The 144,179-nt window shown below is 39.7% G+C and overlaps 1 protein-coding gene across 1 annotated transcript; it reads right to left on the bottom strand.

Moving 5' to 3' along the window:
* Positions 1-24,498: 24,498 nt before the first annotated feature.
* Positions 24,499-127,422, bottom strand: PARM1 (prostate androgen-regulated mucin-like protein 1). The gene is made up of 4 exons (XM_081304907.1): positions 127,115-127,422; positions 60,460-61,161; positions 39,413-39,491; positions 24,499-26,539 (listed from the first exon to the last, which is right to left on the bottom strand). Exons 1-4 carry the CDS (start codon positions 127,155-127,157, stop codon positions 26,455-26,457), a joined length of 909 nt encoding a protein of 302 aa, XP_081161033.1. The 5' UTR covers positions 127,158-127,422; the 3' UTR covers positions 24,499-26,454.
* Between the last annotated feature and the right edge of the window lie 16,757 nt (positions 127,423-144,179).

Genomic DNA, 144,179 nt, shown 5'->3' with positions numbered 1-144,179 from the left:
CCGAATCTGGTCATTGTAGGTTGTGGTTATTGTTTGGCTACCACCAAGGTAGAGGGGAGGTAGGGACTGAGATACTCACTGAGCATTTTCCATTGTCTGCATACGATACTTGGTGGTGACATGCTCATAATTATATGTTGTGGAATTAATAAGTGCTATTATAAGATGTCATTGCTGTGTGTGGCGTAAGGCCTAAAATTAAGTTTCAATATTACTTGCCGCCTTGACATCTGGTTAAGTCAGGGGGCTCTAATTAACTACACATTCTCCTCCCCACTCTGCTCTTGTGGACAAGGTCCACAAACCAAACATTTCTCCTGATCAAACAGTCCAGGGGCAGTTCCTACTTTTCCCTGAGGAGGAGGTTTCGGTCCCTGCCAGCCTGCAGATTTATTCAAGGGAGTCAATTCTATTCTTCTGCAGGAGTCAGAGGGCAGCTTACCTCTTGATACCACAAAGCCTGCCTGACACAGTTCTTGGTTGTCCCCTTTGTTCAGGCCTCAATGCACGTGTGGATCTGAGGGTCATGGGATGCCCTTCTCCCCCACTGTGAGCGAACTGGCTAAGAGGCTGTTGCAATCTCAGGGTCCAGTGTTAGACACTGTGTGTTTGCCATTCCTGTAATTCTTGGGTGGGAACCTCCTTTAAACACCAAAGTAAAATATGAGAAGAACCTGAACTGAATAAGCCTCCTCTGGATTCCCTAGATCATTATTTCTCAAATTTAGTGTAGAAGGCAATTCCTTGGGATCTAGTTAAAACATGCATTCTGACTCAGTAGGGTGCAGAGTGGGGCCTAAGACGCTGAATTTCCAACAAGCTCGTGGGTGACGCAGTCACTGCTTAGACTACATACAGAATAACAAGACCCCACAGGACAGAGTCCAAGCTGGGGAGGACTGGAATCAGTGACCTTCCAGGTACCCAAGACTCTGGCATCTCACAGAGTGACTAATGGCACTCTCCAGGAACTGGAACATTCATTCTGAGGGAGAAGAAACCCACCAGGATGTGTAAAATGCTCAGAAAATTCTGCTGGTACTAGAAGAAAGAAAATGCTTTGAGGTCACATTAGCTGGAGGAGAAACATTTAATCTACACCCTGTTTTAGCTGCTCTGTGACCAAAGTTTATTACTATCTTAGAGAGAAAGGAGTCTCCATGAAGCTCATCACGGGACTTATTAGAATTGAAGAATTTTGCTTATTTTCTACTTGGTTTTTAGGAAGGCTCATGGGAAAAATGACTCCGGGTAAGGGAAAAGAGAGGATTTGTTGCAAAAGCTCTAAAACAAGCAGGCTAGATAGTTCTCATTGAGAAGAACCGGAGGAAGAGGAGAGGAGCAGAAGGAGAGGGGTTGCATGAAATCAAATCTTGTTTCTTCCAGGAAGCCTGGCCTCAGTGAAAATCCAAAGGTAGAAGCCCTGAAGCAGCCCCTGGGCTCCTAGGAGTCAGTGCATATTAGATTGGTCTTATGCCTAGCAGCCAGGCCTTCATGCTAATTTATCTTGACCTTCTCATGTGATTCTTGTCATCCTGGCCCTCATTTGTTAAGCTTGCTTTAATTATGTGCATAATGACTCATTATTTTTTATAAAGGAAGTAGCAAAGGAAACAATTATGCAAATGTAAGAGATTTGTTTTTCGTTGAGGAGTCATAGGCTAATCTGGCTCTGGCACAAGTAAAGCCCTGGCCAAGCAATGCTGCTGAAAAGAATCCCACCAACCCCTATTTCAGATTAATCACATCATCAGTACCTACTAGACAAATTTAAAGCCAGGTGCTGTGGCACAGGCCTGTAATCTCAGCTATTCAGGAGACTGAGGCAGCAGGATCACAAGTTCAAGGCCAGACAAGGCAATTTAGCAAGACCACATCTCAAAAAAGTAAAAGAACAAAGTGTGTGTGTGTGTGTGTGTGTGTGTGTGTGTGATGCATGTGTGTGGAGTGGAAGGTGGTGGATTTAAGGCATAAGAACGAAGATAAAATGTCAGAACTAAGCTGAGGCCAGCATTGTTTCTTCCTAAGGATGAAGGCTTATTTCAATTGACCAAGGCCAACTTTTTCCAAGCAGTATCTCCTTTTTAAAAAGGATGGCTTCTGGTTGTTGCCAAATGGAAAAGATCTGTGTGTTTGAGCCTAGTATTCTTTTCTCTGGTCTCTCTTTTGGAATGTATCATGCATTCATTCATTTTGCCTGTTTTAGTTCTGTCTAGTTAAAAATCTTCTCTTGTGAGGCACTGTGTGAGTTGGCTCTCTTACCTTAACTAATGTTGCCTTGTCTGACACAGTTCCTTCATCACAGGTGGCCTTCTTTTAGCTTTAAATATTACAAATTGCTTTGGTCTTTTGTCTACTATGGAGCCCCTCTCCCACGTAATCCCCTATTGTGCTGTATTAGAATAGATGAGGAATAGCTGTCCATGTTACCCTGTACAGCTACCAGAGGGCATTTATACTTGTAATTAGTTGCTGTTCTAAGATGACCTAAGCCAGCTTGGTCATTTACAGTTATTACATCTCCAGAAATTGCCATCAGCTGGGATATTTACACGGAAGGCAAGTTTCAAAACAGATCTGCATAAAATATATCAACAAGCAAGCAGGAAAACTGTCGCATAGCCTACTCGGTTAGCTCATTGAAGTCCTAGCTTTGTCTTTATTTTCACCCAGAAAGGCCATTAATGAAAGGGTTCATTTGAGGCAAATGCAAAAATATTCTAGCAGCAGGCTTCAGCGAAATTTCTAATCAGGATCAAAGATTTCCTAAGTAGCATGATATAAGTCTGAAAGAAGCACCAAGGCTTAGTGCATCATTTCAAAAGATATAATGCTGTTAGGTTTTCTAGATTCCTACATTCTTTTATGCATGGATGGGTATGCCTATATAATATTTTCAGTCAGTCTATATAGCTCTAAGATCCGACTAAAGAAAAATCATCATTGTAAAGTGACAAACTTACTATTGATTAGATATTAAGGTACCCATGAACTTATGGTAGCTACCCCTGGCTTATGGATTTTATTGTCTTAAATGCTGACTACTGCCATCGAATGTGTATTTCTGATTAGGGTAGCTCAGATGTTAAACAACTACCTCTAGGATATAAATTAAAATGCTCACCTATATATCACAACTAGTCTATAGTTTGCAGACACTATAACAATTATTAAAAAAATGCACATTAAAGTCTGGTGTACATACTGAGATGTAAGCCAGGTGGAGAGGGTGGAGACATATTTATATCACATACCCAGAGGCTGCACAGTTCCAGACCTGGAGCACATGACTCAAGGATGTTTTTAGATAAATGGAGTCATCTGCTGGCTTTCCCCCTTCCTTCCTAATTTTGCCTTTCTTTTTCTTCTATCATTCTTCCTTCTTCTTTCTGTCATTCTGTCATTTTTTTCTTCTCCCTTTCTCTTCTTATTAATATATTACAGTTTGGTTGTTGAGTGTACATGCTCATGAGTTGAAGTCTTGGGCCCCAGGGTGGTGCTGTTGGGCAGTGGTGGAAGCTCTGGAAGGTGTGGCCTTGTGGAAGGCCCTTAGGCCACTGAAGCATGCCCTCAAGGGGGATTGTGGCCCCCTCTTCTTTCTCTTTTGCTTTCTGGACAAGAGGTGCTTTTGTTCTGCCATGTGCTCCTGCCATAATGTGATGCCTCATCATAGACCCCAGAGCAATGAGTTGATTGATCATGGACTCAAACCTCCAAAACTGTGAGTTCAAATAAAACTTTTGTTTATGCAAGTTGATTATCTCAGGTGTTTCATTTTAGTGACAGAAAACTGACTAATGCATGTGGGAAAGTTATGTGGCTTTTTAGAATTCTGGTTCCATACTCTACTGTTAAAGAACTAGGAATGCTGAAGACCAGCCTTATCCTGATTTAGTCACTTGGAGGCTTTATACTTTCTTTTCCTCATCTATAAAAGAGGGAGAGCAGTAATGCCAACCTCAGATGGTGGGGAGAATCTGTAGAGTGTGCCCAGTTTGCTTAATTCTTCGGCTCCCTTCCTCTTTAATTTAGCCCTAGACCTATTTCACTAGTATTTGATTCATTTTCTGAGCCATGATACTACCCATTTCTTTCCCTTACTGGTCTTGAAATTGTGCCAATGGAGCATCTTCTTTGTTGGGTGTGTATATATGTGTGTGGGGCCAGTGAGTGGGTAGGGGGTGGCAGGCCAAGGGAATGCTTTGCTTCATTCATCTTTCTTTTCTACCTGGTTCTTTTAAAGAAGCCAGCTCACCTCCTTCAGTTTTTGTTTTCCTATCTATTAGCAGGGATTATGATGTTAATCTCACATTGACATCATAAGGATAACATGAGTTTTTATATGTGGAAGACACTTGACCCAGGTACTGGAGATGAATGATCCTTTCTAACTAATTGTAACATCAGAGTTTGACTAGGAAGCTGACTTCTGTGAGCTGTGGAAGTGGGATTTATTATAGGAATTATACTATACAGTTGCAAGAGGCTGGGAAAAATGCAGGTCTGAAGGGTGAGTTAGTTGGAAGATCAGGGATAATACCAGCCTATGAATCTGAAAGTCAGGCACATTCACTCTCCAACATGAGACCAAAGGGAGATCTGATGGGGAAGTCTATGGGGAACCTCTTATTAATGAATCTTGGAATCTCTGTTAAGCAGTAGGGTGATGTCAGGGTTAAGATGTGAGGTATCCCCCAAAATCTCATGTATATGACAATTCAAGAGGGTTTAGAGATGAAATGATTGGGTTTTGAGAGCCTTAATGTGATCAGTGCATTAATTTGTAGATAGTGACTAACCATAGGCAGGTAGAGTGTGGCTGGAGATGGTGAGTCACTGTGGGGTTTATATTTGTTCTTGTTGAGGACAGTGGTCTCTCTGCTTCCTGATACCATGTCCTGAAGAGCTTTCCATGGCCATAAACTTCCACCATGATGTTCTGCCTCATCTTAGGCATAGAGCAATGGAGTTGGCTGTGACAGATTGAGACCTCTGAAACTGTGAGCTCCCCAGATAAATATTTTCTCTTCTAAAATTGTTCTTGTCAGATCTTGTGGTTGTAGCAACAGAAAAGCTGACTAACACAGGTGAGCAGTCAGGAAGAAAAGCCTGACTTTGAGCAGAGGAGAATGACAATAATGTGGGCCCATCTGGCCCCTGTAGCTGTCACCATAGCTAAACATGACCTTCAGAGAATAATGGCTGCTATTTCATTTTGATCTTCCAGAGCCATGCAAATTCTACTTTTACCTAACTCTAAGTCTACATGAGGCATAAGGTTTCTGGGAAAATTTTAAACTTTACCAAGTTGACAAGACAACCACCATGCCAATATTTTCCATTTTAGAGTTGACTACTTTTGACTTTGATTTAATCTACTACCCACTCCCTGAAGTTTCCCAAAGACTTTTAACTATGATCTTAAATTTATGGAGTTATATAAAATAATATTTCAAAAGGGTCAGGTCCCTTATTCACACTTGAAATGCATGTAATCATACATTGATTTCCTTACAAATGGAAAAGGGAGATTTTATTGATGATAATAGATGTTTAAATTTTAAATATTTAAACGTAGACACACCTGCAATCCCAGCAGCTGAGGCAGAAGGGTTGATTGCAAGTTCAAAGCCAGCCTCAGACAATTAGGTCCTACACAGCTTAGTAAGACCATGTCTCAAAATAAGAAAAAATAAAAAGGGCTGGGGATGTGGTTCAGTGGTTAAGTGGCCCTGGGTTCAATCTCCAGTACAAAAAAAAAAAAAAAAAAAAAGAAAAAGAAAAAAAAAAGAATTACAATATACATCATCCCTTACCATTTTCAGATATTCATTTATTGGTTGGTTGTCTCCTCTAGAAACATTGTTTCTCTTGCCTTCTGAGCCCCTTGGGACTGTGGTATGTGAGAGTCCCTTTCAAGTGTAGGCCTCTCCAAGCCTGTGCTTCTTGACAGTGGGCCCAAAGTGCCCATGGCTGAAGACTGAGATAATAAGTAATGTCTCCAATGTGTTGAGGAGTAATTTAGTGTTAAGATAATTGGGCTTTCAAGACAAAGTCCTTAAAATTTTCTTAATTTTAATAAAGTTTGATTTCCTTTCTTGAAGCTTTTAGGACAAGGTGGCACTGCTTACTTCAGAATTTCAGGGTGGTTTGAGAGCATTATGAACCTGTTTGTTAAACAGTAGGGGAGGAAAGATGAATAAGATGTTGGCACTGCTCTCAAGGAATTTAAAGTTTAGTGTCTCTGTGGGGAGGGGAGACAACAATTATAACTTCACACTAGGCAGAAAACCATGGTAAATTCTTGGGGAGAAGCAGGAAGAAATCTGGGGAATCAAACTCATGGGGATGTCTTCAATTGTCAGCCTGCTAAGATTTCATTAAGCAAAGAAAGGGGGCAGGATGTTTTCCCACAGAGAACATTCAGTGGGATCTGAACATCTGATCAATCTGTTGGCGGTCCTGGTTGAATGAGATGAGAAGCTTAGTTTTTATTTTAACAAGCTCAAATCTGACAAGAGTAGATATTGGAGAAGATAGAGAGCAAGCAAAATAGAATGAGTTTGTGATTACAAACAGGTAAACGGTTAATGGGACAAAGGTCATTTTTAGCATCTCTATCTCCTGGGGACCCTTTGCACTCAGGATCTCAGTGACCTTATGCTAGTTACAGTAACTCCCTACTTCAAAGCTGTATCTGGCTTGGCAGACAATTTCCCCTGTTGAAGCTTGCTTGATTTCTTAATCTGTTTTGTTTATCAAAGCACTGTAAACTAAATGGCTTATTGACAGAAGATTTATTTCTCACTGTTTTGGGGGCTGGGAAATCCAAAATTTCTAGGCACTGGCAAATTGGGTATCTGTTGAGGGCCCACTTTCCTCTAAAATGATGGTCTACTTACATGGTAGAAAGAGCCAGGATCTCTCTGGAACCTCTTCAATTAGGGCATTAATCCAATTCCTAAAGTTTCTGCTCCCATGGCCTAATCACTTCCCCAAAGCCCCACCTCCTAATACCATCATTTTGGGGTGGAGATTCTGGGACATGAATTTTGGTAGGAGTTCAAATATTCTGATCACTGCATCTGTCTTCATCTTATTATATCGGGGCTCTGTTGTATATTGGATACATACGTGCTATCATCATTTGAATGTCTTTTTTTTTAAACATCCATTTTTAATGAAAGTTCTTACAGTAAAATAGGTGTAGATTAATATCCTTCACTTGATAAAAATGTATACATTTCAAAGCAAATACTAGCATCTCAATAATGAAACACAAGAACATCACAATCCTACTCTAGCCATCAGGGCGAAGTAAGGGTGGGCATCCTAATTCCCTCAAGGAGACTTCTCAGAAGTCCCACACAAATACCTATGAATGTATCACTGACCATAACTTTTCATGATTCTAACTGTGAAGAAGGTGGGCCAGTAGTCTTCTATTTGAGCACCATAGTGTCCATCTAAATTTTGAGGTTCTGGTGTTAAAGAGAAAGGGGGAAATGGAGATTTTTTTAGACTATTAGCAATTTTTTTCCACAAATTATCTCTGTAGAACACTAATCAGTTTTGCAGTAGTCAGACAAAATGATACCTTCTAGTAGAATAGCAACAAATTTTGTTGCTAAGAGTAAGGAAGGGGCCAAAGTAGAAGAAGAATCATTTAAAGTAGTGTTACCTATAATGAAAAATGAGTATTTATCATACAAATCATAAAGATCTTGAAAATTAGTCATTAAGTTAATAATTAATATCACTTTTGAAGGTTACTGGGAAAGTTCTCTTATGAAATAGCTCTGTTGTGCATTGCCTAATGTCAGCAAAATATAATATGAAGGGTCAATTACTATTGCAAGTGCATAAAAATAATAAATATTATGCTTTGCAGTTCTAAAAAATTCACTGAGATTCAGAGTTTTAAATTAGTTCCTGACATTTGTCAAGTTCTATATAAAGGAAAATTGCTTCACAAATGTTTACAAATTTATTCCTAAAAACCCATGATACAGGATTTCTTCATTTAGCAAATAACTTTGTAAGTCATGATGTAGATAGGAAACATTGGAAATTAGTACTAAAGGCAAGTGTTTATAGAAAGTAAAAGAGATTCCATTGAAATGCAAAAATCACTAGTTGTTTTATTTATACAAAAAGTTGGTGGGCTCAGGTTTTAATTTGGGAGGGAATAATGGAGGTTGTAAACACAAATAGTGGCTACTTAGTGGATTATATTCCATGTATTATTTTTAAAAGTGGACAACAAGAGAAGTTGCTAGGTAAGTAAGTACTCATGTTGAGTATAACATAGATAGTTTGTGGTAGTGGTATAGTTATTAAACTTTTTACAGTGGTGAACTGCATGATTTACAGCCCACACCTTAACTTTGACTTTGTGAGATCTTAAACAGAGAATCCAGTTGAGCCCGCCTAAACTTCTGACCTCTAGGACTGCAAGGTAATAAATGGGTGTGGCTTTATCTAACTTTGTGATAATGTTTCATGTAACAACATGTAATTAACACACTGTGTTGTAGGGGGTTGGAAATAAAGCCTAAGAAGATTCAGGAGCCCACAATTCAATACAATTTTTAGTCTGGACATTCTCTCCAAAATCAGGGGACGATTATTGCATCTTGCACTTCCTATCATCAGGAGGGAGCACTATACTTGTGTCTTTGATTTATGAAAGCAGTATATTGCTATGTTAGTTATGTGTCCTCGTGTTGAAAATATCTTTCGAGAACAACTTGGAGAAGGAAAAGTTTATTTTGGCTCATAGTTTCAGAGGTTCAGACTGTGGTTGGCTGAGTCCATTGCTGTGGGTCCCAAATAAGGTAGAATATCATGGCAGAAGGGCATATTAGAGGGAAACCAGTAATTGGAAAGCTGAGAGAGAGGGTGGGGAGAGGGAGGGGGAGTGGTGTGAAAAAGGCCAGCAGGGAAGAAGCATGTTCTAGGACACACTCCCAGTGAGCCACCTCTTCCAGGCACATTCCACCTGCCCATCATTAACACCAAGTCAGTCCATTCGACCTTGGATGGACTGATTAGGTTATAGTCCTCACAATCCACTTCTTGGATTGTGCATTAATTCTTGTGCAATCACTTCTTGGATTGTGCATTAATTCTTGCATTAATTTGGGGGAACAGCTCATATACAAACCATAACAACTGGGAATATTCCTTCAACTCCTATACAGGGTAATATACAAAACTACCTACTCTGTGGAGTCCAGGGCAGAAACTATCTGCAGGATATTGAGGCTAGGGGACCCTTTTCATCCTGGATGTGACATCTATTCCAAATATGCAGTTGCCTTTTTTTTTTTTTTTTTGGTATGTTGATGTTCAGTGAACAAACTAACCAAAGCTTACAGAGAGTTTCTTCCTTAGTTGACCATGGCATCCACTCATCCTATCTTATGCCCCCCAAACCTGAGGCTACTGGACCAATAGATATTGGAACAGTCTGTGGAAGGTCCAGGTGAGGTTCTGTCTTTCATGAAGAGGATGCTTTGTGTAGATGGGATACTACCTCAGGGATGCAATACCCCAAATCAATAATCTGTCTTATTATCAGCCCAGGGGCTTTAAAAAAATTTTTTTGTAGTTGTTGATGAACAGTGTGCCTTTATTTTATTTGTTTACTTTTATGTGGTGCTGAGGATCAAACCTAGGGTCTCACGCATGCTAGGCAAGTGCTCTGCCACTGAGCTGTAGCCCCAGCCCCACCAGGGACATTTTTAGGAAACTTATGCTTCTCTTTTCTGCAACTCAGAGTTCTGACATCTTAGTAGTCTTGGTTTGTAGAGGAAGAATAGTTCTACTAAGGAGCACTTCATGATTCTATTAATGTAATGTTGCTGCTTGGTCACATCAAAGGTCTTAACCAAAGACTCCAGGAGGCGAAGACGGTAATCACCATGGTGGTAGAAATAATTTGTTCTAGCCAGGTAATCCTTCAAGTTGTTCTTGGTTACTATTCACCCAAGTTTAACAGCAAATGCATAGGTGTACCTACCATGACCTGAGGACTGACCCTAAGGGAGTGTGCCATCTTAGCCACCTGGACAGCAGAGACACTAGTTGAGGGCAAAGGGACTCCAGCATTGGTGATAGAAGACAGGCAAGATAAGTGTCTGTTACTGCCTCAAGATTAGCTACAACAGCTGGGACTGTAGTTCTTATTAACCTTCCTCTCAGAAGATTCCCCCAGAATTCTAGAGGAGCTTCTCCCAGAATGTTAGTAATATGAAGCAAGTAGATCTAAACGGTGCAAGGAGTTACGGTGCACCACCTGGATGTCCCTCAGGTCTGTACATTCATCCCCCCGGCTGGTGGGAGTCTTAGTGATAGAAAACTCCCAGTCGAATCCTCTTTCTAGAGTTGCCAGGGGCTGTACAGTGCTGCCTTGCCCAAGTTATGGCCCTGCAGGGTGAGGAGGCAAGGGCACCCATAACACCCACCAATTTGAGCAATGAAGAAGGGCCACAGCCCCAGAGCTCCTTGCAAGCTTGGCTGAGGCTTTTGCTGCAACTGTATTTTACAATACCAATACTACTTCCTTCCCTCCCTCTCAGGTGTTAATTCCCAAATCACTCCTGGATAAGCCTCTTGCACACAAATCTCTTATTTTGGAGTATAATTCTCAGGTTTCTTACCTGTAGCAGATTTGTACCAGTTTATATCCCACTAGAAATATATGAAGTTTCTTTGGCATTGGATATCTTAGTTTCTAAAATTGGGTATTTATTTTTGGTTGTCTAAACTTATTATGCAAAATGGTACATCAGTTATATTTAAACTTTTAAAAATTACTAGCAGGGTTGAAAATAGTTTTACATGTCTATTTATTAGTTGTACTTTTTCTTTAAAAAAATGTCTGTAGACATTTTTGGACCTAGCTACATTTTTTCCCTTCAGACCAATGACTACTTTTTTCATCTGGACTAATACCTATTTCTTTTCCACCCTTCCTACTTCTTTCACATGAATAACAGCAGAAAATTTTGAAGTAGGCTGGTCTAGTTCACTGTCAGAGTTTAAGGCATTATTCTGTCCACCAATCTCCCAAATTCCTAGAAGGACTAATTAATGAAATGGGGCAGAGTATTTGGTTGGAAATATTCTCAGTATGAATTGGTTTTTATTAGGGGCTATGAACATACTTCATGACTCCTCTTTGTTTGTTTAAGCTTTTCAAGCGTGTGACTTCAGCTTTTCCAAGGCTGGTCTAGTTTCCCTGGGCACAGAGCTGCCTTTTCAGGACTAAATGTGCAGACATAACTTCAGCTTCCACGGCCCTGCTTTGGGATCCTCTTCAAGTGATGAAAACTGACAAAAAGCTCCAGCTTTTATTTGACTTCTTAGAAAAGATTAAACAGACTTAAATGTATTTGGAAGCCTTTCAAAATCTAGAAACTTTAATATCACTCCAAACTACTACTGACATTTTAAAACTTGATTATGCAAAGAACTTCATCTCTGGGACATGGAATTACCTACTGCCAAAAATAACTCAACTGAGACCTGGAATCTTTTTCTAACTCTGAGAGATTTGATGTGAGTCTAATTAGTTAACAAGCCAGAATTCCTATCTTAAGCAAAGACATGATACATGATTTATGATATATTTGGAATTAGGCCCCACCTGACTTGATGTTTAACTTGAGAAGAAAGTTTGTCATCAGTAGGACTTTAACCTTAAAATGAATAAACTTTGTATTTATTGTTACCTCCCTGCTTGGACAAATGTGCTCTTAGAATGAAGTCAATGTGAGTTAGTGATAAGACAATATGATGTACTGATTTGAGAGGTGAAAAAATATTTATATCAAACTAAGTTATACATTTTGGCAAAGACGTTAATTGCCTCTTACAAATAGAGCTTGGGAAACTATCAAGAAAAGATCATAAGAGAAGTAAAGGATGGTTCAATCTTCAATCCCTCAGACAGAGAATTGGTAGGCAGATTGTCAGATTTCAAGGGGAAGCTGAAAGGTGAAGGCTACTGTTGTGTTCAAGATGGGTCCTTAATGTTTTTGAAAAGGGAGCAGATCATTCTATGAGAAGCCACCTTTGAAACTCTTCCCGTGAAATCAATTTGCTTGCTCACGGGATCATCAGTGGAAAATTTCAAGTGCTCCAAATATTGAACATGTCCAGATTCCTTGAGCAATGAAAATGGCTGACTCATCTGAACATACCAGGAAACAAAAGCATCTTTAATCCACTGGACTCACATTTTCAGGAACCAAACAATTAGCCAAGACCCACAACCCCCATTCCAAATATTTTTAAATGTAGATTTTTATATTACATGTCTGCTTTTACATATTATAAATATGAATCTGTCAAAGTATGTATTGAAATGTGGGGGTTTTCTTTTCATAATTATTTGGCATCTTAATTGTGTGAAGAAATCAAACTAAAATTTGTAAAACATCAAGTCTCCTAGCTGACATGCAGAAACATTTGTAAATCACGTGTCAACATTATCTGCATTTCTAGTACCAGTTTCTCATTCTTCTAAGCCCAGTGAAAGGAAAAGAGGAGCCAAGGTTAATGCTTACTGAACACTGTGCAAAAAAATATCTTATTTAGTCTTTATAAACAATGTTGCTGAGTGTGTGTTACTATCTACTTTTTTTTTAAGTGAGAAATCTGAGACTGAGGGAGCTTCTATAATGTACCCAAGGTCATCAGTACTAGTGATTGGCAGAACTGAGACTTAACTACAGGTTTACTTTCACATGCTACTTTGCCAAAAATCTATTCAACAAGAAAACAAGACATGGCAGGAAATTAAAAATTTGAAAATAAACAATGTGATTCTTTTTTTTTTTAAATTCTAAAGTCTGCCTTTCTCAGTGCTAGGCACATAGTTGGAGATCCAACAAGTAAGGAAATGGATAGGCAAGGCATGAACTTTGCAATGGTAGCACACTGGATCCATGCCTAACCTTCTGGCTCAAATCCTGGATTCACTACTAACTAAATACATGACCTCAGGTTAGTCTCTGTTACTTTCTCATTATTTCTCACTTTCCACATATGGTAAAGTTGGAATGATAATATGTATCTTTTAGGGTAATTGTGAGAGTCAGGTTGATATTAATAAAACAATTAGAACAGCATCTAACACATAAGTGCTGAGTGAATATTAGTTTCTATTATGATTGATCAAACAGATTTCACCATATATAGCGATATCCTACTTGAGTAAGCCTCAGTTTTTTTTCTCTAAAATGGTGAAATAATTTATCTTACATGGCTATTTTACTTAGCAATAACATACTTTTATAGTCTTTGTTCTGTGACAGCTACTGTTTCTAAGCACTCTGCAGGTATTAAATTTTTAAACCTTTGTAGGACCCTCATAATGGAGGTACATTCTGATTCCATTGGATAAATGAAAAAAACTGAGAAACTGAGAAGTTAATTAAATTTTTCAGGGTCACACAACTAGTGATGAGTTAAGCTCATATTCAAATCCAGACACAAATAGACCAACTCCAGAGACTAGGTGTGTGATAACTACTCCCTGCAACAGATCCAATAAAATAATATTTGTGAAGAATTTGTCAAGTCCCTGACACATAGCTGAAACTTCCACGATGTCAGCTCTTCTTCCATCTTCTCAATAAAATCCTTTTGATGTTCTCATGGAATGCAAAATGATGGTAATTTATCAGCTGGCCTGCAGGCATTCCTAAATAACCCAAGTTTGTGCGGTAGCAAACATCCCTTGTCTCTCTGAGAGCACCAAGAAATCGGTGAACACACCTTTCTGTGATTAGGCCCGTCTTGGATCATCTTTTCTGTTGACACCTTGCAGTTCCACAGAGCAAGACATCAACATGCACTCATGTGAGCACAGTGATAGCCTATGAAGCAGCTGTCAGCGATGACAGTTGGGAGCAGAACAGCTGGAGGGCAGAGCTGATGTTTCTAATGATTGAGAACAAGTAACAGAAGAAAGGCAGCCAAGAGGATGACAACTGGCAGCCGTGTGCACCTCCCCGGGCTACTGTGCTGAGTTCCTTGACGGGTTGCTGAAGGATTTTAGGTGGCGCAGTTCTTGCTGTGCAAGGCTGTCCTGAGTAACTCAACCTGGACTATTTCATACACTGTAAAATTTGCAGCATTCTTGATTCTTAGATACTGAAGGCCAGTGACTCTACTATCACAGCAACAAGTAAAAAAATGAAAATCAAAATATGTTGCCACATTTTGCTGCCCTGGAGGAAAAGGTGGCGACATCACCTGTTGAGTACTGGGCCCTTGGGGGGGGGGGTCCTTGAGGTTTCCTTAGGCTTCTGAGAAGAAGGTTGTATTTTATATTGCCTTACTTCTCAAAGTCTGAGATAGAGGGTGGAACTCAGCATCAGCAACATCTGGAAGCATATTACAAATGCGGAATCTCAGTCCCCACCGAGACCTATGAATTAGAATTTGTGTTTTAGTAAGATCCTCAGTGATTTGAATGTGTACTGACGCTTGAGAAGTATTTCCACGGGAGATAAAATGGGGTTTGGAGTACAAAGGTCCAGGGTTCAGATCCAGACTGCCTCCTACTAGCTGTGTAACCACAGGAAAGTCATTTAACCTTTCTGAGCCCCAGTTTCTTGCTCTCTAAAAAGATCTCTGTACCATCCTCATGGAGTAGGCATTTGTCAAATGCCATTTCCCTTTTCCTCTTCAACATAGTCAGAAAAATCGGTTTAGCTCTTTGGATATCATTAGGGAATCATAACCATAGGAGAGTATGGCAAGATAAAGAGAAATGATGCCCCCTTCCTCCACATTTAGAGGTATAATTCATATCAAGTTCCATTCAGGGCATTGCTGGGGCATGACAAATAGTGGAAGAGGAGTGGTTAGATTCAATTCAAACAGGGAAGTTAGGAGGAATAAATCAGATTTCCAAGATGAAATCTGCAACTGATGACAAAGAATGGATGTATATTGGGACAGCCCAGCAAGCAAGTTCAGGCCCAGCAGGTTGATTAAGCAGAACGTAATGGTAGGAGAATCAAAGACGTCTGGGAGTTTGGAAGAGGGACAGAAACTTGTCACTGCCTGGCACTCTGGCCCCATCCTGTGCTCTGCGAGTGTCCTGCACATGGCTTCACCTGGGTGCCTATCCCTCTACAGACTCATAGATTAGGCTGCTTTGGTTTTAGACTGAAAACATTTTTGGGGATGGGGACTCTCTGAGGGGTTATATCTCATTTCACTGTTTCTAGAATGTATAGATGAATGCTGTTTGTTGAGTGGATAGATAGATGGATAGATAAACAAATGAATAAATGTTTTGCTTCCAATGCTATAATTTCCGGTTGACTTTGAGATTCTCTGTGAGCAAATGACCCCTGTGGGTCTCAATTCCCATATGCCTCTAATCGGGTAGAATTTTGGATTTTCTATTCCTCTTTTCTTCTTCCCTCTAGTGTCTCTAGCATAGAGAAGGAACCAAGGGGGAAGGGATATAAAGCTGTCAGAATTTGCAGCCTACTAGTTCTCCTTTGCTCATGGTTTGACTATAGTTAGATTGACAGCTTGTTACTTTCCAAGGAACCAGCTGACTCATTTTCTAAGAGATCAGGAGGGTTAGGAAAGAATGACTATGCACTCTCCCCAGAATTTTTTTTTTTTTAAACCAAAGAGCCACCTACTAGCTTCTTTAAATGGCTGAGGAGGTCAGTGCCCAAGAATCTAGGCTCAAGGATTTACCTGATTTCTGGTGGATGAAGCATTAAATCTTACCCATGGGAGACAGACATAAAATCCAGCCTGTGCACACTGGAAGAGAAAAGGCTAACATCCAGGTTATGCTGGGAACCCTGAAAAGGGACACGCAAGACCTACGTCTGTGCCCCTTTGAGTGGGGTGCTTGATGAGTTTGGCTGCTTTCCAGGAATGGATTTTCAGGGGGGAAATGGGACAATCCCTCCAATAGTCCCTAAGCCTCAGGACCTGAGATTAATTGCCACTGGGGATTACTCATCCTATCATAGTTAAACGTATTTGATTCAACCGCACATCAGCTCCAGAGCAGGTTATCAGCAGCTCAGCAAAACCATCTGCAGCCCAGAATTTCCTCACAAGAAGAAACGACAGGGGATTTGTGGGATGTGGTGGGGGTGTGTGGAATGGTTCATGGCACTTCTAAGTTGAAAGTGAATAAATTAAAGGAAACCCTGCTCTTGCTCTGCCCCCACTCTCCCTAGAAACTCTTCTCCTCCTTTTCACTTTCTCCTCTTTCTTCTCCCTCTCCTTCAAGTAAAGTCAAATCAAAGTCCAGTTCTAGCTTTTGAAAGAATGCGTATTTCTCCCCCCCCCAGAGGCTCAAGAGCAGAGATAGGGGAACTGAGAGGGTTTTGTGGGAGCACAAGGGTGTGGAATGAACCACAGTTCTGCACGTAGCATGCTAAGTGCTGAGAATGGTTTTGAACCTATTCTTTATTTTTACTCCTCACATATTTTTGGGGGGAGAGTGAGGTGGGCTGGATGCCTGGGGGGAGGAGAGAGGGAAGAACAAGGAAAATAGGGAGGAGAGAGTATTTGGCACATTATGCACAATGTGAGCTAGTCCCTTTTCAAATTTATTTTTCTCTTGATCATTTTTTAAAAACTTTAATAATAATTGGAACCTTATCCAGCTCAGCAGCTCCCTCTCTCTTTTCCTGTCCCCAGGTTTTCCTTTAGCTGTTTGAGTCACTCTACCAAGGAAAGAGCCATGGCCTTGACCTAGGTCAAGAGGGTCCTGCAGTGGTTACTGGAAAAGAAAAGGTGTAATTAACAATATAGTCATATGACTGAGACAAAAAGGAAAATTTCAGTATCTGTGTATGTTCTCTTCCATGCTTTGATATACATATGTTTGTACATATACCTATATATGTATATATGGTCTGTCTTTTCTCATTCCCCTCTATTTGATATAAAGGTGTGTTACAGTAGTTAACCCTATCATTTGAAATCAAAGGAACATTAAACTAGGAAAGCAACATATATTCCCAGAGATTCAGAGACACATGGAGCAATGAAGTCTTTGTTGCATACTTAGTCATGTAAGGGACAATTGTGTCACGGTAGGGCTTACATATTGCTGTTATTGACTTTCCTGGGAAGTTCTAATCTGGGATAAGAGGGATGGGATTGTGATTGCTTTGAGCTCAGCACTGTTCCCACTATTTTCTAAGATCTCCCTTGCAATACAGAAGAGAAGAAAATTTCTTGGGATCCCCTTTCCTGTGTAGTTCTGGCTGGAGTTTGTCTATAAGAGGTTCTGAGACAAAACATGGAACTGAAAAAAGGCAAAGCCATTCCTCTTTAGAAAGGGTTGTGTTGTATGTGTGGGCAGCAGAGGCTACTTAGTGGTTTCTTGAGAACCAGTTGCTTTCCTGTTGCAGCCTGAGATGGTGGCAAATCCCCAGAAACCCTAGGATTTGAGCACTTACCAGCTGGTGGCTTTTCTAACCATTTCTCTCCTGTTCTTTTAAAGTCTGTGTAAGACTCTAAGGTCTACATGAAATCCTTTGTTAAATGTCGAACACATGCTGGGCATGATGGTGCACACCTGTAACTCCAGAGGCTCGGGAGGCTGAGGCAGGAGGATAAGCAAAAGTGAGGTGCTAAACAACTCAGTGAGACCCTGTCTCTAAATAAAATATAAAACAGGGCTGGGGATGAGGCTCAGTGGTCAAGTGCCCCTGAGTTCAATCCCTAGTGCCAAAAAACAGTTTAACACACATTCAAGGAGTAAATGGGATGGGAAGGCTTGTCTCTCACACTTCCTTACAAAAGCTCTACAACTGACTTGAACTTTTAGATTCTCTGCTCAGCATTGTTGCAGTGAATTCTATCCAAATGCCTATGATTAGTAGGAGAACAAGAGAGTGCTCTAGACTGTTTAATGACAGCTACTGTGTGTGGATCTGGTAATAAGGGAAAGGTCAGCCTGGGGGAAACCTCTGATGTTGAGTTGGCAGGGATTGAGTGGGTGAATGCTATAGTTTGACTATGGGTCATTCTCCCGTGTTAGTCAGATTTCTAGTACTGTAATGAAATACCTGAGATAATCAACTTACAAGAGAAAAGGTTTGTTTTGGCTCACAGTATGGAAGGTTCCTGACCATGACTGGTTGGCCCCATTGCTTTGGGCCTATGGCAAGGTAGCACATCACCGTGTGAATACATAGCAGAGCAAAACCATTCACCTCATAGGAGCGAAGAGGAGAAGAAGGAGGCCAGAGTTCCATGATTCTGCTCAAAAACATGCCTCCAGTGACCTCTCTCTCAGTAGGCTTTACCTCTTAAAGGATCTACCATCTCTCAGTAGTGCCACTCTGGTGAATAAGCCTTTAACATGTAGGCTTCTGACATTCAATATCTAATATGATTTGTATCCCAAACTCATGCTAAAATTGAGTGCTCACTGTGAAGTATAAAGAGGGTAAAAACACTCAATCTTATAGTGTTTAGAGGTGGGACTTTTGGGAAGTGATTGGGAATAGTTAATTTTATTAGGGTAAAGCCCCAATGATTGAAGACTGGTGGTTTTTTAAGAAGAAACCAGAAAACACACACACTCCCTCCCTCCCTCCCTGTCTATGGCCATGTGATGCCCTGTGTCACCTTGGAATTCTGTTAGCAAGAAGTTCATCACCAGACACAGGCCTCTGACCTTGTATCTCCAGAACTATAAGCAAAAATAAACTTCCTTTATTTATAACTTACCCAGTTGATGGTATTGTATTATTGGCAGCAGAAAATGGACTAATACAGTGATTTGTAAGTACCAGGATTTAGATAGAAGCTGCTCACAGCTTGCCAGTTCTGGGCCCCTGCTATTTCTAAAACATCCCAAACTATTGTGGTGACAAGCCTTACTACACAGGTATTTGTCCCCAGATCTACCCAGTTATGGACACCATTAGAGTGGGTCACTCTAGGACCTTCCTTTAACGGAGATGTTTTAATCACTTTTATCATTGTTGCAACCAAAAGACCCAACAAGAAGTATTAGAGGAGGAAAATTTTATTTGGGGACTCACAGTTTCAGAGCTCTAAGTCTATAGTTGGCTGACTCCATTCTTTGGTGCATGAGGTGAGAGGCAGGACATCATGGCAGAAGTGTGTGGCAGAATAAAGCAGCTGGGGATGTAGCACCAGGAAGGATAGGGGAGAGGGAGGGACACACTCTAGCTCATCATGGACACATTATAAACTCCAAGGACACACCTCCAGCTACCCACCTTCCTCCAGCCACATCCTACCTGTCTATACTTTCAACTCAGTTAATCACTATTAAAGGATTAATCCACTGATTAGGTTAAGACTCTCATAACACAATCATTTCACCTCTAAACTTTCTTGCATTTTCTTACACAAGAGCTTTGGGAGACATCTAATATCTAAGCCATAACAGAAGACCTCATCTCTGCATTGGGTGCCTCAGATTGTCCCATATGGACGGTCCTGTCTGATGGCTGATTTCTAGCACGGAGTAAGGATTCTCCAAAGCATGGACCCTAGAGACCAACTGTTGGCATTTGAATTCTACCCTTGACCCAGTTTGTGACCTTGGGTAAATCTCTTCCCACTTTTGGCCCTTAATTCCTCATCTATGCTATAGAAATATCAATAATATGTGACTCATGGAAGGTACTTGGAACAGTATCTGGCTCATAGTAGGTGCTATGTGAGAGTCAGCTATGATCATTACTACTACAAGGAAATTCAAGTTGGCCCCATGATAGAGCCTCGGGGTAATAGCCAGGAATGATTCCCAGGGCAGCATCTCTAGGCTGCTGTGGTCATTTGATTCCTGTGAAGAGCAAGGAGATCACATGCAGAAACTAAGAGTAGTTTTCACTGAAATTCCATGAGACCATGGGGCCCTGTGCTGATGTCCTAACAGGACAGGAGGATGGGCAGTCTCCCTCTTGGTAGTGTACACAACCCAGCAACAGCAGGAGTCAGCAGAAAGGTAACAGTGCCTAGCAAGGAACATGTGTTTGGGAGCTGACTAGGCTTGCTCAGTTACATGCCAGACACCCTTGAAACTGCCTGAAATAGCTGGGGGGGCCTTTGCAAGAGGTGGAAAGTCCCATATTAGCAGGAGGTGGGAGGGTCTTACGATCCAGGCTATATTTTCATCAGATCTCAGTCCCTTGGGTGGAAAAAGACTAAGGGCTCTGATGACAGATAGAGTTCCACCCTTGCTACTTACTAAACTGAAAATACTTGGAGATCTTATTCACCTTATTCATTTTTGGGTACATAGGTTCAGCATGCAGATGAATGAATTTAATATCCTAGAACCTCAGCTTCCACATCTGTAAGATGGAAGGCATCTAAGTTTCCTAATGAATACTTGGTTCATTTCTTTTTATAGCAAATTAAATTAAAATATTTAATTTCTTGTTTAAGATAGAAACTCAGTACATTTGTTGACTCCACCTGATGAATCGTGCTTTAGTGAAGTCAGTAGAGTCCATTCTACATTTCTTAGACTACATCCTTTAAGGAAAAGATTCTGCCTCTTAACAAATATTCTTCAATTTCAAGAGTTATTTTTGATTTATTGCTTTTTCTCAAAGAACAAAATATTAGCTAGGTATTGGTGAGTGGTATTGAACGTTAAGAGAGTTAGAGATCACAGATAGGTCACTAAATAATTGAAGCAGATAATCATCTGACACGGAAAAGCTATACCATAGGAAAAATGTTGAATTGAACCTAAGAATTTATAACGTGTTAACACCACACATTCCTATTAAGTCTTTTGTTTATATGCACATTTAAAGTGCTTTCTGACCAATTCCGTTCAGTCAAAGTTGAAATAATGTGGTCTTTGTGACATGACCTGCATTGCTGAACCCTATAAACCAGTGAGTGGTGATGGGTGATTAAGAAAGACACACACACACACACAGAAAAGTGGGATCAGGTGGGACACTGATCTCTGATAGAAAAACAGTGACCCAGAGCTGGCTCCACATGTTTATTATATATGGTCTCACAACCAGGAAGTTAAAGACTATAGAAGGATTGTTCTTTGTGCACTAGAAACTTATAGGACTAGAAACATTTTTGTAGCTATTCCACCATTGCAATGCTAGGAGCTTCCTGTGGCACCCAAGAAGCCAATTGTACAAAGTTTCTATTAAGCAGGCAGGCTTGGAGGTCATAGCACTGGTAAAACATTGTGGTTATCTGTCTATGCTCAGAATCCTCTGTCCCTGGGAGCTGGTGTCTGAGATCAAGGCCAAAACTGATACAGCTTCTGTGCTTTACACAGAGCCGTCATGGGCAGGGTGTCACCACATCAACTGGGCAATCCTGACCTATACTTTTTGCATAGGAAGTTCCCAGCATTTGCAGGTACACCACAACCACAAGAAAATCACTAACTCAGATCTAGATCACTGCACTCTATTTTAGTTGTTTTTGTGTCCATAGCTGGTCCTTAAGAAATAACTGAATGTATCAGTCAACTTTCTGTTACTGTGACAAAGTACTTGAGATAATAAACTTATAAGGAGACAAGATTTATTTTGACTCCAAGTTTCAGAAGTTTCAGTCCATGGTCGGTTTGCCTGTTGCTCTTGAGCCTGTAGGTGAGGCAACGTACCATGGAAGAAGCAAGTAGCTGAGGAAGTTGCTTACCTCACAGAAGCTAGGAAATAATAAGAGAGAAAGAGGAGGGGCCAGAGTCCTAATATCTCCTTTAAGGATATGCCCCCAATAACTTAACTTCTTTTCATCATGCTCCATCTCCTAAAGATTCCACCATCTCCCACTAGCAGGACAGTAAATTGGTGACCAAATTTTAACACATGGGCCAGTGGTGGATCCTTATCCAAACTATAGCACCGGATAATCAATTGAAAGTTCTCGATTCATGCTTGGTCCTCCTTTTTTTTTTCTTCCTCTATTTTTGTCACTGGGGACTGAACCCAGGGCATTTTACCACTGAACTATGTCCTTACTCCAATCTTAGTTTTTACTTTGAGACAAGGTCTCACTCAATCATCAAGTCTGGCCTTGAACTTGTGATCCTCGTGCCTCAGCCTCCCAAGATGCTGGGATTACAAGTGTGGGCCACCCGTGCTCTGATTTGTCCTCATTCTTTATCTTCACTTTTCCCAATCAGTCCTCCATGTGATGTCCCTGGAAGCCAGGTAATTAAACTTACTAAACCTGGCTTTAACTTTACATCCATCATTTAATCAACAATTTCTAGTTTGCAGGTGGTCCATTACCATACAGCAAAATGATGGATTTGCTGTTGCTGTTTTCTTCAAAATCAGAATAATATTTGGTTAGCTTCTTGGAGTTACAATTTTATTTTGGATGGCTGAGGCTGCTCAATACTTACATGTCAGGTGAGAATGAATATTCTGAATTTAATTTTTTAAAGGGGAATGAAGGAAGTATCACATGTATTGCTAATGCCAATATTCCTTAATGTGACTCAATTATGTATTGCCATTCAACTCAGTGAATCAAAGCACTTATTTTTACATCTTTTTTATAAGGCATGCAGAATATTTGAGCATGAAATCACTGCTTGGAAAGTTTCTTCAATGCTGACATGCTTCAATTCTGTTTTAAGATCAGAAAGAACTTCCTGCCCTGCAGAAAATATAATTTATTGATGATGGATAAATTTTCTTTAAGAAAAGTTAGAGCTTCTTAATATGAGCAGCATTAAGCCTGTCAACTGAATAGCTCAAATAACAAAATCTATCAAAATGTCAATCACTCCAACCAGACACAAGCTTTTAACAACTTTAATTGATATAATTGGTATGCAATATGTATTACAACAAATGTAGATACAGTGACATCAAATATCAAAGAAGTTGCACATCTTTCCATCTTTCAATTATGTGGGTTAACTTACCCCAAGAAAGAAATCTGGCAATGTACTCTTGGTTAGCACTAATACCCATACCAACTAGCACTTTCAAGATCAAAGTTGAAATGGTACATTCATTTGCCCTCCCCTCCAAGGGAAAAAAATAAAAGGGCAAAGGCAAAGAAGGTGAATCAACGTGCAAATTAGCATCTGGCCCAGTTGCAAAATTCATTTCCCAGATGCGAGGGATTGAACCATGCACCTTTGCAAGCAAGATGAAGAGCAAACAGATTACATCAAACCACAACTGACCCCCATAAAGAATCCAGAAGACCTTGGGATAGTGAAGGACAGAGGTCTACTGCTGCTAGAGCTCAGGTATACATTCTGTGTTACCCTAACCTCATGGATCCTGACTCAAGAATCTGTGAGACCTATGTCCTGGGTTGTCCCTTCTTTTAGAGATGGAAACCATCACTTTTGATCCCAGGCACAGTTAACCCTGCTGTCTTTCAGCTGCACTGGGGCAGCAGAGCTATAATCACTGTCTGATGTGGCTATGACATAATTGCAGTTTTACAGAATAAGTAAAACAACACATCAGTATAACAGCAAACAGGAAACTGAGATCACTTATATATCTATGTAATACTTAAAATGTCTATAAATATTTTTTCTCCAGAAACTGAAAACACTGTAGACATGATTTCACTGATCCTCACAACACATCTGTGAGGTAGTATGGGGTGAGGTCAATATGAAAGCATCAACCCCATTTCAGAAACAAAGACGCAGACGTGCAGGGAGGGCAGGAGACTTCATCAGGGCTACAGGAAAAAAAAATACCAAGTTGAATCACACTCTTTGATCATTTGCAATCCATCAAAGAGAGGCTGCTTGTCTCCCTCCTGCTCTGACATTCTTTTTAAAGCATTAGGACCAGTCCTACCTACAGATGGGATGTGGTTGTATAAGATCTACTGGGGCCATTTCCTTTGAGTGGACCTGAACAGACTCTCCGTGAGGTGAAGGACATTAGTTATTGGCATATATTTCAGATATGTTATGTGGTGTGTTTTCAATAACATTTTTAGAATAAACTTGCTAAAATATTTTGGCCAATTCAAAAGCAGAAAAATACACATTTGGCAAAATCAGTTTCTACCCTTAGGCATTTCACACTGAGTGTTCTGGATTAAAAGGGAAGTTGTCACCTTGCTGAATTCATCTGCTTTAGGCCCTGTCTTTGCTAGAAGCATGTGGAAGTGATCAGTTAATTGTGCAGGTGCTCTTCTTGCATGACAGCATCTTTCAGTGTGGAAAAAATGCTTGTTGCTTCAGTGACTTATAATAGGCCAGGGTACCAGGGAAGAGGCTGGTGCCTCTGACCCAGTGCATATGACAAAAGCAAGGTCCAGAAGTGCACTTCTCCAAAGTTGTTTCATGGACATTGTGTCAAAATGTTTTTGGTTGAGGGGGGAAAATAATATGGAATATCTGGTTTTTATGGGCTTGTTCTTTTCCAAACTGAAAGCCCTGTCATGGGATTGGAAGTGGGAAGAGGGACAATTATTCAGGCCAAATACAGTCAGAAGGGAGGCTCTTGCTCTTGGTCCGTCTTTGCCATTTTTTTTTATGTCTATTGTTCAGAGAACATTAATTCCTGGAAGCTTTTAATACTCATTGCTGACTCTGGTCATAGAAGACCTCTGGGGTCTTTGGCACCTAAAGAGTTCAGGAACAGATTTTTTTTTTTTTCCAGAGAGTAGGTTGTGGGAAGTGGCACTGCTCTTGGTCTCTGACACCTGAGGGGGTCAGAAAAGCACAGCGATAGTGGTTTTCCTAAAAAGAGCCATGGTGTCAAGGTTCATGTTGAGAAACCTAAATTGATGCAGTTTTGAGTTTTCTATGATGTTACGGGATGACACATTTTGAAATGTATGTTTTCTGCTACATGAAATCAGGACAGAAGATGCCAATTGCTAATATCAGATGTTAGAGGAGGACATAGGCGGAGCCCTGAAATAAAACTCTCCAGAAACACACAAAAAAATAAAAAGGTAACCATCATGCCAAGAAATTATCAGCCAACAGACACAACACTTTGAGGATAAAAATGATACATTGCTCCATTTTGTTGAAAATAAAAGAGCATTACTAATCTGTGAGTGTCTCCTTCTGCCACAGGGTTGATTTTAATACATCAGGGCTTTCCCATCACAACACTACTGATGTTTTGGGTCAGATCATTCTTTGTTGTAAAGGGTTGTCCTATGCACGGTAGGAGGTTTAGATGTGTCCCTGGCTTCTACCCACTGGTGGTACTCCCAAATCATGGCAATTAAAAAATGTCAACAGACATTTTCAAATGTCCCTAAGGTGGGGAGGCAAAGTCACCTGCTGGTTGAGAATGACTGAAATAAATGGGTACCTTCAAAGATGAACCATAGTTTCCCCAAATTTGTTGAGCAGTATTTTAAGACTAGATAACCAATAGGTGGGTGTTCATATTAAAGAGAAGAAGAACTAAGGTAAGTAAATGGGACAATAAATGAATTTGTGGTGTCTGTTTCCTATGGTAATGCTTCATAATGCAACTGTGGAGAGAACAGTGCCTCTTTTTAAATTTTTTTTTTTTTAAAGTTTGCAGTCATTATGTAAAAGACAGTAAGGCAGTGAACCAGTTGCTTTATGGGCATGAGGCAAGGACCATATGGGTTCCTCCAAGCCTTAGTGGATATTTCTGACAATTATGGAGACTTGATTCCCACTTGTCCCAGGGAAGTCCTCAATGATGCTGGCTCCCCCCACCTGCACATGCCTCTCCTTTCTCTTCTTTAACTAAGCTCATCTCATAGCCTTCTCTTTTGGAACACATCTTGTCTGAGAGCTTGTGAGCTGGGATCCCGGGTGCATTTGAGCCACCTGGAAGAGAACAGGTAGAGGGCATGCTGACATCCAACAGCAGCCTGCTGCTTTGCCTCTAAACCCTCTGACCTCCTCTGGGGAACTTCCCATTTTCATCGTTCATTAATTAGGCAGCTAAGAATCAGCTAGCCAGCTTGTAGAGACAACCAGAAAAAAGAGAGATTAAAAAGGAATCTGAGAGACCCCTGCTCCCGCACATTAGGGTGAAATCCTCCGAGGACTTCTTTCTTTTTTCCACATGGAAAATGTAGAGAAAGTAAAGAAATAACCCAAACAAAAAGTTCCCCTAAACATAACCCCAACAAAACAGCTCACTCCCTCTTCCTTCATCCTTCTTGAAGTAGGTCCTCAGTGGTGCTGAAGCCTCCACCATGGTGGTCTACCCTGGCCAGTGCAAGTCTGGCCCATTTTGGTGGCAAACTGGCCTCCACTCACCTTTAAATCATGGTTCTTTTGTACCAAAAAAAAAAAAAAAGGGGGGGGGAAGTTGTAGCAGCCAGAGGAGAGGGATTAAAAACAAAACAACCATACCAACAAAACAGGGCTTAAGATTGTCGTTCAGTGTGCATCAGGTACTTGTTATGAATTCTACTGGATAAGCACTTATAAATAAAGAACAGTTAGTCCTCAGCCCAGGCCACAGCCCTTTGTTAGGAGTCGTCGTAGAGAGGGTTGTTGTAGTTTCCCCAGGACCCGTAGTCATGGTCATCCAAAAGCCTTCCATAGGAGGAATGCCTGGTGAGAAAGAACAAAAGGGTTATGGTCACTTGGAGAAGTCATCCACCTAAGGACAGCCTAATATCGTGCCACCTGAACCTGGGAGGCCTATAGGCCAGCTACAGGGAGAGACATGATGTTCCCACTAAGACAGCACCTTGGCAATGGACCAATCCACTACCCAAGACTGGGAAGGCCCCCATTTACCAACACCCTGTGAGTTACGACCGGTCCACCTGGGAGCCTAATTAGCACTTTCTATTGAGATCAACTGGGTCCTTGTCTTTCTCTTCTATCTGCAATACAGGAGGAGGAGGAGGAAGCGCCATTTCCATAGCTATTTCATAAGAAGCGAAGGGAGAGGGAAGCTTGCACCCAGCCTTCTGATTTAGTCCTTGCAGTTAATTTTCCTTGAAATAATATTGACTACCATTGTTGTCATCACCTCTCCTGACATCTATATTGTGTTTTATAATTCACAAAGTGCTTCCATGTTCAGGTTTTACTTGATCTTCAAAATAAAGCCAAAGGGAAAGGAAGAGTTTATCCTTATTCCTCTGATGAGGCGTATGGGGTTCAGTGATGTTAACTGATGTGCTCACAATCATTTGACTAAGTTGTGAGTCAAACCCCTGCCTCCTGGATCTAAGTCCAGTGCTCAGAGCTCAGATCCCCAGGGTATGATGAGCACTTGGGTTCTATGGCAGTGAGGGTTAAACAGGCTTTGGTGGGTCATTCTGGAAAGCCATCACACAGTCATTATTTCTATAAGAAACCAAAGTCATATGCTATCACTCTTCTATACAAAAGCCTTTGAATGGCTCCTCATTTCACACAGAATAAAGGCCAGAGTTATTACAATGGTTTGAAAAGCTCTAAAGGATCTGACCCTTGATGGGATCTATAGCCAGGCACTGTGGTGCACAACTGTAATCCCAGCACCTTGGGAGGCTGAGGCAGGAGGATTGAAAGTTCAAAGCCAGCCTCAGCAAAAGTGAAGCATTAAGCAACTAACTCAGTGTGATCCTGTCTCTAAATAAAATACAAAATAGGGCTGGGGGGCGAATCAGTGGTGGAGTGCCCTGGGTTCTATCCCCAGCAAACAGCCCCCCTCCACACAAAAAGAGGTCTTCAATACTAGCTCAACTCCAACCACAATGGCCTCCTCTTCATTCCCATGCCCAGGAGAGCCTTGTGTCAGGGCGTCATGTACTGTTCCCTAGCTTGTTCTCTAACATACTAATTATTTGGTTTGCCATTGCCCCTTTTTTCTCACTAGACTATGAGCTCCACAGAGTTCTGTTTATTCTTTGCTCTGTCTCAAGCACCACAAAGAATACCTGGCATATAGTAAATCATCAGTAAATACTGGTAGAAGAAGCAGTGTTTGGAAAAAATACATCCTCAGTTCCCCAAAAAGCTAATTTGTCCACAAGATGGGAGCTTCCTGATGAGGGATATGGTCATTTTAAGACTAAAATTAATAATAGGATTGGAAGCACACCACAAAATGAGCATCTGGTGCCTCAGAGGTTCATGCTAGCAGGTGAATTATTGTATCTTGTCACTGGAAACCACATAACCTAGAGTGCAGAAAAGCATGCTAACTCCTCCTAATCTTTCTCTTAGCTAGATATGAAAATTAAACAACTAACATTTACCAATAAATGGTTGGAGTTGGAGAATATTATGCTAAGCAAAATAAGCCAATCCCACAAAACCAAGGGCTGAATGTTTTCTCTAATATGCAGATGCTAATTCACAATAAGGCGAGGGGCACTAGGGAAGAATAGCATTACCTTAGATTAGATAGAGGGAAGTGATGGGAGGGAGGGATGTGGGGATAGGAAAGACAGCAGAATGAAACAGACATTATTACTGTATGTATATATGTGACTGCATGGCCAATATGATTCTGCAACATGTACACTCAGAAAAATGAGAAATTACATCCCATCTATGTATGATATATAAAAGTGCATAAATGCATTCTACTGTCATGTACAACTAATTAAAACAAAAATATTAAAATACTATTCTGGGTCTTTTGTTTTTCCATATGAATTTCATGATAGTTTTATCTATTTCTACAAGAAATGCCGTTGGGATTTTGATTGGCATTGCGTTGAACCTGTAGAGAACTTTGGGTAATATTGCCATTTTGATCATGTTGGTTCTGCCTATCCATGAACAGGGTACATTTTTCCATCTTCTAAGATCTTCTTCTATCTCTCTCTTTAGGGTTCTGTAGTTTTCATTGTATAAATCTTTCACCTCTTTTGTTAGGTTGATTCCCAAGTATTTTATTTTTTTTTAAGAATAATGTGAATGGGGTGGTTTTCCTCATTTCCATTTCAGAAGTTTTGTTGCTGATATACAGGAATGCCTTTGATTTATGTGTGTTGATTTTATATCCTGCCACTTTGCTGAATTCATTTATTAGTTCTAGTAGTTTCTTTGTAGACCCTTTTGGGTCTTCTAGGTATAGGATCATATCGTCCGCAAATAGTGATATTTTAAGTTCTTCTTTTCCTATTTTTATGCCTTTAATTTCTTTTGTCTGTCTAATTGCTCTGGCCAGTATTTCAAGGACTAAATTAAATAGAAGTGGTGAGAGAGGGCATCCCTGTCTTGTTCCAGATTTTAGCGAGAATGCACCTGATAGAAGAAAAAGTTGGCTCCGATCTACATATTGTGGGGTCGGGCTCCAAATTCCTTAATAGGACGCCCATAGCCCAAGAGTTATATACAAGAATAAACAAATGGGACTTACTTAAACTAAAAAGTTTTTTCTCAGCAAGAGAAACAATAAGAGAGGTAAACAGGGAACCTACATCCTGGGAACAAATTTTTACTCCTCACACTTCAGATAGAGCCCTAATATCCAGAATATACAAAGAACTCAAAAAATTAAACAATAAGATAACAAATAACCCTATCAACAAATGGGCCAAGGACCTGAACAGACACTTCTCAGAGGAGGACATACAATCAATCAACAAGTATATGAAAAAATGCTCACCATCTCTAGCAGTCAGAGAAATGCAAATCAAAACCACCCTAAGATACCATCTCATTCCAGTAAGATTGGCAGCCATTATGAAGTCAAGTAACAATAAGTGCTGGCGAGGATGTGGGGAAAAGGGTACACTTGTACATTGCTGGTGGGACTGCAAATTGGTGCGGCCAATATGGAAAGCAGTATGGAGATTCCTAGGAAAGCTGGGAATGGAACCACCATTTGACCCAGCTATCGCCCTTCTCGGTCTATTCCCTGAGGACCTTAAAAGAGCATACTATAGGGATACTGCCACATCAATGATCATAGAAGCACAATTCACAATAGCTAGACTTTGGAATCAACCTAGATGCCCTTCAATAGATGAATGGATTAAAAAACTGTGGCATTTATACACAATGGAGTATTACACAGCACTAAAAAATGACAAAAACATGGCATTTGCAGGGAAATGGATGGCATTAGAGCAGATAATGCTAAGTGAAGCTAGCCAATCCTTAAAAAACAAATGCCAAATGTCTTCTTTGATATAAAGAGAGCAACTAAGATCAGAACAGGGAAGAAGAGCATGAGGAAAAGATTAACATTAAACAGAGATGAGTGGGGTGGGAGAAAGGGAGAGAGAAGGGAAAATGTATGGAAATGGAAGGAGACCCTCATTGTTACACAAAATTACATATAAGAGTTTGTGAGGGGAAAGGGGAAAAAAAACAAGGGAGAGAATTAAACAACAGCAGATGGGGTAGAGAGGGAAAATGAGAGGGAAGGGGAGGGGGGATAGTAGGGGATAGGAAAGGTAGCAGAATACAACAGTCATTAATATGGTATTATGTAAAAATGTGGATGTGTAACCGATGTGATTCTGCAACTTGTATTTGGGGTAAAAAATGGGAGTTCATAACCCACTTGAATCAAATGTATGGAAGATGATATGTCATGAGCTTTGTAATGTTTTGAACAACCAATAAAAAAAACTGTCAAAAATATATAAATAAATAAATAAATCCAGTGAGATACCACACATTCTGTATAAAAAAATATTAAAATACAATCTGAGACACACAAAAGTATTTGCTCTACTTATATCTATTGCTAAAGTAATTGCTGTTGCTTTTCTGAGGTTCATTTTCATTGGCCAGGGATTTGCAGAGATGACTTTCTGCAAAGGATCAGGCCCTTGCTGTGCTCATTTCAAACTCTTTTGCCTTCAAAATTCTGATTTATGCTCAATCTATATACCTGGAAACCTGGAGATGTTCCACAATAGACTCTGCCCAGCACAAATGAGTTGCTGATACTGACCAAGCCAACTCCAAATACACTATTCATATGCTACTAGGTATAAACAGTTAAATATCATAAAATTATAAAATAGTATTTTGCTCTTGATGCAATAGCTAAGTGTTCAGATAGAAGAAAAGGACCTAAAGACCTACACTCAATTTCTTTGTTTGTGGGAAGGCAGAGGCACCACAAACAGCAACCCAGACACTTGATCTATAGGAATAGGGGAGGTAGTTTTGATAAATGAAGGTCAATGGATTATCTATGGCTGGCACTCCCCCAGGTTGAAACCTCCAGCTCCAAACAGTTCTTTAACAGGATAGTTGAGAAATGGAAGCTGTAGGATGCACGAGTGAAATCCTGAGCATTATAACATTGGAGCCCAGCCCAAATTTTCCACATGACAAACCTGGCAAACATTTATCTGATAAACATGCTCTTTTATTGATGAGGCACTACAGCTTCACCTTTATAAGGGAACTTAATTTATCCAGCATTTTTATTTCTATCATATCAATTTACTCCCATTAAATGTCAGTGCAGTCATAGATATGTCTTGAATGTGTTTTTAAATCCCTTTTCCTTCATCTATAAAATGGAGAATTAAAAAAAAATCGCATTAGGGTTATTGGGAGAATTAAATGAGGTAATGCATATTAAAAGGCTTGGCACACAGTAAATACACAGAAAGTACTGGCCAATACTGCTTCTTAATTTTTATTATAAGGAAACTTGTAATACAAGTACATGCTAAATCTGAAAACAGTAAGAAGAGAACTCGGAATGAAAAGTGATCCTCCTTCCCACCAGGAATGCCTAAAACTATACCCCAGGCATAGTTATAAAATCAGCTTCTTATATTATTGTTATTTGAATTTTACAAATTATTATTATACCAAAGTGGGATCAGAGGATTAAATACCTTCTGGCCATCAGGTTTTGTTTTCTATGGTTATTTTAGGCAAGATTATTGGGTCAATACTGTCCCTAGTCTGTTGCATTATCATAATAGTAATCTACTATGCAAACACTAGTAAAATAAAAAGAACTGATCTTTGCATTTATTTTTCTTTTCCTTCCCACTTGAATGAACAGTGAGTTGAGAAAATGCTGACAAACGAGGAAAAAATTGCAAGAGATATAGATAAACCAAAATAGGGAGTTGCTGAAATTGTAGGGCTTGTTTTAATACATTCATGAGCTTAATCAAGAAGAATTGGGTGTGTTGGGATTCAAGCCAGGTTTGGATAAATCCAATACTACTGTAGAAACAGGAAGACTTTTGTGCATATGTGATGAGGGGAAAATAAATAGAAAGTGAACTTCTCTCTCTAGGTCAGAACTTCTTAAAACATGGCACATTTTGGATGAAAACAAGAAGGTTTTCAAATTGGCATTTGGAGAGTCTAAGAAGTTAGAACAACACAACAAACAAACAAAAACCCCTCCCACTCCCAATTTTAAGAAAGTGGAACCGAAGAAATTTAGATTTTGTCAGTGTTATTTAATGGTATGACTGCTACGAAATCAAGGTTTCCTGACTCTCTAAGGCAGCATTACTTCATCTAATTTTAGTCTGAACACAAGCTGTAGAAATGATGTCATTGTCAGGTCAAGGCAATCTCGTCTACTTGTTTTCTTAATAGTGACTGGCACCCCTCCAACACAGCTAGGTTTTCTGTCACTGTGTCTTGCTCTTCTTGGATGGCAAAGTCTGGGGGGGAGAGTATGTGTTGCTTTTCTTTTATCTGAGCACCTAATATTTTGCTCTTGGTGCAATGGCTACTTTATAATTTTTATGATAACTGTTTATATCTAGTAGCATACAAATAGTGTATTTGGAATTGGCTTTGTCAGTATCAGTGGCAATTCATATGGCCCGTAGCAACTCGTTGTACAATATAACTAGAGTGAAGTGAAAAAAATTCATTAAAGAATGGCAAAGGTCAAAGCCACCATTATGACTTTAAGGTTAGAAAGGGGAAAAATAATTAGAGTTAAATTCCCATGTAATGGTGTGGCTTTAAAGCCCTCAGCATAGTGTCCATGGTCCCCATCAATGGCACTGCACTTCTCAGTTTGTGATTCTACTCTATTAGTTAGCTAAAAGCAGAATCTGAGAAGGCAAAATAAGAATGGTTCCTTTTCCACCCTTCCCGCTTTTCTCTCCTTTTCTATTAGCTTTTCTCTAATGAACAGCAACACTCCCACTCCTACCCCTAATTGGTGACACTTTGCTGGTGACAACTGGTAAATGTGGTAACATCTGTTTGAGGCCTCCTCCATTGCTATAAAAACAGCACCTATGTTAAGATAATGATAACATTAATACTTAATTGTCCTTAAGAATGAGTGAGATGTTTCACCTGTGTTGAAACAATGTATTTTAGAAAACATCTCCTTTACTAGGGTTAATCCCTAGTTCTCTGAGTCTCTACCTCAGATGGCTACCACCACTCCCCCCACCCCACCTTGGAAGTCCTCTCCTTTTTCATCAAGCAAGTCTTGCCTTTCAGTCTTGAGTGATTGTCATGGCCTAAGAAGGAGGGATGCAGAGATGATTAAGACATGGCTTAGTGCTGGGAAAACACAGCTGAACTTGCAACTCATTAGCCATTAGTAATTAGCCTTAGACTCTTATCATCCATTAGCAAAGCTGTTTGGTGCAGCTGTCACTGTCTCCTCTTTGTTTTCATTGGTGGCTCTCTCTTCCTGATTGTCACTTCCCTGCCTAGCTCCTTTCATGTAACTGTTCACTGAAAACTTACCATCTAAGAAGGAAGCTCTATTGTGGGACTTTGGAGATGCCTGAGTCAACTAAAGGGACCCAAATCCCCATCCTCAGGAAGCTTAGATCCTAGCTGGGGGGAGACATAAAATGTAAGTGACCAATATGAAAAATATGGTGGATGGTAATAAGGGTGGTGGAAAGAATTAAAGCAAGGAAGAGGGTTGAGGTATTCCAAATGGGAGAGAGGGATTGTAATTTTGAATATGGTGACCAGGGAAGGTGTCACAAAGATGATATTTGAGTGGACATAGAGGAGATGGAGGGATGAGCCACATGGATATCTGAGATACATCCTACAGTAGAGGAAGCAGCAGGAGCAAAGGCCTGTGCCAGGGGCAGACAACACATCTGTGTCACAACTCAGGATCCTATTGATTTCATTTCCAAAATCCCAATGATGGACACATATCCAAACATTATTTTCAAAATCCTCTTGCCATAGTATGTTTTTTTTTTTAAGCTATTACATTTACACTGATGTTTAAATAATCAAATTGACTCTGAAGAGTAAAATTTACTTTAAAAAAATTATCAGCCAGATTCCATACTATGGGCAGACAGTTATCACAGAGGGGTCTGCACACTGGCCCATCTACCTTTCTGTAAACAACTCCCGAGTCACGTGGTGACCAGTGAAAGTGTGTGGTTTAATAGATGCCCATGGCTTCCCCTTCCCCAAACCTGTTTCTTCATGATTTGAAATAAATATTCACCCCCATACTTTCCTACCCAGAATCATTCTCTCATCCAATAAGTGTTTAAAGGAACTATGAAATGTCAGGTAGTTCCAGGGATTTGTACTGATCTAGTGGAGACACTGGCAGAGAATGCATGGGTTCAAGAACAGGGAAGTAAGTGGAACCAAGGAGGCCTGTGCAGTAAGGAGCTCCTTGTGGAGAGGTGCGAGGAGGCTCCCAGAAGAGGTTTCCAGACAACTTGGAATCAGACAGATCAAAGGGGTGAATCAAATACCTCTGACAGATGGGACAGCATGTCCGTAGTTACAGAGGCATGAAACAACAGGGCTGTTTTCTGGGAAACTCAACAGCACAGTGGCCGTTAAGAGTGTTAGGAGATGAGGATGAAACCGGGGAATCCAGAGCGTGCACTCTGGGCCAGCAGCATCGGCATCCCCTGTGTGCTGGTTAGACATGCAGATGCATGGGCCTTGCCTGAATCTACTGAATTGGAGTCTAGGGAGAGAAGACCCAGGAAACTGTGTTGTCTCATAAGGTCTCCCCCTAATTCTCAGGTACAAAAAACCTTGAGAGCTATTGAATTTGAAAATTAAACTACATCTACATAACTCCAAAAGCTGATCTGAGAAAACCCTGTGGATAACACGTTCTAGAAGATCTTAGTTTTTGTGGCTGGCTGGGCCTACTTTCTAAACACAGCAACAATCAGAAGGAATCAGTTGTATGAAATGTAATCACTATAAGGCATAAAGCAAAACAGGTGACTTTTCACAAAAACACCTTAAAGGCCAGGCCCTGTTGTGTCTATAAATCAAGATCACATTTATTTTTGTGAAGGGAACAGCTGTGCTGTCTGTCTGGGTTACCGGCATACCTAATTATAGCAGGGTCCACTTCTCTGGCCACGGCAGACTTAGTCTGTTGCACAGGAAGATTATCTCGTGGACAAACACTTTTGAACTAACTTCAACAATATGGACTTACCTCATTCTTTAATCATGGCTAATTAAAGACACCCTTCTGGAACAGATAGGCAGGAACTTTGCTTTCTTTTAAAGTTGCAAACAAGCCCTAGAATAAACACTTCCCAGAGAACGTTTCTATTTATGAACATATAACATGAATGCAACTGTGCAGGCATTTCAGAACCTCCCCTCTGCCAAAGTGGAACATGGAAGCTGGCCACGCCAATACACAATTAGAAAACCGGGCTGCTGTGCTATCTTCCTCCTCCTCCTCTCCCCCTCTTTGAATCCTTGATACCTACTGAATGCAAATGACAAGGATGGGGTTATTCTCCCAAACCCATGGGCCACAACTAGCAGCCTCCATCTCATAGAGTGCCTGTGTGCCAAGCGGTTCTGACAGCAGTTGCTGCACTAAAACGTGAGCCAGCCTTTCCGCCACTTACGTCACACCAGGCACTAAACAATTCTGAGTTATATATTGTCATTGTGCTAGTGCCATTTTTATAGACAAAGAAACTGGGCACAGAGTGATTAAGACCCCAGGGTTCATGCTATGGTCTTTCCATGTTCTCTACATCCATTTCTTCCTTTCACCTCAAAACAACCTTGAAAGAGATGTACTATTAGCTCTATTTTTGTACTTTGTAAAAATCGAGGATGGGGGGGGATGATAATTTGACCAAGGCTACCTAAGGAATCAGTAGGAAGGTCAGTGCAGCACTGAACTTGACTTCAAAGCTCACTTTCCTCCGTCTACACCATACTGCTATTGGCTTAAAGAGGGATCACTGGCACAGGAGGGCTCTGGTAGGTTTAGGGCAGTTCAATTTTATAAGCCATATCCTAAAGTGGCTCAGGCTATAAAAAGATACAGTTCTCCTGGCAGGAAACACTGGAACAAAACTAGAGGTCAAAGGTCCCTGGAGAACAGGAGTGTGAAAATCATGGTTAATGAGTCTACCAAAGCCTTTGGAAGAAATGAGATGGGGAAAAGGTAAAAGGACTGAGCCACGGTTGGCAGGTTGTGCAAGGAGCATGGTGTCCTGGTGGTGAGGCCGTCTTTTCCAGTGGCCTCTCCACTTGCATTTTCAGGGACATTGGCTGGGTCAGGGCCATAGCCCATGGTTGTAGCCAGAAGCTAATGTGTTCCCTTATGAGCTGTGATCTCAGTCACTGGTTGCTCTGGCCAAGTGAGCTAAAAGACCACAGATAATAGAACCCTTGTCATGTTATTTTCCTCAGAATTCTGGGAGGATAGAAAAAGAATAGACTTTCAGCCAAGGTAAAGCCTAACCTTGTGCACACCTGCGTGCGCGCACACACACACACACACACACACACACACACACACACACCACATACAGCACATATGCATCAGTGAAGCCAACTATATTTTTGATGAATGCTTAGTGGGGTTTTCCAAGAATCTGACAAAATAACACTTGAAAGGGGTTTAGTATAGCCTTAAGATTCATGAGAACTATTAATCTCCCTATGTTATCATTTTGCCAAATTAATTAACAGAGGCACAGAAAGGGGGTTTCCTTAGGGGGTTTCCAAACTAGGGGTGTGATTATCCATCCTTAAGTTTATAGTGACACACTTAAGTAGTACAATAGATAAATAGCAACCTTATATTTAAACCATGTGGACCTTTCTATTTTTAGGAGAGAGAACCTACATGGGGGAAAGAAACAATGATTAATTCAATTTAATAATTCATTGAGGGGCTGGGGTTGTGGCTAGCATGTTTGAGGCACTGGGTTCAATTCTCAACACCACATAAAAATAAATAAATAAATAAAATAAAAAGGAATGTGTCCATCTACACACACACACACACACACACACACTCACTCACACATATGTACACACACACATATATATTTTTTCATTGAATTTATCTGGCATTAGTGCATTGGGGAAAGATAGTTTAAAATAACATTTTATGTAATTTTAATCAGCCATCATTAGAACAGGTTCATAATGGCCTGCTAATAACATTTCCTAAGTGCAGTAAGTTTTATGATGGCAGGACTGTGTCTCATCAGTCAAGTGGTCAGTGTTTAAAGAAATGCCCAGCCTATGGCTGATGCTCAACATCCATCTGTCTGTGTCTGTCTGTCTGTCTATCTTTCTGTCTATGCTTATGGTTCCTCCCAGTTCACTGCTATGATATTGATGGTGATGATGACGTTGGTGGCAGTGCTATGTACTTGGGAAACAATATCCATTATTCTCTCAATAATGCTACCAGGTAGTAACCTTATTTCACAGGAGAAGGAAATGAGGATTAGTGACTCACTGTAACATGGCAGGCCACACTGCTAGAAAGTGGTAAAGCTGGGATTCAAACTAAAGTCTCCCTGCTTCTGGAGTCTGAATATTTATCACTGTTCCAGTCTGCCTGCCTATAGCCAGTGTTGGATTGCTATGAAAAATTTGAATTCTTGCCTCAAGTCAAGAGAACACATTTTTGTAGAGGAAACTATAAACCAGCCAACAAATAAATGAAAAAGAAAACATAATAGTAGACATTGATAACAGCCAGGATGAAAGTAATAAAGATACCATGAGAATAAATAACAGCCAGGTGTGGTGGTGCTTGCCTGTAATCCCAGTGGCTCAGGAGGCTGAGACAGGAGAACCACAAGTTCAAAGCCAGCCTCAGCAATGTCAAGGCACTAAGCAACTCAGTGAGACCCTGTCTCACATAAAATACAAAATAGGGCTGGGGGTGTGGCACAGTGGTTGAATACCCCTGAGTTCAATCCCTGGTATCATCCCCCCCCCAAAAAAAAAAGAATAGATAACAGAGGCATCAAACTGGAAAGAAGTCTGTCAGAGATTCAAGTCGACATTTGCCATGTGAGAAAGAGCTAGAAGCAAAGCAGTTCAGGGTGGGGGTTAGGGAGAGCCAAGGGCCTGGGAAGGCAAGAACCCAGTGAGTCCTAAGAATTGGAAGGGAGCCAGTCTGCAGAGCTCAGTGGTCTGGAGGGAGGCAGAGGTGTGCTGAGCCAGACCAGGTAGGCAGGGGAAGGTCTGTGACTGACCTCTAGGGCCACTGTGAGAGTTGAAATTCAATTCTGAATGCAGAAGGGAGCCAGCCCCTGGGGGATTGTAAGGGAAGGAGTGATGGGTTAGAGCAGCTTCCATAAAGATGGTACCTGCGGCTGGGAGGGGAATGTGTTGGAGGTCAATGAGTGGCTGTGTTAACCATGGCAAAACATGTCCTTCTGTCCCTTGTTACAGGCACTGAACAGACTGGCAAATAAGACTGCCACTTGCCATCTGGTGTTTTACAGCTGGAAGGACACTCAGAGAGTGTGAATAATGTGGTTTTGAGACTTGGATTTCACAGAGCAATAGAAAAAATGGTGGATTCACAGTACAGCAGCTTTCAGTTAGAGATGGAAAGTAAAATCTCAGCTGTCATTGATGATCATCTTCATTTTGTGAAAGAAAATACTTTTTAGAACTAAAAATATAAGGACATAATCTTAGAGAAACAAAAAAGCCCAGTTTTGGGGGGTCATACTAGAGATTGAACTCAAGGGCACTTGACCACTGAGCAACATCCCCAGCCCTATTTTGTATTTTATTTAGAGACAGGGTCTCACTGAGTTGCTTGCTTTTGCTAAAGCTGGCTTTGAACTCATGATCCTCCTGCCTCAGCCTCTCAAGCTGCTGGGATTACACGTGTGTGATAGAAAATGCTACACTTTCCTTTCATTTTCCACATTTTGCTCTAAAACTGGTGAACACCTCATTAACAGATCAGGTACAAATCCACAGATGAGTGTGCAGAGCATCATATTTATCATATCCCTGAGCATATGGCTCCCCTAGGGTGGTGACAAGGTTGAAAGGCAGAGACTGCAGGTTCATCTCATCCCTTGACACCATCAGGCTGCATATTTCAGCTTATTAGCTTTGCTTTGCCAAGTTTCAGACACTGGACTGACTGCTCTTGATTAGTGTGGTATACACCGACCACATTTACCTCTCTGCCCGTATTTCTGAGCACTATGACATCAATTAAGAAAAAAGACCTCAGTGAAACAGTTCTTGGCCTGGAGCCCCACAAAATGGAATAATCTTCTTTTTAAAGAGGATTGAGGTGTATCTCACCTGATCTTCAGATATGCTGCGACCCCAAACACCAACAACACCACGGCAATGACAGTCACTGTAATGGCGGCAATGCTGCCTGCAAAGGAGGAAAGGCAGAGAATAGAAAATAAAGGGGAGAACATGATGACCACAGTGGCTAATACCCACGTTCACCTGACCCCATTTTTCCTCTTTAATACCCACCCTTACCTAACTCCATTTTTCCTTTGGAAGAGAAAAGAGTTATTTATTTGAATCATTCTGCAGGGAAGTTGTAGATGGACAGTTGTAGATGGATAAAATACCTTTATTTCTGTTTATTTATTTTTATGTGTTGCTGAGGATTGGACCCAGTGGCTCACACATACTAGGCAACTGCTCTACCACTGAGCCACAACCCCAGCCCCCAAAAATCAAGATCTTAATTCTGTTACTAGAATACTTTTTTTTTATACCAACTGAAGTTTGGTAAATGGTCTATATTATTTTGGTATTTATTAAGAACTTCTGGTTAGTTTGGAATTCAGAGAACAGTATACAGCTATATTTGATTATTTTTTTAAGAATGACAGTGGTCAGCTACTGCTGTTGTTGTTCACAGGGACAGTGGATTTTAAATCTCTTGATGTCTTCTTTTATAGGCTCTGGCTCATCTTCCATCATTTTTGAGATATTGGAAGATAGGATGTTTTCTTCAAGGGTCACTACAAGTAATCTGATTGTTTCTTTAAATAAACCAAAACCATAAAGTTATATTTTTAGTGTCCACTTTAAAAGGGTCACTTTGATATGAGATGCACCCATTTGAATGATGCCAGCATATCAAAATGTTTTGTAGAACTTCCTTTTGGGAAGGGTGTCCAGCTTTCAGCCTTAAACAGTAAATTTGAATAAAGTCCAGTTTGGTGGACAAAATAAGGTCAAGCCTAGTAAGTAACACAATTTTTTGTTGTTGTTTGTTTAAGTAACCAGATACAATTATAAAGTAACATGAATGCTTTATTCTGTAGTTTGAAATCTGGTTCCAAAATCAACTATTAATGGGCAGTTAAAAAAAATCCTTTGAGCACATTGCCTTGTAAGAATAACCATACTGCCTCTGAATACTACTCCAGAGCACAATACCCCTTTTGTGTGAGCTTTGGCCTAATGTATAAACTGCAGTTTTATTCCACCTTAGAAATGCCAAGAATCAGGCTCTTGTCCCTAATACTTCAAGTAACAGTTTGGCATTAAAGCTAGTGTTAGGGACCCACTGATTATTTCAGTCCACTGGGAAATCATTTACTACTTCAACCAATGAATGGGAGCATAAGAGATTTGGAGTCGGACATGTGGATTGATGTGTGGTCCAACCATAATTAGCTGTGTGACCATAACTGTTTACTTAACCCTACCTGCTTTTGCATTACTCACCTGCATGAAGAGAGAAATGAGAGTGTTCTACTTACCTCACATAGCTTTAAGGGGATTGAATGAGATGTCACAACTATCCAAATGCACAATCCCAGGCCAACTCCTGACTCTCATGTATTAGGTCTCAAAAGTGGTGGCACTCCTCCTCATTTCTGGAGATTTATCATTCTAGGTTGTTTTCCCATCCATCCTTTTATTTTTTTCCCCTGATATGAATGGCTTTTATTTATCGTTCTTTTCATTATCCCTTCCACCAAAAGATTTAGAGCATAGTTAAGAAGCAAAGCTACTTATTAGCACTTTAGTAACTCTCCAAAAGCTTTTGATGGAAGAAGACTATATCAGGCACCCATATTTTCAGTGGTTCATAATTTCTTAAGGAGAACCAAAGGGGATCATTGCTAACATAAAGCCAAAGACTAGCTCTTGATGTCTCTATGGAGACTGACCACATTCAACCATTGCAATGAGTAAAACACTTCTGGACACTCATGTATTTATTTCTTTGCTCCTGAAGTCCCTTTGAGTTAGATTAGTATAATTATAATTCTCTTTCCCTTTTTATTATGTAAAGAAAAAATAATGGCACTGAATGCTCAGCTGTGCAGATGGGGTCAAGTAGAGAAAGTCTGAGGTCTGATCCTTTTATGAAACCTCCATTCCTACTTTGTGAGGCGGCTCTTAGCTTCTTGGCTTCCAAACTGTGCTGAAATCGGAACAATTCAAAGTTCACTGAAGCCTCATAACAGCTCTTTTAAGAGCTTGTGAAAGGATTAAAACCACAAGGTAAAGTAATGGGGATATTTTAAGATTGAAAAAGATACAGTCATTGCAATTAGGAGCAATAAAGAAATTGACCTTTTAATTTCTCCCTTTTAGAAAAAGGGAGAAGAGAAGGAATACAGTTGATTTGCCTATAAGACTTTTCTTTCTTGCCCCAGGGATAGTTTCATACAGGAAATCTTGGGGTTGACCTTTTTCAAAGTTTCTTCACTAACTCTCTGCAGTTGGGTCTCCTCCAACTCTTGAGATTTACTGGATTTATTTATATACCACTTCTAACTAAAGATAAATCAGGCAGTTTCTAACTCCAGCACTGTTCTTTTTTTGTTGTTGTTGAGACAGCAAGTGATAAAGTGACCTGCTTCTCCTTCATGTGACAGGGGACTCTCTAACTCTGGGTGTAACCTGTCTTTCACATGGGGCTCAGCAAGGCTACCCTTCCTTGTCCATAAAGGACATCATCAAGTATGAACAGAGCTGGAAATTGCAAGTAACTGCCAACCTGATAAGCACTTGGGGGCACCTGGGCAAAGGGACACTTCTGAGAGTTGATATGAAGCCAAAAGGTCTGAGGTAAAATAGTTCAAATATTTGGACTTCTTTATTAAGTATCCTGCCATCCACTGGCTTGTCTGAGAGGGTGCTAGCCATGGGAGCCAGAATCTTCTGGAAGTAGACCTTTGCCAGCCCTGAGTCTAGAAGATCCTGTGTCCTGAACTTGCTCCCAGTTCCTCAGCAGCTGATGCCTCAGAAGTTTCTGGTAACCTCAGCTCTGGGAAGTTCCACACCTGAGGGCTTCATGATTTGAGCATAAGAGGGTTGCTGAGCCAAGATTAGCAACGGTAACTGAAAAGGCTTTATTTCCTCCTTGTGAAAACAAATGTCATTTCCCCTGAGTTTTGTTTAAACTAATCTGGAATTCCCCTTGTCCTCCTCCTCTCTCTCTTTTCAAGGTGTGGCAGGGACAAGAAAAATGAAGATAGTGTGGCTGGAGGCAGGGGAGTCCTTGGTGGGCTGTGTCCTGGGAGTGGAAGGATGGGACAGGTGGCTGGCGTTTCAGTTCGTCCTCATTGGGGTTTGTGAGTTACAGGCTGGATGTGACTCATGGTGCACAGCTCTGGAATGAGCAGAAACTAACAGAGAATTGGAGACACTTTTCTTTCTATTTTATAATCCAAGATACAGGAATATTACACTGTGCTAGAACATTCCATTGTGCCAACATGTTCTGCCTCACTGAAGAGCTGTTAAAGATCCATAAACCAGAGCCTCCTTGAATTTGTGCTTCCTGGAAGCCTGGCATCTCTCTATGTGCCTTTCTGCCACTTTTCAAATGGCTCAGAACAAGAATAAATGGGCTCAAGAATAACCATAGCTGCTTACATGTTACAGGTGATTACTTTGGGCTGGCACTGTGCCAAAAGCTTTACAGCTCTTCCCTTGTTTAGTTCTCTTTATGAGATGAAGGGACTTATTCCCATTTTATAGATGAGGAAGTTAAGGGCCAGGGAGTTTAGAATGTGATTGAGGTTTTCCCATCTGGTAAATGATTGATCTAGCAACTGAACTCAGCACTACGCATCCGCATCCAGCTTTTGCAGTTTAAACATCAGCACACTTCCCTCCTCTGGCCCTTCCTCAGCTTGTTAGCTCTTACTCTTACTTCAAGACCTAATTATCAATGCTTCTGAGATGCATTCTCTTACCCTCCCAAGCAAGCGACAGAGCTGCTGTGTTCTCCAGCCTGTTTCCTCTTCATCCATCTTGTGGCTCTTTCCATCTCTTTGTATGCTGTTAGCACCAGGCACAGTGTCTATATAACGTCTTTTATTTAATATTAAACAAATGAATGTATTGGTGGGAAAAAGCGATAACTGGAACTTTTCTGACCTCAGTCACTGTGCTAAGAAAGTTCTCAAGCAGGCTCTCTACCTGTTCATTTTGGAATCCTCTGTTCCAGGTCTTGTCTGAGTCTTTAGTCCTGTGATTATATCTGTGGTTCTACCATATCAGTCCCTTCCCCTCCATACTTGTGAGTCCCCAGGGATGAATGGAGGAGTATTAATTTAGGAATATCCGAGTGGAGTCTGATGGTACCCAGGAAGCCGCCCCAGCAATCTCCAAGAAGGCCTTGCTGCTAGTCAGATCGGGTCAAGTACTACACTGAGGCACTGCTGGGATAAGCTGCAGGATCATCTTAAGGAGCCTCTCTCCTCATGTCTACAACTCACCCAATGACAGGTATGCCTTCTCTTTATCACACCCTCAGAGACACTCTGCTCCTGTCCACTCAGTATCCCCCCACACTCACTGAATGTGCTCTCTGGTCTTTAGGGGCTTAGCAATATTCCCAAGTTCCTCTGGGGACTCTTCTCATTGAGGGATTTCTTCCCTGCCCTCACCTTTAAACATGAAAGTAATATTGCATCTGAACTCTTTGGCAGAAATGCTTGCAATAATATGCAAAATGAATACATTGGGATGTTCTGGGGTGAAGCTAAACAGCCTGTGAAAGAAAGAACATAATAGACTCTTTTTTTTTTTTTTTAAGCTGTTGCTCTTTCTGTGAGAGCTGGGAGCAGGGGAGGTGCTGGTAGAGTTTCCAGGGTGAATAAAAGGTGTGTGCCTTACTCTTGCCCATAGTTCCTAGTCCTGACCTGCATGCTTCTGGTGAATTCAGCAGTCTGTGTACCTAGAACATGCACACCAGCACTTGACCAAGGTCGTGGGTGCGTGTGCATTCCTCTGTGATCTATTTTGAGAAGAGAGTTGAACAAACCTCTTGACTGTTCATCACTATTCTTGTTCTTTTCTTCCTTATTCCTGGTCCAGATATTCAGGGAAAAAAAATGGAGAAGAGGAGCAGGTGGCCACGTCAGAGTGTGCAGAGGCTCTTTCAGTCAAGGTCACCAAGAGGAAAGGAACATTTGTCTCAAAGGAATTCTTTCCCTTTCAAAGTCTGTCTGTCAATATGCTGGAGGATGTGACTAGTAAGGAAAGGGGATTGATAGACTGTGTGTGTGCCTGAATCTCTATTTATTATGCAGAGGCTTTTCCATCTTTAAGACAATACTGTCCTTCCTTCCAAGAACGACAATGATAATAACAGTTATAATCAACAAGAAATCTCTATTTCTCACCATACACTCAACTCAAGTGGATCGAGGTCTAGGAACTGAACCAGAGACCTTGCGCCTAATGGAAGAAAAAGTAGGACCAAATATCCATCATGTCGTTTTAGGCCCCAACTTTCTTCATAAAACTCCTGTAGCACAAGAATTAAAACCAAGAATCAATAAATGGGATGGATTCAAACTGAAAAGCTTCTTTTCAGCAAAAGAAATAATCTGTGAGGTGAATGGAGAGCCTACAGACAGGAGTAGATCTTTACCACAACCACATCAGATAGAGCACTGATCTCTAGGGTATATAAAGCACTCAAAAACCTTAACACTAAAAAAAAAAAAAACAAAACAAAAAAAACCCAAGTCACTAAATGGGTCAAGGAACTGAACAGGCACTTCTCAGAAGATGATATACAATCAATCAACAAACATATTAAAAAATGTTCAACATCTCTAGCAATTAGAGAAATGCAAAACTACTCTAAGATTTCATCTCACTCCAGTCAGAATGGTAGCTATTATAAAGACAATAACAATAAGTGTTGCCAAGGATATGAGGAAAAAGGTACACTCATACATTGCTGGTGGGTCTGCAAATTGGTGCAGCCAATATGGAAAACAGTATGGAGATTACTTGGAAAACTGGGAATGGAACCACATTTGACCGAGCTATTCCTCTTCTTGGACTAGACCCAAAGAACCTAAAAACAGCATACTACAGGGACACAGCCACATCAATGTTTATAGCAGCACAATTCACAATAGCTAAATTATGGAACCAACCTAGATGCCCTTCAGTAGATGAATGGATAGGGAAACTTTGGTATATATACACAATGGAACATTACTCAGCAATAAAAGAAAATAAAATCATGACATTTGCAGGTAAATGGATAAAGTTGGAGAATATAATGCTAAGTGAAGAAAGCCAATTCCAACAAAACAAAAGCTGAATGTTTTCTTTGATATGAGGATGCAGACTCATAATGGTGATTAGTGGTGGTGGGGGGATGGATGGAATGGAGGAACTTTAGATAGGGCAGAGGGGTGGGAGGGGAAAGGAGGGAGCAAGAGGGTAGGAATGATGGTGGAATGAGTTAGACATTACCCTAAATACATGAATAAGACATGAATGGTGTGCAAATATTCTGTGTACAATCAGTGTCCTGAAAAATTGTGTTCTATATGTATAATATGAAATGAATTGTATTCTGCCATCATGTACAATAAATCAGAATATATAAAATATATATATATATATATATATATATATATATATATATATATATATAAAAAATATAAGGGTATTAAAAGAATAACAATAGCAACTAATGTTTTCTTGTTGCTTACTCTACGCAGGGATTTTCTATGGGCTTCATGTAATCTAACTCATTTAAATCTCCCAAGCACTGAAGTGTTCTCCTTACAGAATCCTGCTCTCCCCATTTTACAGCTGGGGAAACTGAGGCACGGAGATGGGAAGAGTCAAACTACACAGCTGGTACATAGAAGGGCAGGTGTGCAAGTCCGAGCTTAGAGTCTGTGCTGCTGCCCACTGGGTTCTCCCACTCCTTTGGGCTTTAGTGCTTGATCCAGGTGCACTTTCAGATAAAACCGCAGCTCTGGTCATCCTGTCTGCTTTTCGTTGGATGTTCAGGAGTCTGGGCTTGAGTGGTGGTTGGGGTCCTCTTGTAGGAACTACTGAAGGTGGGTCAGAGCTGAACAATTGAAGTTCATTGAGAAGAGGACTAATTAGAACCAGACAGAAGTCACAGAACAGCCACCTAAACAAGGTCCATGTCATTTGTTTCTAGAACGTATTGTGGCCTGAAAGAGCTGCTTAGAGTGCTGCCAGATGCAGTTCAGTCATTCCTCGGTTCTACAAGTGATTGGTTCTAAAACTCCCTGTGGAGAACCACACCCAAGGATGCTAAAGTCCCTTATTAAAAAAATGACATAGTATTTACATACAACTATTTATATAAATCATCTTTGGATTACTTATAATATCCAATGCCTTATAAATGCTATACAAATTCTTGTAGTACTGTTTTATTTGGGAAATAATAACAGGAAAATGTCTGTACATATTTAGTACAGATGTAATTAATTTTGTTCAAATATTTTTGATGGGAGATGAGAGAATACAGAGGACTAAGTAACTCAGGATATATGGTAACTGATGGTGATGGTGTGTGTGTGTGTGTGTGTGTGTGTGTGTGTGTGTGTGTGTGTGTGTTTCTCCCCAGTCATAAGACTGGGGAGAAAAGGTGAAAAAAGAAAACTTTAGTTCTCAAATACTATCTCCTAGGCAAATATTGATTTTTCTATTATTAAAGGTGCTTTGACTTTTGGCCTTGGGTTCTGCTTGAATCTTACTTCTGTTCTTCCTCCTTCTCTATTCGAAGGCAAGGGAAGCTAAATTTGTCTCCTCCTCTTTATACCCAGTCAATCCCACAATCCTGTTCTAAATGAGTTCATGGGCTCCTCTTGAGCTTGGACAGCATGGGATACAGAGAATAACAGGCCACAGCTCTGAGGTTTCCCTACCCCAATGCAGTGACAAGCATCAGACCCTGGGAGCCAAATAGGAGAATGTAGGATTGGATGGAAAGACAGACAGGAAGGTAAGTAGAGAAATGGGTGGCACCAAACTGTATTTCTATTGGTAACAGAAGTAAAGCTGAGGGTGTATTAAAACTGGAGCAGTCTTGGGAAGAAATAGGAGTGAACTGTTCAGACAACAACGAAGGCTCCAGTGGGAAGCGGCTAGGAGAAGAGACACCTGATGTTTCTGGGCTTGAAGCATCAGCATTGGGCATGGAAACAGAAACACCTCGACAGGAGTCCTTATCTGAAAAATGGGCTAATCCCTGCCCTTTCCAGTTCCTAGGGATCCTGGGAGGAGCAGATGAGATGGAGTGCTTTGTGAAATAGCACAAATGTTGATTGTAGGGTGGAGGCGTGTTGACATCTTTGTATAGCTCAGCCTCTTTACTTTATGGATTAACAGAATGAAATACCAAAGGAATGACTTAGTGACTTTCCAAAGTTCACATGTTTTACAGAAGGTATCAAGGAAATGAATAGGGAGCATGAAAAGGGTTGGGTCTTCAGGTCCAAGTCACAGGGAACTCTGAGAGCCAGTCATAGTGTTGGGTCTTGACAGTATGGGGAGCAGGATCTATGGATGTGATTTGGGGAGAGAGATGCACCATTTTTTTTTTTTTTTTTTGCAGAACCTTCTATAGTACAACTATCTCTGAGAGATCATTCCTGATGATAGATGAATGCTGCTATTTTGAGTCTTCTTTTTCTAGATGTTTGCTTTTACTCTGTATGGCACAATTTAGTGAATTTATTCTAGAATACAACTGATACTGACATCTGTAGCTGTTGGTAGTTATGCATACCATGCATACAAGATAGAGATGTATGAAATACACTATTAAACTAATGATTTCATGTGAACACATTTGGCCTGCTTTCCAGATTGGAAGTCCCTGAAAGCTACAAATACCAAACTATGCTTCTTTATTTATCTAGGCTCAAAATAAGTAATTCATAAAAAAATGATGTCTTCTGAAATGCAGTTATTTTTAAAAATTGAACTTTATTAGTAGCTATGATGTAAGGGAAAAAAAAAGCTTCTTTTGAAGCATATAGCCTGCAATTCAAATATGCTACAGAAGTGTTTTTAATTAACACAACCTAAGCCTGTCTCTCTCTCTTTTTTATTTTTTAGTTATAGATGGACACAATATCTTCATTTCATCTTCATGTGGAGCTGAGGCTCAAGCCCAGCACCCCATATGTGCTAGATGAGCACTCTACCACTGAGCCACAACCAGTGGGCAGAATTGGAATCCAAACTTTGGGCTAGGATCAATATCTGGTTCTATTTCATGTAACTAGAAGACCTAGTTTGGAGACTGGCTTCAGTTTTATCTAAAAAGCACTTGGCTTACTTAAAGCTCATGATGCAGAATAGAAATATTAATCTTGGTTGAGATAATGAAAGATGTGCACTCAAGAAGCCAAGTGCTTACCTCCTCTTCCTTCATATCCCTCTCTTGAGGACACATCAGCTGTACTTTAAGGAGTTGGTGGGGAGGGTGTGGAGCACAGGTTTGCAACTAATGCAGACCAGGGTACACACAGTCATGACAGATCTCAGTTACCATGGTTTTTAAAGTTTCCCAACACGAATGAGATCTTTTTCTCACTTGGAATTGATTTTAACTACCTCTTTAGGTCACCTAGTCTCAGTTCTCCTTTGTGTAATGCAGTCTATATGAGGTTTCCAAGAATGGCAGATGTTCCTCATCCCCTTTCTCAAAGCACAGTGACTGTCTTTCATGTTGCACAAGCTGGGTATCCCACAGCAGCTCCTGCTCGGTGGTGCCTGGGAGCATTGATCTTAACTCAGTTGGCCTGAGGGCTCTCTCTGCACCAAAACTACAGGGAAGTAGGGATGTTAGGGCCAGGTTAGGTATCCCAACTCCTCAATCATCTTTTGTGAATGACGCCTGGGGGAGAATAATGTATTACCAAAAGTTTGCCTCTGTCTTGTCATGAGCTGTCATTTATCTCCACGGATGCAAAACAGAAGTTTTTGTCATTGTTACCTCCTTCTCCATCTCTTTATTACTTCAGTGATGAAAATCCTATTACCTCAATGATTACTTCAAAGTCTGACTATAGATAAAACAATTCTGAGGAAAGAAATAAGCCAGATTTTTTAAATAAGGATGATATTTTTTTGGATTGCTCTCCATTTATTATTTCATTATTTTCTACCCATTTTTTGTTGGTTCTTTTTAGTTATACATGACAGTGGAATCCATTTTGATATAATTATATAAGCATGGAATATATCTTACTCTAATTAGAATCCCCCATTCTTTTTTTTAAAGATTTTTTTTAGTTGTAGATGGACACAATATCTTTATCATTTTTTAATTTATTTTTATGTGGTGCTGAGGATCAAATCCAAGGTCTTATGCATGCAAGGCAAGGGTGGTACCATTGAGCCACAACCCCAGCCGCACCCCCCCCCCCCCATTTCTTGTGGATATGCATGATAGTGGGATTCATTGTGGAGTATTTATATATGTATGTAAGACAGTAATGTTAGATTCATTACACTGTCTTTCCAATAAGGATGACTTTTGAGAATCATCCAGTCCATAGGGGAAGGCCCATTTTCTCAGGGGCTAGGCAGCCTTACCAAGCAAGACCTTCTACACTGCCTGCCTCTCTTGGTTCAAAGAACATAAGCAAGAAGGAAGGGAGGAACTCTCAGAGGTAGAGTATTTACTCTGTTTGCCAAATAAGGTACAAATGTATTATTTTTATCATGGAATCTGGGTGGGGATCAGAGAGTTGCAGTTTCAGGTCACCTGACCCAACACTTTCTTGGAAGCAATTTTGGTGTATTTACTATAGTCCCAAGGACTCGAGGATCTCCTAGGAACTATTAGCTAAATTTAGCCTTGTCCTCATGTAATAATCACAAAGGCCATGTAGGAACATGCTTTTGGACACTGTAGTTACCAACTTTTAATTTCTCCCAGACTCCGACCCTGAAAGTTTAAGAGATAAAATACTGGAAAGAAAAAAAAAATTCCAAATTCTAATGCAAGTTTTGGGAAGAGTACAATTTATAGGTCTTAATTGTTGACTCTTGGAAGCAGGTGGGGCCTAGTCTGAATCCTACTGCTCAGCTTTATTTGCCCCAGGTCCTGCAGACCGTTTTTATTTCCAGCTAGAAATCTCTAGTTGTTCCAACTCTCTAGCCCTTGCCTTTGAATTTCCCAAGTTTTCTGAAAGTGTTACTGTTCCAAACATGAACAGAGTTATTTTTCTCCTTCACACTTTTTGGATTATCCTTTTCTGTATTGTGCTGTTGGCAGGTACTTAAATGGACTTTTATTGCCTAATATGCACAGTAAGTATCCTTTTGGGAGTCTTAACGTGTTTTACAAACATTCTAAGTTTTCCAGTTAAGAAAATCAAAGTCTAGAGGAGTCAAAACTCTTGCTAATATCCACCTGGGGATTAAGGACCCAACTGTAATAACAATAGCTAACATTTATTTAGTGCTAACTATGTAAGAGGGACTTTATATACTTGTCTAATTTAATCCTAATAAGAATCCTGTAGAACAGGTATAGTATTATACTTGTACCCTCATCTTATAGATTAAGGAAACATGACACCCAGTGATAAATGAACTTGCCCTTTGGCCTCCCAACTAGCAAATGGCTCTGGTGAGATTTGAGCCAGGCAGTCTGACACAGAGCCTGCCTTTGGAATTACTTCACAATTTCAAAGTATTTCCGATGCCCATGCTCATGAATTTACTGAGATTTTATGATTTAATGTAAGTTCACCTTCATTTTTGAGCCTGTGGTCTATCCCTGAAGGCTATGAGTTTAACCGTGAAAGCAAGATACTACAAAATAAAAGGCCATCTTTTATTGGCCAATATTTTTCTTTCCTGAGAAAGAAGTCATGCTAAGGACAGTATCAATTTAGTATTTTTTTTATGTGATTTCCAAATATACTACTCTTCACTCAATTCTCTGGGGTGGGACTTTTAGACCCTTTTTTTGATAAGTTGAGGGCTTGTTGTTGATCTATCCTCACTTCTCTGACCAGTTACCTTATAACTAAAAAAGGCATGCTTTTTGAGTTGGAAGGTGATGATAAAGTTTTGCTCTGGATATGGAATCAGACACATTCCAAACAATTTTCCCAGTGAGCCAATAAGCTGTAGATTCATTGACAACATTAGCTGTGCTTGTAAGCTAAACCTCTCTTTCTCAGGAAGCATTTCCAAAATCACTTTAGTCATCTATTATTGGTGAAAGTATTTGAAACAGAAAAATTGTTCCAGGGGGACAGAAACTCTCCAAATGTAATAAAAGGTGACATTGGTACAATTAAAATGTATGATGGAGTTGTCTTGCTGCTAGATGACAACATAAATGGTAAATAGTTGACTTTATTACCTTGACATATATTTTTCAAAGGGCATTCTGGAAATATTTCAAAAGTAGATGAAGATTTAGGTAGTAAAAGTAAGCCATAGGAGAAATATAAGTACAGAGAAGAATTCAGAATAATTTTTAACTAAAATAAAACCTGGCAGTTGGAGCTCCTTATGGGAGTTTGCTTTGCTTTCGCTGCTAGATGACAACATAAATGGTAAATAGTTGACTTTATTACCTTGACATATATTTTTCAAAGGGCATTCTGGAAATATTTCAAAAGTAGATGAAGATTTAGGTAGTAAAAGTAAGCCATAGGAGAAATATAAGTACAGAGAAGAATTCAGAATAATTTTTAACTAAAATAAAACCTGGCAGTTGGAGCTCCTTATGGGAGTTTGCTTTGCTTTCGCTAGCTTTATGGTTTAGCATAAGTTTAAAGAATTGGGCAAGAAAGAAAAAAAAATGTGACTGCAGGCTTATAACAGTAACCATGGCAGCCCATGGGAAAGCCAAAAGTAGGAATCAGAATGATGGGAACAGAAAGGTGTGATGGGAAATGGGGAGAGAGGGGAGAAGCCCAGTGTGGCTGCAGAAATCCCTTGACACTCCCTACAGTGATGAGTGTCAGAGGAGTCTTTGTGTGCATAGTGGGACTCTTCAATTTTTCTTTATTCTCAATTTAAAGGTCAGGATTAATAAGGCTAAGAAAATAAGTGGGTTTATGACCTTACGCTTGATATTTCATCACCAAAATTCACTCATTTATTGACTGATTGGTTTATTGAACATTTATTGAACACCTACTGAGCTGGACACTCTTGGGTGCTGAGAACACATTTGTGAGCCCAAACAGACAAAGGCCCATCCTTGAAAAAAAAGTGAAGGCTGCGAACCAGGAGTCACACTGCTAGGTATATAATCACACACCATGAAGAAGAGATAGATGGGGAGGCCCACAAGAAACATCCAGAGCAAGTGACACTTGAGCGGAGATCTGAGGAATGAATCAGAATTAACCAGGCAAAGTGCTGTGTCCTGAGAGGATTTCAGGCAGAAGCATCCCAACAAGTGAAGGCCCTAAGTCAGAGAACAGCAAGTGGGTGAACCGGAGAGGCAGCCAGCATGGGTGGTGCTGAGAGGGAGAGGCAGGAGTGTGGCTGACCTAGGGTTGGTAGATAGAGGCCAATTAGAGGCTGAGGGCTTCACCCTAACAGCAGGGGATACCCTCAAGGGGCTGGGATGTAGGTGATAGCATGTTATGTATGATCTGATCAGAGTTGTATTTTATCATCATTCTGGCTGCTGTATGGAGAATAAGTCAGATTGGGGAGACCGGTGCAGAGGAGGAGAGGAGGGGCTGGTTAAGGGGTTGATGCTGTGGGATTATGGGAGTTTTGACTTGAGAATGAGCGTAAAAAGAAGTGAATGAGTGTAGTACCTACTAACAATTCAAAATCAATAGACCTAGTGATAGAGAGGAGATAGGAAGTGGAACAGAGAGACCTGGAAAGATGTGTCATTCACTGTAAGAGGCCCAGGCCTGCACATGTACAATAATGCGGTATTTGTAAACCGGAGCCTACCGATTATTGCTTTCTGATACATTCTGGACTTTTACATGATCTTCTTACAACTATATTTTATATGAGATCATTGTTTATGCCATGTTTAACTTATTTTTAATGTTTTTAAATATGATGATCATTAACTCAGTAGAATACAATTTTTTTCACTCCTAAACATTTTCTAGGCATACTTTAAAACTGTTCTTTCTTCTTTCCTATCATCTTATTCTTTTATCAAATCTATATTTGTCATGAGTGATATGGATGTCTGGTTGAGCAAATGTCCCTCACAGGTACAGAGAGGTGTCTTGATGTCTGTGATGCTCAATGACCTTGATTTAAGGTACTTACTTATTAGCATAGTTCATACTAAATAAATGCTGGAGTTCAACCAGCAATTCAAAGTTCAAAGGATTTCACCAATTCCCACAACTGCATATCCTCTTTGTAATGGAAAATACAGGGCTGTATAAGACCAGTGGACACATGGATCTTATGAACAAAAGAGAACATACACTTCGTAGAGAGAAGATTGAATATAATTTTAAAGTTTGCATGTGTCAGAACTGATGACATTTTGAATGTAACTTGATTTGCAATGTCAGCTCATCCTTCAAGCAAGCATTCACTGAGTCCTGAACTATGCTCAGAACCACTCAATTTCATTCACGGGATAAAAAGCAAACTGGAGTCAAAGTTTCCACACATGAAGAGTTCTCATTTAATAACACAAGATCACCCACATTTAACTCATCACATCTTTCTGTCTTCCTTTAAAAGTCAAAGGCTGAAAAATAAAAACCAATCAAAACTAGTTTCTTCTGCTATGGCCACCTGCTTCTCCTCCCATGGAGCAGCTCTACCCCTTAGACCCAGCTGGTGACATCTGACAATATCCCATATAGCTAATTTCCATTGTAATGCTAGGGGCTGTAAGTCCTTCCTTGACTTTGTGTCTCTACTGCTTCAGGTAAGATAGGTACAGTGGGGCAAAACGACTTAGCATTAGTGGATCCTGGCCTGGTCACTTATCAGAGAATATAAGACATTTAATCTCTTTGGATCTATTCTATCACCTGCAGAATAGACACTACTGAGTTCCCCTCAATGGATGATTCCATGGATCAGATGAAGGGCTACCTGTTAGGGATGAGCCCAATTTTCAAGTAAGCTCTTATGAATATAACTGCCATTTCTTCACAGGATAAATGTTGTAGGCAATTGTCATAGTTTGATAAGCCCAAAGGACTTGAAAGGTTGCTCTTTTATTCAGTTTACATCTGAGAGCCGTTGATGTTAGAGTAGTTAAGTGACATAGCCTGTCATCGACAATGACAAATCAGAAACCAGGTATAAACTGCTATATGTGTTTTAAGTCCTGAATTGTCTGCAACTTGTCCTAGCTATTTCTCCTGTCAGTTGAAGGCAATTAAGACAGACTCAGAAAATCAGGGATTGAACGTTTTATCTCATATGTGGAAGTTAAAGCAAAATACCGCAAAGAAGGAAGTGGGCTAGGGGTGGGGGATTGGATCATAAATATATAGGGAAGATCAGTGGAGTAGAAGGTAGAAAATGAGAGGGAGAGAGGAGGGATGGGAAAGGGGAGGAAATAATGTTATATGCACATATAAATATAACAAAGGGAATTTCAACTTTGTGCCTATGTAAAAAGTACCAATCAAAACTAAATAAACAAAGGAGAGAAAGGAAGATCAGTAGAACAGAGGGAGGAGAACAGGAGGGGTGGAAAAAGTAGGGATTTAAATAAAATTCCTTGTGTGTACTGTTAATAAACCCAACTACTATGTATAACTATAATGATTTAATTTAAAAATATATAATTCTTAGCAAGTCCTGACTGAAAGCCTTTGGTGACTATCAGTGACTTGCTGCTTGTAGCTCATTACCTTATCCTACTCTTTCTCTCTCTATTTTTTTAAAAAGATGGTAGAATGAGAGGGACATCATTACCTTATCATACTCCCAATGGTTCTCCAGCACAAGTTGTGAGGTCTTCCTTCCTGCTACATTTGCAATATCTCCCTCCATGCAGCCTGGGTCTGTCAAACTAGGCTACTTTCTATGCTCTGTACATGCTACACTGCAAACTCCAGGAGAGAAATGACTGTATTATTCATGGCTATACCCCTAATACTTAGCCAGATTCTCAGCTCATAGTGAAAGTTCAGTGTTAAAGATAGAGGGTATTTCTCTTTATGGTGAATATAATAATGATGATAACTGCTACAGCAAAATAGTAGTAACAATAATAACAACAGTGAATAGTAGTAAAATATGAACACAGTCATTGATTAAGCCACTGCTTAATAGTGACATTTATTGTCTCATCCAAACCTTAGAATAACTCCATCATGCTGATGATGCTAGCCCTATTCTGTCTGACTGATAAAATAGGTTCAGAGAGATTAAACAACTTCCCTGAAACTAGCTGATAGATTCTTCAATTCATTGATTCAACAAATGTTATTGAAAGCCTACCGTGGGTCAGGCTGTGTTCTAGCAGCTGGGGATATAAGTTACTTCTTCCTCTTTGTGAATAGGCCACTGCTTTCATGGATCTGACAGTCCAGTGATAGAAAACAGTCACTCATCTCATAAAGGAGATGAAGTCAGAAAATAGTGAGCAATTAAAAGATAAATAAAATGAGGCAGAGGGACCAACAATGATGGGGTTCCTATTTCAGATAAGGAAGTGAATAAAGGCTTGCTAAACAGAGTCCTGACAATGAATAGGAGAGAGCCATTAAAGGCCTGGAGAGACAGAATGTTTAAGGCAGGGGCAGCAATAAGTGCAAAGGCCCAGGCGGGAGTATTATTTGTATGTTCAATAAACAGAAAGATTGCCAGCGTGTTTGAGAGTGGAAGAAGAGGCCATGCAGGTTCAGATCATGCTGAGCATTGTGGGCACAAAACAGACTTTGCCCTTTACTCTGATTCAGAGGGGAAGCAATTATAGAAGTTATAGCCAAGGAGCAGCAGAATCTGTTCTGAGCTTTTTATAAAAAAAAAAAAAAGTTTTTATTTACCCCAATGTTATTATTTCAACATGCAACCCATCTAAAAATTATTGTTTCCATTCTTCTTTTAGTACTAGGTCTTGGAAATCCAGTGTGTATTTTACTATTACAGAACATCTCAAATGGGACTACACATTTCATATGTTCAAAAGCCACATCTGGATATTGGCTGCTGAATTGGCCACCCAGGCATCAGCCTAACAAGGCAGCCCTCCCTTCACTTTTGACCTTGTAGAGCTCAGATATGAAGATTGACATGAGCACCAGCCACATCCTTGGAAAAAGAGGTCAAGGTCAGAGGAGCATTTGGATTCTGAACTCTTCCTTTGACTAGGAGGCAACTGAGGCTGGTTATCAGACAGCAATGCAGAGTTCAGGACAAACATTAAACAGACCCTAAAGTCCTGTGAGTTTTAAAAGGCTCTCTCTGACAAGGCTGTGGTGAGTGGTGAGACCAGTTACAGGAACGACAGAGTAATCCACTTGAGAGATGATGGAAGGGTGAGGAGTGATCAGTGCAGAGCCGATGCGTCAGATGGGGAGTTATGTGAGAAAGACAGGAATCTAGGATCACTGCCAGGGTCTTGGCCTAAGGAACTGAAAGAAAAAAGGGCAAGAGAGAGGGAGGAGCACACTGAGAGGTGAGGAACTCATCTCATATGATTTCAATGATATAAAACAGGGATAGAATTTTAGATCTCAGGGAATCAGCATACAGATGTCATTTAAAGTCATGGACCAGGGTGCAATCATCTCAAGAATGAGTGTGGAGGGAGGAGGAGAGGGGAGGGAACTCTAAGATGGAGAGATCGTGGAGGGAAGAAGACAGTGGTGGCCCTGGACTGCTCAACCTGTACGGTGCAGCAGGGTGAGGGGGAGAAGTGAGGCAGAGGTCAGAATAGATGAAGGACCAAGACAAAACTTGTCCAGGACTTTAGTGGAGGCAGTGCTTTAGAGATGAGGGCAGTCACCATAACAGTCCTGGTCCATGGCTGCTGACAGGTCTGCTGAAACCAGGCCTGAGAATTAACCACCAGAACTGGAAATGTGGAAGGCATTGATTCCTCACCAAGGGCAGTTTCAGTGCTCACAACTGGCAGGGGGCGGGGGTGGTAGATTCTCTGTAGCATTGCGTGTGCAGAATTACTTGTCATGCCGCTGAGCCTCACCTTCACACACAAGCACAAGAAATACCCTTGCCTGAAATCCCCTTTTGCTCTTCTTAAGCCCTAATCCCCTTTATCTCCTGCAGCTCAGCTCCTAGCTCCCTCCACTAGGGAGCCTTCCCCAATCCCTGTAGTCAAGCTTAGCATCCAAAGCATTTGCCTTGCTTCAAAATTATTCATTGGTGACCACGTTCTGGTATTTGTTGAGCAGATGAGTCCTTGGTTAAGAGAAATGTGTTGTGTGAACCCACTTGGAATAAGCCAGATGACCCTGCAAAAGTTTGGTCTTATGCTGCTCCTACCTGAGACAGTACATAAGTCACTGAACAAGAACATCCCCAGATCCTGGAGGCAGATTCTCATGGGGAGCAATGCAGCAATGCTGTGTGGTGATAGGGACTTGACTGTGGGTTAGGGATCTGGCTCTGGGGCCATCTCTGCCACTGAACTGTGTGACCTTGAGCAAGACACTTCAGACTTCCGGGACAGAGTTTGAAGAAACTTTTAAATGAACTTTGAGATTGTACCACTTTGTCCCAAAGATCCTTCCACCCATCTCAGTTCACTGTCAGAAACTAAGAAGGTGAGAAGAGTTCCTTGTGCTTGTGTCCTTTCTCTTCTTGAACTATGGAAAACTCAAACACTCAAAAATCAGAACTTACACTCTACATCAAGCACAATAAGCATTCTTTTCTTTACTAGATTGTAAGGGATAAATCTTCTCTGGACTGTGAAATGCACACTGGTCCATGCTCAGTTATCTCCCCTTCACCTGCCATGCCAATCTCTTCCCCATCCATGCAAGCATTCCTTCATTCATTTACTCTGGAGTTCTACTGTGTGCAAGTTCTCTAGAACTACAGAGGTTCTGACCCAATTCTGCCACTAAGTTTGTGCCTCTTGACCCAGCTGAGTTGAAGATATCAAGACGCGTGGCCTAAAAATCAAGATGAAATATTAGAACAGAGCTCTTAAAAAAAATTCAAGAAACCAGAGTACTTTTAGAAAAGAATGGATATGTCAGATTATGAGGATTTGAATATGACAAGCTCAGACTTTTTGTTCAGGACTATTGATCTTCCATGTCTAGACTATGTTGGAGGGGACAGAGAGTGGAATGAGGGAGACCAGTTGGAAAATGGAAGTAGTGCACACAGGTGGTAGTAGAAGACTGAACCAGGAAAGAGAAAAGCGATGGGGGGGTGGGCATGTCTACAAGGCCATACTTGGATGTCCACTTTGTTAGAGTCTTTAAGACTCCCACTCTGCTCCAGGCACCCCGCTATGCCACAGATGTTACTCGCATGATGGGGGTGGGGTGGGGGGGTCATGGTGGTGGGGCTGGGGGGTGGGGGCAGGATAGAGATAGAGACAGAAGGCACACACCCATGGTAGTGCTGTAAGTGCTGGCCTGCAGGTATAAACAGGGTACCAAGGGGGTGGGAACTAGATAACCTCCTTTGGCCTCTGCAGTTCTACCCCCGACCCTTCTGTGAGTAGTCATCTAGGAGGCTGACCTGTTGGGACTACTAATAGCTTTCTTGGTTTCTGTATCCAAATCAGAGAGGGAGAGGGAGGGCAGAGTGCTCCCTTCACAGGCAGTTGACCTTGGAATAGAGGTGTCCTTCAACCAGGAGTCACTGCTCCCATCAAGACGGTCTCTTCTACAGGCCTCTCCCCTTCTGGGTTCTGGTCAGAACCCTCTCAGGCCTGACTGTCCTGTGACCAAGATCCTCTGTGGGTCCCCTGTTCCCCTGCCAGACTTTGTAATTCGTTCCTTTATCTCAGTTTGAGAGTCTCTCTTGTTGGGACTCTCACTGATATTCTGAGCCTTTTGAAATACGAATTTACAATTCTTTGGGACTTTTCCCTTATGCAGTGTGGACTCTTCCAGGAGGAATCAGGTCTTTGTTAATCTTAGTTCTGTCTTCACGCCACACTGTCTAGCATGGTTTTTACTCATAGTGCTCATTTATTATTTGTTAAAAGATGTGGATTTCTTCTCAGTGACAGCCTTTCATTTGACCCTCGCCTGTCCAGAATATTCTGGGTAGCTGTGCCTGTCACGGGCCCACCCAGGGGAAGCTGCAGCTCCATTGCCCCCTTCACCTTCTGGCTGTTCTCGCCTCACTCTATCTCAGCCAAACGACCCGCTCCCATGAAAGCCTTTTCCCATCCCACACCCTAAAATTTACAGTTTCACATTGATGGCAGATACATGTAGCCTCAGAAAAGACCCTAAATATTGCTCCATCAGAATTTCCAAGATTGCAAAATAAAGATAAAAATAATAACTTTACAGTGTTGCTGGGAGAATAAAAAAACAAATGCAATACCCTGTGAAATTTATTGCCTTTCCCATGAACTACATCAGTGACAATAAAGAATAAGCAAGTTCTCTCCATCTCTATCCTACTTCGACTGGTTTCCAAGAGGTAAACACTTCTTTAAAAAACTGAGTAGAATAATAACTGATATTTCCTGAGCACTTACTCCCTGCCAGGAACTATTCTAAGCACTTTATATGTCAAAAACTCATTTCATCTCCTCAAGAACAGTATGCAGTAGAATCTATTCTGTGCCCATTTTACATGTGAGAAAAGACAAAGGCACAAAGAGATGAAGTCACTTGCTCAAAGTCCAGAGTCAGAATGGAAATCTAGGAAGCTTGACCCAAGGTCATGTCGTTAATCCTCTCACTCTATAGCATCACTCATTTATAATCTCTGTGACATTGTAAGAAGACAAGAAGACAAAACAGGTGACCATCAGCTCTAATGAATAATATGTCATGTGGAAATTATCAAGTGACAAAAATTAAATTCGCATTCTTATGGAAACTCTTGCAAGTTATCATTACCTTCAGGTGTCACACTCCAAAACTCCAACGGAGTCATGTTTGGGTATCAGAATGGGTTCTTAACGTCTCAGCATGGGCAAGAACACTTGTGCTTTCTAGATGGAGACTCACCTGAACTTAACGCGTGTTCTACCTCCTGCATGATCAGGAAGGTGGTGGTAGTCTCAGACTCGCATATCACTGTCTTGGGCTCAGTTTCCTGCTGTGTTTTCTCCTTGGGAACTGGCTCCATTGTGGCCTGGGAAGTAGGTGTGTGACCAGAGCTGTGCTCCTCTGTTGGGGACTCTGATGTAGCTGGAGCTCCTGTGGTCTGGGTGCTGGTCACAGTGGTGCTGTGGTTGGAGGTGACAGAGGCAGAAAGGATCTCAGGTGGTAAGGTGGATGAGGAGGAGGAGGGTGAAGAGGCCGGAGCTTGAGGGGAGAGGGATGTAGGGGACTGCGACCCTTCAGCTGGCACACTCACTTCAGGACTGCTGGAGTTGTGTTCCTCGGGCATGGGTGTCACGTGTACCACACTGCTGGTTGATAAGAACGCAGGAAGCGAGGGGCCTGGGTTTGTGCCTTCCCAGCTCGAAGATGGGCTGGTGATTGCCTCTTCTGTGGGTTCAATGGACACATGCTTGGGCAGTGCAGATGTCGGGGCTATGTCTGTGACTGGGAGTACCGAGGTATTGTGAACACCACTGGCTGGGGACGCAGTGAGGGCCACAGGGTTCTGTGCAGAGCTGGTCCAGGTGGAGGCCGGTGGGGTTATTTTTGCCGGAAGAGAAACAGGCAAGGAGGTTGATGTAGGCAGGCTCTGGACCCTCAATCCTATGAAAGAGCCAGTACAAAAGCAGTTACTATGTGAAAACCACATAATATGTCAAATAGCAGTGAGGTGCTTGCCCCACAGCTGTTTTACAGTACTGTCACAGGTATTTCTCATTTTACACTGTGCCCTCCATGATTGTGGAGGTGACTTTTAAAAAATATTCTTCCCACTAATTGCTCTCCTCTTGCTTTGTGACTCTCTGTAGGAACCAGCCTGAAGGCTCTGTAAGAGCAATTAGTGGGTCAGTCAGCTCAAGTAAGTGGAGTAAACTAGTCTCATCCCCTTCTCGCTTAAACCAGTGTTCTTCAGGGGTGAGACTGTCCCTCCCAGCCAGCTGACTTGCTGGAATTTGACTGGATGGCTGGGGCATTGGCTTCACAACAACTGGAGGGATGCTGAGGTGCATGCAGTGGGGAGAGAGGTGTGGTCGGACCTGTGTGCTGACTGGCAGGAAAGGAAGCTGTGTCTGCAGAGGGACTTCAGTTCCACCCCACCCTGCAGCAAAAGCAGAGGACCTCCCTGATTGGCTGTTCGCTGGCCCTTGGCACTTAGCACAGGGAAGCAGAACCTGGTGGCTGTGATGAATACATATGTGAGCACTTTTCCAACAGAGGAGGAAAGAGGCGGGAGGTCCCAGAACAGAAGCTAGCAGGAGTGATTTGAGGTTTGGAAATATATTCTGAGCCTGGAACCCAGTTTGTTGAAATCCGAGCCTGGGCTTTTCACCATCATATCATTTTGCCTCGTGTTCTTCATGTTTTATAGAATTTTAAATTCCTTTTCTGTCTCTCCCTTCCATCCTTCATTTATCCATCTGTTTTATCCATTCATTTATTGTTTAATGAGCAGCTTCTATGTGCTAGTTACTCTGGTAGACACAGGTTTAGGATCTCACCTTCTAGCTAACACTTCTCTTGCTTGCCTCCCCACCTCCTTTTCCTCCCCCAAGTAGCTTTTCCCTACTTGTTTCCATCTTGGTAGGTGGGACCCCCATTCACAAATTTACTCATTAAAAACTGGGACACCATCCTTCATGCATCTCTGTCTCTCACACATCACATCAAATCCAGTAGTGAGTCCTGAGGATACTACTCTGGAAATATCTGTGTTATCAGAGGGTAAGTTTCTTGTCTAACTCTTTGTTATTCCACCATGATATATGCCCACTGCTGACATCTTGTTAGGTTTCAACTATTTAACCTTACATACCCTTGGGAGATTTCCTTGAAGCATGCACATAGGTAAAGGCCAACCAAGATCAAGACTCAGAAGGAGGAGAACTTAGGCTAGATACCAGAATAGAAGAAAGGATAAAAGACTAATGGGGAAGCATTCACATAAAATCTGCTGACTTATCATTCAACCCCATGCAACAGATTTGGGAGTTGATAGAAAACTGTGCTACAGAGTCTGTATTCAACTTAACATTTGGATTTTCATCAAAATAATAGATTTTATTTAAAAGGAGTTGGTGGAGGTTGGGGTATAACTCAGTGGTAGAGTACTTGGAGTACTTGCATTGCATGTGTGTGGCCCTGAGTTCAATAACCAGCACTGAAAAAAAGAAAAGAAAAATAAAAAATAAAAATAAGTTGATCAAGACTGTGAATTGCAAGAGAGTCATACTAAACAGGAAAACAGGCTACATGGTATTCCATGCTGTAATAATAGTCTTTTGATGGCCATGAACAGTCAACAGTTTTAGGAATAAAGACACATCAGGAAGTACTTGAAATATGGACAAAACAACAGTTAGGATAAATATTATTAAAACATTGGAACTTCACATGTGACCTTTGGAACTTACTGGCTGTTTCCTGGCAGTCCCTGTGGCTGATTAAAGATTCTAAGGGCAAAAAGATGACTCCGTTTAACTTCTGTTCATTAGAATCATATATGGGCAGATGGAGGCAGAGAGCCTCTGTCTGGTAGCCCAGTCAAAGTATCTCTGGAAGTCTGAGACAAACAAGAGATCTTTAAAGAAGCATCTATTCATTCATTCATTCATTCAAGTTTTTAATGAGCAGATTCTATGTCCATGGCTTTGCCATTGGAGAGTTCTCCATCTAGTAGGACAGAAAGGATATTCAATTTCCTATAGTATGATGTGGAAAGTACTTTATAAAAGTAAAACTGACTTGCAATGAGAGCCCTGAGAAAAGATTAATAAATTCTATAAGGAGAATACAGAATGTAAAATATACAAATGTCCTTTTCAAATGACGTTTAAAAAAGTCATTAGAAGAGGTGACATTTGAATCGGTTCTGAAAGGAGAAGAATGTACATGATGCTGCTTCAGATCTATGTTGTTCAGGGTGATACTTGCATTGTCATTTCCAGTGGAGCTAAAAACTTCAGTATGGAAATCCTTACAGTACTACAGATGACATGCTCCAAGAATGAGTTTGTTTGCTGCAGACTCCCATTTTCTGGTTTAATTCTTATTAATATACTTTCATACTCCTACCCTACGTTCTTCCAAAGAGGACTGGAAATGGTCATTCATTTCCCATGATTACCTACTATGTAATTATTTAGAGTATTTTGTGGTCTAGTTCAGGTAGTTTCTACTCCTAACAAACCAATGATGCTTGAAATTGTGTGACAGTGTAGGTTATTATCACTTGAATGAGACACTTGAAACCTCTGCTTTGCCATATTTGATGGGACCTTCCATGCTGCCCTGACTGCCTGGCGGTGAGTCCTCCTTCTGCATGAAGACAGCCAAGGCTAAGACATCCTGGCTCTCCTAGAGAATGCTGGCTGTTGCAGTCCACTTGAACGGCTGTAACTACCACAGATTGAGTGCTTAATAATAAACTTATTTCTTGCAGTTCTGGAAGCTTGAAAGTCTAAGATCAAGGTGCTAGTCAATTCAGTTTCGGGCAAGGGTACACTTCCAGGCTCAAAGATGGTCACCTACCAGCTATTTCTCTCATAGCCTTTCCTTGGGAAAGTTGGATGGGGGGAGGAAGGGAAGAGAAAGAGACAGTACAGATGCTCTGGTGTGTTTTATGAGGGCAATGATCCCATCATGAGGGACCCACTCTCATTACCTCATCAAAATGTAATTACCTCCCAAAGGCCACATCTCTAAACCATCACTCGCAGGCTAAGGCTTCAACATTCCAAAACCCTAAGACATTCTGAAATATGGTTTCTGCTTTCTTATATGTACAGCTTGTGTTTCCTGAAGGATATAAAACTTAATAAGTCTAACAGGGAAGAATAAATGTTTTCTTAGGATTTCCAAAAACAATTTCCGGGCTGGAGAGGGCCTAAGGGATAAGTGGGTATAACCTTTTATTTGCAAATAGAGGGACAGATGCAGAAAGGAAAAGTGATGTGAACAGGCAGTGTCTGCCTAGAAAGAACTGTGTAAAGACAGAGTCAGAACTGGACCTTCCACCTTCTGCCCCCATAAACACACTGTGCCCCAGCCTCAAGAAGGCTGGTAAATCTTACTGCAGCAGGCTTCATTATAGAGTAAGCAAGTGGGAGCCCATTGGAAGACTGGCAACTGAAGGAGGTAAAACAAATGTAGTGCCCCCATACTCCTTCCCACCCACAGGAAAGCTATTTTCCTTTGGGCTGGGGTTGGGGGAAAAATCAGTTTTAATATTTCCTTAAGAAAAATGGCAGTTAACAGAATGAAGAGATCAAACCCATTAATTTCTCATATAGAGGTGAATAAGCATTGTTTAAAAAACAGGATGACAATGCTGGACACGGTGGGCCCTGCCTAGCCATGGACAGGCCCACATGCATGAAATGGAATGATTCCAGAAAGATATCTCTGAGAATTAGCCCAATGTGAGGTCAAAGGGCATGAGTGCAACCTAATCTGAAGTTCCTCCTTGTGAGTTTACAAATGGTGATCGTGGCTGGAGTTCACTCTGACTCAAGCCTCCAGGTTGCAGGAACTGCTGACAGATTGTTGCTCTGAAGAAAAGGCATCCAGATTCTTAGTTGGATAGAAAATTATTTATTTCTATGTGTATTGTCTTTTATGGGGGAGACCAATAGCATTGTTTACATCTCTCTGGTATTTGAAAGAGCTTCATTTTGGCTTCCTCCCTGTTTCTGGCCTTATTAGGAATAGGGATGTAGGGGCTGAGGTCTGGGACCTGCAGGCAAATCCTCCTAGTGCTGAGAGGAGTTACAAGACACTCCAGGCTGGAGAGTCTGCATTCTGCACCTCCTGACCCACCTGAGTATCAGGAATGCAGGTCAGTGAATGGCCTGAACTCTGTCACCTTTCCTGGATTCCATGAGTAGCAACCTGGGCCAGTGTCTGCATTGCTCACTCTATTTCTTTTTTCCCTTTATGCCTTCTCCTTTCTTGCCCCAGGCTTGTCGAGTACCTGATAAAACATGTGACAAAGCTTTTTGCCAATTTGGTGAAACTTGATTAAAACACAGTTAAGCCCTCCCCTGCTGTTGCCAAGTCAGCCAGGTGTTGCCTGTGCCCTCCTGGCTGAGGCCCCAAGGCTGCTGGAGGTCTGCGTGCTGAGTGATTGCTAACAGTGACTCCACACAGCACCACAGGGGACTTCTGGAAAGGCCAAGGGGACGGACACACACACACACACACACACACACACACACACACACACTCTCACACACACTCAGTGAGTAAAGGAGCTGAATGCTCTATTGAGTGCTTTACAAGTGTCACCTCATTTTGTCATCACATAACCTCTACAAGGTAGGCACCTTTGTTATCTCAGTTTCACAGATAATTAGACGGAGGCTCAAAAATGTTAAATCACTTCCTAAGTTTACCAGGCTAACAGGCAGCACAGCTGAAGCTTGAACCCCAAATTGTCTTGCTCTGGGCCCAGCCTGCCAATCATTCTGTGGTATTGAACTGAGAGATGTAAGGGTGTTTTTGAGGTCTAGGCCCTATGTTTGCAAGGCAATCAACCCTCAATTTTCATCAGTCTCCCCTAATAAAGTCTATAATAAGGACCCCTGGAGCGATCTTAAGAACACTGTCTGGCTGTAGGAACCTTTCCTTCTCTTAATCCTATCACAGGATTGTACATGTCCTGGGGATAAATCCTGAGCTCTCTGGCACAACACAACAATTTTTGTGGTCTCTCCACTCCACCCCCATGGGCCTGAGATCTTGTCAATCTGAATCACAGTGAATGCTTGAAATATTCTAGAACCATCTGCCTCCCTGCTTTTGCACCTGCTGTTCTTCCTACCCTGACTGTTCCTCCCAGACTCCCCTTTTGCCATTCCAGTTCTGAGTAATGACAACTGGATGGAGCCCTTCTCTGTGTGGATGCAGCACTCGACACAGACTCACTGTGGCGCACAGTATCATGAAGCATCATTTCTTGCTGCACTTGTCTCGGATCACGTCGGGAGCCCTGATAACAAGGACTGTGACTTGCCTTTCTTGCCTTAGTGCCTGGCATAGAGAAGGTGCTTGATACATATTGGGTGAAAACATGGATTTTCTACCCCTTGAAAAACAGGAATGTTGTTTGGCTTATATGCTGAGTCACCATCGCAGGAATAAATCCTTTCTTGGATTAGCTTTTAAGTTCTATAAAAATGATCAACTAACAAGCAATTTTGGATGGGCCTCCAAATAGGCTGTTATTTTTATTTGCTTCTTTCCAGAGACTGCAGTCATTTCTTTATGCATGTTATAGACCTGAGTCATCAGCTCTTGAAATACTGACTGTGTGTGTGTGTATATATACACATTTTTTTTTCAATATCAAAGCTGGGTTTTAATATCTAAAAGGTTGAGTGAGACATGCCCCCACAAGTTTCCCATGTTGTCTGGTTGGGGCTGCTGAGGATACCCAGTACTCTAGAAAGTTCATCTAACATCTGCAAAAGCATTACTCATCAGAATGTGGTCCAACCATATGGTATCTGAAAGCATATGTCTAGACAGAATATGTATGCCCCAAAGTCATCCAACTGTGTTTAAGAAGATACTCGTTTCAAGTAGAAAAGCTGTATTCTCCGGAGTGTTTTGTTTATGGAAATGAGATATAATTCATTCCAAAAAGAGGAAAGAGCTTCTGTTTTCTGGCCACCAAATCAGAACCTGCAGACCTGGCATATGACTCAATTTCTCCATCCTTTAAATCAGTACTAATGATATCACCAGGCTCCCTGTGGGTGCTATGAATGCTAATGAGAAAATAACATTGTGAAGAATCTTGTGCTTCCTGGGGGAAAAAAATATGCCATTTTCTTTCTTTTCTCTTAGGAGCAACATCTGTCTTTGTCAGTCAAATGCTTCCCAATACTTGCTGCTGCCTCCAGGCTGGGTGGTTGGCCCCTGGGGAGGCTGTGTGAGCAGGGATGCTGACACATTCCTAAAATTCTGAGGGTACCATATTGAAGCTTTTCAGGTGGGACAGTGGAGAGAAGGAATGACAACAGAGGAGGGTGAATAACTTTTTAAAAGTCATTTCATGGTTGATAGGGAGTACAGCCTCCTGTAGTGGGTAGTAGCAAGGGAGAATAGCCATGTTCAGTTATTGGGGGATTTCCTGAAGGACAATGTCATGATCTCTGTTTCTTCCCTTTCATAGGCTCAACCCTAATATTTGTGGGGTCCAGAGAAAGAGTATACACAGAATCCCACACGGACAATATCAAATAGGCAACTGTTATACATTAAGATGTGGCTGTAGCCATGGCCTGGTCTGTGCCCCATCCAGGTCTCTGAAGGCCATTAACAAGGGATCTCTGGTGACTCTGAAGCTAAGGGACCAGGATCTGCTGGGGCAGTGGAAGCCAAAACTGCACCTCAGTCCACCCAAACCCAGGATGGAGGTGACCTGGACAGGTTGCCCTAGGCATCTTTATGTGCAGTTTCTTCTTCCCCATGCCTCACTTTTCTCAGGAGGATTTTTAGACATTCCCATGCAGAAGGGAAGGAGCAGATGCAGGCCACACTTCAGGTAACAGAGGCAGCCGCTCTGGTTCACAGAGTGATTCTCTCCTTCCTCCCCTCCCTGTGTGTTGCAGGTCACGTCCTCTGCCCTGCCAGCCCAGGTCACCTCCCAGGTCCCTTTCTTGTTTGCTCACTTACTTACCAAAACTTAAAATGCCTCATGGGATTAAAAAGAAACATGCTTTTGTGTGTGGATGTTTGTAAAATTCAGGGGTCTCTTGTGGAGTTGAGGAGTGGCAATCTGTTCCACCCACCTCTTTCAATCCCAAGTCCCAATCTAGTCATTTCTTATCCCTGAAACCCTGCAAATAATCAGAACTTAACAAAGCCCATACAATCACTCTGCACTGAGTTTCTTTCTTCAAGGGTCGTTTTCAGGCTTCCGATGGCCCAGATAGCTGAGGTGGCCCACAGGCACTTGTCCACTTCTTTACCCATATGGCTTCCAGCTCAACTGCTGGCACCCTCCATGACTCCTTGTTCCACAGAGAACAGGAACCCACTGAGTGGTCAGCTCCCTGGCAATCTGCCTTTAGAAGGGCAGGTCCTGGGACACCCAGGCAGATGCACTCCAACATTTTTGTTGGTGAGTTAGCAGGCAATCTGATTGCTCACAGGATGACATCTATGAACTACAGCCAGGCCTTGTATTGCTGTTGGCTTCACCTCCAAAGTCCACGCTGGCCATCAATGGTCAGGCAAGAGACTAGGGATGGCTTCAGGGCAAACACTAAGAAAATGACTGGGGATGTTTTCTCTGATCCTGGAGAGGGCAGCAGGGACCTTCTGAGAGAAGATCAATAGCTTGTGACACTGGTATGTCCCTTTCTCTCTCTGCAACCAATTCTTCTAAGGTTTTCTGTTAAAGAGGCCGGTCATGAATGTTTCATGGTTTCTTTCTTTATTTTTTAAAATGAAAATAGAGCTCACATGTGATAAAATGCCTACATCTTAAGTATCCAGCCCAATAAAGTTTTATATGTGTCCACACCTGTGTCACCACCTGATAGGGACTCAGAATCCTTCCAGAACTCCAGGAAGTTCCCAGTGTCCTCTCATAATGTGCCTTTTATGACTTTTGTCACTTAGCTTTGTTTTGCCTGCACTTGAACTCTACATAAGTGGAAGCTTTCAGTGTGTGCTCTTTATGTCTCTGTTCTTTTCACTCATTCTGAGACTCACTTGTGTTGTGTGTATTTCCAGCTCAGCCTTTTTTCACCAAAGGACTGTGTTCAATTGTATTATAAATGTGTTCAAATACACCACAATTTCTTTGTCCATTCCACTAGTGATGGACACTTGGGCTGTTTTCAGATTAGGACTATTACAAATAAAGCTTCTTGCTTCATAGCTTCTCACTGAACACTTTTTAAATCTGCCATATTCTGTGTAATTTGCAAGTATTAAATCATTAATCTCACAATATACTTAGGGTGTTATTGATATTTTCTTTTCATAAGTGAGCAAACAGAGACATGAAGGATTTAAATAGCTTTGCAGGATATACAATTAGAAAAGAATACACCTTGGATTCAAACTCTAGAAAGTAGCCTACCTTTAGACTTGCCCTCTTAACCACCATGCTATACAGTCGCCTGCAATGGTTAAAACTAGAAGCCAAACCATTTATTTTCTGTGTGACCTTGCAATCACTCTGCTTCCTCATCTACAAACTTGGGATAATAATACTATCTTTATTCAAAGAGTATTGTGAAGATTAAACAAATAATTCATGTAAGGATAATGCCATTGTTTGGCTAGTCCACCAGCCATTTCCAATCCCTTCTTGCTGTCTTTAAATAGAGAATATAAAAGCTAAATGCTACCTTCCTACAGTCCTTCGCAGCTAAAGGGTATCAATGTACTTCAGTTCTATGCAATAAAATTGTTAGAATATTAGGCTAAGAGACTCCTGGAAAAGTTCTGTCTCCTTATAAAAGGAATATGTAGGAAGGGGAACTCTCTCGAGCTTATCTTTAATGCTTGTCTGTCCTGCTCGTCTTTAAAGCAGATGTGATGTCTGGCACAGTGGCACTCATCTTGTGAAGACAAGGATGAAAGTCAATCCACTAAGGATAAAGAAAATGAAAGAGAAAAAGAACCTTTCCCCTTAACCTGAAAAATCTATGTCTAGACTTCCTATTAAATAGATAGTATATACTTGGTAATTAAGGTACTGCTGATCAGGTTTTCCATTGCATGGAATATCAACGGTATAAGGTAAAAAGTTTATCACAATGTTTTTCACAAAATAAGAGCTCATCAAATATTAGGCTATTATGTTGACTTCTATTGGAACCTGAGCCCAAATGCCCTCACCTCTTTAATTGGTTAATGATTTTCAAAAGGCATTTTTAGGCATTATTGGAGGGATGCTCCTGATGGCATTAGCTGTGAACCTCAGGGATGCAGTAGTTTCACACATCCTTCAACAAAGTAATGGGCAGCTGGACCCGTCAGTCCCCAAGGTACTCTCTGGACTGTTGCCTAATGAAAGCCAAGCTGCCTCACACACCACAGAACATACCAAAAAGGCAAAAAAACAAAAAACACTAGCTAAATGTAATTTGTATTTTTCTACCTCATTAAAAGAAAAATTCAGAAACTTCTGGGGCAGTTTTCAAAATGAGTCTTGATATGACATGCATCATGTTGAGTGCCTCCAGGCATGGAAAAGGCAGAGAAAGAGCATTCAACAGCCACCAGGGACCAGCCTTGTTATTTTTAGACAAGCTGGCCTGCCTTTATCAGTGCTATGAGGTACAAGCTAGAACACACTCATCAGAATGCCATCCTACTATCATTTCTAAATTTTAAGCATCGCTTTGCAGTTTATGTTTTTAGAATTCTATTCAATCTTTGTTTAGGTCCAATCTGACAACTAGGTACCAGGCTCCTGCTCTGAGCAGGGCACCTAGGCATCTGAATGGGATGGAGGAAGGCATTCTGGAAGAGGCTTGCATTCACTCGTATTTCACAGTCTGCCCTTTGACCCCTTCAAGTCAGCTCTGTCTCCTCCTCATGTATGGGGACACTTATTATCTCCTGGACTTGGCCTTCTGAGTGAAGGCCTCGGATATTGGGAGAGTGATGTTTCCTCCTCTACCACCTTTTCTTTACATAGATTATCTATTTGGTCAAATATGCTGAGAGGACAGGGTTAAACAAGTAGGTAAAAGGGATTAGTAAGTGATTAAGTAAAACACCCATGAAAAATACTCAGAGAAATTAGGATTTCTCTCCTTCAGTTGTTTTTTTCTGCTTCCTAAACTACATCCTAAACTGCAATTTCTAGAACTTACTGGTCAGGATCCAGTTCTTGAAACCTGGAGATTACTGTCCCTTACAGATGTTTAGATGAGAATGCGGTTTGTCACTCACTGGTGTGTTCTGGGCTGGTAGGGCTTGGGTTTCAAGGACAAACCTCTAGGATGAGTGGATTCCTCTAGGACATATGGTTCCCTTCATTATTAACCCTCTTCCCCATCAGGGCCCCTCACTATTGTACTTGGTTTCTCTGTTGTGAGGGGTCATTTTGGAAAGTAAACTTGGTTGGAGGATGGACGCTACGGACAGAACCACACTATACAGTAGACCCAGCCCATGACCAGAGACTCCAGAAGAAGGCTTTGTGGTTTTTTTTTTTCCCCCTCATGGAATGTTTCTAAGTCCTGGCATGCTGTTAAAGACAGGAAGACCATCCTAGGGAAGCAGGGATATTGAACCCCTGCTTTCCCTGAATGAAGAGAGGGGCTAGGGTCAGAAACTCAGTCATTGAGAGGTTATTGGAGCATGCACATGTTTGTGGCTCACACCAAAAGTACCAAGGTCATAAAGTAGGGCAAATGTGACTTCCAGTTTAGGTGTGCTATGGTTTGAATGTGGCTCCTGAAGTCCATGTGTTGTAACCTCATCCCTAGTGCAAGAGTTGTGAGTGGGGTCATTAAAAGCTGACGAGCTCCATGAATGGTCTGTTAATGCTGTCATTTCAGGAGTGAATTAGTTACTGTGGGGGTGCGGGCCCTGAGGAAAGGGTAAGTCTGGTTCCCTTCTCATGTGCTTTCTCCCTCTCGTATGCAGGCACGCTATCTTGCTATACCACCTTCTGCCATAGGATAATGCAGCAGGAAGGCCCTTGCCAGATGCCAACCCCTTCATTATGGACTTCCTAGCCTCCTGAACTGTCAGAAATAAACCTCTGCTCTTCACACAACGCCTACTCTGTGGTTTTCAGTTATAGTAGTACAAAACAGAGTAAGATAAGGTAGTATTAAGGTCACATATTAATTTTGTAGGAGAGAACCCCTCTACAAAAATGAACTAAATCAGATGAAATCAACACAATGAATCACGCTTTATGCAAGAGATGTTGTGGGTAATAAATTTTAATCATATACTCTAAGTGGCAAGGGGAAATGGCTGTGTGAAGAAATTCCATGACGAATCCTCATTTGATGTGATTAATTATCTCCCAATTTGTCACCCTGGAAGACTCTTTCAGAGTTTTAATTTGCCTAAAATTCTAGACCTGTGCTTTTGCTACCTAACACATTCACTACTCCAGAAAGATGGAGCTTGTTCTTCTTACCAGACTTTGCATCTCTGCTTAAAATAACTTAAATCCCTACTGGGATACACACAGCCACACAAATATCTTCAGCGCTCCATTTGTTAAACAGCTCCCAACTGCTGCTACCCCCAGCATCTCATGAATGCCTGCAGCAGAGCCACCTATGCTAAGGGGAGTGTCAGCAACGCCATCTGGGGAGGTGTCTCTGGCACTGTGATGGGAGTACATCATATTCTGATGAAAATCTTTGGATCCATTAAAATGCTACTCTGCAGCCATTGCTGACAGATACTATTAAATATACCAGTTTGGAAGGACAGGATCTGGCACTGTGAGTAACTCAGGAGAATTATGGAAACTGTAGAAAAATTGGCTCTGTTGATAGCACAACGCAAAAAATAATTTTGCTTTTGGTAGACTTCTTTAGAATAAATGTAAATTGTTGCTTAGAAAAAATTATTCCAAAAATAACTACCCATTTTAAATCTCATAAACCACTTCTTTGATATAGTCCTACGTTCTCTCTGGCAGTGTTTGTATTACGCAGTGACACCCCCAAACACACAAGTGTAATTTAAAGCCTAGTCCACTCTACTTCATGGCTTCTTTTAAAGGTGACCCCCAGATCTAAATATCCAGCTTTGTGTTATCTCTTGCATTCTAGTCCTCTAACTCCAAATGCCTTTTGGGTTTTATACCCTAAGTCAGGAGGTCTAATATATGGTTTATCTTTACTCATCAAACCAGCTCCTCTGGGCTTCCCTTCTTTACATAATTGCCCTCCCTACTTAATGAAGTTCTAATCCAAAGTCAAATAGCTTGTAAGAGGCAAAGCTGGGTTTGGGCCCAGATATATCAGTCTATTGTGAGTAATAAATCCTGTAGGTCTTTTTGTAATGAGGAATATAGATACGGAAGCTACTAAGGGGAAATCATTGTTTGTAGTAGAGTGAAATATTATACACTTGAACACCCAATACACACAACTTTTTTTGCCCAGCCAAACATACAAATTCCTCACATAATTACCCAGAAATAAAGCAGTGGGTCATTGTTTAGGCCATAGAATAGATGCTCACCTGTCCTTTGACAGGAATACTTGTCAGCCATGCTATTGACATGCCTCTGCTCTAGCTCAGAGCTGCTTGCCTCTGCTCTAGCTCAGAGCTGCTTTTAGCACCACAGATTCACATTTTGCTCTAAAAGCACTTAATAACTATTAGTCAGGTCTCTGCAGGCTGAAGCTCCAGCGCTCCAGCGTGGTATGGCTATGGGACTGTAATTGCATTCACAAGTCTTCATGCAGAAAATGTACCTTTTACTAAGTCCTTATCAAATAATGATGTATGGAAAAGCCAAAATTATGCTTTGCAAGATAAGAAATAGCATTTCTACTCACTGTATAATTGAATCAAGAGTATTTTAGCTTTGGCTCCTATCACAAACCAACCTTCATTCACTATCTAAGAAAGAAACAGCACACTATAAGACATACAAGCAAACTTTCTGAAAGATGCAGAGAAAATTAATTCTCCTTCCATGTTATGATTGCACACATAACATGGAAAGGAGTATGTCTGGTAATAATTTTTATTTGTTTCGATGTAACAATCTAGGTAAATGCTATTGAGCAAGGGGAGGAAAAAAGAATTCTCTAAGGGAAAAGTGGTAAAATCTCCAGGAATTAACATGTCTGGATCTCCAACCTCATCCTCAAATAAGCCCAGATCCTATTACTCCAGCTGCACACAGGGCATTTATTTTTGGATGACATCTTAGCACCATATTCAACAGGTCAATCTAAACTTGTTATTTTTTGCCACCTTTGTGCCTCCAAAACACGTTTCCTAAGTGCTGGTTGATTCTGCCACTAGTACTAGTCAGATTTAAAGTATTCTAAGAAAGTTTGATTTCTTTCTCACTTTTGTTTTCTATAACTTATCAAAACCAATCCTTATTTATTCTTTAATTTAAAAATTAACTAGAGCCCACCAAGTACTGTATACTATGCTAATGTTTGGAACAAAAATCACAAAATCACCACCCTTATGCAACCACTATGGAAAGCAGTATGGAGATTCTTCAGAAAAATTGGAATAGAACCACCATTTGACCCAGTTATCCCACTCCTTGGTTTATACCCAAAGGACTCAAAATCAGCATAATACAGTAATACAGCCACAATGATGTTTATAGAAGCTCGATTTATAATAGCTAAACTATGGAACCATCCTAGATGTCCTTCAATAGATGAATGAATAAAGAAAATATGGTATATATAGTCAATGGAATATTACCTCAGTTTTAAGGAAGAATGAAATTATGGCATTTGCCAGTAAATGGATGGAGCTGGAGAATATCATGCTAAGCAAAATAAGCCAATCCCAGAAAACCAAAACTGAATGTTTTCTCTAATATGCGGATGCTAATTCACAATAAAGTGGGAGGCACTAGAGAAGAATAGCATTATCTTAGATTAGGTAGAGGGAAGTGAAGGGAGGAAAGAGGAGGGTATGTGGGTATAGGAAAGATAGTAGAACAAAACAGACATTATTACTTTATGTATATATGTAAGTGCATTAGCAATGTAACTCTGCAACATGTACACTCAGAAAAATGAGAAATTACATCTCATCTATGTATATCAAAGTGCATAAATGCATTCTACTGTCATGTATAACTAATTAAAAAGTTTAAAAATTATATAATTAATTTAAAAAAAATCACCACCCTCAGAGAGTTTAATATTCAGTGGAACAAACCAATTATTAAGTTCAGCACTAGAATGCAGTGTATTTCATGATGGTACTGTCCAGGCACATTGGAGGGGGCCTAAGGCAGGTGCAGGATAGGGTATCAGAGAAGATTTTCTGAAAGAAGTCACCTTTCAGATTAGATGTGTGAGATGGGTCAAAGTCAGTTCATGAAGAATGAAGAGTGGGGTGTGGACAGAGGGAGAACAACATTTCCAACTTGAAGAGGGCTATGTCCCAAACCCCAGAATTGAGAGAGGATTAAGTCTTATGTCTGGAAACTAGAATGTAAAATGAGAAGAGCAAGAGAGAAAAGGCTAGAGAAACCCTCAGGGACTGGATCGTAGAGGATCTTGTAAGGCACATATATTAGCTTTGGACTTTATCCCAGTGATTTTGAATGGCTGGGAGGTGTGATCATCTCTGTGCTCTTGGAAGATCACTCTGGTGAGAGTGGAGAATCAACTGGAGGTTGGTATGGCTAGAGGCAGAGAAAGTGGCTAGAAGCTCATGCAGAGGGAAGACACTGTCTAGGACTAGGATAGAAGCCATGGAGCTGAGTAAATGCACTCAGGATCTCTCTTTGGGTTGGCTGTTTCTTTAATAGCGCTCCCAGTGGCTTATCACAAGGCCCATCTGCAGTGAATGCTAGAGGGACTGCAGAGGTCACGCAGAATTCTGGAGCAAAACTGCCCCACTGGAACCCTGACTCTGCTCTTCACTGGCTCTGAGACCATGGACAAGCTATGGAATCTCTTTGTGCCTTTGTTTTCTCAGATACAATATATGGGCAATATGGTATCATTCCACCATAGAGATATAGCAATTAGATAGTCACCACATGTAAGCACTCAGATCAGTGCTAGCCACGTGAGAAGCATTCTGCACATGTTATTATGTTATATTAAATATGTTTGGGATTATACTGCTATTTCTTTTATTCACAATCTAATCACATCTTACCCAATCTACCCCATGATGGCAACTTAAATATCCTTCCCATCTCACTCTTTTCCAGCCCAATTTTACACTGCATATGATTTCTAGGTTAATACTTTTGTAGATCTTAAAAGTCTCCTCGTTAAGTTCAAAATCCTTAACTAACGTTCAAAAAACCCTTCTTTCACTTGATCTTATTTACTCTTCTCCAAATTTATTTCTCATCACAGCTGTGTCTTAAGGTATGCCCTTTTAGTTTCCAAGAACTTAAATTTTAAAAATGGTTTCAGGTGATATCTGCATTGGTTTATGAGAGCTATTTTGGATTGTGTTGTATTGTGTGTACTTCTCAAATATCTGAGCACCAGGAAATGATAGGTCCTAGGAGGTCAGCTTCTGAGGGGTGAAGTATTCTCAGTATTTTTGGTTAGCATGTTTATAATAGTGGCAATCTTATGCATCATTTTCATGGCTTTTAGTGGTTTATTTTATCTTTTGTAGGCTAAAAAGGAACAGCAAAAGTTTAAGTATATGATATGCAGTAGCCAATGATGAACACAACTAAAGCATTTGGTCTTGTCTTAGAAAAATTAATGTAGGGAAACTGCCTTGGAAAGCTATACCCTGACAATTAGTGTCACCTGCTAAAGTGATAGTGTCCATTTTAAGAAGATTTGGTGTTGTTTTAGTAGAAATGGCTTAATTTCAGAGCTCAGGATGCATCAACATCTCTTGAAACTAATAGCAATTATGTTTTAGATTTATAGGATTTTGCTTCATCAGTTTTCAATAAGAAATTACCCTTGAAAGGCAGAGGAAGAACATTTCTCTGCTCAGCGTTGGGCACTGACTTCCTCATCCCTTCCACACACCAGAACAATTCCTGCTTCTTGGCTCTCCAATGCTCTGCCCTCTGCATTAATTACCTCTCCACATTTCTCTGCCATTTCATCAAAGCCTAACCTAATTGCTAGGTCCCCTGTGCAGTCTTTGTAATAATTACAACCCTCTCTGAACTTTCTCTTCTCTAAAACTCTGCTATCTGTTCTTTTTGAAGTATAATTGACATAATAAGCAACATGTACTCAAAGTGCACAAAACTGCTAAAAGTTGACATTTGCGTGCTCCCATGAAACCATGACCAATTACCAAGTGAGAGAACCAACAGACCCTTCATCCCAGATGTTTCCTTCTGCCCCTTTGTAATCCTACCCTTCACACCCAGCCCAGTCTCCAGACAACCACTGGTCTTCCTGTCATTAAAAATAAAAAACTATCATACATTTCACTTCTTCATTTGTTATAAAATCACAATTGATTGTTTTTATTTTTCAACACTTTTTACATATATTTTGAAGAAACATAAAAAATAAGGAAAAAGGATATTTTATATTTATTACCACACATACTTCCATTTCCTCTTCCTGTTGTAGCAATAATATGTTGCTGCAAAACAACCCTCCAAACCAAACAGCTTAAAAATAACATTATTCCTAAGTTTCTGTGGGTAAAGAGTTTGGATGCAGCTTAGCTGGGTCCTTTCTCCGCATCTCTTTATAATGCTGCAAGTAAGATGCTGGCCAGGGGGCTAGGCATCTCAAGATTCAACCAGGGAAGGAACTACTTCACAGTATACTCACATCGAGGTTGGTAGGATTCAAGTCCTGGAGGGCTTTTGAACTGGAGACTTCTCTTTCTCTATGGCTCTTGGCTAGTCTACTCTCAGTTCTTTGTCCTATGGGGCTTCCCCATAGGGCAACACAAGACGTGACAGATGGTTTTTTCTGAGTAAGCAAGTGAGGAGCAAGAGCGAGCAAGACAGAAGTCAGTGTGTACAAACTCATCCCTGGATGCCATCCTATCTGTCTTGTTGTATTGTATCCATTAGTATCAAGTCTCTGGGGCTCTCCTTTTATAAGGCCAAGGGATTGCACCAGGAAGTGTGGATCAGTCAGCTATTCAGATACAAATAAGATGGAACCATATCTTATTGTTATAAAGCTCATAACACCATGTTATTATTTCTGTTTTAAAAAGAAAACCTAATTCCTAGAGCCCTTCATTCCTTTGTTTAGATTCAGATTCAGATTTCTATCTGGTACCATTTTCTTCTGCCTGAAGGATCTCTTGTTTATTGGTGGAACATTCTGATTTTTCTGTCTTAAGAAGTCTTTACTGTGCCTTTGTTTTCTAAAAGATAATTTTTTTTTGCTGGGTACAGAATTCTAAATTGAACATTTCTTTTCTTTCAGTGCTATAAAGATGCTATTTTATTGTCTTCTCGTTTTTTTCCAATGAGAATTTTGTTACTATTTTGATCTTTGTTGCTGGCTGCTAATTGTGTTTCTTTTTCCTTTTGGCTGTTTTAAAGTCTTTTTTTAAAAAAATTTCATTGATGTTAAACAATTTGATTAACACGTGCTTTGATGTTCTTCATGTTCTTTTGTTTGGATTTATTGAGCTTCTTGGATTTCCAAGTTTATAGTTTTCCACACACTTGGAAAAATTTTAGACATTAGGTCTTCAAATATTTTGTTTGTACCCCTCCTTTAATTTGTGGTACTTAGCTCTACCACAACTCATTGTTCCTCTGTCAGTTTATTTATTTATGTATTTTGCCCTGCCCCCCCCATTTTATTTTGAAATTTTCTATTGCTTTGTCTTCAAATTCACTATTTTTGATGATATATATAGTCTGTTAGTTACATTTAGTGCATTTTTTCCTTTTTACTAGACAATATAATTTTCTTCTCTAGAGCTTTGATTTGGCTCTTTAAAAAAATCTTCCATACCTTGTACTTAACATGTTCCTACTTTATCTCCTTGAACATATGGAGTATATTTATCATTGTTACTTTAATGTTCTTTTCTACTGATTCTATCATGTTTATCATTTCTGGATCAGGCTCCACTGAGTTTTCTTCTCATTATGAGTCAATTTTTTATTGCTTCTTTACATGCCGGTAATTTTTAATTAGGTGGTAGACATTGTGATGATTGATGCCATTCAGGGGTTATTATTATTTTTGCATTATTTTTTAAACTTTGTCCAGGGAAATAGTTAAATTATTTGGAAACATTTTGATACTTTCAGCTTGCATTTGAGCGGTGCTATGGTTAATTTGGCTCTGGAGCTCCCTTGCTATGAAGCTCTGGTACCCTGCTTGGGGACTCCTAGAAGTTTGGTCTTCCTCTGAAATTCTCAATTCTGCTCTCTCAATTCAGGGATACTGCCTGGCTTTACTTAAGTTCCAGTAAACTCAGTCTAGGTAGCAAGCTGAAGAAGTGCAGGACTTACTTTGGTTGCTTCCCTTCTCCTACAGATTACTGCTCATTTTCCAATGTCAAAAAGCTATTGATTGATTTAATTAGTTTGTTTTTCTAGTTTTTTTTTTTTACCATGGAAAGTTAAATCTGTTATCACTCCATGTTCAAAAGTGGAAATCTGTTCTACCTGCTTCAATAATATTTAAGGGTTGACTCCCATAACTTTTCATATATCCCTTATGTTAGTGAGAAAGTGCCCTTGGAGGTCAGACTCATATTAGCTGACTTCTTTTACACCTAGCACAGTGCTATGATGTGCATGTTGGAAAATATGCAACACTGTTTACATGATCTCTTGGAAAAGTTACATGTGAAGTCTTCCCTTTGCCTGCAAAATAGTATATTCTTTTGATCCTTTCCTATCTCAGTCTTTTCTATATCTAACTTCTCAGACCATGTATAAATACAGGAGATTCCCTTCATGACATCCAATCTGATGGCTTCAGTTATTATCTTTGTTAAAATCTGAGTGGCATCTTTGCAATACCAGATGGCTTCAAACCCGCATTTATGTGCCAAATATTTTAAAGGTGAACTCAGGTGAAAAATTCTGCCATCTGGCAAAATTAATCTGATTATCTTAATTATATACTAAGCTTGGTTGACAATGGCTGTTTTGACTCACTCCTTACCTCCTGATCCTAGTCTTCTATTCCCCACTTAGGTTCTTGGTCCAGTAGCAATTTGTAACTTTCTAAGACTTTCCCTGGATGGTCCTAAGTCCTTGTGTTTTGGATCACAAACAGAACTTGAACTATATTTGCTGTTTCTGATACTGTGTTGAGGCCAACAGTATTTTGGAGGAACTCACTAATCCCTATTTATACTGTAGCTACAAAACTCTTTCTCCTTCCAGCTGGAAAAACTGATTTTACAGATGAAGATGTCAATGAAATAATTTCACATATGAAAGTCTCTCTCTCTCTCTCTCTCTCTCTCTCTCTCTCACACACACACACACACACACACACACACACACACTTTGCTCTCACTTCAAGGAGAGCGTATCCAAAATTCATCTTCCCTGCCAATCTGATCCTTCTCTGTGGTCCCTGTTTTCATTAGTGATGCCTTCTATCTCCTAATTAGGTAAACTCGAACTAGAGTTATCTTTGACATCTTGATTTTTTACTCTTTTCATCTTGTGTGCTTACAAGTTCCAAATGTTCCCCTTCTTCTGCAATCTTACATGTACTATGTCACAAGAATGTTACAGATTTTAATATTCTGATATTTCTCATATTTATCTTTTCCTCTGCATTCCCATTATTACTCCCTTGCTACTAGACTTTATCCCCCGTGCACCTGATTCTAGCATAACTAATCCATCCTACACAGCATTGCTATGTGAATCTTTCTGTGATATTATAAGACATATAATATCTTATAATATTGGTTTTCCATTTCTTGACATTCAGTTCCTAAAGCCTTTGGAATCTCTAGAGCGATAAGAATATCTTTGTTATTTTAAATGTATGCTTGGTGGCTGATGGGGCCTGGTCACCAGAAAGACAAAGGTACTATTAAAAGGTTGAAAGTTTCAGCTCTATCCCTCAACCCCCAATTTCCAGGGCTGAAGGTTGAGTGATCACCAATGGTCAATGAGTTAATTAATCATGTCTACATAACAAAGCCTCCATAAAAACTCAGAAAGGACAGATAAGTTCTCAGATAAGTGAACATGTGGAGGTCTCTGGAGGGTGGTATGCCCAGAGAGGGCCTAAAGGTGACTCTCTGTGACCATTCCCACTTGGCTTGTTCAATGCATCTTTTCCATTTTGCTGTTCATCTGCTTTTTTTTTTTTTTTTTTTTTTGGTACAAGAGATTGAATCCAGGGCTACATAACTGGTGGGCCATACCTCCAGCTCTTTTTACTTTTTATTTTGAGACAGGATGTCTCTAAATTGCTTAGGCCTTGCTAAATTGCTGAGGCTGGTTTGAACTCCCCATCCTCCCGCCTCAGCCTCCCAAGCTGCGGGGATTACAGGGATGCACCATCATTTAAGCCATCTGCACCTTTTGTAATAAACTTTGTAATAACCTGATGACTTTAAGTGTTTCCCTGAGTTCTGAGAGCCACTCTAGCAAATTAATCAAACCTGAAGAGGTAATCATGAGAACTCCCAACAGATAGCCAGTTGGTCAGACGTGTAGGTGACAACCCTCTTCTTGAAACTGGTGTCTGAAGCAGAATGGAGTCCTGTTAGACCTAGCTCATAGCCTGTGGAACCTGGCACTTCTTCCAGGAAGATGATATCAGAGCTGAACTGAACTGATTCCACCCAGCTGGTGCAAGGCCATTCTCTCACAGTCACAGTAAATCTCCCATAGCAGTAAAGGTCTGCACTGCCTGTGGCCATTTCTCGCACCATTGTATAAATGTGCGACTTCTCCAACAACAAGGTCTTCAAGGAAACAGACCACATCTCACTCCTCCAGACTTTACTCCCTGAGTCTAGCCTAGGATCTCACATGACACACAGTAAATGCTGAATTGAACAGAGATGAATTCTTCTCTGATTTAATGAAATAATACAATCAAACAAGAATCAGAAGGATACTTATGATCTGTTTATGTTTTGAATAATTGAAAGGAGGGCATAGATCATTTAATATCCCCAGAAGTAGGTGTTGTCTTGCTTCTTTGTATTTGACCTAATACTTCTCAAGGCAGAAACTAATTCTGTTCTTATTGATCAACCACAAAAGTACAGAATCCAACAAGTTTGCTTTCTTCAAAACGTAATCAAGCTGATAAGTTTAATAAAACTTCACACTTTCATCTACTGACCCTGTCTTAACACCTCAAATACTTTAATTTTCAATAAACAATATGAATATTTAGTGTACCTATTATTTCAAATCTAAAAGAAGTCTTTACAAGGGATTTTACTTCATGATTCCATTTAACAACAAAATAGGGTTTGGTTTACATCCATCCTTCCTTAATACAACTGTTTACAGATATGACTGTTAGAATATTCAGTTTCTCATTCACAACTATTAATATTTATAATTAGTAAAATATTATGATTATGCTAAGTCTTCTTTGAGAACTCACACTCCAGACTAGTAAAAGAGTGGGTCTCTGTGGTCACACCCAGACACTGATCCTGTCCTCCAACAACACCTGATTGGACCAGAGGTGAACATCTTACTCAAGATTGGCCAATCAGGTTTCTTGTTAGAAGTAATCATATTTGGGACTGAAACACTAGGGCATCAGTAGGAATTAAAATTCCTACTGATTTGTAAAGGACGTCTTTAAGTTGTAAGGGCATCTTTCCATGTGCATAGAGAATGAAGGGAGGCAAATTCACAGATGGGAACAAAGGAAGCAAATATGAAAGAGAAGCCCAAAGAATTTCAAGCATTTAGTGTTAGGTACTACCTCATTTAATTCTCACAGATTTCAAACAACTCAAGTGTTTGTAGTTAAGGAAACTGAGGCAAAGAGAGATTAATGGAAGAGGCACAGGAAGGATGTGAATCCAGCAGTCCAACTCCAGAGCCCAGCTTATTAACTGTGGCATGGTCTTCCCTTGGAGCAGCTGAGCAGGGGTGAGAGAACACATTATTCCAGAGGATAGAGATGGCGAGGCTTCCTTAGTGAGATGTTCTGATTGTGCCTGGGACTTATCTGAATTCTCTGTTCTTGGATATTATGAGAAAGACCACTTTCTTGCTTTTAATTCTTCTACATTTGCATAAACCATTTCAGGGATTTAGTTACCTACATCATTAACATCCCTATAACTGCCCTGTCCCCTTCATGTTAGGGCTATCAATGGCCATTGCTGTTGAGCTTCGTGTGCAAGCTCACACTCCTATTTCCAGCAGTCTCTTCTCTTGTTTGTGTTCATTTTCCACACACACACTGTATACAACACATCTTGCACCTGCTTCTACGCTATCCATAGAAATCAGTCCTTTGTAACATAGAATAATGCAAAGGGTTTGGAGGAAAATGTTTGGGACTTTCTTTCATGGATGAGCCTGGTTAAATCATGAGGTAATATTTTATTATGAGCTGCTTTTCATAGTATCTACAATTAATGCTTTTAGTGTAATTAGGCAGTTCAAACATTAGCTAGAGGAAGATAATTGAATCTGTGTTTCATGTTTAATACTGCAAAGGAAACTTTTTTCAAGATAACTGGGAAAGATAAAACTTAAGCCAAATCCATTTTTCAATCAGGGAAAGTCTTGGCAGGCTTTGCTGGCATTGAAACCTAACATAAATCTTAAAATGGGTTATTATACATCATAGGCCCTAGGCACTGTAAAAAAAAATGCCATCTCTTGGCATTATCGTTATTAAAAAGAAGGCAAAACAATGAATTGCTTTCTCAGGTATATTAAGTCTAGTCCTGTGGTTCTTGGCTTCCTGCTAAATGAACTGAAGCAAACGTATGTTGTTTGTGCTCTGCAGACAGATCAGGATTAAGTCACTCCTCCCCTCATACTGATTTTGCAACCTTAGGCAAGTTATTTTTGACCTTAAGCAAGTTATTCTGTTACTTTCCTTTCTCTGAGTCTGTCTCCAATCACAAGATGGGGTAATAGTAGTACCTCCTTCTCAGGACTGTGGAATGGATGAAAGGGACAACTTTGTTGGTCAGGAAAGTCTGCCAGGGGCCCAGGCATCTGTGCCTGTCCTTGCTGAGTGTGCCAGGTGGTTCTCGATGCCAAGCCACTTCTGTAGCCACTCACATAGTCAGCAAAGCAGGTTGAGGTGACACAGGTCACAATGGTATGACTATGAACTCCCCAGGGGATGGAGTCTGGGTTGCTCCCTACTCACTGTAAAAGGTGCTGAGCCCTGGTCCTAGATCCTTAAGTACAACTGCCTGCACAGCTGCCAGCTGGGCCCCCACATCACGGGGAATTAGTGGCTGAGGAACCAGCACTATCATCTGATGCTCCTGCACTTTCTGTGCTGTAAACTGCCTTGTTCTGATCTGTGGACTCTGTCTCCTTCTGCACTGTCTGGACTTGGGCAGGCCAGCCCTCCTGCTGGCCTACTCAAGTCTTTGGGATCTTTTCTGGAGTCCTCTTGCCATCCTCTGGTCACGGGTTAGCAACCTTTTTATCTGAAGAGCCAGATAGTAAGTATCTTAAGCTTTGGGGTCACATAAGGTCTCCACTGCATATTCTTCTTTGTGCATTTTTTTTTCTTTAACAACACTTAAAAAGGTAAGAACTACTTTCAACTAATGGGTTAAGCACAAATAGACTGAATTTGACCCTAAGTCTCATGAGGCTGGGGTTCTTTCCTGGTATGCATGTAAAGAACTTAAAACAGTATGTACTATATCAATGAAAGATTTTTTAAATTATCAATTTTTATTTTGTTAATCTCTAAGCCCAAGGAAACTCTACTAAAAACTCCAAGGAATGCTTTCAAATAATAAGGGAATTTTCTAGTATACATAAAATGGAGTGTTATTCCTACTCCTCCAAGTGAGTTCTGTTTCTTTGGAAACAGGACAGTCTTTTTTTTAATATGTATATACCTTTATTTTATTCATTTATTTTTATGTGGTGCTGAGGATTGAACCCAGTACCTCACATGTGCTAGGCAAGCCCTCTACCACTGAGCCTACAACCTCAACCCCAGAACAGTCTTTTATGTCAGGCTTCTCAACACAGTTCCGGAGTAGGTTTCAGGTGTAAATGTAAATATTGAACCCCCAGCCTCCAGGGTAGCTGGTCTTCCTCATCTCTTTACTCCAGTGTGCTACACAAATATGATAATTTTCTATGTGTGCCAAGGCATGAAGAAGGTTGTTAAACCTGGCTTCAGGTCATTAAGTTACTGTTCAGTAAAGTAAAGCTTTGGTCTATAATACAAGGTGGTTTTCAGTTTTCACATCATCATTTTCAAATATACTGTAGTTGGTATGGAAGCCAGAGGGGCACACAGATCCTTTACTGATCCCAGATGACTGCAGAATGGTTTTTCCTCAAAGGACAAGAGACACCAATAATTCATACTAAGTGGTTAACTCTTAGTGGTCCAAGACATTTCTGAGGAGATGAACAAAAATAGTCAAGAAGACTTTGGGGACAAAAGGGAATGAAGGCAAGGAAGGAGGATGGGAATACGAAAGACAAAATGAATCAGACATAACTTTCCTATGTTCATATATGAATACGGGACCAATGTAATACTACATCACATACAACCAGAAGAATGGGAATTGTACTCCCTGTATAACATGTCAATACATTCTACTGTCATGTATAACTAAAAAGAACAAGTTTAAAAAAGGAAAAAAAAAATACATCAATGACATAACGAATAAAGACTACAAGAGGTCTCCAAGTACTGCTTTACTGGGAGAAAGGGTGAGGGAGAAAGGGAACTGATAATTGAATGTCCACAAGTGCCCAGGCATGGGTTAGAGTTGAAAAGCAAACTCTCCAGGACCAACCTGAGAAGAAAAGTAGTAGGATAGAGAAGTAAATGGTGGGACTCAGGGAAGGGGAGTGTGACATCATTGCATCATGGAAGTTCTGTGATTGTGACCTCAAGTCATCCTGAAAATCAAGAATGATGTAGTCTGTTTTGTTTTCTGAGTCGGGAAAGTACATGTTTCAAAGATATCCCTCAAATATAGTTTTGAGCTATGATTTTTAAAAAACCCCTCAGGAAAAGAAATAAAGATTTTAGTTTCCCATAAAACCTTATTCTCAGACTGTAGTCAGTGACCAAAGCCACAAGAGTCTACCATGTACTGAGATCTACAATGGATATAAAGGTGTGAGAGGGGCAGAGAAGACTAATGCTCTGGATGGACCTGGTGACACCTCTCCTGGTCGTGGGCGGTAGGAAATTCCTCTGGTTTCCCCTCTAACTTAGTGTAAGATTCTGAGTTATTATTGTAGATACATGGCATTGTCTAGTCCCTGGATTATTTTTTTAAATGGTGTCCGTGGTGAGTTTGGCATTGAGGACCTGAGGTTTATTTTTTCCTTTACAGGGAAAGGAAACCTTTACAGAGACCCCTTACAGGGTTAATGGAAAAGCCAGACAAGGAATGCATGAGACTAGCAACTGTACTTTATAGGGTCCGAACAGAATCCTCTGAATAGTGAGCTGATTGACTCAAGGGGTGATAGTGATTTTCTGTATGAAGGGAATTAGAACTAAACTGTATGTGTCTTAGAATAATGGCAACTTAATTCAGGCATATCTTTGGAGAAATTGCTTTGGATTTTTTTTTCCTTTAAAGTTAGACTGAAGTTCTCTAAAAATGTTCCCAGAGGGAAATGTTTCTGAAAGTTATCCTGTAAATGCAGGGCCGTTGCCTCTAGAGCAGATTCACATTTACCAATGGTAGCAGGCTTCAAACTTTAATTTCAGGAGTCATTGACTTCATTTGAAAAATGTACTCAAGAATTAGTGTTGAACAGTGATGATCTTTGGGTAGTGGGAAGAGGAAGTTTCTATTAGATTTGTGCTTGTCTGAGTCTTCCAATTTTCTACAATTCCTACATATTGCAAATAAATAGAACCACCATTTGATCCAGCTATCCTACTCGTTGGTCTATACCCAAAGGACTTAAAAACAGCATACTATAGGGACACAGCCAATTCAATGTTTATAGCAGCATAATTCATAATAGCTTAAATAGTGGAACCAACCTAGATGCCTGTCAGTAGATGAATGAATAAAGAAAATGTGGTATATATACACAATGGAATATTATTCAGAATTAATAGAGAATAAAATTGTGGCATTTGCAGGTAAATGGATGGCGCTGGAGAAGATAATGCTAAGTGAAGTTAGCCAATTTCAAAAAACCAAATGCGGAATGTTTTTTCTGATATAAGGAAGATGATTCATAATGGGGTTGGGGGGGCACAGGAGGATTAGATGAACTCAAGATAGGGCAAGGGGTGGGAGGGGTAGGGAGGGGCCTGGGGGTAGGAAAGACAGTGGAATGAGATGGACATCATTACCCTAAATACATGTATAAAGATAGGAATGGTGTGACAACCAGAGAAATGAAAAATTGTATTCTATATGTGTAATATAAACTGTAATGCATTCTACTGTCATATATAACAAATTAGAATTCAAAATTAATTAAGAAAAATAAAAATGGAAAATTTATTTAAAAAAATAATACTCAGCCATTGAATGGAGGACTGATTATATGATAATACAGAATTCGCTGAACTACTAATTTACTTGTCTAATCTAACCAAGACAAAGAACTAATTAACTGACACAATTAAAGGAATTAAAGGCAAGTCATCGTGAGTCTTTTACAAACTTCTCTGGAAACTTAGATTCCTGTAAAGTTTCAGGAAATGTTAAAACCTAGCAAGAAATATGTTTTCCCTTGTGTTATATTTAACTGTTATATATATATATCTTTTGACTCCTCCAAAACTCATAAAGTCAATGAAGGAGACCATTAAACTGCTTCTGGGTGGAACTTCACATTGCATGCTTTTGTTTTGTTTTTAAAAAAAAAGTCACAATGTAGCATGACTAGGAAATGCAAAATTCTCATTAACTAAATTATCTGGTTGTGTGTCATCAGAACTTTTAGCTCCAATATTCAGCTAACTAATCAGGTGTTTCCTATGTTTGTTCTAAAAATGATACCTAAGAATTTAAGGTATCAAACAGGGACAACAATTCTCAGTGACCCATCCTTCCCAGTATCTTTGCTGTATCAGAAGGGAGCTGGTGATCTGTGATGACTAATTTTATGTGTCAAGCACCCATTGTTTGTGGGTGGGTCTGTAAGGGTTCTTCCAGGTGAAATTAGTATTTGGATCCATGGACTCAGTAAAATAGATTGCCTTCCTCAAAGTGGGGAGGCATCATACAATCCACTGACATCCAAAGAGAACAAAAACTAGAGGAAGCAAGAATTCATCCCTTCGTTTTCTGCCTCACTGCTTAATCTGAGACATCTCATCTTCTCCAGGCCTTAGACTAAATTATATGATTGACCTTCCTGATTGTGAGGCTTCAGATTTGGAATGAATTACACCACTGGTTCTCAATGGCAGATGGTGGGACTACTTAGCTTCCATAATCTCATGAACCAATTCTTCGTTACAAATCCCTCCCTCTCTCTCTCTCTCTCTCTCTCTCTCTCTACACACACACACACACACACACACACAATCTATTGTTTTCCTAATACAGAAGCCCAGTGTCCTGAAACCTGAGTGTGATTACCTGGATTTCCCTGCCAACACCATCAGAACTTGTGTCAGGAGAGAGGACAGAGTTGGGTACTGCATAGTGTAGACAGTATGGTCACTATCTTTGAAGAATGTACATTCAACTTCATGCCCATCCTGAGGCCTGTGCAAGAATGTTCCTAGGGACGATCAGAGGTTATCCATATCCTCAGGACACAATGCTGTATTCAGTTTGGACTTTTCCACATGCAGACAAGGAACCTGACATTCCAGTAACCTCCACAAGGCAGATGGCCCCAGTTTGCCCCTGGAATGTGCTTTAATCCTAGGGGACAGTGAGAATCCTTGGCTGTTTATAAGATGCTGAAATCTTTATAAATCATATAAAAGTGCTTTATATGCTGAGATTGTTTATTCTTTTGAATATTTTGAAAGTCTGTTCATATTTGGGGGGAAGAAATGTGACTATCTTCCACATATATTTTCCAGCATTTCCTAGACGAGAGGTTTCATTAATTTTTCTATTTAAAGTTTGTGTTCTGTACAATGTGTATATGTGAAAACATCCATATTTTTACCCTTTTTGGTTGAAAAACAAAAAACTAAAACCAAAATTAAAACCAAGAAAAAATTTAAGGCTTTCAAAAGTAGTATAGAAATGGGAAGGAGTAAATTTAAATACCTATTATGTGATGGGATTTTAGAATGTACATTTTATATTAATTTTGTATAATTTTCAGAATAAAAATAACACTTCAAGATATGATTGTCTCCTTATTTACAAATGAGGAAAAAAGAGGTTCCAAGAACTAGAGATCATATGGCACTTCAGGGACAAAGCTTATGACTTGATTTGTCATTTGACTGAAAACAAAACCCATACCTTTTTTTACCATACTGTATGAGCTTCCACTGTCCTCAAACTTCTAGTTCCCAAATTGTAAATTTTCATCTCACCTTAATTCTGGGTACATGAGAGCACCCTCAAGGCAGACACCATCAAGGACTTAATACTTCAAATAGAAGAACCTTGAGAATTTAAAGTTACCTGTTGGATTGTGCCTAGACCATGTTCTTCGGGTCTCTGCTGATCCTAAGAAGTGGTGGAGTACTACTTTGTGTATTTGCCAGGAGAATTTTCACAAGTGTGTTAAAGTAAATGACAAGCCTCTCAAATATAACTCTTGATTCTAAGAAGCTATTTATGGCAGAATGCCAGAGCTTGCATAATGCTACTGAAGAACTGCACAAAAAGACAGAATTTTGAGATCATTCAGAGTCATTGGTGAATGTTTAAAAAAGGCAAAGATTTCAGAAAGGTTTTAATTGAGACTTGTGCTTCTTTATGAAGCCTCCTTATTGCTATGAAACAAAAATATACAACTCAGTGGTAAGTGAAGGTTCTGAAAGGAACAAAGAGAGGTTCCAAAGCCAAATGAAGAATATGGTTGAAAGGAGAGGGATGTCACAGGCATTTAAAAAATATTGTTAAAAACAAAATTAAATAAATCTAATGCTTAGGGCAACAAGCAGTGACCCCCAGATCAAGAGCTTGCAGATACTCAGGTGATTCCAGAGCCATGTGGCACTGTCTCCAGCTCATGTTTGCTCAGTCTCTCTGATCCATGGGAAGGTGATGCAGGCAGAATTGCCCCCCCCTGCCAGGCACAATATGGGAATTTAGTGTTTTCATCCCTGCTCTGCTCGGAGACAGGGCACACATGTCTACATTCTTGCTCACCCTTGTACAACCCCAGTCACATCCTGCCAGTGACCTTAAGAATCACTACCAGTGACCTTAAGGTACTACATGGGAATGAAAAAGTATCTGTGACAGAAAATCATTATGTTTGTGGCTATAAAATATGTCCTGTGCCCCCTGGTATGGGCAGATGCCACTCAGCAAATTGGCGCTGGAGAAAGAATGTGTTTCAATACCTCAGACTTCTCAAAAACTTTGAGAATTATCTCCTGGAAAGAAGAGTCTAGACTAGGTTGGGAGATTAGGATCAGAGGCAAGGTCATTTGAAGGTTATATCAGCTCTTCATTTGCCCCACCACAGAAGGAGGTGATGGAATAGTCAGTTCAGCAAATCAGAATTCAGAACATTAAAGAGAAAAGAGGCCTGAGAAGTTGCTTAGCTCACCTGCTTTCCTTTCTATTTAGCAATCCCGGTTCAGAAAACAAATCTAAAAAGTGCCTATTATCAGACACACTGTTATTTTATGTATCATTAAGAACAGAGACAAAAGGCTTCTTATAAACTATGATCTATGATGTTGTGAGTTGCATCTTAGTTCCAGGGGGGGTGGATGTATAAACAAAGATTAAAAAAAAAAAGGAGAAGATGATGATGAAGAAAAAAGAAAAGAAGAAAAAAATGAACAGGCTTAGAATTGATGAGCTATATGCTATCATAAGCAACTTGCCCTCAAATGCTCATTACTCAGTTGTTAGGTCTCTTTTTGACTCCCACTACTATGCAGTTTTATTTCACAGGTGAGAAACCTTAAGTCCAGCGGTTGGATGACTTACTCCAATTCACATAGCTAATAATTAGGATCAGAGCCAGGGATCGGATGAGGCCCCTGCCTTCTGTGAGCTGGCTCCCACAACTCTATATGGCCTCTCACTCCAAGGGATTTATCTCTGGCTCTGAAAAACAGAACGAAATTAGTCTGTGGAACATTTGCCTCCTGATTAGGTTTTGCTTAGGATAACATAAAAATTAAATTGCTGCTCTGCACACACGCAGGCAGGTTGGAAGCTGCTTGGGTAGCTGTCTGCCAATCTGAGATCTAGCATCTAGCATCTTTAGATTGGAAATGTGCTCAGTAAAACATATAAAGTAGGCAATCCACGTGCCAGGCAGTGGGATAGCTTTGTCATGGTTGGATTTAATGTTTTACTAGCTCTAGACCTACTGAAATGTGGGATGGATGAGGATGATCTTATTTTTCCCATAAGCCTGGCCCTTCTTTCTACAACATAGCAGGAGCTTTAAGATTCTTCCCAACTCCTATGCCACTGCTGAAATGGTGGAAGTCTGCCATGCTCAGAACTACGCGTCTTAATGGCTGACACAAGTCCCGGTTGGCCCAGAAGCCCCTCAGACTTGAGAAGAGGGACAGAGCCACACAAAGGACAGTTCCCTCTATAGTCCTTCCCCTGGCCAGAGTGGCATTGAGTCACAGTTATGCTTGGAAGAGAATGATCTGGAATGTCTCATCTGGCTGAGGCCCCAGAAAATTCCAGATAAAGTATCTTTCCTGTTCACACATTATCACTTCAAAGTCTAGCTTGGGAGGTATGACCTCTAACTCTTCATATGGAATATGCTTCCTTAAACTCAGAGCGGTAGCATACATGGGTAGAAACATCACCACTGCCTACTCTGCTATGCTGCTCATCTGGCTATAAATTGCCTTTATTTTCTGAGTGAGCCCATGACTTTGACAACAACAAAGGTGGCCCCCAGACTCACTGGGCCCCTGTGAGGTGGTCTGGCAGCTCAGCTGATCTTGAAATGAGAGTGCTCTGCACATCCGTTTCTACTATCTCAAAAACAGAAGCAAACAACACTCTTGCTGCTCCTGGGCTATTCTATTGTGGCCTGCTGGCTGATAACAAGCTATTGAAGGGCACCCAAAGGAGAAGGTGTCGCCCCGTTGCCCATGCTGAGACAGGAACAAAGGCATCCACCTTTTCATGAGGGATTCGGTTCCGTCACGCTGCCACTTAATGTTTTGACCTTTCCTTTCTTTGCCTTCCTGGTGAAGAAAGGACAGTCTCAGAACTGTGTCCAGACCAGTGCTTGAGAAAACACCTCATTCCTCGTAGACACTGAGTGTTTTTGCAACAGGATGGCACTTTAGCCCTCATGATGAAACATGAGGACATGCATCCTCTCTGTTTCCTCTGGCTGTAGAGGGCCACCATGTGAGTCTGCGTAGCAGGACACACATGCTAGCATTGAGAAAGAGGGAGGGCGACTACATCCACATGGGGGGTTTGCTTGCCTGCAACTTGCAGGTTACAACATTCTCAGTGCGGTGCTGTATGCCTGGTATTTAAGTCCGTTCTTACATGTTAAGTAGGAGTTCAGGTTTGTTCTTTCCCTCTGTGTGCCTGCAAACCCTCCTTATACACCAACAACCAGGAGGGGTTCTCGGATCCCCCAACACCACTGCCAAGGTCCTGTGAGCTTGGCTCCTAGGAAACTTCTAAAAGGGACAGAGAGCAGCAGGAGGACCCCAGTGGCTCTTCCTCACTCATCATTAGGAGAAGCCCTTCATTCTCACCATGATCTATCTGTACTTACCATAGTCAACCACAAGGAGTGACTGGCCACCAAGCATGCTTACCTGCCTGCCTATATTCAGCCCAGAATGGTTTTCTGTCTGAAAGGTTATTTCTATTTTTGAACATGAACTACTTTGGCAAACCAGCAGCCCATAATCTATTATTGTCTTTCAAAGCATTTCTTTAGTGTGGGAACATACCACAATTCTCAGAATGACTAGAAATAAAAAAATCTTATAGATTTGCCTATATTTTTAGAATTCTATATTGATAGCTTCCCCAAATCAAGCTTCATTTAATTTTTTTTTTCCCAAAGAAATTATACCATGTATTTTTCTACTTTTGGGTAATGAGGAAACAGAAGTAAATGATTAAGAAGGAAATGTTCCTCCTTCTAGAACGAACCAATGAATAAATAAACAGGATGATTACTGACCAAAGAAAACACAATAGACAACTGAGCCAAACTTCTTTTTCTGCAGTCAATAGGATCATGTCATGGGATCATGGCTAATTTCACAGTTAATTTCTGTTTCAATTAATTCACAAGCTAGCATTATATTTTCTTCTTCTTCAAACTTCTATGAACACCAACAAATAATCTGGGTGTGGTCTATAAACATATCAAATTTTATTTGAAGTTAAGATGGCATAGAATTCAGGAAAGGCTAAGGACTTATTATTAAATTCATCACCCACACAAAGGGTAAGACTTAAAACCAGAATAAATCAACTTTCTTATTTCCTGACCTGTATAAACTCAATTATCTAGACCTGATATTTTAGTAATCTAATTTTCAGATGATACAATGTTCTTTTCTCTTAATTTTGTCTTGAGACAAATGCTATAATTTTATTTGCTGTGGTTGGGGGAAAGCAAAGTTCAATGTCTAATTTCTCTGATATATTTAGATCTCTTTTCCACTGCTTTCTAGGAGACAACAGAAATGGGATCAAATTCTATAAATAAATTATGGTTGGCTTGTCCGTAAATATTATAAACTGCTGAAGTGAAATGAAGTCATAGACACACATTAATTTTATTTTGAAAGCTGGCTAAGAGATGGTGTTAAAATTAAAGAGCTTTGTAAGGAGAAAAATGAAAGGAGGGGAGAAAACCTATAGCACTTCAGAAATAATGAAACACCTATATTTTCTTGCCAGTCTCTTCCAAGACAACAGAATTCTGTGTGGGGGGCTTTATCCTCTTAAGTAATTCACCAAAGCACTGGCATACTGGCTGACAATCTGTCCATATGTTGCTTGTTAATAATAGTGGTTACATTTTGCCCGGTATTCTGGCCACAGTATCACATTCTCCTTCTCCATATATTAAAGTAGCCCCTAGGGGAAAAATCGTAAGTTAAATAACAGTAAAACAAGAAGACCTCACAGGTAGACATGTATTTGGTTGGATTTTAAGACCTTCTTTCATGTCCCTTCAGAATATTTATGAAGTTGGAAGAGTCAGACTGTGTTAGAGTATGAATTTTTTTTTTGAACTGAAACCGAGAGAGAGAGAGAGAGAGAGAGAGAGAGAGAGAGAGAGAGAGAGAGAGATGTGTGTGGGGGGGGAACCACCTTCAAATTTGATTTTTCAGCAGCCAATGTCAACCTATGCTGGCCCGATGGCCCTCCCTACAAGCCTTAATGGTCCTGGTGATACAATCCATCTCCTTGCAGACAGGATCCTAGGGTATCTCCACAGACAAAGCTAGGCTCAGAAATGGGGCTATTGTGCACATGCTTTTAGGTCAGAATACAGGGAGAAATCAAAACTGGTTCTGTTTGGAATTGCCTGACTGTTCTCATTTAATCTTTTTGGCTTTGCATGGCAGGCACTGCTCCAGGAATTACCCAAATGACAAACAACCCATGACATTCTGCCCCAGGAGAAATGCAAAACAGAGACTGAATTGATCAATTTTTTTTTAAGCTCTCCACACCTGGATATGTTAATTTGAATGGATGTATTAGACTGGCATAGAAGAAAATCAAAGTCCTCCTGTTGTTTATCTTCTTTACCTAAAGTGGCAGATTTATGAAGAATTTGTTTGTACTAAATATAAAATTCTTACATCTAAGAAAGCATCTTTGGACTAGAAATATCAGCATCTTTCAAGGCTTTTGGCCCCAGGAGAGGACTACTTGGGGGATGCTAGGTACCAAGTCATCTGCAAAATCATATGCCTAATCCCAAAGTTTGCCACCTCCAGGCCCCCAACCCAATCATTTTGGGAGGAAATTGGCCAACCCTATAATCCCAATAGCCAAGATGTAGACTCTGGATGTGAAGTCACAGGTGGAATCTGCTTCCAGGCTGTATCATGCCAAGACTATGATTGCAACTAAATCATGGAGAGGAGTCAAGCTATCAGGCAAATGCTGGTAGAGCAGGCACCACTCAAATTGGAGTCAGAGGGTATTAATGTGACTGACCATGAAATAGACTGTCTCTTCCACCCAAATTTAGTCAGGCTTCTCTCAGCCATCTTCTCAACTAGGCCTCTACCTGGGGCCCTGTCCTGCTTGGCTCAGTCTTATCATGAATTCTCCTAAGTCAGTTTAGTGAGAATCCCTCTACCCTGCACAGTTGATCACGTTTCTCATAGCAAGCCGCGCCCTCCCCCTCCCTGCCACCCCCTAGCTCCCTTTGCTGTGTAAGTCATTGGACTGTCTTGAAGAAAAATCCTGTTAAGTTGATTTGGCAAGAATCCTCCTAATCTTGATGTCAGCTCTCAGTGATTTTTCCATCCACCAACACACATATTGACTATAAATCCCCACTTTTCCTTATTGCTGTATCTGGAGTTAAGCTTGCTCTTTTCTCTATTATGGTTACCTTGACACAATTGCAATACTCCTGAATAAAGTCTTCCTGATCATTTTAACAAATGTCAGAACAGTTCTATCTTTAACAATTATGACCATGCTACAATAGCAAAGGTTCAAGGCACTTTGGTGACAGTAAATGTCATTATCCACTAGCAGGAACCTTAATTTTTCCTTTAAAAATTATTTTAAGTAAGCTATTTTTAAACTTTGATTATTTATTTTACTTATTTCTGCTACTAGTTTAACCAGGGGCCACATTGACTATTTAAAACTATTATAAGTTTTAAGGTTTTATTTATTTTATTGGTATTGAGAATTGAACTCAGGAGTGCTTAACCACTGAGTTACATCTCTAGCACTTTTTTATTTTTTAATTTTGAAATAGGGTCTTGCTAAACAGCTTAGGACCTCACTAAATTTCTGAGGCTAGCCTTGAACTTGCACCCCTCCTGCCTCAGCCTTCCAAGTCTCTGGGATTGCAGTATGTGTCAGTATGCCTGGCTAAGTTTTGACCTATAAATGATCTATTTCTTTTGGAATAATCTTATATCTACAGAGAAGTTATAGCTATAATACAGAGAGTTACTGGTTTTTTTTCTCCATTGTTAATACCTATTTTTCTCAAAACTAAAAAAAATAGTGTTAAATTACTATTAAGTAAAATCCAGATTTTATTTGGACTTCATTAATTTTTAAACTAATATTCTCTTTCTGTTCTAAGATTCAATCTAAGTACCACATTGCATTCATCTGTCATGCCAGTCTCCTCTGGTCTGTGACAATTTTCTAATTTTTCCTTGTTTTTATCACTTGACAGTCCTGAGAATACTTGGAGGTATCTAGGAGAATGTCACCTAATATGGGTTAGTTTGATGTCCTCTTGATTAGCCTGGGTGTATAGTTTTTGGAAAGAACACTGTGGAAGTGCAGGGACCTTCTTATCACATGGTCATGTTTCCGTGGTGACTTGTGATTGTTCTGCACATTGCAAATGTGGCAGACTTTGCTCACTAATCTCAGAGGCATGACTCCTCATATCCCATCACTATCCAAAGTGAAACCCAGTACCCAAGGCATTAGGGAGGAATTTTACCAATAATTTCATGGTGGAAGGGAGGGGAGGGGTAGGAGGAAACAGTTACATTGCATGTATTATAACACAGATTAGTGGAATTTCCTGTTAAAAGTTATTTCCCCTTAAAAAAAATCAGCCCTTATATTCTCCACTCACCTAGCTTCTGAAATCCACCAGCTCCAACCCACAGGCACCTCATTACCTAACCTCTCAACTCTTTTTTGCACCTGCACAACAATTATCCAGTTCAAAAAGGCCCTTCTAAAATCATCTACCCAGAAGGCACATAGGGACAGTAAACAAGAAATATTCTTTCAATCATAAATAACTTATTTATTTAACATAAAGTGAGGTTTATTAAAAAAAAGTTTTGTTCCCACAATATGTCAGTGAGAAGTGACTCCGGGGTGGTGTCCACTCTTCCAAAATGAACTGGAGGGTTGAGGCCAATTGTCTTTCTCCTAGTTTCTGGGTGGTGGAATTGGTAAGAGCTTACTTTGTCCAAATGTTTAGCATTGTACATTCTTTTTTTAAATAGACACATTTGTTAAGTATAGGTAATCACAAATTCACTAATAACTTAGCTTTAGTGTTTGACACTTATTCCTTATCTGTGTGTCCTAAGTTGTTTTTAGTCAAGACTACCCCTAGACTTCTCAGAGAAGTAGAGTTAACCTAGAATTCTCAGAAGAGAAGCCAAGGTATTCATTCACTCACTCAACTAAAAATAATTCCTTGTATTTAGCTCTAAGTAGCTAGTTTCTACCCATTAATAGTTATTCTCTTATTGAATTATATTTTAATTGAACCAGTATTTACTAAGTTCTACTAAGTATCTGGGACTGAACAAGACCCTAGGGATAGGGTAGTAAATGAAACAGACCCAATCTCTACTCTCATAGAATCTGTAGTCTAAGTAGGAGATAGAACACTGAATTATAAAGTATCATCACCCACTGTGATGAAAGTCATAAAGAAAACATGAAGAAAGAATTCAGTGAGTCTATTTGTGTGTGTGTGTGTGTGTGTGTGTGTGTGTGTGTGTGTGTTTTGTGGGGTAGGAGGAAACTGATTTTCTTGAGTGGGGTTAGGGAATACTTATACCAGGAACAATATTTGCAAGAGACCTGGAGAATAAATAACAGCTTAACTAGCCAACAAAGAAAGTGAAAGCAGGGCCTCCTTGAATATTCTGGGAACAACAGACCACAGCAGGTTTGGTGTGGAGAGACTGAAGTGACCTCAGCAATTATGAAGTTCAAGATGGTGAATGTTGTCCTTCATGCAAGGCACAGTGGGAAGTGTTCAGGAAAGCAAAAGTTAAGTACTTCCTTGATGTCATAGAATAGTGCTGTTTGTACTATGAACAAAATGCTAACTGACTTGTCCCTACTTCCCCTGGCTACCAATCCTTGCTCCTTCTACACCAATACCTCTGTTGAGGAAAGGAGGGGAATGAGGCAGCAAATCTGAAGTACCTACTCAAAGTCCCTGACACCACCTGCCACGTCTTAACTAGGGTCTTTTGCAACTAACGGTTGAGATTTCTCTCTGCAGAAGGAAACAAATACATTTATGTAGATTAGATACAACAATAGTGCCATCAGCACCTCTGCCTCTTAGTTCAAGGATAATTAACTACATGGGATGCTTCAAAGACTTATGTTTGTATTTGGTTACCTCTCTGTCTCTGTCTCTATTTTTGGTGGAAAGATATACTATATATATAAAATATACTTTGGGGAAATAAAAAACATTTAAATATATATGTATACACACACACATAGTATGTATGTATATATACATACATAATATAAGATTTGCCAATTTAGCCATTTATAAGTGTAAAATTTGGTAATAATATTTATATTCACAATGCTATTCAACAATCACCACTATTTCCATAATTTTTCACCTCTCCAAATAGAAATTCTGAACCCAGTAAGCAATCACTCACACTCCCTGGCAATAACAAATCCACTTTCTGCCTTTATGGATTTGACTACCCCAGATACCTTTTATAGGAAGAATCATTCAGTATTTGTCTTTTTGTGGCTGACTTAATTATAGACACCTCTGTTCTCTTCTCGGGACCACTTGCTTGGAATATCTTTTCCCATTCTTTCATGTTCAATCTATTTGTGTCTTTAATAAATCTAAAGTAAGTGTCTTTGTAGTTAGCATATAGTTGAATCATTTTTCAAAGTCCATTCTTTCAATCTCTGTCTTTTGTTTGGAAAGTTTAATCCATTTACATTTAAAGTAATTACTAGTAAAGGGTCCTTTACTTCTGTCATTTTTCTTTTTCTTTTTTTAAAATATTTATTTTTTAGATGTAGACACAACACAATGCCTTTATTTTTATGTGGTGCTGAGGATTGAATCCAGGTCCTGCTGGTGCTAGGTGAGCGCTCTACCGCTGGGCCACAATCCCAGCCCCTCATTTTGCTTTTCCTTTTCTATATGCTTTAGAGCTTTTTGTCCCTTATTTCCTGCATTATAGTTTTCTTTTGTGTTATTTGATTTTTTATTTTTGTCCCCAGTGATTTAGTTCCTCTAATGAGGTACCACCTCCCAGTAGCCCACTCAGCCATCAAAGGATTAATCCACAGATGAGATCAGAGGCTTCATGATCTAATCACTTCCCAAAATTGACTTTCAGGACATTCCAGATCCAAACTACAACATTGTCCCAAAGCAAAGCTAACAACTTTATAAACAAATCTCTTAAATAGATAGAGGACTAAATGTGGAGTTACAAGCCAAAGTTACAAGAATATTAGCTGCTATTCTCTGGATGTTGAATGTTGCCCAAAGTGCAAGGTGTTAAAGGGTTGGTCCCCAGGGTTGTGATTTTGGGAGGTTTGTGTAATTTTAGAAGGTAGGGCTTTATAAGAGATACTTAGGTTACTATGAGTGTGTCCTTAAAGGGGACTATAGGATTTCCCCTCTTCCTCCCTCTCTTTCTGCTTCCTGGGTTATGATGCAAGCAGTTTGCTTTGGCACATGATCCTACCATGATATGCTGCCCTTACCAGAGACACAAAGCAAAGGGGCACTTATTTTGAACTGAAATCTCCAGAACTGTGAGATCAAATCAACCTTTCCTTGCTGAAAGTTAATTGCCTCAAGAATTTCATTATAGTGATGAAAAGCTGACTAATACATAATAATATTAATATTTAAAAATTAGTATTTTTAAGTCTCTTAAATAATGTAGAATGCAAACAGTAAAGTTAAAACCAAAGTTAATATGATGCTAAATTTTAAATTGTCCATGTATTTATCTATACTGGGATCTTTATCTCTTCATTTGGTTTCAAGTTACTATCTAGTATTCTTTCATTTCAGCTCAGAGAACTCTCAGTACTCAGAGTAGATTTAATGAACTTCCTCAGATTTTTGTTTATTTGGGAATGTCTTAATTTCTGCTTCATGTTGGAGGTTTAGTTTTTCTGCATATAATCTTTTGTTTGTTTTTGTTTTCCTTTCAACACTCTGTATATATCAGACCACTGCCTTCTGATCTCCAAATTTTCTGATGAAAATCTTATGACATTCCTTGCATGTAATGAGACACTTCTCTCATTGCTTTTAAGATTCTCTTATCTTTGTCGCTTACAGTTTAATTACAATCTTTTTTTTTTTTTTGGTGTGGGCTTCTCTTGAGTTCATCCTACTTGGAGTTCAGTGAGGTTCTTGAATGTTTATGTTCATGATTTTCATCAAATTTGGGTAGTTTGGGGCCATTACTTTCTTGAATAATATCTTTTTTCATCTTTCTCTCCCATCTCCTCCGGAGACTCCCATAATATGTATGTTGGTCTACTAGACGCAGGTCTCACAGATCCATTATACTCTCTGCTTTTCTTCAGTATTTTTTCTGTCTTTCTCAGCTTGAATAATTTCTATTGTTTGACCTTCAAGGTCACTGATTCTTTCTTCAGTATGCCTTAAACTGCCTTTGAATCCCTGAAGTTTTCACTCCAGTTATTTTCTTTTCAGCTCCAAACTTTTTGTTTATTTTTAGGCTTTCTTTCTCTTTATTGCTATTATCATTTTGCTTATACTTTATTTCTTTGACTTTCTCCACATCTTCCTTAGTTCTTTGAGCATCACTAAGATTGTCATTTTAAAGTCTTTGTCTAATAAAGCCTTTATCAGGTCTTTTTTCAGGGACAGTTTCCGTTGTTTTATTTTTCCTTTGACTATGATATATTTTCCTGTTTCTTTGTATGTCTTGTGACCTTTATTTTACTGTTGTTGAAAACTGAATATGCAAATCTAGGAATGTAATAACTTTGGAGATTAGAGCTTTCCCTTCTTCAGGTTTACTAATTTTTATTTTTGGTTTTAGATACTGTAGACCATATCCATGGTGGTGGTCACAAGCACAGGGTCTCCTCAGGTCTTTTATAAGCCTGGGACTTTTCCTGAGCATGTGCTGTGACTTTCTAAAATACCTGCATATATGTGGTAGCTTTTATTTTTTTCTTGGAATCCAAGGTTTTGCACATGAAGCACACATTCTACTGCTAAGCTGTTGTCTCAACCCTATGTGATTGCTTTTAAATGTTTCATATTCTCTAGATGTTTGCCTCCTATAAGGGGGAAGGAGAAAATGAATGGGAGTGGGAGGGAGGCAGAAAAAAATAAGACAAAAATTTTGCTGGCCTTTTGGCTACTCTGGAAGTTACCTCGGTCAATGGGGAAAGGGCCTGAAACAGTGAGAAGAGGTGCAATAATGGTTCCTCCACCATATGTCCTCACTTCCAAGAAGCAGCAACCTGTAATAAGGAGATAGATCCCCAAGTTTTTGGAGAACAGATTCATTTTTTTGTTCATCCTAGCTCCCATGACCTGCCTGCAAGTTACTTCTGAGTAGCTACTACCCAGAATAGAAGCTGTGAGCTAAAATTAAAATTTATCACAATTTTTCATTCAATCCTTTCCCTGGAAGTTGTAATCCTTCTAGAAGATTCCAGCATTCAAAAGTAGTTAAGTCAGAGATATTCTTCCAGTGTAATTATTTTCTAGATGGGGAGACAGATTCCTGGTGTTTCCTATTCCACCATCTTCCCCTCAACTCCTGATCATCCTTTCTTGACCACTGACTTTGCTAAATGACTTGATAACCTCAGTTTTCTAATAATGAACAATTTGTACTCATGTTTTATAAATTATTTAAGATCTATATTTTTGCTGACATGCATTTAGCACTCAGGTACAGTAATAAAAATTAATAATAGCCCAACAGTAGCAAAAACATGAACTAGTTATGAAAACAATAGTATTGGGTATTTCATACTAAATGAGCTGCTACCAATACATAGTGTTCCTATTAGCACTTGTCAAAACAGGGAACTAAATATCTGTCAGTGAGTTATGAATTATTCCATATATACAGGGTGCAGCTTGTGTATTATATTAGAAAAAAAAGGAACAGAAATGTGCTCAGTGGAGGAAGGAGAGGTGGCTGAGAGGGACGTCAGAGGACATTATGCTTGGGCAATAGGCACCTTTTAAAGTGGAAAAATCACAATTTAATCAGATCTCATTATAATAAGAGCCAGTAGAGCTGCTGGAGTCTAGGACTAGATCTGTCATTAACTAATTATGTGAACTGGGCAAGTCAATTTCCCTCCTTGACCCTCCATTTTCATTTTGTAGACTTGTTTTAGGAGGAGAGGATGAGAGCTTTGTTTCAATCTCTAATGTCTTTTACAAGTAAAATATTTAATGAGTTCATGACTCTAGACCTCCACTGTCTTAATAGAGTAGTAATTAGAGCACATGTGGCTATTTAACTTCAACAAAATGAAAATTTAAGTTCCTTGGGTACACTAGTCACATTTCAAAAGCTCAGTAGCCAGACTGAGTTGGACATCACACAGAGAAAAAACTTCCAACATAATAGAAAGTTTAATTTGGCCATCCCCGGTTTAGATCTTTCTTCAAAAAGACCCTTGAGAAGTCTAATGTGAATATCATTTAAGTTCTTATGCAATATTGTTGATTTTATTCTAAAAGTAACAGTTGCTCTTATGGATACTATTGAGAGGTGACGTCTATTGAGCATGATTGCCTGTGAGAATTTTTTAAAGGCCATTTTGACTTAATCCTCACAATCAGTCTAGGAGATAGGAATGGCACTATGCCCATCTTATAAAGGAGGGAAGCAAGATTCATAGTGTCTGAGTTGTTCAGAGCCACACCATAGAAGTGGCAGAACTAGGGATTGAGCCCACGTGACTGTCCTAATCCAGATCCCACACGTTTTACTCTGGCCCCCAGCTTGGTCTCTGATCCCACTGTCTTATGGTCATGCCTTACAAGTTCCTCACAATACCCCTTGTGGATACTGATCCTGTATACATGTTTTCTTTAGAATGCACACCCTGTTCTCCTTTTCTTTGCTTGTCAACTTCTTATTTATCCTGTAAAAACTGACTATCTTCTCTATCAGGCGAAATAGTTACCTAGTCTGTTTTGGGGCTTCTACCACACTCCACTCACACCTCAAATACAAAGCCCACTAGAATGCATTATGGTATCTATTTACAGGTCTAGTCTTCTATCAGACTGTTTTCTTCAAGATGAAGCCAGTGCCCTAATTTGTGTGTGTGTGTGTGTGTGTGTGTGTGTGTGTGTGTGTGTGTGTTTCTATCCCCAGGTCATAGAAGGTTCTGAGTCAATGAAAGCACAATGGAATATTACTCAGCAATAAAAGAGAAAAAATCATGGCATTTGCAGGTAAATGGATGGTGTTGGAGAAGATAATGCTAAGTGAAGTTATCCAATCCCCAAAAAACAAACGACGAATGTTTTCTCTGATATAAGGAGTCTGATTCATAGTGGGTTTGGGAGAGGGAGCATGGGAGGATTAAAGGAACTCTAGATAGGGCAGAAGGGTGGGAGGGGAAAGGAAGGGGCAGGGGGTTAGCAATGATGGTGGAATGTGATAGACATCATTATCCAAAATACATATATGAAGACATGAGTTGGTGTGAACATACTTTATATACAAAAAGAGATGAAAAAATGTGCTCTATATGTGTAATAAGAATTATAATGCATTCTGCTGTCATGTAATTAAAAAATAAAAATCAATTAAAAAATATTTTTCTAAGATGAAGAGTCATCACTCTTTGCAAACACTAGAGCTCATCAATATGCTTTCTATTGTTCTTGGAACGCCCACTTTAGATTCCATTCATTACCTGCAAGCAGAGGGCTCCAGTACCTTCAAGAGCAAAGTAAAACAAACAACAACAACAAACAAAATATTTCTCAGATGAAATAGTTCTTCCTAAGCATCTCTCCAAGCAGTCTATCACCTCCTACTGCTGCCTACTTCTACCAATGCTGGTGACCTTCTGTCCACATTTTCTACATGCACCAGGCTTTGACAACACTCTGGGCTACCTGCCTACAAAGACAGGGGCTACTTGGAAATACACAGTTCTGCTGTCTTGCTTCCACTCCTCCCTAGAGCAACTGGACTGCAGCTGCTTAATATAAATGCTATTTGCAAAGACTTGGGTGCACAGTTAAAAGACACCTGGCAGTCCCACACATTCTCCCAGGGAACAGCACCACCCTATTCTCCACCCTGCTCTTTGCAGCTCTTCACCCCAAACAGATAACGAAAGAACAAAATGTTACTCTGGCTTTCCCTGTCCTCAAGAGTCATGGAGGCACTACTATTTTGAGCTATCTTTGTGCTTCTGCATTTTAGAGAAAGCTGAGGTAGGCTCAAATTTTAAAACAAAACAAAAATTCTCATCAACCTAGCAGACAAATCAAACAGAAAAATCAGAGCTTTTACCAGAACAAAATGTAGGAAGAAAAATACCATTTATCAAAGATGTCCTGCATATCAGAATTATTCTGGGTAAATTAATCTCCTGTAATCCAATAATTCTAAAAGGTATGCTTAATCATCTCATTTTACAGATGGAGATACTGAAGCCCAGAAAATACCACTGAAAAATAGAACAAGCATGGACTTCATGGAAGAGAGATCTGAGTTCAGATTTGGGAGCCACTAGCTCTACTTGTAAGCTGCTAGGCAGGAGCTCTTAGGAGCAAGCAGTTGTACTTGCTGGTAGTGGGCTGTGTGTGTGGATGGAGGGGGGGGGTGCTGGTGCTCCTTGAAATGGCTGTTAACATTCCTTCAGTTTTTTTGTTTATTTGTTTGTTTTTTAATTTCAGATAAGGCTCTCCAGAAAGAAGTAGCTAAAATCACACTTTGGAGTGAACTAGAGTAAGATTAGCTCATTATAATCTCATTTTAATGCTAAATTCTCTGCCTAGGAACCATTCCTGTCCACCATTTCTGAACAAGCAATGTATGAAGAAGAACTTAGCAAGCTCAGGAATGTGTCCATATCTGCATGTGAGGATGAATCTTTCTAGTATGAATATGTATGAGTCACCCCTCCTTGTTTCTATGTTCAGGGAGACTTTGCTTTGGGAGTGCTTTTGTTACTTTTTCTAGCAATAAATTTCTCTTCATTCTTTATTTCCTGGTTGTGTTTATTGGTTTACTCTTACCAAAGGGTGGACCTGTTGTGTTTGGTTATAGCTTTGGACAAATTTTGAGCCTCATTAAATCTGTTTTGAAACTTAGAAACAAATAATACCAACTTTCCAGGGCTGTTGTAGAGTCAAATATGAAAATGTCTGCAAAGTATCTAATGTAAAGGTTGGCATCTTATTAGATTTAATAAATATTGTTTTCCTCTTACCTGTCTGTTACATATCAGAGTTATAATTCAAAAGCAGTGTCATGTGCTCCCAAACCTAAGTTCTTTGCAGATTTGTAATAAGGACTTGTCTAAGCTGCTCCTCCATCACCGTGGCGATATAATCATACTGGCTGAAATTGAATGATTCCTTTATACTGGCAAACCACTATCTGTTATTTCATGTATCTATGCCCAGATATAAATCTCTTAGAAGTCAAAATCAAAATGCATAAATCTTGCATTTCCCAGTGTACTTTAATGTACCTCGAGGCCAGACTGATCATAAAAACATCTTGCCAGACAATGTCATAGACCTATTTGGGAAAAAGGCTTGAAGTTGGCAAAATAATAGTGATGATGATGGTGATGATGATGATGATGATGATGATGATAACTGTGCTCCAGCTTCTATGGCATTTGCAAAAATCCAGTAAGATAGAGGGAGTAGCAATAGCTTTACTCGTCCTAAATCTTTTTTGTCATCCTCTTGTTTTGAATCAGGCTGCATTTTCTTCTGGAAAGAGAAAAGTGCAAGTCCATGATAAATGTTCTTATAAAAAGTTGTAGGTTGAATTTCCAGCTGGGAGAGATTTCATTCTCAGTAGTTTTCTTGCTGGTCATAGATGTATTGTCTTTTGTTTGCTTGATATGGAGAAAGATTCCATACTTTTAAAAAAGTTTTCACCTTAGACTCTAGGGAATGCACTGTTTGTCTTACTATGGAATTTCTTTTGCAGATAGCTCTCACTACAATACTTGAACCTAAAAAATGGTCTCACCAGGCAACATACATCCCAGCCTGTGCACCCCTCCCTTATGCCTAATGTCCCAGAAACACTGTAGAGATAGCTGAGATGCAATGAACAAGTGTAAACTTGTGGTTATGGAGTCATCATTGAGTTCTAGTTATGCCCTTTAATCTCTGACTGTGTATATGTCACCATAAGTTGATGCCTCAATTTTTCTCATCTCTGCAATGGGAGCATTAGCTGACTGCCAAAAGCTTTTGAGGACTGAATGCCACGCTGCATCTAAAGCTTCTGAGGAAGCCACCGGTGTTCCATGAACACAACAACAACAAAGATGTAATTAGAATCTAAAGAACAGGAACCTGAAGAACTCTATTCTCTGAGTATTATTTTCAATTTTTCCATTAAAATTCAAACTTGCCAGTAGTCTGATTTCTTTGGATCAGTTCTTAGGGGGGCCTAACCCTTAGAGACCTCTGCTAATATAAATGGCTTCCAAAATACTGAGTTTTGTGCATTAAATTGCCTTTATTATAATCTACATAATGGACTCTAATGGAAAGCACACCACAGCAAGAAGCCAAAACACCCTGACTGCCTGCCATGCCCAGGGACACACCTCAGAGACTTTCTGTGCTCCATTTCCTCATTTGTAACTTGAGAGGTCATTCTCTGCCTTCAAAGGTGACCTGAGGGCAAGATGAATGCATGTAAGAGCAACCTGTACAGGGAGCTACCGCACTGATTCAAGATTATTCAAGAACCAGAACATCCAGAGGAGGCTTATGAATTTTCAAAGAAGGCCTAAATCATTTAATAGTCAAATTTAATCACAAATGGATGTTAGATGGTCTTAACCTACTGGGAGCACAGAACTCAGGTATTAAAGAAAATCCATGGATCTTCTCCCAAGGGGGAAAAACAATGCACATAAGTACATAAACATGATGTTTGATACAATTTCAGGAAATTCACAGACTTCCTGATACCCCTTGCTAGGTCACAGAAGGAACTTATCAGTGATTTTACCACAATGATTAAAATATAGTTTTAAACTAGGTTTTCTTTTCCATTTTTCAAAATCTGCAACTTACATTATATAGAGTAAGTTGTTATTTGGAATACTTCAGGTACCAGAATATTCCCATTTTCCATAATATAAACTGAATTTGTACTCAAAATGATGCTGTTTAGCAAGAAAGTACAGACTGAATTAATCGAGTGCTCCTCTGAAAACCACACTGTCCAAGGCTCTTAAGGAAAATTTATCCATGTAGATATGTCTCAATTCTCAGATAATTTTTTTGTTTAACAGTTAACAGAGTCTTCTGAATTTACATGGCTCCTAACTAGTTGCCTATGTTCTGGCAAATTCATTGTCACAAGAAAAACTGAGTGTTACTTAGGTCTGATGCTAAGGGAAAAAAGATGCATTTTTATAAAAATGAAATGAAGGAAATGCTTATCTGTATAAGCACACAGGAACCTGGATGATGAGGGACATCATTGCCATTACAGGCGGGTTTTAAGACTTACTCCCTTTCCTCTGTCATCACCACTAGGGGAAACTGCTCTCCTGCAGGGCAGCATTGGTGGGTGTCTTCTGACCATGACACTAGAAGGGGCCATCAGCACCACAAAGTGAAAAGAAAGCGAGCAGGTAGAGGCACTGAGCGTACCGCAAGGTTGGAGCTACACATTGTGCTCTGTGTAATTTCAAAACACTAGCAGCATGTTTTTGTTTGGCATTATGAGTGGAACACAGGTCAAATTTATGTTGTTAAAAACCTTGTAGTTAATGCTCAGCAAAGAAAAACAGGCACACTTCCAAATACAAGCTGCCACTGCTGGAAAAGATTGACCAGAATAGACCCAGCTTAAGAAAGAACATGAACAATGACACTTTCACTAGCAAGTGAAGTGTCAAATGGCACATGCCAAACAATCATTCCTCTTCTGTTCCAAAGTTCTGTGTCTTCCCACTGTCCTAACACCCAAGTCAAGGAGAAATCAAATCTTGCCTCAGAACTCCATCTCAGAGGCTTTTGGTTCTTTCTGGGAAGTTCCTGCTTCAATAGGAAATGTTCTTTTCCCACCAATCTCGAGAATTTCTCATGATGCTGAGCCTTAGAGCTTCAGAGGATTACATTTCAGATTCACTCTCAGTTTGGGATTCACGTTCATGTCAAGTCTCAAGCTACAACCCATGTCACCCTGAAGGAGGTGGCCAGGCCAGCCACAGGAGCAACCCGGGCTGCCAAGAGAGACAGCTGCTCCGCCAGACGTGACCCACTTCCCTCCCTGTCCTGTCCAGCCCTTCGGAGTGGGCCCAACTGGTCCTCTGCTTCCCTCAGGTATCTCTGGAGAGGCCAAGGGGTTCTCAGATGTCGGTGGCAGCGGGGATCACTTTTCAAACTTTAATGTTTCTTCCCACTTCTTTCATTCTGGAAGAATTATCATAAAGTACAATCTTCCATGGAAATGTTTGCTCATCCTAAGCATGTGCCCTGAACCAGATATACGAACTGGTTGACTTGCTCACCCCTTACATAACCTCAGATTTCCCGATTAACTTCTTTAATCGTAATTGTTTTAGGAGGAAAACAAAGAAAGAAACAACCCTCAAAGCCTCTAAAACTCTTTATTCCTGGTCTCCTGGGCACCAACTTTGGGTCCCAGGCTGCTTTACCACATTGCTTTGGCAACACAATGACTCTCCCTGGGATTTTAAAATATAATGAAGCCGACTTTTTAATCTCAGCATGAATTCAGTTCTCTTCAAGGAGCTTTGTTTATAGTATCAGAGCTTTAAATTGTTTTATCTTTTACAGAATAATTCAAATAAGTAAAGGTTTAGACAGTAGACCTCTCACTTTGTTTTTAGAATATTTCTCTTACCTATATAAGCAAACTCTCTAAGTAATGAAGCCTCCTATGAGTGACATTATATTTTTTAAGAGTTTCAAATGCTGATTTTCACTCTGACTTAAAAGAAAATCTAAGAGAACATCCAATAGATAGCTATAGAACCAAAAATAAAAATGCTCATGCTCACCTAAGATACATCTTAGTTATTCAATCAGAAGAAACTGATGGATATCATTATGGCTCTTAAATATATAAAATATTCCACGTTTTGGGGGAGGAAAATAAATTTTTTATAGTATAGAAATGTCTGAATCCATTATATATATTAATATTCCCTAAAAAATTCTAATGTAAACTTTAATGTCTCCATTTAAAAATTCTTCTCATTCTACTCATCACACACATACACACACACACACACATACACACACACACTCTTCACACCAGCAAAGAGAAAGCCACTGTTCTAGAATGTCACAATATATGCATTTTGTCACAATGAAAGATTATGGATTATGTTCCCTCATCTAATAATACATGACATAGAACAATAGTAACAAAAAGATCCTTTTTTGAAAGTGGACCCTTCCCCATACCAACAGAGGAAATGTTCCATTTCTATATTGCTACTACCTACACTAAAACACAGAAGAAGGCTAGTTTCATTGCCCATATCTTTAAACTTTACCATATTCTATACACTTCCTAATCCAATGCAGGCACAGTTTTGTTTTTGTTTGTTTTTTTTTTTTTTGGTACTGGTGATTGAACCCAGGGGCCCTTAACCATTGGGTCACATTCCTGGCCCTTTTTAGTTTTTATTTTGAGGCAAGGTCACACTAAGTTACTTAGGGCCTTGGTAAGTTGCTGAGGCTGGTTTTTAATTTGTGATCCTCCTGCCTCAGTCTCTGGAGCTGCAGGGACCACAGCCATGTGCCACCTTGCCCAGCCAGGCAGTTTTGTAAGCAACAACGTAGTATTAAATGTGGCAGAGAAGAATTGAAATGGTGCTCAAAATTTGCCATATGCATCCAAAATAGTATTCAGGCTGCCACTAACCTTGCTCAAATCAGAATGTTCTTGAATCCTCTAGAGGCCTCTCACATTTGGCAGGCTGGCAGGGTAACCAGAGCTGTCATTGCTTAGTATAATCCACTCGGCTGGAGCTCTAAGGAGGGATATTAAACCCCTCATTAGTTTAGGTTATGGGTTTTAAATGAGTCTGATATTTTCAAAGTGTTTGAAAGTATTTCCTCCCTCCTTTTCTTCTTTCTTTCCTTTTTTCCCCCTGCTTTTTTTTTTTTAATTTGTGCCTGCAGGGTGCTACAGTTATTTAGTGATCAGAAATCCATGAAGGTTGGAGAAATATTGCCCTTCAAATGCCTGCAGAACTCAAGTTGAGAAATATCTCATTTAAATAGTATTAAATCAGCCTTCTACCATCAAGAACAACAAAGAAGTAAACGAAAAAACAAAAGTACTTCAAGCGATAGCAACTACTCTCTTGAATAGAACTGATTAACACTTGATTAAGTTCTTAGCTACTTTTTATCTGTGGGAAGGGTCTTTCATGAACATGGTTAGTTGTAAAAACAATGTAACTGTTATAAGGTTGAACTGTGTTCTCTGCAAAGATATGTGAAGCCCTAAGCCCTAATAGTTGTGAAAGTGACTTTGTTTTGAAATATGGTTTTTGCAGATGTCATCAAGTTAAGATAAGGTCACAGTGAATTAGGGTGGGTCCTAATCCAGTATGACTGGTTTATGTCCTTCTCAGAAGGAAATGTGAGCACAGACAGGAAAAAACAGGAGAAAGGCTATGTGAAGTCAGAGGCAGAGATTGAAATTTTATTGCCATCATTGTGCCCAGGAATGCCTACGGCTATCAGAAACTGGAAGAAGTAAGGAGAGATCATTTCCTAAAGCTTCAGAGAGAGTGTGACTCGAGGAAGACTTGATTTCGGACTTTGAACTTCTAGAACTGTGATGGAATAGAGGCCTGTTGTTTTAAGCCACGAAAGTCTGTGCTAATTTATTATGGCAGCTCTTGGAAACTCAGACAATAGATAATCTATATTTATCCCAAGTATGAACTTGGCATGGTACAAGGGGATAAGTAGCTTATAGTGGTTTGTAGGGAGTGATGTTCAGGGACAAGACACTTACTTCTGGCAACCTGGGCAGCTGGGTAACTAATAATATAGTAAAAATATATCCTCTTCTGCCAGGAGGGCACACTTACATTCCAAATTCCTCTAGTCTTGGTTGATGACACCAAGATGGATTTCTAGAGTCCCAAGTTCAAAGGAAGAGAAGTGACATAAAAACCCAGAGAATAAATGAAACTCCCTCTTTGTCACTCCTTTTCTATTGAAAGTGCAGATCCTGTTAAAAAGGAGAAAGGGGCCACGGGCAAGTACCTCTTCTTCATTTCCATAGGACATGTTGGCCATCATGAACTCAGGTTTATAGGCCTCATCTAGGCTCTGTTTTGACAACACATTTCAAAGGTTAAACTGGATTGCAATGTTAAAATGAAAAGACCTTCCATACCGAAACACAGCTCATATTCTTTTCCCACTGAGTACAGAAACCAACAAATAGATGCATTTTTCAGAGGACATGTGCATACTGTCTCTTTCCTCTGAAAAATCTCCCCTGAGATTTAGCACTGGCTAGTTCTGTCTGTGGATCTTTTAAAAGATAATCTTTATTGCCTTCACTAGTCTAGAGTGAAGTTTTATTTTATAAGGATGTGCATGTGAGGGTGGTTGCCCAAATATAACAAGTTTGTCCAGCAAGTGGTTGTAATTCCTTTCCAAATTTCATTTGATTTGCAATCATAGGAAGCAGGTGACCTGGATCTCCACAACCTCTTGCTTCTCCCTTCTCCCTTCTTGCTTCCTGTGAGGCCTTCTGGTTTTCTTTGCATTCATAACGCCCCTCTGTGAAACTCCTGATCCAGGTGGTGTCGCAGTTCCTGGGTCACTTTCTCTACCAACATATACTTTTTCCTATAGACAACTCCCTTGAGGCTGTGCTTTCTGCATGCCTGTACAAGGCAACAGATAATAACTTTCAGCTACTCTAAGTTGATCTATTACTTCTCTCAGAGACCATCAGTGCCTTAAATCTTAATTCTTAAGGAGAGAAGAACAAGGTTAAAGGGACTCTGGAGTCCCTGCAGTCAGGGGACACAGATTTTCATGAGCTTTGTAGTCTAAAGTCAGCTACTCTCACGACCCTGGGCTCCACATCTCTGATCCTTCATCTCTTTAGTTCAATTTGACAAGCTCTGAGTACCCACCACATATAAGTTCATACAAGGAAGGAAGGAACAGGAAGCTATGTCATGATTCCTGCTCTTATAAGAACAGGAAAACACTAGGAGTGCCAACATGTGCAAATAACCTAAGGAGAGCAGATATGGCATTCTAGAATGGCATTCCAGAATGGCCTAAGAGCCTGATTGATTGCTAAAGGTATGCGGCAGGTGTCCTCTTGTTGGGGAACCTTTCCAAACAATATTGGCTTATCTGATTCTGTGGCCTCTCATGCCATGCTTACCTCTACCACCTTTTTTGGTTCTGACTCTGATTCAGATCCTAAGCCATTTGACTAAGTGTCTGGACTTGTTTCTGTAAACAATTGGGAGATCTGTTTGTCACACCTTTAAAAAACTTTTTATAATGGAGAAATGTATTCATCTACAAAGCAGGAGAGAAGAGTATAATGAACACCCTATATTCCCTTCAATTTATTTAAACAACTACTAACCCACAGTTTTATTTTTTTCCTATAACATCCCCTCCTATTTTCACTCTCTATTATTCAAAGGATCTCAGCATTTCTTCTATAAATATAATGATATGTGTCCATAAAAGACATAGGTTGTTGAAAACCTAAGGATCACATCATTATCATAGTTAAAATATTAAAACCTATAAATCATAGAATATTTAGTCAATGATCAGACTCATAATTGTTTCATAAATGTCATCATTTATTTTTACAGTCTTGATTTGACTGAGAGTCCAAATAAGATCCACAACTGTGATTGATTGCTAAGTCCCTTAAGTCTCTTCTCATTTTATAAATTTTCCCCTCCTCCACCCATCTTCCTATCAATCTCTTTTTTTCCCCTTGCAGTGTACTTACTGGAGAAACTAGTTTGCTCATCCCATAGAGTTTTTCATTGCCTTGGATTTTCTGATTTCATTCTCTAGGTGTTGTTGAACATCTTCCTCAGTCCTCTGTGTCTCTTGAAACTTAATTGTTGGATGTAGAGGCTTGTTTAGATGTAGGTTCCTTTTCATTTGACAAAACTGTTTCAAAGGGAATGGCATACCCTTCCATTGGGAGATATAATTCTGGTTATGACACACTTCATGACGTTGGCAGTCACTGATGATCACTGACAAGATTCACTAGCTCATTAGTCTATGTGATAATGGTGATACTCTGTTTCTAGTGCACTTTTTTTCACTTATAAGCTAAAATACTGCCAAAGACAATCAATTAGTATTATTATACTCATTATACTCTTCATTATACTCTGCTCTCCTGCTTTGTAGATGAATACATTTCTCCATTATAAAAAGTTTTTTGAAGCATCTAATATCTCCCAATTGTTTACAGAAACAAGTCCAATCAGCCTATCATTTAGTATTTGATCACCTAGTGGTACCCTTCACAAAATAACAGCAGAATAAGATAAATAAATAAGACTTGATTCTTTCTAGTTATCTGCCATTTTCCTAAGTAATGTATTGGTTTTTTGGCATACACCAATGAAGATCAATAAAGATTGCATCACATTATTATCTTGTTTCTGGCATCATTTTGAACTTAGGAGTAAATGTATTTCATGTGCTGCTATGATTGCTATCCCCATCAACTCCCCTGTTCAGTCTGGAAGCCTCAGGAATTGGTTCCGAGTTCTTCTGACAGGATCTTAGCAGTCTTCAAAAATATCTTTGTTCCTGGTTTAATAAGATATTCTACTCATACATTTCCTAAAAGAGATCTGCCTGGAATTAGTCACTTCTCCAAGGAGCCTTCATTCCTGCTAGTAGAAATGGAATTTAGGAACCAAAATCTGAGTACCCACAAGAGTATTAAGCAGATTGGGGTCTGTATCTCCTCCTTTAGAGAGGAGCTGGCAACTCAACATGAACTAAATGGATCCAAAGAATTTGTGTAAGGGTCTATGTGAAGACAGAGGGTGACCAGTTAGGAGTTACTGCCTTTACTTAGGAAGAGATACTAAGGTTCCCAAAAAACACTGTATCTGTGGGGATGGAGAAAAAATCAGAGTGGGTGACACAAAAGGAGTTAGAAACTAATTTGGCAGTTCAAGGCCATGGGGGAAGAAGTGGGTAAAGATGAGAGATGTAAGTTATAAACTCTGTTCTGCTACCTATTAGCTGTATTCTCCACAGTTCTTTTCCCATTTTGCAGTGACCTGACCTGCAAAATGGGAACAGTATTGCCTACCCCAGAAGGTTGTTGGGAGGATTAGGTGAGGTAGCAGATGAAACCAATGTAGCATAATGTGTGACACCTAGTAAGACTAAAATCTTAAAAACATAACTCCCCTACCCAAGCCATGAGTCTAGTTTTATCAATTACATAGGGTTGGCCTAGCTTATGCCAAAGCTTTTCCCTGTCCTATCTGCTCAGCTGCCTTCCCTGGTCACACCTACATGTGTTCTCTGATAATGCCATGGAGGATTAATAATGGATCTTCTAGCATTTGCCCAAACCACATTTTATTGATTACTTTATGGAAAAGATGATATAAGAAATTTAATGTTGCCAAGAGAAAAACAAATTACATATTCTTCTGAGTGCTATTTTTCTTATTTAATATCTAAGTTGCCAACTTTCATTTTGAGAAACTTAGAATAATGTATTCAGAAACTGCTTCTCTAAGTGACAAAATCGGAAGAAATAAAATGAAAGATATAAACCTAACAATGTACCTTAAATACTGATAAGTTAGCTCAGAGCCCCTTAAAATACTATCCAAGCCGGTCATCCCAAAATGATTTATAAAGGACTCTAGTTTTAAAAAATGTAATATTACCCTAGGTCAATTCCTTCCCAGAATCTTCCCTGCTCATTACATCAGCAATGCCCTGAAACCTCTCTGAGGTTATTTGCTTCTCTAAGACCTTATTTTTGATAGCTTGTCAGACTGCTTTTTGAGTCAAGAGTTGGAGGATTAAAACAGTCACCTAGTAGTTACTATGGCCACATTAAAAGTTGTCAAAATATTCATAATATCTTCTTTAAAAAATTCATGGGGTGGGGGGGGGGAGAAAGAGAGAGAGAGAAGCAGAGACAATGACAGAAACTGAAAAAGAAAGAGAAAAGCAAAACTGACCCAAAACTCACTTGCCAGAGATAACCACTACATCATTCCAAACTCTTCTCTGCAGGCACACACATATATGCATAATGCGTTAAGTGTTTCATCAGAAGGTCATTTTATTCTGTAGCTTGATTTTTCAATGTTGGGAAATATAAAGTTACCATATATTGATTTAATATATTGTAACCATTTTTTACATGCTGGTACACAATGAACCACCCCATTTACTTAAGCAGTTGCTTATTGTTGCTCAGTGTGAATGCTAAATGTATGCGGGTTGATCTGATTAGCTTTTTGAGTGAGGGTAGTTATTTTTGTTCTTTCTACACCACATTTGTCTTTTTGAGCTTTTGGGCATCATGAACTTTGTCTTGTTGATGTGTGCTCCTTTTCCTGCCAGTCAAATATTAGGCCCTGCTTTTTATATCACTTAGGGAACATGGTATCACCCAGGGGAGGAGAGGTGGTGGAATGGCCACTCCAGTGCCATGCTCACAATATCAGACACAAATTCTTCGGCCTCCAGTAAAAGGTCAGGGTTCCTCTCCTTTGCACAACTCTGCTTACTGCCAGGGCTGCTGAACTTCAAGAGGATGGAGAGCCTGCCCTCCTCCAGAATGAGCAATGGACCTCAAGGAACCAGCAAGGCCAATGTTTTTAACAGTTTCATCTTTCCCCTTCTTTGCTTTATTTATAAGTTGCTCCTCAAGTTGATATAATCAAGACAAGTATGTTGTTATGTTTTTAAATCTCACATTCCTTTTGGCAGCTACTAAATAACTAATCATTCCTATTTTCAGTAAGTCAAAAAGTATCGGGAGTATTTACAGCACGATGAAGCCGGGGTATATGCCAACCTGGGTGACTTTAATAACAGCCATGTCAAGAGGTGTCATCTCGCCAGGGTAGATGATGCCTCCTCCCTCCACCCCCAGGAAACAGGTTTGATTTGAATGAGAACTTCAGCATTACTTCTGTTCCTTAGTCTGAAACACAATTCATATTTCAGAATCACTAAAGGAAGGTGGGATATTGAAGCCCAAGAAAACTCCCTTTAGGTTCTTGAGTTTATTAGTTACTAACTTACACTTCCAACACTCAGCAGCTAAATTTACTTAACTTTCTCAAACTTTACTGGAAAATTGCCAACTGAGCTTCCTTTAGAATCAAATCACTTTTCATCACCAGGCTATTTTTAGTTATTCAGAGAACTCTCGGAAATGTTCAAATGGTGGAGATAACAGTACCCTCCCTAGCTGAGCTCAAAGGTGACATTTTAATTGGCCACAGAGTTGAAGAAGATGTCCATGGCAAAAAAAAAAAAAAAAAAAAAAAAAAAAAGCTTAAAGCTTACATTTTAAAAAGAAGAGTTTTGTATGTGCATAGCTAAAAATATAGCTGATTTTTTAAATTTTAGTTTTTGTAATCCTCAGTGAAGACTAAAGGCCTGACCATTGCTTTTTAAAAAGCTATTTAGAATCACTAGACATAAGCAAGTCTGCCAGTGTCTTGTTTTTGGGTGATCTAAGGAAAAATCTGAATTAAGTTTTCATTTTGCCAGACCCCCCAAATATATTTTAATCATTCAATTCAACAAATAGATATGTATGCTACACACTGTATGCTACACAGTGTTCTTGCACTGAGGAATACAACAGCAAACAAAAGAGAAGAAAGCCTAAGCCTTCTGAAGCTGTGTTTTATTCAGAACTAAGGGGGAGGGGTGGAGGGAGACAGACATTAATGATAGAGAAGAGGCAAGAGTCAGACAATGGGCACTGGGCACATGGTGTTGGCAGATGGCACAGTCTGCAGTTTTAAGATGTTGATCAGGGTAGGTCTTATTTAGAAGTTGGTGTTTGAGCAAAGTTGCTATAGTTAGGATCTGGAATGTCCCCCAAAGGCTCAGATGTTTAAGGCTTGGCTCTCAACTTGGCACTTTGAAAGGTGGTAGAAACCTTTAAGAGGTAGGGCCTACAGGGAGGTTTGAAGTCATTGGGGGCCATGCCCTTGAAGGGAATTCTGGGATGCTGGTCTCTTTCTCTCTTTTTCCCCCTGAACCCTGACATAAGCCAGTCCTTCTAGGTCATGTGCTCCCACCATGATGCCCTGTGCTGCCACAGGCCTAAAGCAATGGGGCCAGTCAGTTTTGGACTGAAACCTCCAAATTAACCCTTTCCTCATTTTAAGTGGATTATCTCAGGTTTCTTGTAGTAATGGCAAGCTCTAACAGAAAAGGTTTTTTTAAGAAGGTGAGGGAATTAGCCACAAGGATAGCTAGAGAAAGTATATTCCAGACAGAGGAACCAGCCTCTGCTTACTATAAGGAAGCCAGTGTTTCTACACGGTGAGAAAAAGAGAGAGTAGAAGACTGGGTTGGAAAACAAATGGAACACCAGCTCATGCACATCTTGATGGTCACTGTAAAGACTTTGACTTTGACATCCCATCTATTTCCAATGGATCCAATGTTGCTATGTAGAAAATGGACCGTGGGAGGGAAAAGGTGAGAGCTGGCAGATCTGGAGTGGGACACTGCAGTAGTCCAGGAGAAAGACGATGGTGGCTCAGACCAGGGCAAGGGCAAGGACTTCTGCATATATTTTAAAGGTAGAGCAAACAGATTGTCTTGAAGCATTGGGTGAGGGGTGTTGAAAGAGAAAGAGGACCTAAAGATGACACGTGAATATCAGTATGAGCATCTGGAAAGTTGGAGTTGCCATTCCCTGAGATGATCAAGATTTCAGGTGGAGCCTCTGGGAGAAGAAAAGAAGTCTAGGAACTCAGTTGTGACATGTTGGGTTTGAGATGGCTATTAGTTGTTCAACTGTTGGTTTTCTTTTGACTACACTAAAATTTTTCATCCACAAAGAATGTAAATTCTCTAAGGGTAAAATTCTATTTCATTTGTTAGTGTGTCTACAGATACTTGGATACCGTTTAGCACAAGTAGAGTCTCAATAAAAACTGATAGAATGAATACTTATTAAGCACCCACTTTGTGTCTCACTCTCCTGGGGATACAGCTGCAGATCAGACAGCTAAAGTTTCTGTTTTCATTTACACTACAATCTAGTAGTGGGAGGCAGCCATGGAAAGAAAGCAAAATAAAAAAATATCTTCTATCTTTTGTTGTAGGTGCTTAGTATACACTGGTTAAATGTTTATCCACATGGCACTCTATGCATAGTATCATAATACTATGAGGGAGAAAACCGAGATTCTAGAGGTGGCATTTCATGCTAGCCTGCGTCACTCCAAAGCCCCCTTCTACATACCATGTTGCCTCTCATATATAATAACACAAATTCCATCTTCACCTGATAAATATCAGGGCTGTGTTTCTCTTCATGTAAGCATTTAAAGGAGAATATTCACAATAGGACTATTTTTAAAGTACAGCCTAGGAAAGGTGCCTGACAACAAGCAACTCAGGCCACTCAGCCCTCCTTAATTGACCCAAACCATGCAGTTGAATTCATTTTGACATCTCAGGGCATTTCTTGCTTACTTTTTTAGCACACATTTTACCAGTAAGCTACACCATCAGTCATTGAGGATTTATTTATTTATTTAGACCAGATCTCACCCCATTCTCCAGGCTGGTCTTGAACTCCTGGGCTCAAGTCTTCAAAGTGCTGGAATTATAGACATTGACCACTGTGGCTAGTAGAAGACATTTTCTTATTCTATACTCTGCTTCATAATGCTGAAGATAATTAGCTGCCACAGGGGCTGCCATGTTGTTTAATCTGACTCAATTTGCAACCTTTCACAGAACTAAAATGATCCAGTACTATAAACTTTATATTCATATACATTTGAGGAAGTATTACTTATCTCCCAGCTTTTATTACTTTTTCATTTCCAGCACTAGCAAGCAGTAGCAGCAGCAGTAAGAGGTAGTTTGGGCCTTTGTACTTCCAAATAATTTTAATTATCATCCCCCTCTTATCTAGGCTTCTTATATTTTCTGAGTCTCATGCAATCTTGATTAGATTGATAACAATCTATACAGCCTATGCAGAAATGCTGAAATAGCCCCTTCCCACAACATTTTCCTACAATGTGAATAACGAATGATCCTTTACCCCAAAAATGATAGTCTTTTTTCCTGCTCTGACCTGTTTGATTAGCTTTTCAAAAAGAGAGCAAGGGAGAGAGAGAATCAGGGATCAGAGAGAGAGAATGTCATTGAACATTATCTCCATCAACAGTTTAATTTTTTAAAAAATCAGGGATTGAACTCAGGGGCACTCAACCACTAAGTCACATCTCCAGACCTATTTTGTATTTTATTTAGAGACAAGGTTTCACTGAGTTGCTTAGCCCCTCGATGTTGGTGAGGCTGACTTTGAACTCGTGATCCTCCTGTCTCAGCCTCCTGAGACATAGGATTATAGGCCTGTGCCACCTTACGGGGCAACAGTTTAATTTTGAATACAAAATTCAAAATTTTCCTTTTAGTTGAATGTGGTGATGGCACATGTTTTGGTGCTGCCCCTCACACAGCAGAGCCCATCAACAGCAAGAATTCCCTTGATTTGCAGAGTGTGCGATCCACTAGGAAGTTGTCTTTTTCCCACGCCAAGAAATAGATGTCCCCAGATTTTTTTAAGGTTCTCTGATAAACAAGTGGCAGAAAGGTCCCTCTCATGTTGTAATTTTGAGATATACTGAAATTCTTTCATGACAAAACATATTTTAAATCAACAGAACAATTGAGGTCTTGAACATTTCCCTAGACAAATATAGACAGTGCACTGTAACTATTAAATAACACATAAAAAGAATGCCCTTTTATTCTTGCAATAATTGCTACCGTTCTTCCTAAAGAATCCAAATTGCAATACAAAACAAGGGTCATACAGAGTGTTTAACAATCAAATAAATATTCAACACTTGTTTCATGGTATCTGTCTCTTGTCTACCTGTGAGGTCATGCTATGGTCTAAATGCTTTTATGCCCCCAAAATTCATATGTTAAAAACCTACCCCCAAGGTGATATGAGGAGATGGAGCCCTCAAGAGATGATTAGGTCATGAGGGTGGAGTCCTCATGAATGGGATTAATGTCTTTATAGGAGAGGCCCCAGAGAGCGGCCTTGCCTTTTCTACCATGACAACACAATGAAAAAGCACCATCTACAAACCAGAAAGGGAGGCCTCACTAGACACAGGATCAGCCAGCACCTTGCTCTTGAACTTCTCAGCTTCTAGAATTATAATAAATAAATGTATGCTGCTTATAAGCTACTCAGTTTATAGAACCAGGCTTTTATAGCTGCCTGAATGGACTAAGAGATCATAAAAAGCTTTTCCAATGAAACTGAAAACATTTCAGGAGAGATAAACAGCACCAATAACCTATCTGTAATAAGGTTATATTCTGGACTACATGAAGTTGGTAAGAATATCACAATGTAAAACATGACATATATTTTATTAACATTATATAAAGAAATATAATGTGATCTAAGTGGAAGTCTGCATGGTAGCTCTAAGTTTATAACCACAGCCAAATAAAAAATGAAACTGTCTCTCATCTAAATCCTTTCATGTTCAACACCTGGACTAAAGTTCCCATATCCACATTTCCTTGCCCATGGAAGAGAAAATCAGGTGTCAAATTTGAAATGTAAGTGAAAGATATTATCATCAAAGATATACTCTACTCACCTTTTGAACTGAATAGACATATTTTCTAAATATCACACATGGTAATTTTCTGCAAGTTTTTAAACAATGAACAGTTGGCTATTCATAGATTTCAGCTTAGGTATAAAGGGTGTACATTTCCAACACAGTTCAATTGCTTAAGAGATTTTTTAAAAAAACATCTGCCTTAAAATTCTGTCTAATATATTGCTTCAGGCTCTGAACAGCCGCAGCTTTTAAGTGATACCAATAAACCTACCCAGCAGGGCTTATAAAACTTATATAATTAATATTTGTAAGATGTCTTAAGATCTTGGCACAAAAGAGAGCACTAAAATGCAAAGCTATTCTATAATTTTCTTTTTTAATCAGTTGCCAGACATATTCTAGAAGGTTTCTAGTTCCAGTTCTTAGGCAAAAACATTGCAATTATGAGAAATATATTTTTTTAAAGGAAGGGTCAGAGGGGATCATTAATGTAGGTCAAGGAGGCTATAGAAATTCCACCAATTGTTCAGAAGCACACAACAATGTTCAGTTAACAAATATGCTATCAGAATCAAAATAATTCACTGGAGTGAAAGCTTCCCCTGAATCCTAATCCACGTGGTTGCTAACCAAGACAGCTGCTTTTAAATCTCCATGTTTCCCACAAGCAGATTATATTTAATGAAATGGTACAGCGCAACCAAAGCTCTATCAGGCAAGATTCAAACTAAAGCTGATCTTACATCAAACCCATTGCATAGATGAACTGCAGATGAAAGGCCAAATTCAGGTTGCCAGACAAAATATAGGACACTCGTTAGAATTTGAATTCAACATTCTATAGAACATACTTAGAATCGTAGTTTATTTGAAATTCACATTTGACTGGGCAATCTGTATCTTTATTAGCTAAATTCAGCAACATGAGCCGAAAGAAAACTAAGATAATATATTTTTAATTGCCATTATACCTCCCTGCACCAATGGAAAGCAGATGAAAAGAATTCATAATTCTCTATTTTATTTTAAAGATTTTTATTACTTATAAAATGGCAGAGATCCCTAAATGATGGTAAGGCAGGTGAAGAAAATGGGCTTGCTGGTAGGAAGGGCTGTGATGAGCATTTAAAAGTTCACGTATCAGAAAACCTGATGTGACAGCAATTCCTGCTACTTGAATAATTTAAGATGCAACTAAAAAAAGAAATGTTATAAACTACATACACAAACCAGCCTTAACTGATAGTCACCTGGCTTGCCCATTAACCTACTAGCTTTGCATTTCCAAGAAAAAAGCAAATGTTGGGTAGACACTTAACTCCCTGACCACTTCTAAGAACTACCCTTGATTTCTACATGAAACTAACTTTTCCAAGTGTCAGCTTCATTTGATATCTCATAAGCAAGGCAAATATCTGATTCCTAACTAACATTTTGTTAAATTTCAGTGACAGATATTTTCAAAAAGAAGCACACTGTTGTAACTATTATTGCAAAATTCCTTTCCTTTGATACAGATTGCTTTTAGGAGATAAGATAGCCAATCCCTTCTGAAACATTTAAAACATGTCACTTTCCACCATTTCCAGTGGGTGCAATTGACCCAAAGGAGAAATTATTGTTTGAGAAAATCTGCTCAAACAGTCTAAATATTTAACCAATATTTTCTTTAAGAAAACACAAGCACAATTAGGCCAGGTCCAAATACTGAAGTTAAATTAGGGATCTGGCAATTACTGATGATTCTGGGTTCTGGAGAGAACCATTCTGAAAAATGTCAGAAAAAAATGACCTGTCTTTTTCTAAGTTGTTTTATCTGCATTGCCCAGAATTTTGTGGCACTGAGTGCCCGACCTTTAAGGTTTAGCTGACTTGGGAGTTTGAAACACAGTAGTTTGCAAAAGTCCTTCTAGAAGAAATGGTGAGACTTTACTTCTATTTGTTACTGCATACTTTTTGGATTATTATGCTAAATCTGAGCTGGCACATTATTAACCTTTTCAAATTAGGCATTTAGTAGACTCAGCTGAATATTTTCTTAATTTGACACTGGGTTTGCTGGAACAGCTGGCATTGAAATATTAGTTGAGATCTTTGATTTACATAGTCCAAGTGCAAATATAAACTTTGCTTTTGAAGAGGATAGCCTGCCTAGACTATAGCAAATTTTATTAATACGAATTGCAACAATAAGAGCTAAAACTGCACATTACTATGTCCCTAGCACTTCCTATTTGCAGGTGTGTTCATATATTTAACCTTCCATATCTTATGAGGTCTTATTTCCCCCAATTTTGTAAATGTAAAAATTGAAGATTAGTTAAGATATTTGCCCTAAATTACACAATTAATAAGTAGTAAAGCTTAGTTTTGTACCCAAGTAATCTAGCTGCAGAATCTGATGCTTCTGTAAATGTGAACAATGAAGAACTTCCACCATCTCAGAGCAGGGTTCCTATGAAGGAGGTGACCTGTCTTTGACTGTAACCACAAATTTCAGGGGAATAGTGGTTAACTGGGCTAAAAGAATGAAAACAACTCTTTTCTACCACCCATAACAAACCAAAGGCAACTTTCTGTTCCTTTAAATGTGTATGCATTTTTTGTTTAATATATTTTTGAAAAGGTTACTGAACTGATACATATCAGGACTGGTAGTATGCACAGAGCCATAACCCTGTAGGGAGAGAGGTTTCTTCAAGGATATGGACATTCTAAGTATTAGTTACCTGGAGAAGAGCTATCTGACATATTTAGAATCCACAAAAGATCCCTTGCTGAGTGGCAGACTGGAAATGTACTGTGCTGTTCTTTACAAGTGATCAATAACTATGCCTGGAGTGTTTGGCAATGGTGTGGAATGTACTCTTCCCAGAGGGAGACCAGGGCCAGACTTCTGTGAGGGCAGGAAAAGTAGGATCATAGGATTTGTACCTCTCTTACCTATTAGGTGTTTCTCTTTCATTATCCTTGAGTATTTAAAAATAATTGAAAGTTCCAGTATATTTCAGTGAAGGAGTTTTTTTTTTTTTTTTAACTTGGGACATAGAATATTAAAGGGGAGCAATGGTGGTGGGACTGAAGGAAGATAATCTACAAGTGAGCAGGAAAAGTCTAAAGATGAAGGTTACCCAATGACAGGCCATCTTCCCTTCCTGCCTGGTTCTGGGGCCAAACATTGGAGGTTCCAGATTGTATTTTAATTTAAAAGCAGTTCTCCTATATACCTTATACGGGCATAATATAAAAGGTGGTTTTTTTAACATAGTTTTTAACACAGCAGTGCTTGTGTCCTACCATAATAAGGACTGAAGAGAGAACTGAAGTTCATCCAAGGTATTTTTGTTCCTATTATTTAAAACACAGGTGGGTAAATGTAGAGATCTACCTGGGCTGGATTGTTGACAAGGCACAGGTTATCTTCAAATGTCCATTATAAATCCTGGAGGAAATGCTACATATATATATTGAGAGGATTTATTAGGATAATAATAGGCTCTTGCCCAACCCTTTTCCTGGCTCAAGAAGGTATCATTTTGAGGATTGTACAAAAAATTGTTAAATCCTCTAAAGCTGGAGGAAAAATGGTAGAAAACAGAAAAGAAACAACGGCCTGGGGGAAGTTCTTATTAGAAGTGTGCTGAGGGAGCTCTAGGATAGGTGTGGAAACATGCCTGCTACTCTGAGTAACCCTTTCCCCCTTGCCTCTTTGCAACACATCAGGTTTTTTTTTTTCTCCTAGAAAAATAATATTTTAGATTCTGAAAACATCTTACTTTTGAATGCAAAGAATTTCAGGAGGTCTTTGTATTATTTTCCTGACAATATATTGCAAGTAACTCTTTAACAATGAACTGAAACCTAAAGAGATTCTTTCAGAGGCACAAGCTTCAGAGGTAAGAACAAAGCTTCCATTAGTTCCATGGCTCTCTGGGATAGGTCCATAGAGACCAAATAGGGGAAAGAGGCAGTGTGCCTTCCTGACTCCCAGGAGCCCAGGAACTATCCTGATCTTACTGGCTCTGATCCCTACAGATGTAGGTGGGGGCATGGATGGGGCTGCTCTGCCAGTCCCTGGCCCACCAGCCCCCCCTCTGGGGGCAGTGGATGAAGACAATATTCCTTCTCTCATAATAACGAGGTAAACTGTAAAACTGGATTTAAAAAAAAAGAAAATCTTGAGCTTAGGAAAATAATGCTACGATCAACTGCTTGCTAGGATTAATTCCAGTTTTGTCAATTGCCTGGGCTGGTCAAAATATAAATATATAAAATAAATAAAGCAGCAGCTACAAATCAAATTAGCAAACAAGCCCATCTACAGGCTCTCTTAGGGTTTTCTGAGCCTCCTGAAAAGATTTTTAAGGTAAAAGTAAAGATGCATTCCATTTCATTTCCTAAACATCTCTTGGTTTGAAGACTGTGGAATTACCATGCGAGGCCATCCAAGAGCTGCCGACCAATGACAGATTACACCTTCCAGTTCCACTCTTTCATCCCAGCCTGAGGCAGCACAAGCCAAAGAGCCCGGAGTGTTCTGGAACCGTCAGCAGATGAATCTCCAAACCGTGCAAACGCCAAAACAGACGTTCAGCAAGTAAACACCACACTGTACCTCGACTTTGGAAACTTTTTCTTAAATCTGTCTTTTGTAAGCTGCCAGGGAACCAGTAGTTTCTTTTCAAGGGACAGTAACGACTCAGGGCCACAATTACAGGAACCTTAAGGAACTCAGAGGGGAGAAGCTGGATATCCAACTCTAGACTCAGTATTGTCTAGCCCTCTCTCCAGCCCCTACCAAGACGAACTCTGTCTGCCTGCTCCACTCTCCCTAGAACCCCCCGCCTGAGGTCGTGGCTGCGGGTAGTCCTAAGACCTGAGAGGCGCGCGCGTGGGGACTTGGCCGGGAACCTGTGTGAGGGGTGGGAATGGGGAAATGGGTGGAATTGGGGTGAGGGGAATGCTAGCTTTAATCAACATTCTAGTTTCTTCCAAAAGGTACATTTTTGAAAGGCCCCCGGACACAAGAAAGACCTGCAAAAAAACCCTGATGTGAATTCGCGAGCTTGACCCCAGCTGGGTCCACCGTCCCTAGGACCTCTTGAGCCATATCTTACCTAAGTATAACTAAAAAGGGACCTTGGAGACCCCGGGATCGCCAACCCGGAACGAAAACCAGCCCCACCTGGGTAGGCAGTCACCTCCTAAACCTTTCGAGATGCGACTACCCGAAACCCCACTCCTTCCCCTGCTTTTGAATCCCTCCCCAGGCCGAACCGCGACCAGAAGTCTGATCCGGACTCTGGCGGGTGCGCTCAGGGACCACGGCGAAGAACGCAAAGGAGGAGTAGACAGTATAGCCCTTGGGGGTTTCAAATGTGCTGTGCCAGCCAGCCACCTGTTCCACAAAGCAGAGTTTGTGCGGGCTCGGGCTGCAGTAGGAAGGCTTTTTCATCCTTTCCTTCCGCACCGCTCAAGACTGCCAAATCTAAGTGCGCACACACCTGCGCGCAGTCCCGGAGGTTCGCACCAGGTCAGGATCCCGCAAGCCGCGACTTACTTCCCAGTCTCCCGGCTTCAGGTGGAGCCCCAGCTACGTCCGCGGGGGCCACACCGAGCCTGGCCCCTCCTTGAGGTCTGCGCTAAGTACCTGCTGTGAAGATGCACAGAGCGAGGAGAGTCTTGCAGACCATGATATCCCGGTGCTCAGTGCCGAGCCTGGTGCCGGCGGGAGGAGTTTGCTGGGGCCGACCGAGCGCTCCGAGCGCGGGAGACTCCTTCTCTGACCAGCGGGCTGCGGTAGGAGCTGGGAAGTGCAGACGGCTGGGCGCCTTTGGCTGGAGCAGCTCAGGTGGCAGGCGGCGGGGCGAGCAAAGCTGCGCGGCTCAGTCAGCTGCGTGCCCTCGGGCTCCCAGCGCACTTCTGCTCCATCCTAGCAGCCAAAGGCCGGGCCGCCTCCGCCGCCAAACCCCTCCCACCAGGGCCCCAAGGCGTTGACAGGGCCTCCCCCCCGCTGGCTTTCTCCCTCGCAGCTCTCAGGCCCCAGGAGCTACGGCCCAGGGCGGCCTCTGCTGGACAGTCAGTATGGGAGACCCTAGGTGTTTTTTTTTTTTTAATTAATTTTTTTAAATTTTTATATATGACAGCAGAATGCATTACAACTCTTATTACACATACAGAGCACAATTTTTCATATCTCTGGTTGTATACAAAGTATATTCACACCAATTCGTGTCTTTATACATGTACTTTGGATTATGTTGTCCATCGTAGACCCTTGGTTTAAGTGGATTCTAAATGCTTAGAGCGCCTTGCACTATGTTAAGGGGGATGCAAAGTGTGAGCAGATCTCTGTCTTCAAGAATCCATCTCAGCTTTTCTTACATGAGCTTACAGTCTTTAAAGAGATGAACCAGCACATTTCTTTCCAGCTATGAAGAAACTGATCCTCGTCCCTCCAGATATTTTTGAGTGTACGTTAAATCTTCACCCACATTCAAGTCCACTGCACTTCCTCCTTTCGGAGGTAGGGTGTCTTTCGATTCCTATTTAGCTTCCTATCTATCAGAAGAAATAATACTGTCAGAATATCCATCATGAGATAAGTGAGCAAGGTGCTATTGAAAGTGTTGTATCTCCTTTTAAAACAACAAGGCATGAAAATGATTACCACCCCATTTTACAGATGAGAAAACAGATGCTGAGAAGAAAAATAACGTGCTCAAGATTACATAGCTGGTAAGAATAGTTTGTGCACCAGGCCCATAATAACAAAAGCCGGCATTTCCTGAAAGATTGCTGTGGGCTAGGCACTGGACAAGCAGCTGTACAGGTCTTAATCAAGTCATTTATTCCCCTTAACAATCCCTGGAGATGGGCGCTGATGTATAGTCATCTTCAGGGATGGAAGTGGCAGCACAGAGAGGTTTAAATTAAGGTTTAAGACTTGCCCAAGATCACACAACTAGTAAAGGTAATAATAAGTTACCCAAATAGGCACCCTGGCTCATCCTCTGTACTCTGCTGCCTCTCCAAAGCCCACAGCTTCTCTGAAGAACAGATCAAAACTGGCCTTTCACTGTATTCCCTGCCCCCCCTTTCTTATGTCTTAGACTTACTTAGTTCTTACCCCTCAAATAAGATTTCAGATCCTCCTGCTACCTGTGTTTATGAGTCTGACAGTCCCCTAGTCACCAGAACTGGGAGCTCCAGGAGTTAGTTGAGGAACCTTCCTAAATAAGTGGATTTCCTGGTACCATTAGCAGCTCTGGAGAACACCTTTAATCTGTGACTTCTTTCTCATACACAGGGCTCTTTCCTCACTCTCTGGGGTATCATCACTTTTTTCTGTGGCAAGGTCAATTTTCTGTCTGATCCCACCATTGCCCCTCACAGATCTTGCTTTCACTTCCACAATGAGTATATACTAGGCTCATATTTTTCTTTTGTTTTGGCCAATTTATTGATTTCTGTTGAAATGAGAACCAAAAGATACCACAAACAAATGCCCATCCCCCTTACCTCCTGGTGGTAGAAACTGCAAATTCAATTTGTTAAACATGTTCTTTGAATCATTTTTGACCTCAACGTCCTTCTGGTTTCTAGTGTAATCTAAGTGATTATGAAGAATTTCTGCATCTGGGTTTTGGTTGTCATGGAGGCAGGGACCACACACACAGATGAAGCTTTGCAGGGACATTCTATGAGGCACTGGTGCCTTCAAATGGGGGTGATTTAAGTAAGTGAATAAAGGTTTCAAAGACCAAGTCACAGAAAAGTTTATTTAATTGAAATTCAACAAAACACAAAATTTTAATGGGGTCCCCCTGGAGTGCCAAGTACATGTGACTCTATCAAAGATAATGGTTTGATATTTAAAGGATAGTGATCCCTATGTATTAATCAGTTAAAATTTCCAAGACTTTTGATTGTGCACAGAATCAAGTTGAAATAATTTCTTTAATTAAAATCATTCATTTTAATTGCTGATTAAAACTTTTTAATCTATTAATTTAATCAAAGCACATTTAATCACTTTAGTATATGCCAGACTTTATGATACACTGTGGAAATGTAATGGTTACAAAATCCAGGGCAGGCTAGATTATGCTACTGAAATAAGTCAACCTAAAGTCTCTGAGGCTTAAGCAATAGCAGTTTGTTTCTTGCTTATCAAAGTCTACTATGGATCCAGTTTACTTCCCAGAGTAGCTGTCTTGTATGTGAGGACTCAGTATTATATCATTAGATCAAACACTACTTCCACATTCAGTGAGGTGGGAGAAGAGAGAAGTGAAGAATAAAGAGTAGTATTTGAAAATAGAACCAGACATGACACTTCTGTATGTATTTCATTGACTAAAGTAAGTCAATGGCCATGCCCAACTTTGAGAAGGTAAGGAAGCACAATCTCCTTCTGGTTCCTGCTGGAGAGAAGAAATGGATAGCAAGGAAGAACTGTGATGTGTGCCACAGTGTTTAATTTCTTCTGCCATCAGGAAACTCATTCTAGTGGAGAGTCAAATATTGAATGAATAGTCACAAAACTATGTGCAGCAAAATTATGTTAAATGCTGTAAACAATAATATCCATCAATATTTACTGAGCTTCTACCATGTGTTAGGAATTATTCTAAGCTATATATATATATATATTCATCTATTTAAATTTTACACTTTTATGATAGATAGTATAAGCAGAATATGTCATCTATGCTACTTTTGTAAAGGGAATTTAAATTTATGAAGGAAACCTATATTTGTAAAGGTGTTGTTATGATTTGGGTATGAGGCATCCCCCCCCCCCCAAAGCCCCTGTTAATTCAGGAATATTCAGAGGTGAAATCATTAGAGTATAAGAGCTGTAACCTAATCAGTTCAGCCTAGTTTGGGTGGTAACTGTAGGAGGGCGGGACAGGGTTGGAGAAGGTGGGTTACTGGCAGCATGCCCTGAAAGGAAAGGGTGCATCTTCCCTGTGCCCACACTGTTTCATGACCCTGCCATATGAGCTAAGCATCTTTTCTCTAGTGGTTCCTTCCCACATGTTGTGTTGCTTCACTCTGGGCTCAGAGCAATGGAGTTGGCCATTTATGGACTGAGACCTCTGAAACCATGAGCCACAAATAAACTTTTCCTCCTCTAGGCTATTTCTGTCAGGTATTTTGGTCACAACAATGAAAAAGCTGAGTGAAACAATTATCTTCTTACTATTGGGAAGAGAAGGATCACTCTAATGTGCTGGAGACTCTTATCACTAGAGAAGGCACCCACTCAAATCTGAATAGCAAACCTTATACTTCTTTATGAAGCTTCCCCTTGTTACTTGCTCACAGCTGCTATAGCCCAGCATCATTATTTTCTTGTTTCAGCTGCAGATGGTATTGAAGCCTAAATTCAAAGCCTCTTCTTTGAGAATCTCATTTTATGGGGATCTTCCATATATATGTGAACATACATGTTCATAAACTTGTTTATTTTCTCTTGTCAATACGCCCTTCATTATAGGGGGTGCCAACTAAGAACTTAAAAAGATAGAAAATACTATCCTAATTTTAAAATAAAGAAACTGAGAAAATGCAGAGCATTTAACTATGAAGGAAAACAAAGGATGCTATGAGATGTAACATCGGAGGACCATTAGATGCTCAGTGGGATTCAGAATGGAATATGCATGTTTCCCTTTAATGCCTTATAGCAAAAGCCAGTTTCCTCTTAGAATTCACTTGCTTTTCCTTTTCTTTCTTTTTTAAAAATAATACTCCCCTGGGATAAAATCTAAGAGAAATCTGTATTTTTCTGACTTTCACTCTTTTTTGCTCATAGTTAAAATGAATTTTTAGTATTGTGGGCTTTCAACATCTTACAAAACAAATGCCCTTGGCTGGCTTAGTTTTTGACATCCTGAATTTATTGTAATATATATAGATGATGTTAGATAATATGCATTAGGTGATATTGAAGTGTTATTTCTGAACTCTTGGTTTCATCATGGCTAAGAGGGAGTAACTTGGTTAATAGTGCTGGAAAGGCAGTGTGTGCAGTGGTTAGAGGAGGGGGTCAGAATTCCCTTTTGTTGTCTACTAACCAAGTGACTAATTAATTACTTGGCATTTCTATGCCTCAGATTCTGTTAGTCTGACAGGGCTGCTATAACAGAATACCACACACCAAGTGATTTCAATGACAGAAATTTATTTTTCAAATTTTGGTAGATTGACTGTCTTAGACCAAAGTGATGGAAAGGTTGGTTTCTGGTGAGTCCTCTCTCCTCCGCTCACAGAGGGCAGTCTTCTTGCTCCCTAGTCATGTGACCTTCTGTCTTGCTCACTCAAGGTATCTCTTTTCTTATAAGGACACTAATCCTATTGGATTAGGTGTCCTTAGAAGAAATATTTCTGACTTCCCTTAAGCTTAGTTAGCTCCTTAAAAACCCTGTTTCCAAATGTAGTCACAGTGGGGATTAGGGCTTCAACATATGAATTTAGAGTGGTGGGATGCATTTAATCCATAAAATTCCACCCTCTGTCCCTTCAAATCCATGTCCTTTCACATGCAAAATGCTTTCAACCCATCTCAGAAGACCCAAAGTCTTCTAACAACCCATTCCAACAACAACTCTAAATCCTAATCAAACTATCATTCTAAAACAGGTACAGGTGAGACTTGAGAGATGATTCATTGTGAGGCAAAATTTCTTTCTAGCTGTTAAGCTCTGAAAGCAACAAGTTCCATGCTTCCAAAATACAGTAGTGGAAAAGCATAGTATAGTTTCCTCCCAACATTAGTAGGTGGATTGAATACATACATAAAAGGCTCAGCATATTCTAAGTGCCTATAAATGTCAGCCATTATTAGAGAAGAAACTTAGGGATACATTTTGGGGTCCAAACTACAAGGAAAAAAATTAATATCTCTTGTAGCTATTATTGACGCACACACCTGTGTGACTATTATCCTTAGTAATTCCACTCCTGCTACAGTTTAGCCGGAGTGGAAAGTGCTGAACAATCTCGATAGCCTATTCATACCCCCTCTACTCCTCAAAGGCAGGAATGCAGCAGTCTCAAGATCTTGATGAATTTTGTCTTGGCTTCCTATGACTCTCCAAACAAGCTACTGTGCAAGAATATTTCCTTTGGATCTGCCACACTTGTCCCCATCACTTTGCTTTTCTATTTCTAACTCCCATCCTCTTATTTTTATTAATGACCAGAAAGATTCATGCATGCAAAAGTGTAAATTTGGAACTTAGCTAAGAAATATGGGCTTGACCAGGGCAGTTTTAAAAGGGCATGATGAAACATGATTGTTTGCCTGATTTAAATAACATTGTTTGAAGTTGCATGAGCTCTTTGAGGACAATAAACTATGTGTCAGTGATTTTTAATTAAGGATAAAGCCCTTAAAATATATCAGGAAGAAATGAACTGGCTTCTTGGATATGATGCCCATAACAAAACCTCTTATTTGAACTAGTGTAAAGCTTAATTGAATTAATCTGTTAGTTCAACACTGTCCAATAGAGATAAAATACAAACTGCATGTACAATTTAGCAATTTTACTAGCCACATTTTCTTTTATATTTTTACAATGCTGGAGATAAAACCCAGAGCCTTCTATGTGCTAAATATATACTGTACCACTGAGCTACCTCCCTAGCCTTTGAAATATTTTTTAGAAGGAAAAAGAAACAAGTGGAATTAATTTAATAGCACTTTTATTTAACCCAACATATCTAAGATATTTATCATTTCAACAGGTAATGATTATAAAAATGTTGATGAGATATTTTACATTCTTTTTCTTTCTAATTCTTTGAATTTCAGTGTAGATTTTATACTTGCAGGACACATCAATTCAGACTAGCCACATTTCCAGGGTTCAAAAAACAAATGTATAGATATCATAATGTAGTAGGTATCACAATGAACCTACTCTGGTTATAGAACGTGGACAGTCTGTTTCTTTGCCTCTGAATGTATGCATTAACAGTATAAACCGTGCAAGTGAGATTTTCTTGATTGCATAGTAGTTGGAAGCTGAAGATGTATTGATTACATGGCCTATTTGCCTTTCTAGACCTCAGTTTCCCATCTGTGAAATGGGGATGATAATTATGTAGGACAGATGTGGCTGGACACCAGAGAAATTTTCAGGAAGCAATTTTGTTTAACTTCAGAGGTCCAGAGATGCTAATGCCTAAAAATCTCTAGACCCCAAGGCTATAAGTTCTTTAAACTCTATACTTAGTGGGATGGTTACATGTCAATGGATGGGTACATAACAGTTACTCTTTGTCCTATATTCTTAGGCAAAACTTACAAGTTTTTATCAAGAAAATGGAGATAGTAACTTTTGCATATCAATAGCTCTCTTTGAGACAGACTCTATCACACATTTTGTCTGCAAACTTGGTATTTACAAGAAAGAGAAACTTCAAACCACAATGCCCTCTATAGAAACCTTGCGGACATTCTGTTGACCCACTGTAAAATCTTGGTGACAAGACGCATAATTATGGGTAGGGTCTCTGGAGAAGCTTAATTATGGCAAAGGTCTTTTGGGTGGGGGTACCTGGTCTGCTTCATTGGCGATATCTTATTTCAAACAATATCTTATTTCCATATCTTATTTTAAATGCATGGAGAGAATTTAGAACTGAGCTTAGACTACAAAGACTTTCAACAAATATTTGCTCTTGTTTTGGTAGAAATACTTATGATGATGATGATGATGATGATGATGATGATGAAGAAAAATTATGATAAATAGTAAAAACATGTCAAATATTAGTATTTAGCAGAATTAGACATTAGTAATATCACTTGTCCCTAGATCTTTACAATACATAGTTTAGAGCAGAATTTCTCGAACATTTTAGCCTCAAACCCCCTTTGTACTTCCGAAGCTTATTAAGACCCCTTAAAAATGCTTATTTGTGTAGGGAGAGTGTTTTAAGATACCTTCAGATAATTGTGGCTTTTCTTATTTTGTACTGTATGGATACCAACATATGTTAGTTTCTTTTACATTGTTTTTCCTTTGCGGTGCTGGGAATGGAACCCAGGGCCTCATTCATGCTAGGCAAGTGCTCTAACCCTGACTTACACCTCCAGCTCAGTAGTTTCTTAAAAGTTACTTGCAATGTAGAATCTGAAAGCATATTGAAGTAATTTTCATATTCTATTGCATTAAAATCCATTGTTTTGTCTTGTACTTTAACTATATATTTTATTCATACATGATTTTGTATCCTCATGCATTGGTCAAATGGAAAATATTGGTTTAATGAGTCAGGCAAATTTTAACACATTAATTATACTATGTCAAAAGAGCACATTTGTTAACATTTTCATCTGTATCAACAGAAAAATCTTTAAGTATTGGAAAGTGGTGAAACTAAGTTTCCCCAAATTCTGATTTTCTCTTGAAATCTTGAATTTTCTCATTGGCACCAAACACTGGCAATTGTTCTTATATGTGACAAGTTGACTTTATGACTAAAGTGTCTCACAGATATTCAAGTCTAAATAACCATGGTTTATCTGTTAGCCATTTTTCCCAGTTGTGTTTCATTATAATGACTACTTGGTAACTTAAATCATCATTCAAATGCATTTCCTGAGACAATTATCTAACTTTGGCATACCAGAAACTTATTTTATGAATATTTCCTTTTAATTACATAGAATGTAAAAAAGATATGTGATCAAGATCATTATTTAATAAAATTAATAATTTATACTGCTTCATCAAGGACATTAATAAATGAAAACTAGCCCCCCTCCAAATTTGCCTCATGGTGAATAGTTCAATAATCATTAGTTTAGTTTCATGCTAATGCTTTCATTTGTGCTAAGACATAAGAAGTTTTATCCACAATTACTTTTGCAGAATCAATGCAAAAGTAAAACACAAAAAACAAGAGTTGATTTACACCTTAGTATTACTATGAGAATGTTTTTGAATTAGCAGATCTGAAAGAATCTGGTATTTTCATTACCATGAACCATACTTTAAGAACTGCTAGTTCAGGGAAACAACGTACTGAGGACATTGACTGTTTAACCTGTCCAGAATAACCTTTTCTTTAAAGAAATGCTCTTTCTCCTGCTCCAAGTAAGTGGTTCCAATAGTGGTTGCCATTTTCTTGAGAGGCTGCTTCTCTTCACTCAATGATTGGTATAAAGAGGATACCAGGCCTTGTTTGCTAAACTCAGTCACTTTCCCAAACTCTCAAACTTGGAACCAGAAAATACAGCTAGTAGTTGCTCTGTGGGAATGGAGTTACCAAGTATCTCCAAACTTCAAATCCATGTGATGTTAGGCTATGGTTCTGACTCATGAGGGAGATTATTTGTTTGTTTGTTTACTGCTATGGTTTGGATATAGTTTTTCTCTCAGAGGTTCAGGTGTTGAAGGCCTGGTCCTCATGTGGTGGTGTTAGGATGGTGGGACCGTTGAAAGGTGGGACACAGTGAGGTTGTTAGGCACTCTAATGAGCCATCTCAACAAGTACAAGAAAGTAGTCTGAAATAGAATAAAGAAGCCTGATACTCAAAAGCAGAAATGGTGGCTCAATAGCATTCCAAACTTCTCTCTAAGGTCCAATGAACCTTGCCCTTACCACCACTCCATAAGCATTTCAATAAATTTTTCTCACCTTTAAATACCTTATGTTTTCAGTTTTTGTAAATTTGTACAGTTATACTTCATTTTTTACCTGCATGTTTTAACCCCCATAAGTTATAACAAATATTAGTAGATTCCAGTTTGTTTTAAATTCAAGTGCTCCAACTTTTTTGAAAATATTATTGACTGTAGTTTTACTCAGATGATTTATAAAGGCTAATTTTTCACTCACTTCAAACTCAATATTGAATTCTGAGTAATAAAACAGTATCGGTAACATTAATCAACTCATCCAGAACAACAAAAAGCATTAAAAATTATTTTACTTGTTTCTTAACTTGAATATTGATGTTATTCCCTTATATATTCAACTAATTGAGCATTTTTTTTCTCACAAAAAGACTAATAATTTGAACAAGTTTTTTTTTCTGGACATCATATTTTGGATACAGTATTCAAATTCAATTTAATTAACTGACTTTGGCAAGTGGCTTTTCCTACATGGATAAAAAAAAAGAACCTCTTGAAAACTTACTTTAGTTGAAGCTTCCTTTTGACTTTTGTGAATACATTTTCCCCTAATGGGATTTTTGAAATCTAATTTTTCTATTTGGGAATATTGTATGTAAATCGTATGATGATTATTGAGTTTGGTAATGTCAGCAGATATTCTATTTTTCAATACAAGAATGGAATGATAAAATACATAAAACATAATGGTTTCAAGTTTGATTAAATAACAGAATCATTCATTTCACATTTTGCCTTAAAATCATGATATAGTCTAGTTATCTTTTCATTTTCTTTCTTTTTTGTTTGTTTGTTTCAACATTATCAGTGTGCAATGGTGATGAAAAATGAGATAAAATGCATTGGCATGTACTAGGTTTAAATGTATTCCCCAAAATTGTGTGCAGGAAACTTAATCACCATTGCAATAGTATTGGGAGGTGCGACCTAATGAGAAGTTATAAGGTCATGAAGACATTAAAAAATGAATTAATTCTATGACTGTGGGAGTGGATTCATTACAAATTGATGAGTGAACTCTCTTTCTCTGCCTTTTTACCATGGATGATGCAGCCAAAATGGTTCTGACCCATCAGTGTTGCCAGATTCTGAGCCACCAGTGCTGGCTTACAAGCTTCCAGAATCAACCTGTTCTGAAGTATTCTGTTAAAGTAGCACAAAACAGACTAAGACAAGTAATACGTGTGACACTCAAAATGCTTCCAAACTATGGCTTTAATTATTGTGATTTATAGTGCACCAAGAAGCAGTGGGAAGCTGTGAAAGTGCCAAGTACAGTTCCTGCCACAACTATTTTACATTGACAATAATATTAGTGTGAAATCACCCACAGGCAATATATAAACTAACAAGTGTAGCTATGTTTCCACAAAACTTTAATTATAAATATTGAAATTTGAATTTAACTTCATTTTCTTATGTCATAGAATATGCTTTGGGTTTTTTCAACCATTCTGAGCTCACAGATTGTACAAAACAGATTTGGCCTGCTGGTCATACTTTTACCAATCCACACCCTAGAAATTTACATTTGATGGTGCTTTATATACTGGATTGGATCAAATCTATAACAGTGTCAAATTACCAGTTTGGAGGTTCCTGAAATAGCTAATATGTATCCAAACTTCAAATCCATGTGATGTTAGGGCTATGGTTCTGACTCATGAGGGAAAGAAATATTTATTTATTTGTTTATTGCTATGGTTTGGGTATAGTTTTTCTCCCAGAGGTTCAGGTGTTAAAGGCCTGATCCTCATGTGGTAGTGTTAGGATGGTGGGACCGTTGAGAGGGGACATATTGAGGTTGTTAGGCATTGAGGGTGCTGCCCTCAGAAGAGATTAAGACCCCAGTTAGGATACCCAAGAGTGAGTTGTTATAAGAGAAAGCCTGACCCCTGAATCATTCTCTGGCTTCCTGTCTTGTCATGTAATCTTGGCCTCTCACAGACTCTCACCATGATGCCATTCATCATGATGTGAGACATCAAAGGTGTCATTGTTTACCAGAGGCTGAACAAATGGTGCTCCCTAATCTTGAACATTCAGCCTTCAAAACCGTTTTGAAGGCTGAATGTTCAAAAAAACATTTGTGTAATGATAAAATTTTGAGCAGAAATAGACCCCAGTGACTACAGAGAATGCCATTCTCTTCAACATGGCTCTTTAGTACCTGAGGTTCTCTGCTCAGAGTGGGGTGTAGGAGTCTGTACAAAGTTATCTAGAGTCCCACTAAATAGTTGTTTCCTTATTGAAGGATTTCCACTCCTCTAGTGGCTATGCAAAGCAAGGAGATAATAGGTCCCTCTGTGTCTGGACTCTCAGACATTTCTGTGCCTATTATTTAACTTATCCTCCTAATCCCATGGATTTCTGGTTTTAGGGAAATCATATTCCTTACATGATTCTGGCCTAGATACTCTGTCTGTTCCCTAATCTTCTCTGAGATTTAGGGATTTGGTCTTTAGAAACAGATCTGGAAGATTACAAAGCAATTTCTGATTTTTTGCTCTGCCACGATCCTTCCCTCCTTGTTCCCTCTTTTTCCAAGCTGGCAATGAGAACTGGATTCATTTGTTATAATGAGGACAGGATAAGAAAGAAGTGAAGCATTGTTTAAAAATCATATTAATAGCTTAGAATATTTCACTTCTACATGCTGGAAAGGTGATGGTTGGTAGTAGTTCTACAACTTTTGATGGTAGTTGGAATAGAGCAGGGGTAGTCAAGATGGAGAGGGAAACGAAGCTTTGAGATACATTTTGAGGGTAAAAGCAACAGGACTACAAACTGATTACATTATGTAAGAATCAAGACAAGGATCAAATACTTCTAGATTTCTGCTGGACCAATTCTGGGGCCCTATTATTCAATTGTGTAATTCTATAGCAATAAAGAATCCTGAGACTCTTTCATACCTATTTTCTTCTTTGAATATAGGACCACATCTCTCTATGAAGATACTGTGTAAGAGTTAAAATTATAAGGAACAAACCATTATTACTACTGTACAATGTCTTTGTACAAAAGTAGCTTCACTGAACAGGGAGTTTCTTTGGCTTTTAACATAGATGTAAATATTTTAAACTTGACAGATTTTCTTTCATATTTGTTCAATAGAATTGTTCAGCTATTACAACTTCAAAAAATTATATACTGAAAATTTCTGGAACTCTCATGTCTTTGATCACAAATTTTAAAGACTTTTCTATTGTCAGATTCCTAAATTTCAAGCCACAGAGAGTGATTCTAGTTAATTTAAGCAAAGAAAAGTGTTCTTCTTAAGGATATGAGTAACTTGAAGGAAAATTTGACATGAAACTCAAAAGAACTAGGGATACCCTAGAAAAAGGGTAGGAAGAATTAAAAGACCATTTCTTTAGTGAGCCCCTTAAGACATTTAAGAATTTTTAAATTCTCTCTCCATCCATTTTTTAGGTGATTAGCAATCTTGAGTGAATGGGTCTGATTGGTCTAATTTGAGATAAATTCCACTCCTTGGCCAAGGAGGTTCCCCAAAAGAAAACGAATGATATGAAAGTAAGTAGTCTAAAGAAAATGACTCTATAGTCTCCAGAGGTATAAATCATTGGATAGCTCTCTTTTCTTCAAACCAAGGAAGACACACTTTTTCAGGTAATCACTGGATGCCAGCAGAATGGTTAACCTCATGTTATTGTGTAAATAATTTTGGTAGAAAGAAAACTTACAAAGTTTTACTTTTCTACAAAAATTGACTCCTTTATCACTTAATCCTTAAATTAGTCCAAGTCACTGTCTGCAAGGAAAATAAGACCACATAAATTATTGGCTCAGCCTATCTGTCTCTGGTTGATGAGGATAATAAATCTGCCACTCCCCAAGGTAACCAGGGTGTGAAAGGTCACTGGTGGTGAAATGAATCACTGCCCTTGCACTGCATCAGCAGCTTTTGCGAGCATATTGATTATTTGGGAGCATATTGATTATTTAGGAGAGCAGAGATATTCAACACAACAGTCACCATCACAAGTGTAGCATCATTGTTGTATGTTCAACTTATTAAATCAATGTGCCCTCACAAAAATATTAACCTGTGATGATGTATGGCATTTTCATAAAAATAGGAATATTTCCTTTAGTATATCCAAGGAGTGACTATGATCTCCAATAAGTTTGACTATTATATGTAATATTTTTTTTCTGTTGATTTCACTTGTTATTTGGGTATACATTTGTTATTATTTAGATAATATTGTGTGCTTATAAAACATCCAAAGAAATTAACTAGAGATCCTTGTTTTTAGATGTGGCAAGAACTCACTAAAGTCAATTACACATTTTTAAATTATTTCTTCTCCTTGAGGCTAATAAAAAAAGCTATTTTAGGATATGAATTAATACTACCTTAGATTATAATACTGATAAATAAATAAGGGTAGACTTCATGATTAGGAGAGACTTTGTCAGTCAAGGCAACATTGAAAATACTTTGGTCATTTTGTTCTATGTAAAATTTTTACATATTGTTTAATAAAGTTATATAACAACATAAAAAATCTACAAAACTTCAAGGAAATTAAAAAGAACTTTGTGGAATTTAGTCTTAATCATTTAAAACATTAGTATAAGTAAGACCTTATTAGGATCATTATTTCAGAGACAAAGTAAAGCAGAAATTTATATAAATATCGATATATAGACTACTGAATTGGGAGTTGTTTTAGCTTTGTTATCTGGATTGGCTTGTGTCCATAGATAGTAACAGATTATCCATCCTCTAAAAACTTGAACTCTCATTTTATATATTGTATTTTCACTGGGAGAAGAGTCCAGATGAGGATTCCATTTCTCAGATGTCCTTGCTTCTAGATATACCAAATTAGTCCTTTCAAATGGAGTGTGATAAGAAATTATCTGTGTTCCTTCCAGGCTGGCACTGGTAAGATGTGAGAGTTCTCTTCTGCCATCCCTTTTTTACTTCCTAAGATGGTAGGAGCCTAGGCTTTAGCTGGCTGTGGAAAAGAGAGTTCATTTCTATTTATTAAGAACTCTTATAATAAATCATCATGTGACCAGACTATTACCATTGGACTAATCACTGTCTGTTGTGTTAAGCTGAAATTTGGGGGATTTTACTTATCAAGGCTGTCATTCTGATTAACATAGTATCTTTAGAAGAATACCTGTGTGATCCTCTAATCTGTCTCTATTTACACCCATTCACTTGTCTATCCATCCATTCACTCAACAAATATTATTGAGAGTGTCTACTATGTGCCAGCCAAGATGCTAGGCCAATGAAAAGATACAAGATCCCCAGTTGTTTATGGTATAAGGGAATGGATAAGGGGAAGGGACAAGAGAAGACAGATAAGTAAATATGATGAGTGAAAGGAGAAGTTACAGTGAACCTCATCCAATCCGGTACCTCATCCAGTTCAGCTATCCAAAGATTTATACCACTTTGGGGAAAGTGACCATTATGCTGAAATTAGAAGTTTAAGTGGAATGAGCCAGAGGCTAAGAATTAAAAGGTGGGAGTAGAGGAGGGAGTATAGGTGAGAAGCTGACAGAGCATTCTAAGCAGAGACAACAGCATGCGCAAAAACCTTTTGATTAAGGAAAATGTGTAGTATTCAGCAACCAAAAGAAGATAATTGCTATGTTAATCAGCTTTTCCTCTCTGTGACAAAATACCTGAGAAAATCAACTTGGAGAAGGAAAGACTTTTTGGCTCCTGTTTTCCAAGGTTTCAGTCCAAGGTCAACTGGCTTCATTGCCTTGGGTCTGAATTGAGGCAGAACATCATGGCGGGGAGAATGTGACAGAGCAAAGCCGCTCAACTCAGGTGGCTGGAAAGCGGAGATGACTGATGGAGGCTGAGGGGAATGAACAATATGTACCCCTCTAGGGCTTACCTCCAGTAACCTACTTTCCTCTAACTAGGTCCTCACCTCCTATAGTTTCTAGCACTTCCCAATAGTCCATTCAAATTACTAGTCCATCAGGAAATTAATTCATTGATGTAGTTACAGCCAATGATCCAATCACCTTTTCAGAAGCCCCATCTCTAGACAAAAGAAGATAATTACTATGTGAAGGACAAAGCCTTCACAGCCATGATAACTATGGTAATGGCTAATATATTATTTCATTTATAATATTCTTTAGTAGACAGGAAAATTGAAACTCTAATATTTTCAAAGGTGTCTGGTGTCTTGGCCCTTTCAAGTTGGACATGGGTTCCAGTGCTATGTGGAATGCAAACTAATAAGTATAGTTAGTGTGGCTTGATTAGTTGTACTTTCTTCCGTGAGCTGCCCTGGTGCTGTGTCAGGCTAGGAACAAGATAGCTAATTATGAACAGCCTATTAGCAGCTATCCTTTATCAGTGTGGCACTGAGGCATGTCTGGTTCCCCAGCAGTATCTCTTTTAAATATTTCATCCCATTACTTTTTTCACATAATTGCACCTCCAAATCAGAAACCAAATTTGGTCACATTGATCCGCTTTCTTCTCCTTTGCATTTCCTTTCCCCTCCTGCTCCTTCCTCTCCTCTTCCCGCTTCTGAAAGACAGTTATTACAATTCTTTGGGGAAATTACTATAGGCAAAGAATATACTGAGTTATTATATTGCACATCTATAGGAAATCATGAAGAACAAAAAGCAGTTAACTATAGTCTATAGAAACCTCAATTTCACTTAGAATCCAGGAGCCATGGATGACTGTTCTAGAAATATTCATTACATCAAAAATATTTCTCTTTAAGATGTCTTTCTCTCTCACCCTCACCCTCCATCAAATTGACACATCGTTTTGGACCTTGCTTTTCTCATGTATGAAACAGGCGCAGACACCAAGAGGTATCAAATCAATTTGGAAATATCTGTGCTGAATTACACTATAGTTTTGAAATCTATAGAAGAACACAAAAGATTTCTCTTAGAAGAGAGTTCAGATGAATTTTGTTGGACTTAGATTCAGTTTCGTTAAAATCAGGAGGAATCAACTGAATACCTCTTAGCCTAAGAGAGAATTACTTACTGGTGAGGTCTCTGCTTTCCTTTAGTTCTTGTGTATAACGACATAAACAACAAGTATAACAGCCACCAGAGATTGCATTCCTATTATTTTCCAGCTGCTGTTAACATTTATTTTCTTCAACAAAGCAAGTTGTTTGGACAGCACTATTATAATGCACCCAGGTAAGGAATAGGCTGGAGGTCAGGGATGGGAGATTTGTTGAAGTTCTCTGAGTCCATGGGACTGTTTCTGATTATATAAAAAATACTTTTTTGAGTCTTATTATTTTCATTTAATAGATGAAGAAACTTAAGTCTCAGAAATGTTAAATGGGTTTCTCCAGCAATTAAAAAATTGAAAATTAAAGAGGCAATGATTTTAAATGGACCCAGCATGTAGCAAGCACTCAATAAACAAAGATTATTTATTATTAGAACCACATTGAAAGGTTTCACATTTTTAAAGAGCTTAAAACTGAACTTGCACATTTTGAGGTGTATACAAAGGTGAGACATCAATTAAACTTTGGGCACTAGAAGACATCTTTGAAGTAATTAAGTACGAATCATGTCTTTTACACTGGGGCATCTAGTGAGTGACAGAGCCCAGAACATTCCTAAACCCTTGCTGGTTCCTTCAGCAGTGCTACTTTCTAAAGCTGTCAATTACCAAGGTCCTGCATCTGTCTCTGTCATGTGCTCTGTGTGCACTGACTTGACCTGGCTCATCTGACACTGTACCAAGGAAGCTGGCTGCTCTGAGGCTCTGTGGTTACCTACTTCGTTGGGCCCCTTTGCTGTATCCCATGGCCACAAGGATCTGGGCTTTTTAAAAGAATAATTTCTTCAGTTTATCTACTTGAAGTTCCTCTTTGGGATTTGGCAATCCAGCTTCTCCCTGAGCTTCTTGGCTCTGTACTTTGTGGTGTGATTGGTTTAGATGTATTTGTGGATCCTCTGCTTGTGGATTAGGTAGCCTGGTCTCATCCCAGAACTCGAGGACAGAGATTCCTGGTCTGACTCAGCTCCAGGTCGCTGCCTGATGTG

The sequence above is a fragment of the Spermophilus citellus genome (genome assembly GCF_964194105.1).
Source record: "Spermophilus citellus genome assembly, chromosome: 8".
Classification (NCBI taxonomy): Eukaryota; Metazoa; Chordata; class Mammalia; order Rodentia; family Sciuridae; genus Spermophilus; species Spermophilus citellus.
This window is presented reverse-complemented; position numbering and strand designations above follow the sequence as displayed.

What these genes read in the sequence shown, in the direction of transcription:
- PARM1 (XM_081304907.1), bottom strand. Translation starts at nt 127,157, where the DNA reads ATGGTCTGCAAGACTCTCCTCGCTCTGTGCATCTTCACAGCAG. An exon ending in AGAACACGCGTTAAGTTCAG is followed by an intron (nt 39,492 to 60,459) that starts GTGAGTCTCCAT and finishes CCTCCTTTGCAG; the next exon opens with GCAGCATTGCCGCCATTACA. An exon ending in GCAGCATATCTGAAGATCAG is followed by an intron (nt 26,540 to 39,412) that starts GTGAGATACACC and finishes CTTTCTCACCAG; the next exon opens with GCATTCCTCCTATGGAAGGC.